This window comes from Gossypium arboreum, chromosome 5 (assembly GCF_025698485.1).
Source record: "Gossypium arboreum isolate Shixiya-1 chromosome 5, ASM2569848v2, whole genome shotgun sequence".
NCBI lineage: Eukaryota > Viridiplantae > Streptophyta > Magnoliopsida > Malvales > Malvaceae > Gossypium > Gossypium arboreum.
The window spans coordinates 89,362,555-89,482,339 of NC_069074.1; the positions used below are offsets into that span (position 1 = coordinate 89,362,555).

Here is a 119,785-nt window from a genome sequence, read left to right on the forward strand (position 1 = left end):
GAATACGCGTATGGAAACAAAATATAAAAAGCCAAATGGTGGGTATCAACGAGAATGACTATCACATGGTGCTACTTCAGGTGTCGTACAGGGTGCCAATTGTATGTTGTAAGTCTTAAACTTTTACCTTCTTCTGTTTTTTCTCTTTTGCTCTTAATTTTAAATATTAAAATTTTAACATATTTTAATCACTAAATTATTCATATAACATTATAAATACTAAAAACATTATCACACGTTATGTGTGTGAAAATCATGTATTTATCATATGTATATGCATATAGAAATTATGTATTTAAAATATAGAGGTATGTGTAAAAATAACATAAAGAAATTATAAAAGTAATGGTTTGGAACTAATTAATAGTAAAACATGGAATATTTATGATATTAAAATGAAAAATATATACAGAAAGTTTTAAGAATACTAAATGAATATAGTTGTTTATTATTGTTTTGTCATCAATTTTAAGTTGTTGTCGAGTTAACTTGTGCTTAAAAAACATGGTTTCATTTTTCTTTATCAAAAATTATCAAGTTAGTGAAAAAAAATTAATATTAAAATTCTATTTTAAAAAAGATTAAATATTGAGTTCACTGTGACACCAATACAATTTGATGAGAAAAATATTTTACGTTAAATTTTTATTAAAGCTTACTTAAAAATTATTATTTGTGTAGTGGTAAATTTTTTTTATAAATCCATTAAACATAGATCAATCCCTAGATATATTAATATTAGTTCTCTAAAAAAGCTATATAAAATGATGAAAAGATAAAAAATCATCAAAATAACAATAGAATCATTTAATAAAAGGGGATATTAGTCGTTTCCTAACCAAGTTGATACCTAATTAACATGTGACATCAACTCAATCAGGGGTTTTATTAATAGTAGATATATATACATTAATTATTTTATGATTTGGTTGTTGTGCACTTTCTTTTATTGAATTAGAAGTGTTGTGTTGAAGTGAAAACGCATTTAATTAGACTTCTTAATGTTATAATATATATGTCTATAAGTTTATGGACTGCGTTGAGGCAAGATGTGAAGGTTGGAGCTAAGTGACATTTGGCAATGCTTACTGCAAGTTGTCATTGAGGCAGTTTATTATTTGTCTTATTTGATTTGACAATTTAAAGAAAAAATTTTGCACCTGTTAATGTGATGTTATATTAAATATACTATGGTCTATCTATAAAAACCAATTTTTAGTTTTTGAAGATTGAATTGGATATGAGTGAATCAATTCAACCCTTGGAATGTGAAGATTCGATCAAGACTGTGTTGCTGGTTTTGGAGAGCATATCTTCGATTGATTGTGCTTTGAATTGTAATATTGTAATTGCTATTTTCAAGGAGTTATTGTGTATTCACTTAGATTCTATGTCAGCAAATATTAATATATGCTTAGAGGCTTGTCTAGGTTTTAGAGGTGAGCTTATCGAGAGCACTTTAATCTATTTATTAAGGAACTATTTTTAAGAGAGAGTGCAAACTGAATTGGAAACATTGTTGATTGTTTGCTGCCCAAGTTCTCAGGGGAAGAATTTAGAGGTGAGTGTTCTAGTTTTTAGGTACCTATACTTGCGGAGTGATAAAGTGTGAATCACTTATTCGAAGAAAACCAGTTAGAAAATTGTAAAGAGGAGAGGAAGAAGAGCCGAATGGAGGTGTTTTAGGATCAAAACAACACCAGCGAAGGGCGAATCACGATGCTAGATAAGAGAGGAAAAGTAGGTTTTCTTAGAGATGTGAAGAGGCAAATATTGGTACAAAAGAGATTCTTTTTAAAGTGGTAGAGAAGAGATTGGGCTTCTTCAGTGATTTTAGCGATTTTTTTGAGAAATAAAATGAATTACTTATAAAAATTAATAGGTCTAGCTACAAGTCACATTTTTTCACCATGCATTTATAGACAGGTTGTGTTGTCCGTTGGTATAAGGTTAGCTTATACTAACAGGTTATTGATATCCGTCATAAGTTTATTTTACGAATTTGAGCCGTCAGTATAGGTTCTATCCGTAAAATGACAATTTTTGTTGTACTAAAATATCATAATATTATATTAGTTCATCATTTAATTAAAATAATCTTAAGCAAACTACACTCAAGGTCACTTTAAAATAGTGTCGTTTCTATTTTGGTCATTTTATTTTTTTTATCAATTTTGTCACTTGAATTAATATAATTGTTTGAATTGGTCACTATCACTAAAAATTTTATTAATCCACTAATAGATTGTTGATATGATAGATTAGCCAATTGAATGACAAGACACTTTTTTTTCACTTTTAACTAAAGTTTAACAATCTCTCTCTAATTATTTCAAAATACTTTTTTTCTTCTTTCTCTTCTCTCTGTACCTCAGAAAACTAGAACCACAGTTGAGAAACAGTCATCCTTTGAGAAAAGCTAAGATACTTAAAGAGTGGCAATTTATGGTTGTTATTGTGGTCGCTTCGGCATTGATCATGATAATGATAATCAGCAATCAATATCAATGACAAACAAAACTAAAGCCACAAGGTAATGACCATATGTCATGTTACAACCCATGACACTACATTTTCATGCAACTATCTTTATCCTTTGACAATAAAATGACTAACCAAGATTATTTATGGATTCATCACTAAAAAGATAAGCAAGTCAGTTTTAGACAACAGATACATGTATGGCATACAAAAATTAACACTTATTGCATATGGGAAAGAAGTGCTAAATTATACATGTCCACGAACTTCAACATTTTCTTTTGGTATTAGCCAAATTAGAAGTATCTGAATAGGTGAAGAGTTACACCAACACTTTCTTGAAAGGCATGCCACTCATGTCTCCCTGTAGTTGAAACACATCTTTACTCCCTATTGCATTTTCAAACCTGGAAAAGGGAAAATGGAAATCTCAAATGGCTATCTTCTGTCATTTCAAATGTTCCCATCCAAAATCTAGTTTTCCTGCACAAACGAAACGCTTAAGTTAGTACCCATGAGGAATAGAAAACCCATGCCGGAAGAGCTGTAACGTTCACGGTTCACGAAACTCAAGTTAGCGAATGTTGGAAACTCAAAGAACCCCAATTTCGGAAACTCAAGTTAACTATTAACTATCCTGTGAGGAAGGAAGTCCCATTGAGAAATGGTGGGGTTTGGGCTTTTCATTGTCTTCATTCAATTGGCTAATGTGTCATGGTTGCAATTTATTAGTGTGGTTTAACGAAATTTTTTACAAAAAAATTCTCTAAAAGTTGTTACTTTTATATACATTGATAAAAAAATAAGGTTACCAAGGTTAATGTCAGGTAATAAACGTATGTGCCGCAGCTGCTCGATGAGCCAATTTATCAGGCTTCGATGTATACCCCATTCAACAAACACAATGAAAGATGCCTATAAGAAATGAGAAATATACAACTGCAACAACTCTAACGTTCAATGGACCGATTTCCTCATACCTAGCGTTTCCTCCCTTTTCTATCTTTAGTAATGATGGTAGCCTTAATAATTCTCAAATTATCTAGCTTGACCAAAACATACGGTAGTACTAAAAGAGGAAAATGCCTTCGACTGCCAGCCAGAAGTGTGACCCCCGTTATTAATGGTGAAGTAACTCCTCTTGTTACTATTGTCGCCACTCCAAAGACTTTGGATATATTGCTAGTGAGAATAGTCACTCCAATTAACACTAGAGGAGCTTGAAATGACTGAAACCCAACAAGGGAAGTTCTGTCCGGTATGGATTCAATTGGATTTGAGTTTTCTAAAAATCAAACCTTATTTCTAAGATAGGTGTGATAAGTCACGGAAATTTGAAGCTCATGATAATTAATCCATTGAATCATTGTATAAGGATTAACCTATTCATTTCCAAAGCAAATCTCATTCTAGTGCTTCCGTATTTGCCTTAGTATTATAACACATCATTCCCAAGGAGATAGATAAGTTGAACTATCGGTCTCTTCTATCCACTGAGTTACCCAAATGCCAACACTAGGGTTTCTTTATGTGTACCGCAAACTAGGCATTCAACCATACACTTGTTATATTCTTTTTCCATAGTTCTGCTCATATAAAAAGAGCAATATTTCAGAATTTCCATAAGACCTTTATGATGTAGCTCGACCAACACACATGCATGTCGATTGTTAAAAAAATACACACTTAATAGATCATAGTTCCACAAAATCTCGTCATTCTAACATAGAACCTGGTTAAAATACCAAGTAAAAATCATGCCTCGCCATTAGGAATTATAATTGTACATGCACAAATGCCATTTTATACCCTCGACCACTTTTAAGAAGCAATATTAAACTAAATCTTAAATTACCGAGACTCCTATAGTCCTTTGCTATCCTAAAACCCAAAAGGGATTTTTTATGAGCCAATCCTTTAATTCTCTAAAGTAGCAAACCATGATTCATAATGAGGGCCACTAGTTTTGAGCCTATCAAATTTAGTAAAAGACCCAATATGCAACTATGCTTCTTATAACTGCTTGAGTAGAGTAAAAAGACCAAAATTGAAGCCCATGGAAATAAGAAAATCATTCTCCTAAACCCATTTCACCCACCATGGATAATCTAACCTGAGAAACATCTGATTCTCCACCCGCACCCAACCCTCAATTTCATCTTCTTGTTACATTTAAATGGGAAAAAACCCTTAAAGGAAAGCCATTAGGATTGAGGAGCTTACTGAAAATTAAGAATGCAACGAATTCAAGGCTAGAAATGAAGGAAAAAGTGATGAGCAATCAAAAAGCTCCTAAAAAGCGTCGTAAATTATCTTAAACTTCTAAACGTTGTGGCCTTTCCAACCATCAATCTTCAACCCAACCAAAACCCTCCATTAGCATTAGTTCTTACTATAGGCTCTTTTGTTAGCCTGTAAGAACTTTCTTAGTAACCCCAACCTAGGGATCGCATCCTTTCGAAGCTCCATGCATTCTGCTCCTTTTGCCCGTTTATGCTGCCCTTATTCTACTTACCTCCTTCAGATTGACAGACTAGCATTACAGGGAGGATTTAGCTTTAACCAACTGCATGACGCCCGTGCTCATGGTTGAATCCTTTAGGACATGGCTCAAACCCAAATCACTTATGGTTATGTCTCTTGTCTTTTTTTCATTCCAAAGATTTTCTGGCGTGCAACAGAAAAGTCTTCACTAGAGAGTCACTTTTCAATTCATTGTTGGGCTCAAGATATCTTCCTTGTGACTGCTGCTTTGGAAGGCTCCCTACTTTGACCGCCCTTGGCCCCTTTAGCTCTCGGCTCTTGGTTTTGTGTTTTGCACTGAGGAGCTATTTTGTTTCTTGCTTTCTTAGAGAGGGGACTTGCCCTGGGGCGTAGGTAGGGGTAAAATGGAAAATTTTCCCTTTAAATTAATAAAGATAATATTATATTTTACCCACTTAAAAATATAGAATTTTAATTTAAAATTATAAAAATATAAGCTAATAAAATAATAAAATTATATTTTTACTATTATAAAAATTATAATTTAATTTTGACTCCTTAAATTAATTTTTTGGCTTTGCCCTTACTCTTTTGGTCCATTCGTTATGAATTTTACATTGTTTACCCGCAAAAAGAAAATCAAGATCAATGCACTATTTGGGGTTTTGACAATTATTTTCACACTATGACTTGAACTTTTTCATCCAATATGATATCAAAACTTTACAATCTTAACTATTTTTTCAAGTTAATCTCTGAACTTGACAATTGTTCTCCCATTAAGTCTTAAACTTTTTTGGCCCAAATTAGTCCCTGAATTTTCCATGAAAAAATGTTAGACCGAAAAGAAGTTTAGGCCCCCAGTGTGATAACAACTGGTAAGTTCAGAAATTAACTTGGAAAATGAAAAAAATTCAGATCCTAATACGAGAACAATTACCTCATGGACTAACTTGAACAAAAAAAAAGGTTTAAGACCCAATTTAACAACAATTACCAAATTCAGACCAAAAAATGCATTAACCCTAAAAATAATTTTAACCCATTTGAATGACCGTACACGTTACCATCCAAGTTGATATCAGCTAAAATAAAGGAGCTTACGCGCTAATTAACTCACTCGCTTTCGGTGCCCAACCATATCCGAAAACCTAAAGATTCTCTCTCCCAAACCAAACCTTCAAATTTCAGCAAGAGAGAGAGAGAGAACTTACATAGCTCAGACTTCGATCATCAATTTAGGGTTTCTTAATTCGATTCCGCGATTACCCGATACCCCAATTTTACAGATCAGGTATGTTTTAACCTTTTCTTTTGTTCTTTTTTTTTTAAATATTAAAAAATTGCAATTGGTTACTTCGATTGTTTAAATCATCTTCGGTTCTTGTTTTTGTTGGATTGGTTTTTAATTTTGTTTCATGTTGATCTTTAGTATAATTTGGAAATTTTGTAGTTAGCTAAAGTTTTTTGGCTTCTTCGAAACTATTATTACTATTCATGGTGTTAGCTTTAGGGTATAATTTATTTAATCTATGTATATATATTTCCTTAACGAAAAACAAATTTTAGAACTTTTTTTGGTTTTTTTTAAATTTTAATTTATAATCTTTATTTGAATCTCGTCTTCTTGTTTTAAAAATTATTCCTTTTAGCATGGGTGTCCTTAAATTCTTTTAGGATAAAACTGCAGATATCCATTAGATCTGTATAATGAGTGCCTTTTCTTGAAAACGCAGCAACGAGTTCATAGCTATGCATTAAAGTGAAAATCTATGTGTGGTTCTATGTTACTTTATCCTTGTTTAGGCACCCTTTGATGAAATTCTTTTTCTGAAGAAGAAAAAATTGAATGGTGAACTAAGGGCCAAATAGCAAAAAGGCGAAAAGGGTTAGGGGTTATCAGACAGAACCTTTCCTTTTTTATCGATATCTGTTTTCTCTGTCATAAAATGTTTATTTTAGAGATAATGAGAACGAAGAAGAAACCTGTATTTGATCCACTGAAAGGAAATTACTGATGAATATTCGGCCTTGCAATGTAGGTCTGAGTGTTCTAGTTGTTCGGCTGTTTCTATCCGCTAAGTTTCATGTCTGATCTTGACATCCAGATTCCTACTGCCTTTGGTACTCGTTTCTCCCTCATATTTATCTCTTATCTCCTTGTATTAACTTGCCTTTAGCATGGAAATTCAAACTTATCATCAACTGTATGCTGCTAGATCCGTTTGCTGATGCAAATGCTGAAGACGCTGGTGCTGGTGCCAAGGAATACGTTCACATTCGTATTCAGCAGCGGAACGGTAGGAAAAGCCTGACCACTGTTCAGGGATTGAAGAAAGAATTTAGCTATAACAAAATTCTCAAGGACCTCAAGAAAGAATTTTGTTGCAATGGCACCGTTGTCCAGGACCCAGAATTAGGAAAGGTTTGTGTTTAACCTCCTAAGAAAGCGACCTCAGCCGCCTTTGTCTTCCCTCTCCGTTGTTAATTTTATTATCTACTTGGTTTATTTGTAGGTTATTCAACTTCAAGGAGATCAGAGGAAGAACGTCTCCACTTTCCTTGTTCAGGTAATTGCCATTATGCTTCGGTTTAAATCTTCTTAGAACTGCCTAGAAGATTCGACGTAGTTGTTTGAGTTCTTAGCAACCAATCTCTTTCGTTTTATGGACAGGCTGGTATTGTGAAGAAGGATAGCATCAAAATCCACGGTTTTTAAGTCTCGGCTACGAGAGTTTCCAGGAGACTTAAAAGGTCTATCATCTTCTAAGCCGGAAGAGCTACCCGATGAAGTATTAGTTATTTAGGTGGTGTCATATTATCTATAATGTTAGTCTGATACTCTGATATATTGCATCCTATGTTTCTTGTGCTGTCAACTCTTTAAGCTATATGTGATGTTGAATGACAATGATAACCGTTGCATATTATACATAAATAGTTGTCAAAGTCTTGAGATCGAATCAGTGTTAGTTTTTTCTTTTTCTTTGAAGATTTTCTCCTGTTGGATATTGGATGACAGGTATGGATTATATGGTAATCTAACAGTTTAGACTTTTGAATTTGATTTTAGAATACAAAAAGAAAGATGAATGTTATCTACCCTACCATATAATGTTGGGTTTCAGTTTTGACCATTGTTACAGTCAATTCAAATGGATGCTATCTTCAACTATTTTGCTTAACATATTGAGCAAAAGTTTCTCTCGTATCTGGTGTGTAATTCTTCTATATTTAGTCTTTTAGCCAGAATAATAATAAGTTACATATTTGATCCCTCTACTATGTTTATATATGGGATTTAGTTTTATATATTAATTTGATATAATTTAATCAAATAGTTCGATTTTAACACACAAGAAAATTAACCTTAGCATTTTAACTTAAATAATGGAGAGTGTCAACTATTTAGATTAATTAATGATATAAAAATACATGAATTAAATTATGTCAAATTAAAGTAAAGTATAGACAGGAAGTTTTAAATTTAAACATAGTAGTAGAATCATAGTTAAAATTTGATTTAAAACAATTTATGCATAACATACGCATTTGTTATTTAAAATTTTTTAACAGTGTTAATAATTGTACTTATATTTTTAAATCTGAAAACTAGAGATTGAATTCTTGAAAATAAGTATAAGGACCAAATTTCAAATGTATTCCACAAATTCTAACTTTTAAATTTGTATTCCACAAATTGACCCTAAAAAATAAGAAATTCAATGCGAATCATACTAACGTTTGGATTAAAATCAAATTTTGATACAAATACTGGGTATAGATACAAAGAGTGTTACTCACAAACTTAAGTGCAAGTGCACGGTTTAATTATTGAAGAAAGAGAGGGAAAAAAAACACTTGTACTCGTTAAGAAATAATATTCTTAACAGTATCCATATATGAGCCTTTTAAGCCTTACTTTCCAAGACATCCTACTAATGGAGCAAATCTAATAGTCTTGCCAACTTACTTAAGCTTAGTTTCACAATCTTCTTAACATGGAGTGATTCTACAACAGATGATATTTTCTGATACAACAATTGACAAAAATATTAATAACCAAAAACTTGTATCTACATTCATCAAATCCAACCCATATCCCATGTCCTTGTCCATGTTGCGCGGACACAACTATGGCCATTTGTTTGTCAAGTCTAAGCAACAAAGACAAGAAATAATGGTGAGTTTGCCCAGGGTTTGGTCGCGATAGGATGATCAATGTGGTAAATATCATATATGGTTCTCTATGTTTGGTGTGGTTCAAATTATAAGTTCTAAATTGCTCATAAATTAGGTCAAGTCTAAGTCTAATATTAATATATTTTATATTTGTTTAAGTCCGACTCAAAACATGGGTTTAAGTTTTTGCCAAAGTTAGTTCATATTTACAAAAGATTGACTCAAACCCATTTTAGATTCGCCCATACTAGTATTAAAGATGAAAGTAACATATTTTTTTTGGTGAGTTACAAAAATAGGGTAAAACCTGAACAACTAACATAACTAGCGCAACTCAAATCCAAGCCACACTTGAGGCAGTGAACATCCTTAACTATTAGGTCATTACACAAGGTTCTGAAAATAATATATTAAATGTAATGATAAGACATATTGTATTTTAAAAGAAAATTTTAATTCAAATATTAGAAATGATAATATTAAAAGTAATCATGGTTCTTGAAGGATTAGTATTTAATGAACAAAGCGAGTGACAATAAGGCAAAATATTATTCTTATTATAAACTTTATGAGCGGATTTATTTATTTATTCTAATATTTTTTTATGTCTATTTTATGATTCATATGAATTTTATGAGTTAGATTTATTTATTTTTTAATATTTTTATGTATATTTTACAATTTATATATAGAGTTCGTGACTACTCTTAGAATAAGTTTATATTACCTACCTATAAAACAAATTTTTTTTTCTAATTAAATTTTAATTGATGGCATGCAAACTTTCGAACCACTAATGCCCAAGGTGTAGGATGTCAAGTGTTCGATTCAACTAAGACAATAACGTACACTTATATAAAATGTATAGATTTAAAATTTCTATTTATTTAGATTTGAAAATGTTGGTTGAAACACTAATTCTGTTTTTTTTTTTTTTGTTAGGAGTTCTGTAGCGGTAAAAGTATTTACTTTTTTTCCTCTAAGATTTTAAGGATTTTTCTTTTTCCGAATTATATCTTAGAGCTAGCAGATTAAGACATAAGTTTTAGAAAAACTAGTCCCATTTTCAAAAAAGAGAAAACTATATTCACTAAAATACTTGTATATTAATTTTGAAGGTTAAAACAATAAACTTGAAAATTTCAACTTTCAACAAACTCAAATACGCTCCCACATTTCATTTTTATTTTGATGATCTAATATGAGGCATTTGATATTATTAAATTTTATATAACATTTCCCATTTCACCCAAAAAAAAAAACTTTTATCAATCCAAAACAAACACTTAACTATGGAAATATTTAAATATATTACCATGTATAATTTATGAATTTAATCTATATAATATTTTTAATCCATATATTTTTAAATTATCAACACAGCATAGTTAAGTTCCAGCCTAGTCAACTATCAAGTGCAGATGTTTGGCTGATCCACAACCACAAAATTTAGTCAAAGGCTACTTCGATATATTTGTTTAAGAAAAGAACAAAAAGAAAATCATTATTGAATGCCTCAATCATTCATTTGCCTTCCTTTCCCTCAATCATTCAAGCTTTGCTCTTAGACCTCAATTATGGCGGAAACGTTTCTGTTTGGTATTGCAGAAAGGGTTGTCGAGAAAATTGCCGCTCTCACCGTAGACGAAGTTTTCTTGGCGTTTACTGTCCAAACCGATCTGAAAAAGCTGAAGGACACCATGATCAGCATTAAAGCTGTGCTCTTGGATGCTGAGCGGCAACAGCACCGAAATGAAAAGCTGCGCCTCTGTATGTGGAAGCTCAGAGACATCTTTTACGATGCTGAGGACGTTATTGACGATTTCAAGTGTGAAACTCTCCGCAAACAGGACTCCATCAATCATTGCAATACCAATAGCTCAAAGGTGCGGTTTTTAGCTTCCTGTTGTAATTGTTTGCCTCTTTCATTGTCTTTAAAAATGGCTCATAAAATCAAAGCCATCAATCGGAGGCTAGGCGAACTTGCCACTGAATGGAACAGCTTTGATCTAAGACAGTGTAGCGACAACCGACATGTTTTTCGCAGAGAGACTATCTCTTTTGTGGATTCTTCTGATGTTATTGGTAGAGATGAGGATAAAGAGAACATCATTAACATGTTGATGAAACCAAGTGAGCAACGAAGTGTACCTGTCGTTCCCATTGTTGGACTTGGGGGTTTAGGGAAAACCACGCTTGCGCAATTGGTATACAATGATGATCGAGTTACTAGCCTTTTTCCTTTGAAGATATGGATCTGTGTTTCTGAGGAATTTGATCTTTCTAGATTGCTCAAGCTGATTATTCATTCTATAAATAAAGAAGAAAATTGTGATGATTTAACACTTGAAGCCTTGCAATCTTGTTTGAGAAGCCATTTGAATGATAAGAAGTTCTTGCTCGTCTTGGATGATGTGTGGAATGAAAATCAAGCAAAATGGGTTGAGTTAAGAAATTTGTTGAGATCAACGGATGGATTTTCTCCCAGCAAAATCATTGTCACCACTCGGAGTTTGAAGGTGGCCTCACTAATGAGTTCGATTCCCTCTTATATATTGAAAGGTCTCCCTCTTGAAGACTGTTTGATATTGTTTACGAAATGGGCTTTTAATGATGGTGATGAGACATATTATCCAAATCTCATTAGAATTGGGGAGGAGATTGTGAAAAAATGCAAAGGAGTTCCTTTGGCAGTAAGAACATTGGGAAGCCTGTTATTTCAGAAAACTGATGAATCTGATTGGATCTATATAAGAGAGAGTGAAATATGGAGACTTGAGCAACATGAAAATGATATTTTACCAGTGTTAAAGTTGAGTTATAATCATTTGCCATCTCATTTGCAACGCTGTCTTGCTTTTTTGTCCTTGTACAAAAAGGATCAGATCTATTATAGTGACCAAGTCATCCGTCTTTGGATGGCAAATGGATTCCTTGAGCATCCAAGGCAAAATCAAGAGTGGGAGGATGTTGGCAAACGATATTTGAATGAATTACTGTCAAGGTGCCTCATCCAAAAGGAGGAGGATTTTTGCTTGAATTTTACCTTCAAAATGCATGATCTGGTACATGATCTTGCATTGGATGTGTCTCAAAAAGAGTGTAAAACAGTGAATTCCGAAACAGAAATGGCTGATGAAAATGTTCGACATTTATTATTATGTGATGAGAAATTGGTTGAAGTTCCACGTGTTTTGGAGGAAATGAAAAGTGTTCGAACAGTAATCATCCAAGATGTTTCAAGGAGATCAAAGATTGTTGATAAATCTCTTATAAATCTTTGTGTCTCCAATTTCAAGTATCTAAGGGCACTAGAATTAAGGAATTCACCATTGACGGCTTTACCGAATTCCATTTGCACCTTGAAGCACTTACGAGACCTTGAGTTGGTCCAATGCAAGGGTATACAGGAACTTCCGAATTCTTTCGATAAGCTTCGCAGCTTGCAATCGTTAAATTTGCGAGGTACTCGTTTGAAGCAGTTGCCTGAAAGTGTGCAAAGGTTGATTGAGCTTAGACATCTAGAAATAACCATTAAAGCTGAGCATTTGAAAGAAATACGAGCAGGATGTTGGACTTCTCTTCAATACTTGAAGTTGCATAGGTGTTTCGAATTAGAATGTTTACCTGAAGGAATGCAGTATCTGAAGTCACTTCGAACACTTGTCTTGAAAGGCTGTAGTAGACTTGTCTCATTGCCACGGAGCCTAAAATTCCTAACCAAGTTAGAACACCTTGAAATAATTTTTTGCGACAAAATCAATTTAGAAATGGAACCAAAAGAGGAAGAAGATAGAGACCTTCAGTTGAGCCTTAAAACTTTCGAACTCTATGAATTATATGCCTTAAGAGATTTGCCACAATTGCTTCTTCAAGGATCTTCTTCCACTTTGCAGCAATTACGAATTAGTTGGTGTCCAGAATTGTCCGTTCTACCAGCGTGGCTACTGAATCTCACTTCTCTTCATAAACTTGAGATTGAGTATTGCTTTAATTTGTCAGCTCCAGTAGAGGGAATAGACCGCCTCACCAACCTTAGAGAATTGGCAATTCACGAATGCCCGCAGTTGAGCAAAAGATACAGACAAAATGGGGGTGAAGATTGGCACAAAATTGCTCACATCCAAAACGTTGTTATTAAGGATTAAGATTGAGGCATGTGGTAAATTGATGGATGTCTCTTGTTTTCTCACATCCAAAATTGCTCGCATATATATATATATATATTGTATTACAATATGATCCAAGATTTCTAATGTGGCCATATGGAAACATCATTACCCCGACTGCTGCGCATGTAGTTCGGCAAGCTGGCTTGTTTCTTCTGAGTTGGCGTACAGCCCGTGCTGTTTAGGGTGTGTAGACCTTGATAGCCTATTGTGGAAGGGGTTGATTGTTGGTGCAAGACTCCATTGGATAAGTTAAATTGCAACATTCAACGTATTGCAACATGTTGCTGCACAATGAATAAACTCAAATACCTCAAGCTTAAAAAAAAAAAAAAAAAAAACCGAAGTTGCCATTTGTTTTGTTTGTTTACCTCAACTTGGTTTATGAGCTTTAAGGAAGACAAAAGAAAATAAGACAGAGAACACGTTAAATAAACTGTGCTTTTTTATCTAATGAAAAAAAAAATTGAGTGCCGGCCACTGCATGGTTGGAATCACTTTATATGTAAATTTTTAAAAATATTCTTTTATTCCTCAAAAGTCGTGTCGGTCATTTGATCACCATAATTAAATTTTTTTTAACACTAATATAAAATGAGTACCAATATCATACAATTTATAAAAAAAAATACATGGGTGCCAGTGATCTGGTGCCCGTAACTCAAAAAAATATTTTTTTAATATTTGACACAATCATCAGACAATGATTGTGTTAGATTTTAAATGGGTGCCGGCCATCTGGTGTCCATAACCTAATTTTATTGTCCAATTCAGGCCATTTGAGTGATTATTTTGAGCCTGTGTCATTCTTGTAAATAATTAATTTTTTGGGTTATTTAGATAAAATTGGCATGAAAAAGATAGAGATTGTAAATGTTATACTTTCTCTAAAAAGGAAATAATTCAAATATAGTGAATTGGTAAACCCTTAGTTGAGGTATGATGTATACCAAGGTGTGAAGGTAGGCAATTGGATCGAACTACTATAAATCAATTTGTCTAAGCTTCTCTTTCCTTCCCTGATTATTTAGAAAAGTAATTGCAAAGAATTTTAAAATACCAATTCACCCCTTTTGGTATATATTCAAGCTTATAAAAAAGGATTCAAATGTTGATGATGACATAATTGAAATCTTCATGTTGCAAAAAAAAAAAAGTGTTATGGACTAATTATAGAGAAGTCCCTAACTCTAGCCAAACATAAAAAATTGCCGCGTCAACAATAAGTTACAAACATAAAAAATTGTCGCGTCAACAATAAGTTAGTAGATTAATATAATTTTTAATGGCAATGATTAATTTGAGAAATTATCTTAATTAGAGTAATTAAATGGACAAAAAAATTTAAAGTGACCAAAATAAGAATGATACTATTTTAAAATAACCTATCATATAATTTACCCTAATAATAATTAGATGTTGTAGTGAAGCCTTAATAGTGATCTTCAAAATTATTATGGCTTTAAAATATTATCTTATATATTTTATTGAAAGAAAAATTATTGCAAATACATTTCATCAACACATTTAGAACATAAAAAGTGGAATATCGTGGGAAAGAAAAACAACGATAATAAAATTTGTAAATCAAAACAACGTAATTAAGTTTGAAATTAATATATATATTTGTAGTCGATTGAGTCTTAGTTTCATTGCTATCGATATTATTGTCTATACAGGAGGACGTGGATTCGAGAACGCTAAAGCGCATTTATCCTCCTATTGAAGAGTTAGGGAGGGACCATAGGTAATTGTAGGTAATTATCTGATTCAATTTGTAATTAGAGAAATCTACAATTGATAAATACTCCTAAATCACTTGTACACCATTACAAATACATTAATATATTTGACTAATTCAATAATAGTTTTACAATTAATCATATATTTCACTCAATTATGTTTTTAAATTGTTTAATACTCGAACCTCGTATGCTGATCTAATGGTCAGGGTGCTCACCGCTGCAGGTGTAGATTGGGTTCGAGTCACAATGTTGTTAGGGCTTTGCCTTCCTGTAATTCACCAAAAACAATTGTTTAATACTCTTAAAATTACTTGTACATCATTAATTGTACATAAATTACTCGATTTATAGTTTAATTTAATTTAATTTAATATTATGAAAAGTTTATAAAATAATAATTGATAAATAATATTAAAAATGTGATAATACACCTAATTTACATGTTTATCATGCTTAATGTTTATAATTTTTAATGAGATGTTGCTATTATTATTTTATTTTTGATTAGGTGCAAAAGCAAACTAAGAAAGTACAAAAATCGAAAATGTGAGCTGTCATCAAAGTTTTGAGTCGAAAATGAGTTGATGGATAATGATTTATTTTGAGAACTGTTATTTTAGATTTATTTGTAAAATAAATAATTTTATTTTTCATTAGGATGATGTTTTAATATTCTAGTATTTTATCTTTAAGATAATATTTTTAATTTTTAGTATTTTATCTTTTATTTTATTTTTAAATAACTTTTCAATATTAGATTGATGAGTTCATGTAGAATTGAGAGGGAGTGGAGAGATGGTTTTAGCAATCTACATTGGAAGCTTTTTGGAATATTAAAATTTAAAATCACTTCACAATTATCACCAAGCGTTTGTAGTCCAACGGTTAGGATAATTGCCTTCCAAGCAATAGACCCGGGTTCGACTCCCGGCAAACGCAATTAATTTTTCATTTCAAGCAATTTCCCTTCCTTTTTCCTATGGAATGCAAGTGGTAACTGCTGAGTGTTTGTTGGATTAAAACATGAGGGCCATTTGCCTACCAAAATTAGGGATGTTAATGTTGGAAAAATTGTATTTTATGAAAACTTTGAGACATATTCTTAATAGGTAATCAATAGGTAAAGGTGAATCCGAGATATATTTTTCTATGGGAATTCTCTTAAAAAATGATTGCATAATTAAGCTTGGAACCCTACCACATATCAGACTAATATTAACTTTTTAAATTGAAATAGTACTAAACTTTTTTTTTAATGATAATAGTATTTAAGTGAGCTATGTGAACATCCTCTAATTAATATAAGATTAATGATGAATTTGATGGACGGTGCATTTTTGTTTGTGATTAGTGTAAAAACAATGGTGCCTATGAGATTAGATATTATAGCGTAAGACAAAAAGTAAGTTAAACGCACCGCAGTGTACCCACCACCCATCCAAACCACCCTAAAACTAAATTTTTAATGGATATAATGAAGAAATTATCACTTATTTATAAAGGTCAAAGTGTTAGTTAGAGTTGTTCATGAGCCGGATCAGGTCGAATAAAAAAATTATGCCCATTTTCTAGGCACAGGCGCGGCCTGAAAAATATTATAATGTTAACATTCAATGTTATTATTTTAGCTAAATTTTATTTTAACTTTGCATAAATTTTAATAAACATATTTTTATATAATTTTTATCAATATCATGAGTGTATCATAATCTAATAATGTTATTAGTAGGTTCAAATTGATAGTTTTATTAGTTAAACAAAAAATTAGACTCAGATAAAATATAGACCAAACTTTAATTTTGATATTTGAAGTTTGAACTCTACCTTAACTTGTTTTCAAGTTTATAATATGTTATTTTTTATATATTATATAATTTATATTATATAAAAAATTAAATATGTAAATATTTAAAAATGTTAATAATTTTATTTATAAATTTAATGAAAGAAAGAAATCATTAAAGCATAATAAAAGAAATGAATATAAATAATTATTAAATATTAAATAAAATAATATATTTAAAAATATAATAATATGAGTTAATCTAGATAAAGTTGAGTTAATCATTAATAAATATGGATAATATTAAACAAAATTTAAAACTCATGTTTTAGGATGGGCGAACTTAAACACCTATGTATAATTATTGACAATAACATCATACATGTGTACTATCAAAATGTCACATGAAAAGTACAGTTAACCATATTCAAGCATAATAAACTTAATATACCTTCATCCTGTGAAATTATCTGTGAGCTTAACTAGTTAATTAAGTAAACTAGTTGAAATTAAATTATTTAATTCAATATTTGTAATGATTGATTTTAATTGGAATGATTAATATAATTAATTAGTATAAAGATTAAATATACAAATTATTCGTAATATAAGAATTAATAGTAAAATTTTGATGAAAAATAATCGATTATATTTTATCCTTCTATTAAAAATAGGTAAATTATTATCTGACGTTAGATTAAAGAATAAATTAATCTTTTTATTAAAAAATTCATATATTTGTACTGTTAAAAATTGATGTGATTAACGAAATAATCAAACATAACATTGTGTGTGTCATATGTATATTATGCTAATGTAAAGAGGCTAATTTTAATAGTAAAAGTAAATGAATATTTTATCAAAAGAACTAATTTATTTTTGATCTAATATAAATAAATTAATTTAAATATTTTTAAATAAAAATAAAATATAATTTGACTTTAATACACATACATTCTTCATATTATTTCGTAAAATTCTAACTTTTATGTCAAAATAAAGTCGAATTTCAACATTATACCTCAGATTTTCCATATCATTTGTTTTGCACGCATGCTCATGGATTGCCAACTGTCCCCCTTTAATCATCACAAGCTATTTCTGGCGAGTACAATAGGAAATTCATAATCTGACGAGTGTAAATAACCCCCATCACCTCAAGTTGCGTACAACCTCCGAAAAATAGAAAAATAATAAATTTCTAATTAATAAATAATTTTCTAGGCCTTTCCCTTTAATTTCCTCGCCACCCAAACAAGAAAAAGAAAAAACCTACACCGCCATCCCTCGTAACGCACAGCGACTGTTCCCAGACTTTATCCGAGGAATTTCTTTTGTCATTTCGTTGATAATCCGAACTTCAATTCTTTAAAAAGGCTTTGGATTCTTGGATAAGGTAAACCAGTACCCTACAGCTTGTCTAGTTTTATATTATGTGTTCTTTTTAAAACTTTTTTTTTTTGGCTTTTGTTTGATCTTAAACTTTTCTGATGATGGGTTTTGCCTATATGATGAAGATTTCCTTTTATGTCCTTAATTTCTATGCCTTTACCTGAATAAAAAGAACAAATTTAATATTCAAGATCACTTTTTTTTTCCGTAGTTACGTTAAACTGGAAAATTTTAATTTAAATGTAGTGAATCTTTGGTCTTTAAATGTTAGTTGATTCTATAATCTGATGTTGTGATTAATTGTAATGATTTTAGGAAGTTTGAATCTTTGCTTGTTCACAATTTAGCCTATAGTTACGATTTTACAATGATTAGATCTTTCTATGGTTTGAATTTGCATTTTATGAGTTTGTAAGGCTTTTGTTCTAATTAACTTGTTAATGGAAGGAAATGGATGCCAGCTTTGGTTTGATTGCCAAATGGTATCTAGGTTGCTTGATTTTTGTTTCTTCGATTTTGGTGAAATATGATTTGAATTCTTGTTGGTAATATGTTATATGAAGTTTGAATCCGATGCGGGTTTGGTTTAACATGTTTGGGTTGTTGTTAGACCTTTTTGATCAACTAAGTTCATGTTTTGGTTTGGTTGTCAATGGTATTTAGGCTGCCCCATTTATTGTTTCTTTGGTTTAAATAAAAAAATATTCTTATTCTTGATAACAATATGCTATATAAAGCCGAATTTGATGGGGTTTGGCTTAACATATTCGGGTTGTTGCTAGGCCTCTTTGATCAACTAAGTTCATGTTTTGGTTTGGTTGTCAATGGTGTTTAGGCTGCCTTTGAATGAAAAATTATTCTTATTCTTGATAACAATATGCTATATAAAGTCGAATCTGATGGAGTTTGGCTTAACATATTTGGGTTATTGCTAGGCCTCTTTGATCGTTCATGTTTTGCTTTGGTTGCCAAATGGGTTTTAGGCTGCCTGATTAGTGTTTCTTCGATTTTACGTGAACGAATTCTTGTTCTTGATGATAATATGTTACATAAAGTCAAATTCGATGTCGCTTTTGCTTAACATGTTTGGGCTGTTTTCAGGCCTCTTTGATAAACAAAGTTTCATGTCTGATCTCGACGTCCAGGTTCCTACTGCCTTTGGTATGTTTCGCCTTAACATTGCACTATTAATAATTGTTCTAATTTCAGGTTTAACATGCCTTTTGTATTTGTTGTGTTAGATCCCTTTGCTGATGCAAATGCTGAGGACTCGGGTGCTGGTGCAAAGGAGTATGTTCATATCCGTGTTCAACAAAGGAACGGTAGGAAAAGCCTGACGACTGTCCAAGGGTTGAAGAAAGAATTCAGTTACAACAAGATACTTAAAGACCTCAAGAAGGAGTTTTGCTGCAATGGCACTGTGGTTCAGGACCCAGAATTAGGGCAGGTGTGTGTATAACCCTTTTAAACGATTATGGATAATATCTGTTATTCGTACCTGATGTCTAAGTTTGTTATGTTCTGGTTTTACACTCAGGTTATTCAACTTCAAGGTGACCAGCGTAAGAATGTCTCCACCTTCCTTGTTCAGGTAATTGTTATTGCTTCTTGGAATTAGTTGATGTTAAGCAAAAAGTAACTCGGACTAAGTTGTGAGTGTCGGTACGAGACTATGGGTGTATGTCTAGCATGAGTATGTTTAGTTTCATATCACTATGCCCATTTCCGCATATGTCTTGGACAGGGGTTTTAGACATGAAGGAAAATGATGAGTTGGAGCAATATATTGTGGTGTTTCAGTTCCTAAGTTCTACGGTCTTTTGTTTTTTTGGACCAGGCTGGCATTGTGAAGAAGGAAAACATCAAAATCCATGGTTTCTAAGTTGCAGCAAGCTTAAAGTTTTCTGCTAATCTCTGTGCCTTGTTTCGAACCTGGATATACTACCCGGTCAGGATATACTATAATAATATCTATGCCGTTATATCATCTCTATGCTGTTTTGATCGCGATATATGCCGCTCGTATTTCTTTTGATTTCCAGTTCACTGGATTATGTACTGTTGGATGATTTTGAAATCTATGAAAAGCTTGTTTCTCTATGATTCAAAGTTGAAACAAATGTTGTTATTTTAGCTTAAAATTGTTTCAATAATTGATTGTATGAGATTTTGAGAGTGATTTCTTTTGAATTGAAAGCAGGCAAAGTTTTGAAGAATATGAGATTTATGTGATGCTAATAAACCTAGTCTAGTTTGCACCATCCATCTAATATGAGTAAACAACATCCCAACCTGCCTAGGATTAGTTCCATGAATACTCTTATTCCTCTCTTGCCATAGCTCATAGATCTAAGAGATCCAAACCAACCTTATTATAGTTGAAAAGTGAAAACAATGACTTCCCTCATGCTTAATCATCCCATTCAGTCAGGCCATGCCATGTATGGTGCATAAGATTTTGGTCACCGGTTTGCATAATAAGACTCCACAATTGCCTTGCATGAGCACACCCTATGAACAAATGGTCTCTTGTTCCTGCTTCTGACCTGCAAAGAATGCATGTTGGATTAACTTACTGCTTCCATGAAGATTAGCGATCCTTAGTTGGTAGCTTGTTTGGGATGGCTAACCAAGAGTTAAAAGCATGTCTGGGAGTAGCTGATCTTCCCTATGCCACCTTGTTGAAACATCAACCATGCTTTATTAGCTTTATAACTTGAGAAGTTCCTATTTGCAGCAGCAAACGCCTTAGCTTCAGTAACTTCTTCTAAGCTTGGCTTTGTCCTTGCTTCATCTGAGCATCCCATAGTCCTCTTTTAATATGCAAGGGACATGCCTGTGCCATAATAACCCATAAATTCTTCAACATACAAGCTTTGTTCCAAGTAAGGAGATCCTTGATCCACAATCCACCTTCAGCTTTAGGATAGCAAAATTCCCTTCCAATTCACCCTAGCACCCTTGGCCGGTCCTTCTTCCCCCTTTCAAAGGAATGCAAAACACAATTGAGTCACTTTTTTAATGACTTCTGATGGGAGTAAATTTATCTATACCAAAAGTTTTGCAAATTAAATATAGCAGATTGCAAAAGTTGAACCTTGTCTACAAATGAAAGAGTTTTAGTAGCCCAACATCTGATCCTCCTAGTAATCTTTTCAAGCTTCTTGTTACCAAGGGGACTCCACCACATCAATGAGCACCTAAGTGCTAAACAGTAAGTTATCACAAAGATTCCTCCACAGCTCATAAAAGCAACAGTAAGATATCGCAAAGATTCCTCCACCACATCAAGGAGCTCATAAAAGCAATGCCCGAATGCGATATAAAGCACACATAAGTGCACACATAAGTGCAAAATCTCCAATAGAACTTTCGACAATTTATATCCCTAATTGGCATGTCAATTAATCCTAACATTTTATTAAATCTACCACCAAGGCATTTTACAATTATAATAAACAAATATTCATCAATGTTATTAATATATGCATACATACATATCATGTAAGGCATTTTACGTGCTCACATGTATTCATGTTCAAATTCATATTTATAAAGGCCTTTTGAACATATTCATTGTATGTTCATAAAGCATATAGACATATCCATCTCATATAATAGTTTTAAAAGTGAAAAGTCGTATTTTCATTTTTTAATCTTTTACATATTAGTTTTCATATTTTAGCATGATATTGACTAAAAGCATAAATTCACTAATAAATCTTATTTGTGGCCACAATGTCAACTATTTATATTTTCACATTAATAATATAATTTTATATGTCAAAACACTTCCATGACAATTAATATGTCTATGTTATATTTTCATTTTACAAAGCATTACTTAACTAACAATTCCAATTAACATAACACATTATGGACTTATTTCATATATTTTAAACCATGAGGTTTACATATGTTTATCACAAATTTTCATTCCATATTTATAACCTAAAATTACCTAATTCATACTTTAATATAATTTAAGTAAGAGTATCCAAGCTACCTATCCTAATGGACGCTTTACAAAACTTGATCATGCCTCCATGGACTCTAGCCCATCATCAATCAAACTTGTAATTCTGTAAATCATTATTTTTTCATTTGTTTCATACAAAACATTTAACAAAAAATGATGATGTATTTCATCTCAATGTAAAAAGTTGTACAAAAAAAAAAAAAAACTACTTTTGTAGTTGTACCAAGAAATAGATCAAACAAAGCATTTTGTTAATTTAATTCGAGTTTTACTTAATTGTATAGAGATTTTAATAGATCCAATTATTTTTAAAGCAAGCTTGGATTAAAAAATGGTGAATCCCGAAATCTCAAGTAAATCTACTATTTCAAAGTGATTTTTTTTTACTCATTTTGAATTAATTATAAGGTAATTTAACTCAATTTAATAGATGGTTAACGAATTTTTGAAAATCAAGCATTTTCCCTCTTTTAAATGTTCAGGAGAATTTAATTTTTAGGAAAAGTTAAATCTGACTAATTAGATGAAATTGAAAGCTTAGATATGTAATTAAATGGTATTTAGGATGTTTGAAAACAAATTCGAGGTTTAGAAACGAAGACTTGGCAAAGAATATTTTATTTTGGCAAAACTAATTAATTTTCGGTAATGATAAGAGAGTGTGTAGATTTGCGGTTTTGCTATGGTTTGGATGTGAAAAAAACGATAATTAATTAGTGTGTAATGTGTTTATCATGTATGCTGGATCTATCAGGAGCTTCTATGAGAAAGTCAAACGGCAAAGAGAAGTTTACTTAGCCTTTAACGTTCAATCAAAAGTAATCCGGTGAGTGATTGAAATTGCTGCTTCTAAGCACAATTCAATGCGTTATTAGGGAACTTAGGTTAGCCTAAACACCTATCCTAAGTTCCAAGTGTAAATATCCCTATTCAATCTATTATTGTTATACAAATCATGTTTATGAGATGTGATATGTTATATGAATTATCATGAAATGTCCATGAAAATATTACGTGATTATGACTGAATATGATATAAGCTTGCTGGTATTTATGCATTTCTTTATTTAAATATTTATTTGTTTTTAAGAGAGCTTAATTTCGTAAACACCTACCTTTGGGCAGTCCTTGTTGTTTACATCTTTTTGGGTTTCTAGTTAAGCTTTGAAAAACTAGAGAAATTATCTATCTTAGCCTAATAAAAAGATGGGAGCCGTAAAGGTTATAGCTTGTATCATTTAGTGAATTGGGGAAAATGCTTAGTTGAGAAAAGCTAAGCTAATGAAAGTAGACAATTGAGGTCAAACCTGTATCAAATTTTGTAATCTTTTAATTTCTCTTCTTGATCACCAATTAACCCCTTGACGTTTATCGAGCGTAAGATTAAGATATCCAAGTTGAAAGCCGGGCACAAAATCAAAACTAAACAATTTGTTAACTCGTTATGGTGTTACTTTCTCAAAATCAGCTGTGGTAGACCAATTTTCAATTTTAGAAAGACAATCTCTTATTGCTTGTGTCCAATTCCAAACCTATATTACATGAAAAATAGTTACTTCAATTACCATTGCAGAATAATGAGACCGAAGTCTAGAATAAAGTTGAGGTTTGGGAGAAGGTAGAGGCAGATCAAAGTGGAGCAATGGATGTTGACGACAACGAGAACCATGAGTGATGGACAGCGATGGACGGGGCGGATCACTAGAGAGGCGAACAAAAGAGGGAGAAGCAACTGATTGTAACACCCCGAAAATTTTTACAGTAAGATATTATCCTTTATATAGTAAAATAAGGAAATAAAGTGACAAGAAGAGGAAATTTGAGTTATGTCATTGGGAAGTATATTATGACATATTAATTCAAGAAAGGACTAAATTGTAAAAGTGAGAAAAGTTTTGTTGTCCAAGAGTAAATACTCAAAATTTAAGGGGTTGAAGTGTAAATATGAAAAAGTTGAAGGACCAATATTGAAAATATTTTAAGGGTGGAATGATCTAGAAACCGAGGAAAATTGATGAATTAGGACCAAATTGAATAGGTGAAGAATTATGAGGGACTAAATTACAATTTTACTAAATTAAGTGATGACTCAAGAATGAAATTTTACAAGATCACAAAGGGCAAAATGGTCAATTGGAAGAGAGAGAAATGAAGAAAGTAATGATTATGTTGGTGATATTTTATAATTATTTAATTAGATAGTTATTATTTATTTAATATTTTAATAAGATATTTATTATTTTATTTTTTTGAGCCTAAGGATGAAATCGTCATTAATGAAAAGTTTAGGGGTAAAATGGTAATTTTGTTTAGAGCATTAATTGAACGTATTAGAACATGAAATAAATGAAAACGACGATCAAATTTATTTACAAAGATCCGGATGACTCGAATACGAGACTTGAACGTGAAAAATGAAAGATATCGGATTAATGAAATTATAAACATGAACAAGCAACGAGGTAAGTTAGTGTAACTTGAATTGTATTTTTAAATGCATGAATTATCGATATAATGAATTACCTGATTTATGCTTATGAAGAAATAACAAGAGAATGATATTTATCATGATATGTCAATATGTGATTATCTTTGATACGTTGATACAAGGAAATTAAGTATATTGAGACGAGTAATAAATTTAAGTAAAACATGTCGAGAAAAATAAGTACTTTTAAGGGACAATATGTTTGATTTTAATTGGTTCCAAATATGAACGTTAGATGAAATAAAATATCTGATAAATAAATCGGTAACTCCGGCAATGCTCCATAACTCTATTCCGGTGACGGATTCGGGTTAGGGGCGTTACACTGATTTTTCTTTAAACGTAGGGATTTTGGTTTTTCTAATTTGGGGAACTAGTTGAAAATTTTGATGTTTTAACACATATTTACTGGTAGAGATATTCAAATTTTGGTTAAAACTGAATTAACCGACCGAATCGATCTAATTTGGTTAATCGATCTAGTTCGATCGAAGGTCGGTTAAAGATTTTTTAGAATTTCGGTTAACGGTTAATCTGGCTCAAATCGGGTACTTAACCGAACTTAATAAATAATATTATATATTATATGTAAGACTATTGCTAAATCGGTTAATTTGGTCAAATAAATATTATTAATTTATTTTTTTTTGATATGTTTTATACTCGTTTTAACAAAAAAAAAAAAAAACATATAGATTTTGGTTAATTCAGTTCGGTTCGGTTTGGTTAATTTATTTTTTTAAATTTCGGTTTGGTTAACAGTTAAAAAAATTAAAAAGTTCAGTTAATATTAATTTGGTTCGATTAACCGATCAGTTAACTGTTTGAACATCCCTATTTACTGGTTCTTTAGAGGGAAATGTCTGTAAATAGATGCGAGCAAAACTTGATTTGATTCCGAAAAAAATTTAAAATATGAGTTAATCGAATCAACTCAAATAAGTAATTCGAGTTTTGAGTTCGAGTTAAGTTGAATTTTAAATTCGAATAGTTCAAATAATTTGAATAATTAATTGGTACAAAGAAACCTTTGTACCGTCAATTTTGAAAATGAGCAAATTGATCTCTCTCAGTAAAAATTACAAAATATTTATAAAAATTTAAAATTTATATTTTAAAAAATTCTAAAGAATATATAAAAATTTCAAAATTTCAAAATTTTCTAAAATAATAATTTTGAGTTTCTACCAGTTTCCTAAATACGCCACTACGAGAACTTAAATAAGTTAATTAATGATTTAAGCTTATTATACTAAAGTATCTTATTTTTATTATTTTGTTTTGAAAATATTTTTAAATATATACGGTTTCAAATTTATGTACTCTAACATAGAATTAATTATACTGTAACAAGATTTTAATTTTACATGTTTAAATTTTTTTAATTTAACTCAAAACAATTTCACTAGTTGATTCAAATCAACTCAATTTCATTTCAAATTAAGTTAATATGATAAAATATGATTTGCCAACTCGATTAATTCAAAAAATTTCACTCAAATCAATCGAATACACACCCTTATCTATAAATATAAAACAATAGGCGACATTTCTTTATTCTAAGTTTTATTCACTAATCATCGATTAACTTCTAAGTTATTTACTTTTAACTTGGTTTTCTTAACAAAATGAACCTTTCCATATACTTTGGTTCATTTTCATGATTTAATATTTTGTAAATATAATTTTTATTAATTTTTTCTAATTTTATTTTGTTATCTTTTTCTTGAATTTTTACAATTTTTCTTAGTTATTATTAATTTATGTTCCTTAATTTTTAATATGATTCAACTGTCAAATTTCACTTACTATTTCGTTTTTTCAACCATACTAATAATAAATTAAGAAAGTTCATTGTTTGATACGTAAAAGATTAATTTTTTTAATAATTCATACACGACTAACAAGAGGAAATTATTGTCACACACAAACCATTAGTAGACAATTCTTACTACTCGATCCCAAGACATAGGAACGAGATGAACACCCTTAACTAATGAACCAAACTTTTCAATTTTTTCACCAAGGTAATTTTTTTTACTATGAATGCAAACAAGAATTATTAGACTTTTTTTGGCCATTAATTGAAAGCAAATTGTTTGTTTGAAGGATTTTTGCGTTATAGAGAAATGATTGTATGAAATAGAAATATTATCACTTTCTAATAGTTTAATACTACATCAGTAATTTTATTTCAAGATTTTTATTTGGATTTGATTTTCTTCAGGGCGAAAATGCTAATATGGCATTAAACTATTGGAAAAGATATACAAATTACGTGGTGTCACTGTTTTATACAATCTTTTTGCTCGCGTCGTATATGATATTTATGCCAGAATTGGAATAACATAGCAATAAATAAATAGTGAGAATGAAAAATGGCAAAATCACCTAGGTTGTTGTTTGTATTTCTTGAAAGAAAATGAAACTCAGAAATGCTCATACAACAATGGATTGGTATAGAGTAAACAATGCTTCTATAGCATCAGCAGCTATAGAATTCTGTAATCCCTAATCCACAAAATGTATCATTCTCTTCTCCGAAACCAAGTTGTTCAATCCACGAGAGAAAAAAACAACTGGGGCCGAAAATGCGCCTCCATCTCCCTTATGCTATGTTATCTTGTCCTGTGATCACATGATGAATGGAAAGAGTTTTTGAGTTGAAGGACTTGCCTGTACCTGTGATCACAAGGTGAATGGAAAGAGCTTCTGAGTTGAAGGAGTTGCCTGCGCCTGTGATAACAAGATGAATGGAAAGAGTTCTTGAGTTGGACTTGCTTGTATAAAATTTTATCATACAACACTATTCATCCTCATTGCTTGTAAGGGCGAAGGTAGTAAAAGGTTTTAGGGGCCTAAATTGAATCAAATTCAAAGGGGCGTATAATTTCATAATTTTCAAAAGGATTAAAAAAAAATTTTACTATTTAAAGAGGTTTGCCAACAATCTTTTTTCTTAAAATATACATGTTTAAGGTATGTAGGCATGCCCATAGGTAATGTGATTCACCTAAGCTTGAATGTCCGTTTGAAAAATAGACTTGGATAAAATTTAAGGTCTGTTTTTTATATGGGTCGAGTTTTGAGTAAGATTTTTTTGGCTCAATCTAAATATATTATGTTATAAAAATACTATATTAATTATAAATATATATATTAAAAAATTTACCCGACTAAATAACCAATCCAAAATTTTAAAAAAATTATCTAAGCCTTTTTTTTGTGCATTTAGTGTATTATATTTTATTAAAAAATTATTTTTAAATAAAAATAATTTAAAAAATCAAATATGACGGGCCTGGTTGAACCCATATTTACTTTTCTTAAATTGCATTAGGCTTTGATATAAAGGAAGTCCATTTTTAAGGTCAGACTAGACCCGAACTTGAAAAAATAAGTAGGTATCTTGCATGAGTCCGACATGAGCCATGAGCACGTATGCAACATGTATTTAAAAACATATGTCAAACACATGTATCGTATTTGACATTATGCACCATATGAAGGAAAAAGTAGTACCTTTTTTAAGTATTTCTTATGAAGTTTCATTGCCCCTATGCATGCTTTCTTGGCATCTAAGTTCCCAGTTATGTCATTCAGAATCTGGAAAGGTATAAAAGCAAGAAAACAACACAGGTAAAGCATTAAGATAAGTAGGACCGGGAAATAGATGTTAGTGTTAATCGATATCGAACGGAAGAAGCGAATTCCTAACAAACACTACGAAAATGTAAGCTTACCTGAACTACATCGTCCAGACCGCGAGCTTCCTGCAGTAGCGTTGAGCTTTTGTCTTTCAAGACACTGGCGACGAGGAAAACGGAAATGGGAAGATGAGCTTCAGGGTTTTTCACCTTCATATTTTCCCTCTCGTATTTCCCGCACTTTCGTGTTGATTTCTGTCTTACTTTAGCACCTTCGGTTTTCTCCATATCCGAACCCGAATCTTCGTACTGGTAGAACATGTCCGGATCATATTCCAGAGCCCACATCATCTATAGAAATCAATATTAGAACACGAATGCTAATCTCACTCAAACTCGAATGTGAGCAAAGCATTTAACATACCTCCCATAAGTATAAGGAATCGCAAAATGAGAACTCTCGACGAAATAAGACCATTAGCATTCGGAAAGCAAAGAGATAATCACCTCCACCTAGCGTCTCTATAAACCAATGTAAGGAGGAAAACTATTAACAAAATGTGCAAAAAGAAGTTATGTAAGTTTCGGTTCGTACCTAAGTGCTGATGAAGTTTCGGGTCGATAACTTGAGTTACCGTCGCCAAACTACAAAGCTGTGTTTCAACCCCGACCGAACTATCGGTGCACCGGAAATTTCCTCTCTTTAATAAGATTCAAAATATGAACACATATTGTAAGAAACCAGCAATAAAGCCGATGAGCACTGCAATGTCATACGGAAATCAAGTCAAAAAGAAGTACCAATCTACGCATTAAACGCTCGAAGCACCAAAATGCATCAGCTTCATCTTCAAGAAGCATAATCATCGGGGAACATAGGTCACTCATTCCTGCTCGACATTGTAAACAAAATTAGACCACTCATCCTATAAAATCCGATTCAATTTAAAAAAATAGATCGAGTATTACTTACCTTGACAGTAGCCAACATCAGTATCTATCCAAGCATAAACAGAGAGAATATCCCATAGTTTCGCTAAATTCTCTTCCTTCTCGTAGAATACTAAAGTCCGGTCGGTACGCCTCACATCCAGGCCTGAGTCGAAATATGAATATGAGGAATGTCATTGGACTCGAAGAAATAAAACAAAGTATATACTTATAATTTTCAAATTTTTATCTAATATAATTTTAATCATCGTTAGTGTATTAGAAAATAATGGATAGAAAAGTATTTGAAAGATCGAACCCTAATCTTACCTATTTGATGCAATGTAAGCAGCCACTGGATTACTTTATTGTCCAAAGGACCGCGACTCGTTAGTTCCTTCACAATTTCTATCGTATTATCATCTGCGCTTAGAATAATTAATCACACATTAATATTCGAATGTACAATATTTGAATTCACATAAAATATCCATTTCCATCTTTAATATCATATTTATTTCAATTTGGTCCAACTATTTGTTTAAAAAAGAAAAGTGAAGTGTTGAGTGAGTTACCTTGACTTGTCTCCGCAAGTACTAAAGGGTCACTAATTGGCTGACCGTCTTCGGTTATTACAGGCGCTGTTATGTACTTGCCACTTCCAACGACAGGAAATATTTCACGACAATCACTCTTCATTTTTGCATATTGCTCCCTAAAAAAAAAAACAACTTTCAAAATGCTCTGCGGTACAATTTTTTGGTTAAAATATGCAATTAATCCTTATATTTTAATAAAATTCGAGATTTAATCCCTATTTTTTAAATTCTAAAAATTAAGTCCTACTCTTTTAATTTTAAAATCCTAATCTAATCACTAAAATCATAAGTTTTTCTTTTTTTTTTCAAAATTTATCAATAAAACATGTTGGTTAGACTTCCTTCATTTGACGTGGCATATGGTTGAGGAAAAATAAACATGTTAAAAGTTGACAAATTTTTAGCGGGGCCAAAATTAATTTTTAATTTTTATGATAGTAAAAATTCAATTTCACTATTTGAATAGTCTATATCTTTATAATTTTAAAGAATTAAATCGAACTTTTATCATTTTTAGGGGGCAAAGTGTAATTTTACCTTTATTAATTTAAAATTTTACAAATTTAAAAGGCCTAAATGAAAATTTTTCCACTTTAAGGGGTTCGGGCCCCCTAGCTACGCCCTCGTTGTATTATAATTTTTAAATTAAAAAAAAGTAAGAGAATTGGATTTTTAACTTTTAAAGTATAATGATTAAATCTCAAATTTTATCAACATACATGAATGAACTTCATATTTTAACCCAATTTTTTTTATTTAAACTGATTCGGTAAAACTTCAAACCAAGTTTAATTTATATAATAAGACACGCTAGTTTAATTTTAAAAAATTTCACTCAAATTAACTCGATAAAAAAAAACATAATTTCCAAAAGATTGAATAGAAAAATAAAAGGAATGAAGATAAGTGAAGTACCTTCGTTGCTGACGTATCTGATCCCTTTCCTCGTATGTGCTATCGGCATCAAAGCAACCAAGTAGAAACTCCCATACTTCTCCTCTAATTGTCGGATGGATCCCCTACATTTTCCAATCCAATAATTAAAAACCATAAATAGAGCCAATCAAATTAGAGGATTTAGTTTTTATATTTTAATTTTCAATATAATTTTTTTAAATTTTTCTAAAAATAGATAAAATCATTAAAATTTAATCATTATTTTTAAATATGTTTCTCTCAGATATGAATAGATATTTAATATTCAAGCTGATGGTTATGCCAACCCAAGAACATGATTGATTAGGGGTGAAGTCGAAAAATTCTTTTAAAGGGATCGAAACTAAATTAAATTTTTTTATGAGAGCCAAAATACTTTTTTTCATTGTAAGCTTAAAATTTTATAATTTTAGAAAAATTAAATCAAAATTTTATCATTTAGAGGGTCAAAATGTAATTTTACAATGTATTAATTTTTTACTTTTGAATTTTAAAAGGGTTAAGATACAAATTTTTCATTTTAGGGACACCAAGGCCTCTACTTGTCTTTTGAGCTAAATTTGATTACCCTTAAAAAAAAGTCAAATCGTTTTTTAATGAAAATACCAACTAAAATCTTAATTTTTTAACGATGTTGGCACAAAATTCACGTTAAAATTAATATTTTAGTCGATATTCCATTAAAAACAACAATCCGACTTCTTTTAAAAGGTTGAATGTCAAATTTAATTTTAAAAAAAAGAATAAGGGTCAAATTGACAAAAGAAAATGAAAACATTGAAGGCTAAATTTATATTATGTCTTGATATAAAAACCAATTTAGAAATTGAGGAATAGTTTAAGGACGATGGATGCAATTAGCCCATATGCATGTATGTATGATGAAGATCCACTCACCCCACGATGTATACGGTCTAGAGTTTTGGCAATATCCAAACGGCCATCTGGAGAAAATGCAGCTTTCCATCTCCTCACGCTTAGAGTTTTTCCAGGCTGCATCCATCACCATATTATCATCTTTTATTAACCAACTTCTTTTCCCCATAAATAATCCTCATTTATTTCCAAAAATTAATTAAAAATAAATAAAAAACAAACCCTGATCTTAAATTTGGTGTTCGGAACATCAGTACATTCAGGTCGGACCTCATAATAAGAATCTGCAGGTTCTGCTGGAGCTCCCACATTTATCAAATAAATATTTAAAATAAAAAACTGTTTTTCCCTTTTTGCACAAAAAAACTTCTTTCCACCAAAAGTTAAAACCTTTGGGTGGAAGAAGAAAAAACACCCAAAACAGAAAAATGCAGGGGAAAATTTGATAAAATGGAGAAGCCCAGGCAACTCTGCTTCCTCAAAAAGGGATTCTCATTCTTGGACTGTTTTTAAATTTGTTTTTAATTGCTTATTTTTGTAATTACAAACCGTTTTTCCTTCTTTTTCTCTGCTTCTTGTCTAAATTTAACCGCCAATTTCCCTTATTTGTCTTATGTCCTAAATTTAAATCTCTTTTAATGTTTATTTTGACTTTTTAATTTGACATTTTCTTTATGTTTTTTTTTCTACCTAGAAGATTAAACTTTCAATAACTGAAAAAAAGGTCACTTGCAACAATAAAAACAGAATACAGTTGTAAAACCCATACCATCACTCAAACAAAAACTACATGTTGTCTTACACCGAGTTATTCGTCCAGGTTCGAAAATAAGCTTGAAAAATGAAAGAGTTCGAGTAAAAATGTAAATTCGAAAAATAGATTTAGACAAAAAATAAAACCTGTTTTTTAAATGGGTTGAGCCTCAGGTAGAATTTTTGGTTTCGGTTCGGGCTAGCCCGAATCAACTGTTTTACTACTACTTTATTGTTATTATGTGGATATTGTATCTCTTGTTTTATTATTAATTCTACTATTATTTTAGAGACATTTACTTATTAACTTGCAACTATCATAGTGTTATTTAAGTATAAAGATTTTTTAATGTATTTGATGTATTATATTTTTAAATTAATTTTAGATTAAAAATTTAATACAAGTAAGTTGGATCAAGTTTGGGTTTAACATTTTTAATCTAGGTTGGGCTTGGACAAAATTTTAAGCCTAGAAAACAAGCCTAAATTTTTACATTAACCTAACCCGACCCATGATCGGTTCTATAACTAGTTATTAGCTTGGTTGGCTTTTCTTGGAATTTTGCAAATAAAAATATCATCAAATAAAATTTGTTATATTTAAATTAAAGTTTTGATGTTAAAAAGTTATATTCTAATTAAAATAACTTTATTTTGGATATTGTATAATTAGAGAATTAATAATAATACATGTTACATTCAAAGGAACTACTCAAATAAAGACTTATCACTTGCTCCTAAAAGTTTAAACCCAAATGAAGTATATAACTAAATATCCTTTAATCGCTAAATCAATTAATGTCTATTAACTTTCTTGACGTGACATCCACATGCATATTACATCGACAATTAATTAATTTTTTAAAATTAAAAAATATATTAATTGTTGATGTGGCATCAACGTGTATGCCATGTTAGGAAAGTTAACAAACGCTAACTTTTCCATCCATTTTGTGTAATTTGACAAACAATGTAATGTCAAGGGCTAAAAGAGGCGATAAATTAAATGAATAGTTGAAATGATTTTTTTTTTTTGTAAAATTTGAAGATCAAATAAGTTATTATGCCAAGAATATTAGATATTTTTTTATACAATGTTTAGCACTACTTATAATCCCTTCTTAACCTTTAAGTAGAAGGATAAGTAAATTTTAATGTGCTCGAAACCACTTTTTTCTACACTGATAATAATATCGATATCAATTAAACTAAAACTCGATTCACAACAATAACATAAATAAAGGCAATATTCAATACAGATATGTTGGATTTTGTTTAAAAAATTATATCTCATATCTAAAGTCATATAAGTATGAGGAATGAAATTCAACAATTACGATTTGCAAACCTGTCTCCATCTCAAGCACTCTTTTTCTTTTCCTTTTCCTTTTTCTTTATTATTTTAGAATATATCTAAAATAAAAGAAAATTTAAGAATGACTTGAAGAAGAGGAACTTTGATATTAGACCAAATTTAATTTTAATTTTTGTTGCTAATTCGTTGTTTTAAAGTTATATTTACAATCATATCAAACGATTATTATCATAAATATTCAATACATGTATTGAACTAAATAATTAATTAGTTAACACATAATTCACACAAGTGGAATTGAATCTAAGTATTTAAAATATTCGAACTTTAACTTTACTATTTCAATCGAGAACTCATTGACACGACTGATATTTACTATGAATTACTACAGTAACATTAATTATATAAAAATTTACACATTTTCTATTGGTGAAAGCAAATTCCATTAATGTATGTAGAATTTCAATGGTTTAACCCAAAGGAAAGACATGGATATTCTTGTGTATGATCAAGCAAAGCATATATTCAATATATATATATATATATAAAAAGAAGATTCATATAAACTATAAGAAGTAGAAGATTTATACTTTGGTCCAGAAACCAAGAAATCCTCGAAGCAAAAAAGAAAGGAATATATGGAAAAGAAACAAAAGCTTGTAAGCCACAGTTTATATAGTTTTGGGTTAATTCCATAATATGTTCTCAAAGTATAGATTAGATTTTAAAGTGGCCCTACATTTCAAAATGCTCTAATTGAGTTCTTAAAGTATCATTTTCGTATCAATTAGGTCCTTCCATTGGCTCGAGCACTAAATGCTGACTTAGATCTAACATGGAGTGAATTTAAAATACGTAAACATGTGTGTACTTATTATGTAAACAACTTGAATCTAACGTGTTGAAAAAAAAAAAACAATCTCATTAAAATTTAGAAGGGTGCATGAGATTTAAGGTGTCCATGCGATAAATACACATTTTTTAAATATGCCACATGTCATATCGCGCTACAATTCAATGCGCAAGCTAAAAGCTAAGCTGACAAAAGGGCCTAATTGATATGATACTAATATTTTAAGAACTCAATTAAAATATTTTAAAATTTTGAGACGAGTTTAGAATTTGAGCTATAGTTTGAGGACATCAGGTGCAATTAACCCTAAATTTCTTTTCATGCAAGTTGGCCTACAAAAACCCTGGTATAGGCACCCATTGTTGTCACCAAAGTTTCAGTTTGTTTTGGTTGAAAACACATATAGGGTCATTGTTTGTTTGTTTTGGTTTTAGGAATGGCAAACTCCATTTTGAGAACATTAGATTATGAAAGCAAAGGATTTGTAGCAGTGGGGCTGCTTTGTTTGATGATGATGATGATGATTCAAAAGGGTTATGCAAGAGAATTCCAAGTGAACTGGGGTCTTCATAATGGCTCCAATGCTCAAACTTACAATCAATGGGCTGAACACAACAGATTTCAGATTGGTGACTCACTTGGTAAGTTGCTAATATCCACTATACAAATCACATTTTGAAGAACACATTTGAGAAAAGAAAAGTCATAAGGTTTAAAAGATAATTCAATAGTTTAATTATTTCTTACAATCAAGTCCGAACTTAATTATGAAATTGTCAAAACCCATTATTTTTATAAAATAACAAATATTTTTTAGTGTTTTTATTTTTATATAAAATTTAAAAAATATATATGCATACGATAATATTTGAACCTAAAACCTCGTAGATTTGTCATATTGATTAGGTTACCCTTAAAAGGTAAAAGGATCTAATTTTTAACTTTCTAAAGGTATAGAGACTAAAATCTCAAATTTTATATAAGCATAGGGACTAGTATAATGTTAAAGTATTTTGTTTGAATTGTAATGTATGTGTGCGATGATATGCCACAGTGTTTAACTACGCACCAAACGAAGATTCAGTGCTATATGTGAGTGAGGATGCCTACAAGAACTGCAATGTAGAGTCACCCTGGTCCAAATACACCGATGGCCACACTGTTTTCTCATTGGATCATTCAGGGCCATACCATTTCATCAGTGGTACCAAAGGCAATTGCCAAAAGGACGAGAAGTTAGTGGTCGTCGTCTTAGCTGATCGGACCAACCGTTCTTCCAACGCAAACGTAACCAACGCTCCTTCTCCCGCGCCATCTGGTTCGGTCGATGTAATGGTGCCGTCTCCAGCACCCGTAAACGAAACCAATGCTCCTTCTCCTCCACCAACCGGTTCGACCAACGTAATGCCGCCATCTCCGGCACCTTCTGCGGAGTCTCCACCGACGGGGACAGTGGAGGTTAACCCGACACCGGCACCGAGTGAAGAGTCACATCCACCAAATGTTGCAACTTGTTTGAGGTGGATGAGTACTACAATGGGAACAATGTTGGTGGCTTCAACTCTTGTTTTAGGGTTCTAAGTGGGGAGTTCTTCCTTTATTACTACTATTGTTAATTTTTTTGATATATTTATTTTGTTTGATTTGCCTCAGTTTGTGTCTATTAGGTTAAAATGGGTTTTTTTTTTTCTTGATTATTGATTGTTAAAGAAAAACAGAAGGAATAAGCTTTATATATAGTGTGTATAATATTTGGTGTGTACTTGTTTGTAAACACATAAATAAATGGATTTTATACCTTTTGGGATACCAGCTTCCTTTCTCATTTTTTAGTTTCAATACATTTATATGAACGAGCCCAATAATTAGTATTTCGCATTTAATAGATCCATTAAGAGGTAGATGTTGTTTATGAATTTTAAAACTTTTTATTCTTAGAGTAAGGATCAAACTCTCAACTACTGATTAAGGTAACCTCTTTTCATATGATAAAAATTTGTTTCTATCTTTCTTAAATAGGTTTTATTTATATTGTAAGTTAAATCTAATTAATCTTTATTTTAAATAAAATTTGATTTCCACTAAAATGTGGAGTTTATTTGAATAGTTAAATATTCTTTGATGAAAAATTATTTTTGTAAACTATGAGTGAGTTCTTTTTTTCTTTTTGTCAAAATCGATGTAGTTTAAAAAGTATACAAATAAGACTAGGTGATAATAGGTGAGTGTAGATATAATTAAAAAATTAATATATATATATATATATACAAAATAAATGATACATATAACAATTTTTCAATTCTGGTTGCGAAATTTCCTTTCCGTTCATTAAAGATCTTAATTTTAATTTTAATTTTCATATATATATATATATATATATATATATATATATATATTAATTCCATCAAATGGCCCCAAAATCAATCAAATTTTAATCGATCCTCAAAATTTAGTATAACTCCAATCACATCCTTTTGCCAATCATTCCATCAACTTTTCTATTACATGTCTATTAGTGACATGTGTCAACAACTGAGTTTGACATGTATCATTTTAAAAAAAATTTCTTCTCTTCTTACATTATTCTTTTCTTTTCTACGTAGTAAATACAAATACAAATAATATATATTATAAATAAAATAAATTTTAAATTCATAATTAATTACACTATTATTTAATTTTATTGTTTTATAAAAATATTTACTTTTTCTTTTATATAAATAAATACAAAATAAATAATATTTTATTACAAGTGATTCATAAAATATAAAAGTAATGTATAATAAATATTTTCTTTCTTTATTCTTTGTTTTCTGTAAATTTTAATGGTTCATACAAATACTTTAAACTAGATCATGGCCACACCGCAATTTAGAGTCACCCATGTCCAAATATTTTCAACATTGGGCCGAGAAAATCTCCACATTTTTCTCAAAGGGGAAAGAAGCAAAGTTGTTGCATTGATGATGGGGGATTTCAAAGATCTATACCGAAATTATTTCCAACTGCAACTTGAAATAGAACTCTTGGGTTTCGTTTTTATACGTAAAAGAGGGCTACATTCCCATTCTGTTTCCTTAAAATAATCCCCACTAATTAGTTTTTCTTTACACATCATTTCTTTAACCTCTCTATCAAAAGTTTTCCCTAATTCTACTTTCTTCATCAACCTAATTGTATTGTGTAATATTGAATCCAATATCCCAGCTACCTGCAAATTTAAACACCAATGACCGTGGATTTCGTGTAAAAGTAAAAAAGAATGGCGGTTTGGGACATGCTGCTAAGATACTAACCGTGAAAACACCTCCTATTATAGCACAGACATTGGTGAGGAAGTGTGAGAACGATTTTGGGTTCTCTGTTACCAAAACCTGCATACAGAAAAACGAATGAAAAACAAGAAGAATGGAAGGTAAAAACTTTGTTAAAAATTATTAAAGCAGTTTGGAAAATAACCTGCATTGGAGATAACTCGAAATGAAATTTCACAACAGGTATGTATATGCTCTGTGCCAGACTGCTGTGGGCGGTGTATTCATATTCCTCAATTAACGTATGTTCCCGAGAAGATTTTCTTGTAACTACCTCTGTTTTGACTATTTGAAGGTAATGCTCTATCTGAAAATGAAGTGAAGAAAGATGATCAGTTACGTTCATTTACGAGTTTTAGATTATAAGGATTTCTTATTCTCAACCAAGGTCAATGCCTATCTTACTCAGCCACAGAGATAAAACATCATTTGCTTTGACAAAGATGCGTATAAAATGCTCATGGTCAACCATGTTACTTAAAGAGATAAATAATTGGAAGGAAAGGACTGTATAAAAGAACAAACTTACAGTAACATTTGCATCTAAATCCGGTGATTAATGAACAGCCGACCATTCAACCTGTCATGGCTTCTCCCAAGATAAGGTATTAATCTCTTTGCATCACTCAGTAACCGAGGCGAAATCGTTTTACCAAACGAAAGATGGTTAATGACATGAGACATGTTCATTTTAGAAGTATCAAAAGAATGGGCTCCTGAACGAGCAGAGATGATAAGATTGCCGGGAACCTGCAAAGTGCAAGTCGCTTAATACTTTGAGGTATATGAAGTAAAACAGTTCTGAATTGGCAAAAGTTTGAGATCAAAGAGACTATGTAACCTCTGTTGCTCCAATTATTTATTTTTGTAAAAGTACCTATGTCCGACACTCATGTATGACACATGGATATGGGAATATGACCTCCAAATACATGAAAAAACCTTAGATAATCTGACCATACCTGTGTCAGACACATACCGGTATCCTACACTGACACTTGAGTTCTAGTAATGTAGGATATAACAACATTTCTACGGCTCATGTATCTCAAGGGTAAACATAAACGATTGGACAAAATAATTACAAGTAAAAAATCCAAAGGTCAGTTTCTAATTTAGTATCGTGATTATTACCTTCTTTACACGGACATATCCTTCAATTCTGCATCCTCCGGTCAATGGTGCTGGTCGTTTTGTTATATTGGATTTATCCTCTAAAGCCAGCCTTTGGTTCTCTCGTGGAATAGAAGCAACCAAATCTTCCATCGCCTGAAAGAAACAGACAACTGCATTAGGTCATGCATGCACGTTTATCTTATAAGATTTCTAAAACTGAACTGTAAAAGCAAATAGCCAATTCAAAACTAGTCGTGTACCTTAACCAGGGTTTCTGTATCACGATCTCCATAATAAGATTCATGTTCATGGTGTCCGTGGTCCTCCCTGAAATATATACAAAAAAAAGGTCAATCCACATTGAACATATAACATAAGGTTCAGCAGCACTAATTAACCTAGAAGAATGTAATAATCATCTAGTTGGTCAAAGGAAAGTGGAGGGTTAAACACATGCCTGAAAACATAGTACATAAATGAGTTTCACATACTGGAATATAAGCAACATAAGGAAAAGGAAGAGGAAGAATGTGGAAAAATGGGGAGGACATTCAGTCATTTACATAAGGGTGAAAAAGGATATGTACTATAATACTTCCTCTTACCTCAGATCACTGCCTTTACGGAAAATACGAATGGATGGATATCCTTGGATGTGATGCCTGTATGAAGAACATAGACCTAGTGAGCATAGTAGTAATAAATGTGCCAGAAAAGGAAGAAAGAGATAAAGAGAGAAGATTAAACTTATGATAAAGCTAAGAAAAAGATGCAACATTTGGGACTATTCCTATACTAGAAGCAAGAAAGCAATGTTTAAATATATATATCAGAAAGACTGAAAGGCAACAATATGGAGGTCAAATAATGATGTATAATCGTATTCTCAAACAAGAAAGCATTAATTTACATGAGAGAAAACATCAAACAAAGAAATACCTCCTACACAAGTCAACTTCTTCAGTGCAATCAACCTTGGCCAGAAGAATACGCCCATCCGCTTCTGGATCATATCTGTAAAAGGCAAGGGTGAAAAATTCATGCCAAACCAATAAACTATCTATAAATTTACTCCATGGAGTAGAAATGATGAATGCTCAGACCTCTGCCTTATTATGTTAGCAGTTTTCTCCCATGATGGTTTCTGAAACGTAAAAAGTAAAATGGTGAGACAAGGGTCTAATTATTTCTGGATGCTCTTTTTCGAATAAGTAGACAAACATGCATTTGCTTTCAAGGATGACACAGAAACTAAGGTCCTACTACAGAAAATATCACATCACAAAATATATTAGGGAGTCATTAAAATGCTAAATAATCCAAAAGAAACAAAAGAGGGTTATTAAAATAAAAATGAACTGCATAAAGTCACAAAATGGATTGTTAATAAGAGAAGAATTGGAAATCATATGACTATAACAAAAGTTGTGTATAATGACCACGGTATGTAGCCAAGTGTTAGACAATAGTACTTTCTGCAAGCATCTTCAAGACAAAAGATCACACATGCTAATGGAAGATTACCAGGCGAATACTCCAGTAGCACCAAGGAGCAAAAAAATTTACAACTAAAATTGGATACCTGCAAAAAGAATAAAAAAGTCAAATCAAGTACATAGAGGTATCACCAAAATTGGCATTTAGCAGAAAGATCCAAGTGGGAACACAATACACAAAATTAAATGGTTTGAAACTTTGAATTAATCCACTTACACATGTGAAAGTTTGTCAAAGCTAACACCATTTAATGGTACAGCACCCTCAACAGTTTCTTCATCAACTTCATCTCCATGCTTAACAGAATGTGGAACAGGTCCAGAATGAAACTCAGCACCAGTAGGTCTTAAATGTTGATCTATTGAAAACTTTCGGATTGTTTTTGTTATATTCAACCTGTTCTGAAAATAGAAGACACAAATTTAGTCATATGGACCAAACTTTGAATGGTAAATGCTGCTGAGGAAAAACATTCAGGCTTCTTGAAGAATGAATATGAAAAGTATTACTGTCAAATACAAACAATATCCAGCATAAAATGGTGTGATGTACTTCATTTTATTTAGCATAAAAATACATTCATATGAAATTCAAAATATATAGGGCACAACAGTATTAGCTCATCTTAAAGTTTTCTGACAGACTCTATATTGGGCATTTAAAGTGCAATTTTAAGCTTGGTAAAAAGCTTCAGAGCAAAGCAAGGATCATCTTGCAAAAGATTTAGTACTAAACAGAAGCATTTTGCTTTTCAATTAAATTAAGCAATTGAAACACTAATATAGGTACTTACAGTTCCCAAGACATCACTCACGTCAACAGATGCAAATTCACATGAGAGCGCTGGAAAACTGGAGATCAATTGGAATAGTCAGCCAACATAATTATCTATCATTAAAAATAAAGCTCAAACTACGTTCAAGGATATTACAGAAATGAAAAGATACATGCATATCAAGATAACCAACAGAATAGCAACCTACAACAGTTTAGAAGAAAAACCATATAAGATGATCAAATAAATCTTGATTTACATGCAGAAATCTAATCCCAACATTTCTTGGGAAAAAAAAAAGCGTGGGGGGGGGGGAATCTGTATAGAAATCTCAATAGCAGTATAAAGTACCATCAGAACCATAATGCAATGGATCTCACTGTTTATGTGCTAGTCAAGCAAGAATGTTGCAATTGAGTTAGGACCCCAATTGCATGGGGGATCTCTTTTCATGCTAAGCTCAATTGAAAAGAAATGTGAGATTTACCAGATTGTAAGTACATTTCTCATCACTAGGAATTTAACACAGTTCAAACCACCCATGCCCATTACGCTAATGTGCCATCAGTATCAATTAAGGCAAGCAGTAAAAGCTTATATAAGCACATACTCAATCTACAAAATACAATTACACTCTGCTTGTACTTTTGACATGAAGTTCACCTGGACCTTCCATAATATTAGCCACAAATGAGAACATTGAAAAATAAGATTGCTACAGAAAGTTAGTGCACCTCATGTTAAAATCAATGCGTAGAAAGTCTCCATCAGAACTATTGTCAACAATAACAGATGTAGAGGTGCTGACTGTAAAATAATTACTCATTTCCTGCAAAAGATATTTAATGGATTAAAGCGCGTAGAGGAAAAGAACAGAGGAATCAATTTCATTTCAAGGAAAAAGTAGAACAAATGAACTAAAAATATATCTGATAAGTATCATCCGAGAAAAGAAAAGGAAATGGCAACAAATATTACGATAGAAGGATGTTGCAAAGGTGTTGTTTGGGATTTAAAATCAACCAACATGCCAAACCAAATCAAATTTGAGTAAATAGAAAAGCTGCCTACCATTCCAAATAAAAACATCATAGCCAATGCAGCTATGATGGATAACCCTGCACCGGATAAAGATGCCTCTGTTAAATCTCTAGGGATTTTCCTGCACATAGATGAAAAAATAATTAATAAAACACAAGTATCATTATAACATTTACTTAAACCCTGTAAAAACCCTAAGCATTTCAGCAGATAATTTAGTCCACTATATGTGCTTCAACCGAAATAGCAAACAATATTCATAAAAAAGAATTTAAGCTCATTCACCAAATTACTATCAAATTTTAGCAACCAAACAAGAAGTTTCTCCAAAATTATTGACAGGAATACAATCTAATGCTAGAACGTAATATTTGTTTTTCATTTTCCAGTAAATAAATAAACAAAATTTCAACCCAAATATAGCAAACAGCGATTAGTTTTGCTCTTTTTCTATATTAAATGCTCGGATCCATTAAACTAACTTAACTTCATTTCAGCCAATAATCAGAAATTTTACTAGAAAAAAAACTGACGAATCAAAAAGAGAACTGAGAGATCTGAACCTGTAGAAATCGACGGATTTGATCTTGCTTGAAGAAATCATGACTGGTTTTAATCAATCGGAATCAGATTTTTTTCAAGAGAATTATTTTGAAAAAGATAAAAATAAAGATAAATATAAAAAGAGGAATTTAAATCCCAAGAGATCTAGCAATGGAGAAACTTATTTTCCAGATACTATAAAGAGTGAGAGATGAGCAAAGTCGTTTTATGTTTTAACCACTTTAACTCTCCTGCGTTTTCATTCGGGGTTTTCATTTTCCATATTAGATTTTTTAAAAAACAGGGTTTTCAATTGGGTTAAATTACAAAATACTCCTTAAATTATATTCCATTACTCAAAATAATACTTAATTTATACTTCGTTACTCAAATTACCTTAGCAGTAAAAAATCTCTTTTAATGCACTTGTTTTAATTGTTAGGCAACTTCTCTTTGCAACCCTCCTATCATTTTTGTTCTATTCAACTTCTTCTCGATATTTAGATTTCATGTTCTGTATGTACTTTTTGTTATTATAAAGGTTCACCTAACATTACCTATTTTATGCAAAGCGTATAGAAAATAAAAAAAAATCATTTTTAAAAAAAATAATACACAAGTTTTGATTAGGGGAAAATGAATCGAAATCAAAGCCTAAAAAAAGAAATGAAGCTTGCCAGGATTTGGGTTTTGTCGTCAAAAACTGAGTTTGGATGAGTTTTTCGACAAGTTCTTAAGTTTTTTGTCATTAGAGTTTTTAAGTGAAGAAAAAAAAAACTTACTAAATAATATTTAACTTTTTTAATTAAAAATTGCACGTGTCACAAAATAATTGGCTAAGAGATTTTTTTTTACCGCTGGAGTAATTTGGGTGTTAGATCAAATTTTGGTTGCAGAATATAGTTTATATACCACTTGTGACCCAAAAAAAAATTAGGTATCAATTTAGGAAAGACATTATAGTTTAGGTATCACTTTGGATATAACGATAGTTTAGGAATCAATTGTGATAAAAATTTTAGGTACCAATTTAAAAAAATGATATAATTTAAGTAAGTTTAAACTTTTTTAAAAATTTTAATAACTAGGATTTAATCACTGTGGGTTAAAGTAGGTATAGAATACGGATAAATCTGAGAGTGATCCTCTTAGAATCGCCACGTGGGATAATCGTGAAATTTGTATCTGAATAATACAAACACTTTAATTTTGGCTGATATTGAGATTGCGATTGAGTCAAAAGTCAAAATAAACACCATGTCTTGAACTTCCAAGTTACTTGCACAGTACATTTTAGATTATAATTCAAAATTTAATTTTTTTTAATTTTACAATACTTAAAAATAAATAGTGGCATTAAAATTTAATAAGATTATTATTTTTAAACAAGTGTGATAAATACATGCGTGTTTTAAATTTGATTGGCCGATAATCTATTGGCCTAATGACAAGAACATTATATTATAGGCATGAGAGTCTGGGTTCGATTCCAAGCAATCACATTCCCTCCCCCAATTATTAAAAAATAAAATTGATGGAGGTGTTCTAAATAAATTTCATATCATATTCTTGGAGTTAGATGGATTATAGTAGAAAATAATAAGACTATTAAAAGACATTAAATAATTTTAATTTACTTGATATTTATAAAATTTAAACATGATTCCAATGTGAATAATATATATATATATATATATATATATATATATATATATGAGAAAGGATTGTATAAACAGATCATACATCTTCTTCTATCCCTTACCAATTATTTAATGTCATTTCAATATTTTTTTATGCCATTAACACATCATGTTGGTAATTTTTTATCCTAAACCCTAAACCTTGAACCTTAGACTTTTAACCCTAAATCTAAAGTTTAGGGTCCAAGATTCGTTAGGATCCAGGGCTTAAAGTTCAAAAAAATAGTGACAATGTGAATATTTGTAATAAATTTCACTAAAATATCAAAGATTGCTCTATTGGCATTTTTAAATGAAAGTGAATAGTCTTTTTATTCTAATTATTTCTTTTATTCTCCTAGAAGTTCGATTATATATATATATATATATGTTGGGATTGACCATTATAAACAATAAAATAGAAAAAATAAAGAAGATTGAACACACAAAATTTATGTGGAAAACTATTCAAGAGGATAAAAATCACAAGTAAATAAAACTTTCAATAATCTAAGAGTACAAGATGAAAAAATAATCTCAAAGAGCAAAACTCAAAACCTAAATACAAAGACCCTATGACTAAAATATTCCTAGACTTACTCAAAGTTTAATTGGAAAAAAATAATAGAGTTTAACGAGAGAAGAAATCCAGTTTAAGTTGAATACACGTTGCCACATCCGTTAAGTAACATTGTGACCGATTATGTTTCTTCTCTGGTTTACCCAAAAAGCGAGGCACACCCACAATATATATAAATAGATAAAGATAACATAAAAGTTCACTTTTTGGCTAATAAACTAAATAGAAAAGTTAATTTGATCAAAAAAGAGAAAATAACCAATAAAAATCAAATTGAAATTTGAGAAAGAACAATAATTTTGAGATTCGACTATTAAATGCTTGTGTTAAAAGAACTACAATTTCTTCATTTTTTAGTCTCTAAAATTCTATCAATGCTTACTCATCTAGAAAACGAAACATTCTCGATCTTCTTCATTTTTTATGTAATTCCTGGACTAAAATTTAAAATGGGATAAAAAATTCACATGAATACAAATATTGATCTCTACTACAATTCAAAATTGAGAATGAATAAGTAAATAAAACATAAAAACTAGGATCAACAGATGTCAATATTTATATTTAATAATTAGGGATAAATCTTAAAATTATACATGAATTATAGTTAAATGTGCAAGTGTATATATGAACTTTAATTTTGTGTAATTTTATATATAAAATTTTAATTTGATCCAATTCTTATAAATTATTAGTATAATTATTTATATAACATCATTTATGTTTATATATTGCATACATAAATAATTATATATATCCAATAAATAATTATATATATCCAATAAAAATAATTTGATGTATATATTTCTTTAAATGTGTATGATTAAATCAAAATTAAAGTTTCAAGTATATATTTGAACCACAATTAGAGTTTCACATGTATAGTTGTACCAAATTAAAGTTCATGTATACAATTGCACATTAAATTAAAGTTTATGTATAAATTTAAATTTTATCCTTAATAATTAAGAAGTTGAAAAGTTTGATAGCATTTTTATTGTTAAATAACATGTATCTAACAATTTCTCAATTAAATTAATAGTTATTAATTATAAATATACGTTTGTAAGTATCGATAATAGTTATTTGAGAGGAGAGTGACAATAAATAATAAAAAGTAACCCATGAAAAGTTTAGATATTATAAAAATTCAAGGGAGAAGAAATATATATATAAATATGTAAGATGGTTTAAATGTAGTTACCTAAATATGTTGAAAGCCTTAAAAGTTTAGGTTTTCAATTTAGGTTTCAATTTAGTTTTAGGTTTGGGGTTTTAAATACGGTGTCGATTTGGGTTTTAATTTCAATTTTGGTTTTGGAGTTTGGATTCGGTTTTGTTTGGGGTTTTGATTCAAAGGTATTTTGATTGTGCAATAAATTACTGAATAACTTAACATGTGTGATAATTTTACAATTTTGTAATATATATAAATAATAAAATTCAACAAAAAATTTTAAAATTAATTTAATAAAACATAATTTGGATAACAATAATATTAAATGAAATAAAATGGAAAAAAATGTATTTTATATTTCAGAATTTTCATTATTTTTTGGCTCGTTTAAGCCATCAAAACTTTATGCTTGTTCAAATATTTTCTGGTTTTAAGAATATTATTTTAAAGGTCTAGAAATTTCGTTTTATGAAAACCAATCACCAAAAGCCTAAGATTTTGGGGCTCAAAATATTACAAATGGTCACAATTTGCTCAGAATTTCTAGGTAGCTACTTTGGGAACTTAATTCATCTAAGACAAAACTCAATTTAGCTAGAAAAACAAACCAATGGAAAGATTACATTTCATTACAACAGAAATCATTTAAACTTCGACAAGAATGAGAAACAATAGATGGTTTTAAAAGGCCTTAAATGTAGTTACCCAAATATGTTGAAAGCCCTTAACTTGGGTTTTCAACTTAGGTTTCAATTAGTTTTCAGTTTGGAGTTTTAGATTTGTTGTTGGTTTGGGCTTTCACTTTCAGTTTCAGTTTCGGTTTTGGGGTTTGGATTCGGTTTTTGTTTGGGGTTTCGATTCCAAAGCATTTCAATTGTGTGATAACCTACCGAGTAACTTAACATGTGTGATAATTTTATAATTTTGTAATATATATAATAAAAATTCAACTAAAAATTTTGAAAATTAATTTAATATGACTTTTAATTTAATAAAACATAATTTGGATAACAATAATATGAAAATGAAAAAAAATTGTATTTTATATTTCAGAATTTTCATTATTTTTTGGCTCGTTTTAAGCCATCAAAACTCTATGCTCGTTCAAATATTTTCCGGTTTTAAGAATATTATTTTAAAGGTCAAATGTTATTCTAAAACTAGAGATTTTGTTTTATGAAAACCAATCACTAAAAGCTTAAGATTTTGGTGCTAAAAATATTACAAATCGCCGCAATTTGCTCAGAATTTCTAGGTTTCCTATTTCAATTAGGCTACTTTGGGAGCTTAGTTCATCTAAGACAGAATTCAATTTGGCTAGAAAAACAGACCAACGGAAAGATCACATTTCATACAGTAGAAATCATTTAAAGTTCGATTAGAATGAGAAACAATAAATGGTTTTAAAAAGCCTTAAATTTAGTTACCAAATATGTTAAAAGCCTTAAGTTTGGGTTTTCGATTTTGGTTTTAGTTTAGTTTTCACTTTGGAGTTTTAGATTCGGTGTCAGTTTGGGCTTTCACTTTTAGTTTTGGTTTTGGGTTTTTGATTTGGTTTCGGTTTGGTATTTCGATTCCAAGGCATTTCGATAGTGGAAAAACTTATCGAGTACCTTAACACGTGTGATAATTCTACAATTTTGTAATATATTTAAATAAAAATTCAACAAAAAATTTTGAAAAATAATATAATATGATGCTTAATTTAATAAAACATAATTTGGATAACAATAATACTAAAATGAAATAAAATAAAAAAAATTGTGTTTTATATTTTAGAATTTTCATGATTATTTGGCTCGTTTTAAGCCATCAAAACTCTATGCTTGTTCAAATATTTTGCAATTTTAAGAATATTAATTTAAAGGTAAAATGTAATTCTAAAACTAGAACTTTCGTTTTATCAGAAAGATTTACCAAAAGCTTAAGAATTTGTGGCTCAAAACATTGAAAATCATTATTGTCGAAACCATTTTTTTAAATCGAGTTTTGGAAAATAGGAATCGACTTTTTAAAAAAAATGAAAACGGGACTCGCCACCAATCTTTTTAGGTGTGATTGGATCACCTTTAAAATATTTTGTTTTAAAATCATTAGTTTTGGTCAACGAAATAAAAGAACGGGTCCGGGAGTCGATTACGCACGAGGAAGTATTAGCACCCTCGTAACGCCCAAAAATTGGTACCTAATTAATTATCAAATGTCTCTAATATCGGAAATTTAAAAATTTTAAGATGCAATCCTCTTTGAAATATTTTGATTTTGAAAATTGGGGTTCACTTGTATCAAAATATTGATACCAAGCTAGCCTTTTTGAAAATCCCTATCTTGAAACAACAAAGCGCCATATCCAGTAAGTTAGGATACATCACCTTGAAATTCCAAGACAGTCGCTTGCACTTTGAAAACTTTTAAAACTTAGAAGGGTGCTTAACTATTCGAACTCAACGAGAAAAGTTGCAACCCAATAAGTTAGGACACTATTTTTCTCGAAATTTCCAAACGCCAAGCATTGCCTTTATATTTTTGAAAACTTGGAAAATTGATGCATGAGGAATCGCATTACATTATAAATCATGCATGATAACATATTATCGTAATAGGTAAATAAAACATGCATTTAAACAAAATGATAGCAATAATATAAAATCATGCATTAGATACATACGTATAAAAAATAAATATAGCAAATCTTAACAACATATGTACAAAGATATACATAGCATATATTGAAGATGAATAAGCAAAACATACAAAGTAATAATTAAAAATGCATGATATACAATTTAATATATATATAAAAAAGGGTAATATAGTATCAATATACATTCATAAAATATAACATCAAATAATAATTATAAAATAACATTTAATACCTAAATGATATATACAATATAAAAATATAAAAGAGTTAGTATATATAGTATATATAAAAATATAAAATAAAGTGAGTAATTGTTAACAAGATATACATATAATACAAATAAAATATGATATTTAATAATAATTTTAAAATAGTATTTAATATACAATATATAATAACAAAATTTTATAAAAGAATAATAATTATATATAAAATAAAAAATATATATATTGGTTTAGAAAAATAATGTATAAAATACCAAATATGTAAAAGAATTTATATTTATAATAAAATAATTATATAATATATATATATATAAATATAAGTTTAGAATAATATAAAATAAGTAATTAATGATGAAATATATGTATTATACAAATTATAATATTATAATATCTTCAAAATGTATAATAATAGAATATAAGTAAAGTAATTATTAACATAAAAATAAGTATATAATACAAGTTAAAACCTTTAATGATAATAATATATAGATAATAATGTAAAATAATAATATTTTGTGAAAAGTAATATATAATAAATAATAATAATATAAAATAATTATATAATATATAATATAAAAATAAGGTTAAAAATAAAACAAATAATAATAATAATAATAAAATTATATATATAATAATAGAAATAAATATATAGGGTTAGATTTGAAATTCAATAAAATTACAGGTAATTTTAAAAAAATAAAGCTGAATTAAGGTCCTAATTAAAACACGCATAAAACGAAAGCGACTCATTGGACAAAACGCCCTATTCCCAAAACGGCGTTTTAACTCGGACTTAAAATAGCTATGGCGGACTAAATCAAACTGAAACAAAATATTAGGGCTAGATCATAAATAAAATAAAACATAATTATAAACACAAAAAGGTGGAAGGTTTAGCTACCCAAAATCATGTTTGTGAATGAATTAATTATTTTTATAAAAAAATTCATAACTAATGAATTCGTTGGTGTTATATCCTATAATATATTTAAATCACTACAAGTGTTTCCGTTAATCATCATACTAACACAACAGTTTTGTTATATGCATTTTATATAATCACTACAATGTTTCGTTAATCACCATAATAACACGAAATACTTATAGGTTCAAATCGTAGGCTCGGTCATGTACTAGAAAATCAGTTTTAGAGAAACTTAGATATCATATTTTCATTTAACTACCTTTTATAACACATTATGAGCCGAAAGCACATTTGACTAACTTGGCTCTAGTACCACTAAATGTAACACCCTAAACACGACCTAGACATCTAGACCAAGTTCGAAGAGTTACATTAACGTTATCAAGAAAACCAACATTCATAAGTATATATAAACCCAATATCAAGTCATAAAAACCATTAAATCTAACATACGAGTCATCCATTACTGAAACGCAATTTTACTAATTCAAACATAATTTTGGGTTAAATAAGAAGGTAAGCTTTATTGTTTAAAATATATTATAATTATATTGTTTTGAAACAATTTGGGATTAACTCTAACGTGATCTTTTTTTAAAGTGAAAGCACAATAGGTCCAACATGAAACTCTCTTAACCCAATCCTTGCATGGATATTACTACCATTTTCTATTAATATACACATGCACTGTCATTACTAAAAAAAATCTTACCCGATTAAATTCAAAATTCAAAATACATTTGAAATATGAATTTTAAAAAATAAAAAGAAATTTGCTTTTCATTTCTTTAGTTACCCGGAATCATGGTTGTGAATGAATTTGCTATTTTTAAAAAAGTTTTTCATAATTAATGAATATGTTGGTGTTATATCCTATAATATATTTAAATCAAGTAAACCTATAATTCATAAATGTTATTCATCATACAAAAAAAATTATTGGGAAAACTAACAAAACAAAATAGTGCCTAAAAACAATGACAACTCGAAACCTATGTTTCACGGTTTCAAAATGTTAACTATTAAAACAACATATTTAGTTTAAAAAAGACAAACACTATATATAAGGTAGCTCTCTCCATTAATTTTAAGCATTAGAAAGTAAAGAATTCAATAAGCATTAGTTACCCTTATTTCTTTGATATTAGAAGCATTTCGAATGGAATTTCGAGGAGTAATATGTATTCTTTATCTTTTTCTTCTAATTGGAGTTGATTCCAATGCCTTCCCAACGAATGATTTGATAAGCAAATTGCCAGGACAACCAGATGTTAATTTCAGGCAATTTGCTGGATATATTGAAGTGGATGAAAATGTTGATGGTCGAAGTCTTTTTTACTATTTTGTTGAAGCTGAGAAAGATCCCTTGACTCAACCCCTCACAATTTGGTTAACTGGAGGTTAAGTTCTTTAAATTCCTTTTAGTGTAGTTTATGATGTTATGCGGATTTCCTAGTAGGTATCCTATATGAATGAGTTAGAAAAAGTTCACCATGAGCAAGTTAAAGCCAAGGGAAAGCTAGGGCTTCGGCCCCATCGGTTCAATGTTACAATTTCTTTTTTAGCCTCTCCCAAAAATTTATAATTAAATTTAATCCCTTTTAGCCCCTTCGAATGGAAACATTATCACTTTTGGCCCTTGTTAGAAAGTAAAGATTCAATTTAGCCCGTTTCCATGCAAAGGTTTTAGGTTTATGTCCATCCCTAACACTAAATTTATAGCCTTGATATGACTATCATTTTTTAACTCATCTGAAAAGCCATACCTTTAAACATATACTAAATACTTGTCGAATTAGACTAGTCGTTACATTAGATCAAACCATTACTCTATTTTTCTAGCTTTACCTAAGCCTGGCCGACAAGTTTGTTTGATTACTCACATACAATAAAATCTGTTGTGTAATACTATTCAGGACCAGGGTGTTCTTCAGTTGGAGATGCCTTTGGAAGTGTTGGTCCTTTCATTGTTACGAAAGATGCTCATGGTCTCCAAACAAATTCCTTTTCTTGGAACAAAGGTTGTCTAATTTCCTATGATTATTTTTTTATTGAATTTTTTTTTTGTGTGTGTAAGTATATCATGTTTCATAGTTATTTCTTTCATATCCATATAAATTTATAATAAAATATTAAATGTGTTAGAACCATAAAATATTACAGAACGTCTAGTTTTCATCGTGTTCAAATGAATTGCATTGCCTTTCTTATATATATGTATATTTTTCTATTTCCATATCTATATAAAGTTCATCTAATATATGTTTCAGTGTCAAATCTATTGTTTATCGACTCCCTATTGGATCCGGATGGTCATATTCAAACTCAAGTAGTGATTATAATAACGGAGATGATAGCACTAGTAAGATCATAATGTATATTCTTCGTTATTAAATAAAATAGTTTGGGTATTATATATATATATATATTGATATTTTTCAATTATTTGTTTCTTACAGATAAAATATTACTTACATTCATGCAAAATGGTATGAAAAGTATCCAGTCTTCAAGTCCAAAGATCTATATATGGCTGGATCAAGTTTTGCAGTGAACAATTTCTTTTGTTTTTCTTTCTCTCATTTGGTAGCACATCAACATATTTTTAATTCACCAAAATATACTTAATGACTAGAGAAACAAAATATAATGTGATCTCTAGCATATAGTTTTTCTCTAATATATATATATATATGTATATATATATATTGTACTTTATTATTTACATATCAAGCATGCATCATTATTTTTTAGATTCAAACTCAAATAATTAATCAAATTTCTTATTAAAGTAACAATTGTTTTTTTAAAAATAATTCAAAAAAATATAAATGAATTCATAAATTATTTTTAACATACTTCTTGAATTGAATATGTCGAATTAATTATTGAATAAACACATAATAATCAAATTATCTCGACTTAATACCAGCTATGAATAAGTCTCCATGCAACAATACAAACAATATAACATGTTCATTACTTCAACTAAATTTGTGGATTTTTATTTTTAGGACACTTCGTACCAAATCTTGCTAATGCTTTGCTCGACGACAACAAGCAATCCAAGCAATCCAAATTTAATCTCAAAGGATTGGTTGTAAGTAAAACAGTATCTAATCAATCAAATTTATTTCCACTTTAATATAAATTTGCATAGAAGGATTAGTGAGAAATGTTCATGGTTGAGTAACTTGCCTAATTCGAGAAGGCTTGGATTTATTAGATTGGATTAGGATACCGACTTCTACGTTTAGGATCAAATCATTATGACTTTGATTATTGTTCATTACTGACATCATTGACAATAAATTTTTATTTAAATTCAGTATCAGCACTAACATAAAAAGTTTTAAATAATCCTGAAATACTTTTAGGAACTTTATTGGGCCCATATAGAACAGAAATAACATGTGTTGCAACTCAACTCTCCAGTAAACATGCTTAGGTTCAATTCAATGTTAATTTAAAGATTTTGTTGTGAACTTTATTTTATTTTTTTTAATTGTAACTCTTTTGAACAGTTGGGAAACCCAATGCTTCGTAAAAAGCTAGACGAGATTGCAAAAATTGATTTCTTTTTCTCTGGAGATGATAAACAACTCGTTGTATAACTAAATCAAGAAAGAATGCAATGCCATTGATGAAAATAATTACTTTTCTAGCATCAAAACCACTTGGAGCGCAAAATGCAAAAACCTTGTGTTCGAGGCCGATTTGGCTGCTTTCAAGACCGATGCTCATAATTACTCCCCGCAGAAGCTATTTGATGTCTTTCGCCCCTTGCAATTGAAAATGAGCTAAATTTGAACTTAACAAAACAGGTTTTCATTTATTTCTTTACATTCCTCTTACTTTACTTAGATTTGAAACTACAACTAACATAAGTTCCTATAGAATCGAATTAACTAATCAATTGAGTAAAATTAATTTTGTGGTATGTTTCTTTTATTGGTTATATCAAAAACGTAAAACTTTATATTTTGGTCCAGGTTCCTATAGTTAGCACAGAAGTAGACATGTGCCTTCCATTAAGGGTGCAATTTTACTTTAATATCCCAGAAGTTCAAAAGGCTTTCCACGGGAATCGAACCAACTTGTCGTATAGATGGCAGGGTTGCTTCACGTAAGTTTTCCCCTAAATTTTGAAACAAAATGAACTTTTTTTCCCTAATATGTTCATATAATTACTTTTATAAATTATTTTAAATTCGAAATTTAAGACTCGCGGTAAATTTTTCTATCTCCATATTGTCACCTCTTTCTTAAGAAAAATAAATAAATTACTTGTTTTATTGAGGTAAACGTTGTGTAAAATTTGTTAACCTTAAAATTTTCATTATATGCGACTCTTATTTATTTAGAGCTAATTTTAAATACAACGGTCGATAAGGACCTTGACATGCTTCCTACGCTTAAAAACCTTCTTCAACAATCTGCTCCCATTACAATATTCAGGTTGGTATTGTATTTGTATGCCATGCTTTTCTTTCCAATACTTTCTTGAATTAAGTTAACTAAGTATGAAAAATCAAAGTGAACTATTTTGAAAAGAAATTCTCATGCCATTTGTCCGATGTTTTATTTTATTTTGTTAATATGATTACCATGTTATAGTGGAGATCAAGATGGTATAATACCGACCGAGGAACCTTACAACATTTGGAAAAGTTGGTGAGGAGTTAAACATCAAGTTAACAAAAGAGGAAACATGGAGTTTTAGAACCAAGGTTTTATGTTTACTCATTTAATTATATATATATATATATATATATATATATATATATTAGCTTCCTTTTATATTATGATTAGATATATTTAAGTATCAAACTACCCTCCGATATGATTACCCAGTTTGGGTTTAAACTTGAATAAGAGATTTTAAGTGTTGACTCGATTGGCTTTATTAGCACTTTCAAGGCAAGCTCACGCTACCTACCTAGTTCAATAGGCTTGGCCAATACATGCTAGGCCGTGGACAATATTTTTCAAAAAATTTAGACAACTTGTCCTGAATTTTTATTTAAATGTGAAAATTTTAATTTATACATATTTTATATTTTCTAAATATTTAGTTGAGCCAATAGGTAGGCTTGGGATAAGATTTGGTAGTTTAAAAGTAATCATTTATTAGAAGAAAATAAATTTGCAGCATTTCATATATATTGAACATTGAAATGAGTTTTTCTTATTGAATAAACCAACTCAAAATAACACTATTTATATCTATAAATTTTCTTTCTTAATTTAATAAAATTAATGATAAATATTTAACAGAAGGAGGGTTGAAGTATGAGTTTGGGGACTTACTAAAATTCTTAACGGTGAAAGGAGGTAATCATCATGTTACCTCTTCTCGACCATCTCAAGCTTTTTCTATTTTCTCAACTTTCGCAATTAATTGGATGCACTGAAGATTGGTGATGAAACTTATGAAGCACACGGTCATGACTCATGTTGAATCCATCATTCACCATAATAAGACTTGTCGTTGTAACCATTTGTTGTGATATGTATTATTTTATGATGCATGAACATCATGACTTTTATATTATGAAATAATATAATTAGTTAAATCATCGATATAAAAAAATATTATTTTAACAAAATCATTCAACAATTTTTTTTTTCAAATTTTATACATGAAATCAACAAATAAAGAGATCTCTAAATAGCAAAACCCAATATGCGTAAGTATTTTTCTTAATACTTTTGAAACAAGATTTTTTGCCTGCGCAAATAAATTGATTAATGCTTGAACATTTCCAAACACCTCTTACAGTTTTGTTATATGCATTTTGTATAATCACTATAGTGTTTCCGTTAATCATCATAATAACACAGAGATACTTACAGGTTCGGCGTTGTAGGCTCGGTCATGTACTAGAAAATCAGTTTTAGAGTAACTTAGATATCATATTTTCATTTAACTACCTTTTATCACACATTATGGGCCGAAAGCAAAGCCCGAGTGTTGACTAACCTAGCTCTGATACCACTAAATGTAACAACCGAAACTCGACCAAAGCATCTAGACCAAGTCTGAAGAGTTACATTAACGTTTTCATGAAAATCAACTTTCATAAGTATAGATAAACCCAATATCAAGTCATAAAAACCATTAAATCAAACAGGCAGTTCAACAATCTTAGAAAAGTCGTAGCACTAATAAATACGTGAACTACATACCTAAAATTTAGTTAACCACAAGGTGACTAGAGAATTTAGTGTGTAATCAATATGGATTCAATTAGAAACACAATTTAATTAAAAGTTCTCAAATCTCAAGTTCCAATCAGAGTCAGATAATATTCAAGGGATTAACATAATGACTATATAATGTAATGGTTCCAGTTCAGATACAGAACATATCAGAAGCATATGCAGTTATTCCTACCCCCATCTGCTACACACCATCTCCGACCATCCCGACACACCGTTAAGGGCATTTAATACCCATCCAACCCTACACACCATATAGTGTCAATTTGACATATTTACTGAAATGCAGTCTAGCTGCCAGATCATATTGCTCTTAGGATTTAAAAACTTAGACCCTGTCAGGATGATTCTTGCAGCTGGGATATATTTTTGATGTTTTGAATTGTCATTTTGGTCATTTTGACGATGGTTTGATGAGGTAATTGATGCATGTTGAATAGTTATTAGTTAGAATGAATTTAATGCCTTATTATGTTATATTTTATTGTTTGGAGCAAAGGTATCGATATTCAGGTTTTAAAAATGATACATTTTGATATTTCGAATCTACAGGAAGTTAGTAACACAATTTGGTATCGATACCATCTCACGAGTATCGATACTCGGGGAAATAAAACATATAGTTTTTGAAATGTATCGATAAATTATTGGGTTTTGGTTTTAAGCGAAAAACAAAATGTTGTTTTGGTACCACTTTCAGGGTGGTATCGATACCATCCATGAGTATTATCGATACCATTGATTCAATATCGTTACCTACGTGATTAATTCATAATTTTTTAGTGATTTAAAAGCATGTTTAACTTTTGTAGACACTCAATTTTGCCCGCCCGTAAATAAGTCCAAAACAAAATAATAAACCCCCAAAAAGAAACGAAGTCCAAGTTCAGTCCCGAATTATAAATATAATTTGGCCCGATCGAATGGCCCATTACTTGAAAAGATTTAAGGTCCATGTACAAGTTTGACTCATATGGAAATATAATCTTCAATGATATGCAATCTTAGATGTGATATGCAATCTTAGATATGATACAATCTTAGATATGATTGCAATCTTAGATATGGTACAATCTTAGATATGATTGCAATCTTAGATATGATATACAATCTTAGAAGATATGATTTTGTAATCTTGGATATTTAATTTGTAGATATCCTTTAATCTTAACCGTTGATGTAATTGATCTCATTGTTGGATTTGGGAAGGCTCAACTATAAATAGAGGCCTCTCCTTCATTGTAAACACACTTAAGTTTTGGGGAAGCAATAAGAATTCTTAAGAGCATTCACTCAAATTTCTCTCCTATTGCATTCTTATTTTCTACGGTTTGTTCTTATTTATTCTTTGTTCATTTTGTTTTCAACCTTTTGTTATTTTGATTTAATCCCTATTTCATTGATTTTTAATTCTCTTTTATATTTTATTTTTTAATAATTTTAGTAGTATATCAAACTATTTTTTATTAAATTCTATATTATTCATTGTTTTAAAAATATATATTTCATTTAATTGAAAAGTTTTTCTTAAATAAGGCAATGTTTGGTGTTTAGAAATTAGGAAATAGTGCCCTAATATGTTTGGTTGTGATTTTTTGTTTGACTAAATAACCAAATATCCTTTTAATAAATTTTGAAAATCATGAGATAATTTTAGTTACGAGGATTTAAAACATCGTGTCCTAACATGCTGGATGTGATGTTTGTATACTTTTGGAACAAAGGAATCTCAAGTTTCAACTTTAAATTGTTCAAGTTTTAAAATCTTTCCAAATTTTCGACATTAGGGCAATAAATAATCAATTCGGTACCAATTTGTGGCGTTACGAGGGTGCTAATCCTTCCTTGTGCGTAACCGACTCCCGAACCTGTTTTCTTGAATTTCATAGACCAAAATGTTTTATAAAGGTGATCCAATCACACCTAAAAAGGTTGGTGGCGACTCCCATTTTCATTTTTCAAAAAGTCGAACCCCGTTTTTCAAACCCCTTTAAAAAAATGGTTTCGACAGCTTGGCGACTCTTTAAAAAAATGGTTTCGACAGCTTGGCGACTCCACTGGGGACCTATAAGAGAGTCAAGCCAAAAATTGATTATTTTCTGTCTTAATGTCAGAAAATTGGAAAATTTTTAAAATACGTCATTTTTTACATGTGTTTGTTGCATATGTTTGTTATTGTTTACGCACACATTGCATTTGCATGACCGTTATGGTCACACCCGTAAGTGGGAGTGAGAAGCTATGCTTTCGTGAGGTTTTCACCTCCGCATGGGCTAGTGGATTGCTTCCGGGATACATCCGTACCTATGTCTTCGTGAGATTTTCATCTCCGCATGGCCATAGGGAAATGTGTCCCCCTGAACCGAACTTGGTCCATATGAGCCTATAATTGGTGAGGATCGAGGAATCTGCTGGTTCAGGTACCCTTGCTTTAGAACCGAACTACATATAGTGAACTTTAAGTGCTTGCCCCAGGTAGTATGATGATGACCTTTAGTGCCTAACTTTATAAGTTCTTATTATTATATTTTTTTATATATGTGACACTGACTTGTTTTTCTTATTTTGCTAACATTGCATGTCATTCATCATTAAAAGATGTCGATTCAAGGTTCAATTTCTGAGTTAGAAAGTTTTGTAATGGGGAATGAATATCTTAATAAAGTGGAGGACAACTCTTTCGTTTGTGCTTGCTCAAAGAAAACCCAGATAGAAAAAGGAAATAGTGTCATCGAAGGATACACATCAGAATTATGGGACTACACTCTCATTAGTGTGATGCAAAATAACCTCCAAGAGTTAAAGGAAATATTGGATTAATGGAGTAACGAAGCCAAGCAGTTGTTCTACAATAGTTATGGGGAATTGCAGTATTTGTTTGACATGAAGATAGATGAACAATTCAAGGTGAGCGTGGGGAGTATTGAGGGACACTTCTACCATTATAGATGAAGATAGTCACCTCGTGGATGGTAGGGGTATAAGATATACAAAATTGAATTGGATGGAAAGAATTTTGCTTATGATGGTAGAAAGGCTCACTTACTATAGAAAGGCTCACCTCGTGGATAAAATATTACTTACATTCATGCAAAAATGGTATGAAAAGTATCCAGTCTTCAAGTCCAAAGATCTATATATGGCTGGATCAAGTTTTGCAGGTGAACAATTTCTTTTGTTTTTCTTTCTCTCATTTGGTAGCACATCAACATATTTTTAATTCACCAAAATATACTTAATGACTAGAGAAACAAAATATAATGTGATCTCTAGCATATAGTTTTTTCTCTAATATATATATATATATATGTATATATATATATTGTACTTTATTATTTACATATCAAGCATGCATCATTATTTTTTAGATTCAAACTCAAATAATTAATCAAATTTCTTATTAAAGTAACAATTGTTTTTTTAAAAATAATTCAAAAAAATATAAATGAATTCATAAATTATTTTTAACATACTTCTTGAATTGAATATGTCGAATTAATTATTGAATAAACACATAATAATCAAATTATCTCGACTTAATACCAGCTATGAATAAGTCTCCATGCAACAATACAAACAATATAACATGTTCATTACTTCAACTAAATTTGTGGATTTTATTTTTAGGACACTTCGTACCAAATCTTGCTAATGCTTTGCTCGACGACAACAAGCAATCCAAGCAATCCAAATTTAATCTCGGAGGATTGGTTGTAAGTAAAACAGATTCTAATCAATCAAATTTATTTCCACTTTAATATAAATTTGCATAGAAGGATTAGTGAGAAATGTTCATGGTTGAGTAACTTGCCTAATTCGAGAAGGCTTGGATTTATTAGATTGGATTAGGATACCGACTTCTACGTTTAGGATCAAATCATTATGACTTTGATTATTGTTCATTCTTGACATCATAGACAATAAATTTTTATTTAAATTCATATCGCACTAACATAAAAGTTTTAAATAATCCTGAAATACTTTTAGGAACTTTATTGGGCCCATATAGAATGAAATAACATGTGTTGCAACTCAACTCTCCAAAGAAACATGCTTAGGTTCAATTCAATGTTAATTTAAAGATTTTGTTGTGAACTTTATTTTATTTTTTTTAATTGTAACTATTTTGAACAGTTGGGAAACCCAATGCTTCGTAAAAAGCTAGACGAGATTGCAAAAATTGATTTCTTTTTCTCTCGGGAGATGATAAATAGCTCATTGTATAATGAAATCAAGAAAGAATGCAATGCCATTGATGAAAATAATTACTTTTCTAGCATCAAAACCACTTGGAGCGCAAAATGCAAAAACCTTGTGTTCGAGGCCGATTTGGCTGCTTTCAAGACCGATGCTCATAATTACTCCCCGCAGAAGCTATTTGATGTCTTTCGCCCCCCTTGCACTGAAAATGAGCTAAATTTGAACTTAACAAAACAGGTTTTCATTTATTTCTTTACATTCCTCTTACTTTACTTAGATTTGAAACTACAACTAACATAAGTTCCTATAGAATCGAATTAACTAATCAATTGAGTAAAATTAATTTTGTGGTATGTTTCTTATATTGGTTATATCAAAAACATAAAACTTTATATTTTGGTCTAGGTTCCTATAGTTAGCACAGAAGTAGACATGTGCCTTTCATTAAGGGTGCAATTTTACTTTAATATCCCAGAAGTTCAAAAGGCTTTCCACGGAACCGAACCAACTTGTCGATAGATGGCGTGGTTGCTTCACGTAAGTTTTCCCTAAATTTTGAAACAAAATGAACTTTTTTCCCGATATGTTCATATAATTACTTTTAGAAATTATTTTAAATTCGAAATTTAAGACTCGCGGTAAATTTTTCTATCTCCATATTTTCACCTCTTTCTTAAGAAAAATAAATAAATTACTTGTTTTATTGAGGTGAATGTTGTGTAAAATTTGTTAACCTTAAAATTTTCATTATATGCGACTCTTATTTATTTAGAGCTAATTTTAAATACAACGAAGCTGATAAGGACCTTGACATGCTTCCTACGCTTAAAAACCTTCTTCAACAATCTGTTCCCATTACAATATTCAGGTTGGTATTGTATTTGTATGCCATGCTTTTCTTTCCAATACTTTCTTGAATTAAGTTAACTAAGTATGAAAAATCAAAGTGAACTATTTTGAAAAGAAATTCTCATGCCATTTGTCTGATGTTTTTATTTTATTTTATTAATATGATTACCATGTTATAGTGGAGATCAAGATGGTATAATACCGACCGAGGGAACCTTACAACATTTCGAAAAGTTGGCTGAGGAGTTAAACATCAAGTTAACAAAAGAGGAAACATGGAGTTTTAGAACCAAGGTTTTATGTTTACTCATTTAATTATATATATATATATATATATATATATATTAGCTTCCTTTTTTATATTATGATTAGATATATTTAAGTATCAAACTATCCCTCTGGTATGATTACCTAGTTTGGGTTTAAACTTGAATAAGAGATTTTAAGTGTTGACTCGATTGGCTTTATTAGCACTTTCAAGGCAAGCTCATGCTACCTACCTAGTTCAATAGGCTTGGCCAATACATGCTAGGCCGTGGACAATATTTTTCAAAAAATTTAGACAACTTGTCCTGAATTTTTATTTAAATGTGAAAATTTTAATTTATACATATTTTATATTTTCTAATTATTTAGTTGAGCCAATAGGTAGGCTTGGGATAAGATTTGGTAGTTTAAAAGTAATCATTTATTAGAAGAAAATAAATTTGCAGCATTTCATATATATTGAACATTGAAATGAGTTTTTTCTTATTGAATAAACCAACTCAAAATAACACTATTTATATCTATCAATTTTCTTTCTTAATTTAATAAAATTAATGATAAATATTTAACAGAAGGAGGGTTGAAGTATGAGTTTGGGGACTTACTAAAATTCTTAACGGTGAAAGGAGGTAATCATCATGTTACCTCTTCTCGACCATCTCAAGCTTTTTCTATTTTCTCAACTTTCGCAATTAATTGGATGCACTGAAGATTGGTGATGAAACTTATGAAGCACACGGTCATGACTCATGTTGAATCCATCATTCACCATAATAAGACTTGTCGTTGTAACCATTTATTGTGATATGTATTATTTTATGATGCATGAACATCATAAATTTTATATTATGAAATAATATAATTAGTTAAATCATCGATATAAAAAAATAATTATTATTTTAACAAAATCATTCAACAATTTTTTTTTTCAAATTTTATACATGAAATCAACAAATAAAGAGATCTCTAAATAGCAAAACCCAATATGAGTAAGTATTTTTATTAATCCTTTTGAAACAAGATTTTTTGCCAGAGAAAATAAATTGATTAATGCTTGAACATTTCCAAACACCTCTTACAGTTTTGTTATATGCATTTTGTCGAGACCATTTTTAAATCGAGTTTTGGAAAATGGGAATCGACTTTAAGAAAAACGAAAACGGGAGTCGCCACCAATCTTTTTAGGTGTGATTGGATCACCTTTAAAACATTTTGTTTTAAAATCATTAGTCTTGGTCTACGAAATCATAAGATGGGTTCAGGAGTCGGTTACGTACGAGGAAGGATTAGCACCTTCGTAACGCCCAAAAAATTGGTACCTAATTGATTACCAAGTGTTTCTAATGTCAGAAATTTAAAACTTTTAAGATGTAATCCTCTTTAAAATATTTTGATTTTGTAAATTGGAGTTCACTCGTATCAAAGTATTGACACTAAGTTAGCTTTTTAGAAATCTCTATCTCGAAATAACAAAACGCCACATCCAGTAAGTTAGGACATATTGCTTTGCAATTCCAAGACAGTTGCTTACATTTTGAAAACATTTAAAAACTTAGAAGGGTATTTGATTATTCGAACTCAACGAGAAAAGTTGCAACCCAATAAGTTAAGGCAATACTTTCTCGAAATTTCCAAACACCAAGCATTGCCTTTATATTTTTTGAAAACTTTGGAGCCTTGTTTTTTTTAAAAAAATGATGCATGGGGAATTGTATTGCATTACAAATCATACATAGTAACATATTATTGTAGTAGGTAAATAATACATGCATTTAAACAAAATGATGGCAATAATATAAAGATCGTGCATTAGATACATACATATAAAATAATATACATATATAGCAAATATTAACAATATGCATGCAAAGATATATATATATAGCATGTATTGAGAATGAATAAACAAAACATACAAACATACAAGTAGTAATTAAATAATGCATGATATACAAAAAGTAATAATTAAATAATGCATGATATACAAAAAGAGTAATACAATATCAATGTACATATTCATGAAATGTAATATCAAATAATAAATATAAAATAACATATAACACATGATATATACAATATATAAAAAATGAAATGAGTTATTGTTAACAAAATATACATATAACACAAATAAAGACATAATATTTAATAATAATTTTAAAATAGTACTTGCTATACAATATATAAAACATAATAACAAAATATTTATAAAAGAATAATAATTATATATAAAATATATGGGGTTTAAAAATATATAAAATAAAAGTATGTAAAAGAATTTATAAAATAACACATAATATAAAAATATCATTTTAAAGTAGAATAATACATAATAAATAAATAATTAATAATTTAATATGTTTATAATATGAGTTAAAAATATAATTTAATTTACAAATTTACAAATTTTAAATAATATAATGAATAATATAAACATAAATAATCTAATAGATTATATATGATATACATAACATATATAAAAAATGATAAGTAATATAGAATAAAAATAAAAATATAATAAAATTTTATATAATAAAATATAATTTATATATATAGAAAATAAGAAATATAATAGATATAATATAATAATGAAAGTATATATGTAAAAACAATATATATAAATAATTAATAAATTTGTAATACAAGTAAAAATATAATAATAATATAAAAAATAATGATGTAAAATAATAATAATAATTTGTGAAAAGTAATAGATAATAAATAATATTAATATATATAATAAAATAATCTTACAATATATAATATAAAAGCAAGGTTAAAAATAAAACAAATAATAATATATGAAATATATATATATATATATATATATATAGTAATAAAATAAATATATAGGGCTAAATTTAAAGTTCAAAGAAAATTACAGTATAATTCAAAAGAAATAGAACTGAATTAGGGTCCCAATTAAAACGCGCGTAAAACAAAAGGGACTCACTGGGCAAATTGCCCTATTCCCAAAATGGTCCCGTTTTCCATAATGTGATTTAATAACCGTTGGGACTAAATTGAAACAATTGTAAAATATTAGGGCCAAATTAAAAATATAATAAAACTTAATTATAAATTAAAAGAGGTGGAAGGACTGATTGGGTAATTAACCCAATTCTAAAAAACACGCGGATCCTCCCTGGGTAATCGGGTCAACGCGCGGATCCTATGGCTTAATACGACACCGTTTTGAGCTTATTAAGTTAAGCAGAAACGATGTCGTTTCAAAGAGGTTATATAAGCCAATTTTGCAGCTTAAAAAATTCATTTTAACACCGGTCTAAAAAAAAAAAGTCCTGAAATGCTCTGCAGAAGGGAAGAGAGAGGTCCCCGGCCCTGGCCTCCGGCCAGGGTGCAGTGCTTGCACACACGCCTCACGCGCCATCGTACACGATGGTCTGAAGGATTAAAAACTCTCGTCCTTCCACAAGTAACCCCTTTTCCCTTAGATCCTTACTTGTATATGCTAGAACAGTTCATATATGTTCAAAATAAAGCACGAGATATGCGATTAAATCACCTTTTGAGAGATTGTTGGTATTTTTTGAATGAATATCTGTGAGTATTGTAACGCCCCCTACCCGAGACCGTAGCCGGAGTCGAACATGAGGTGTTAACAGACTTAATTCATTACTTAAACAGCTCAAATAATTTATTTTTAAAATTTCCAGTCAAGCTAGTAATCTGCGTCACAGTCGCTTAAAAATTCATATCTCAAGTTCTGAAACTCAAAATCTAATTCCGTAAATTTTCCATAAAACTAGGCTCATATATCTATTTACTAATTTTTTTCTAGAATTTTTGGTCAAGCCAATTAGTACATTTTATTAGTTAAATTCTCCCATGTTTCAGGGTTCGACTGCTCTGACCTCTGTATATTACGAATCAGATATCTCTCTGTACAGAATTTCAATGACTATGAAGTTTGTTTCTCTTAAAACTAGACTCAATAAGGAATTTGTTCATGTAAAACATGACTTCTAATATTATTTTTACAATTTATGATGAATTTTTAATGTCAGAATAGGGGATCTAGAAATCACTCTGGCCCTGTTTCACAAAAATTCAAATATCTCATAAAATATAATTTATATACCTGTTTTGTTCAATCCATATGAAAATAGACTAATTAAGCTTCAGTTTCATAACTTACTCATCATTTAATTCCATTTCTAATATTTTTAGTTATTTTTCAAATTTACATCACTGCTGCTGTCAGATTCTGTTTTATGGCAAATTTCACTTTACTAAGGATTTTCATGGACTAAATAGCATTTTAAACATACATAACATCAAATATGACTTAGATTGGCCATTCCAATGGCTAATCATTTACAAACCCTTTCCTTACCAAACCATAGCCATATCATAAGACCAATTACACAAAGTGAGTGTTTTGCCATACATGCCACATTCAAAATACACAAGCCATTTTACCAATTTAAGCCTTCGGATAGTGTGAACGAGTCTTCGACCTATCCCGATTCTCAAGCCGGCTTGTCAAAACTACAATGAAAGAAAAGGAGGGAGTAAGCACAAATGCTTAGTAAGTTCACATGCAAATAGCAAGTAACATAATCACACAATCTCACATAAAACATCATTTGCATAAACAACACCAAGACATTCATGTTTCATTTTCATTTAATATCTTTCTACGGTTTCATCATACCAAGTTTTCAACCCGAGGGTTTAAGCACATACCTTTCAAATTTTCTCATTTACCGCACTTACCAACATGTCACCTTCGTTTTAGGCCTTCTTCTTATTCACTTAAGATTCACCCATTGAACACATCGGAATGTAATTCGAATACGCGGATCTCATGAACATAAGAGCCATACCCGCAGCTAGACAAACTCAATAGCCTGCGAAACTTATGTAGCCAAGCTACCATGTAACCCGCCCATAAGTGAACTCAAACTCAACTCAATGAGCTTGGGCGTTCGCATCCATAAGTGAACTCGGACTCAACTCAACGAGCTCGGATGCCTAGTTACATCTCACGAACTCGGACTCAACTCAACGAGTTCGAAACTCAACCATCCTAGTGACATGTCACTTGTATTCTAATCTATTCCCAAGGTTCAAACGGGCGTTTTCCTCGATCACAAATCTTTGCCGTCTTCCACGGAATATCGAAATCGATAATTCGGTGATAGTTCATACTCATCAAGTAATTCACATAATTACATATTATTCAACAATAACTACAAAGCATAATATTTCATGATAATAATTAGCATCATATCATATAAACAATATTAAATTGCTTAAAATGACAATTATGTTACTACATTTACACATGAACTTACCTCGATACAAAATTATTAGCAATCGAGCCTATTCTTCGTAAACTTTGTTTTTCCCTCAATCGCGACTTGAATCTCGTTTCTCTTGATCTATAATGCCAAATTAATCTTATTTAATACATACATTCATCAAAACAGCATTTAATACGAACTTTGGAAAAATTACATTTTTGCCCCTAAACTTTTGCATAATTACACTTTTTCCCCTAGGCTCGGGAATTAAACTTCATCCCTTATTCTTATGTTTTATGACATGCTGATCATTTTTCCCTTCTATGGCAACATCAAATTCACACTTTAACATGTACTTATGACTATTAGGTATTTTTACTGATTAAGCCCTTTTTATTTCATTTAATATCCAAATGATCAAAATGCCCCTCCTTACTAAACTTTCAAAAAAATTCCTTCCATGTCCTAATTTGGTCCATGAACTTAAAATTGGTCAAAGTACCATTTAAGACCTCCTAATTAATATTTCAAAGCAATTTCATACTAAAAATTTCTAGAATGCAAGTTTTGCAACTTATTCGATTTAGTCCCTAACTTTAAATTAAACTCGTTATGCCAAAAACTTCTTCACGAAATTTTCACACAATTATGCAATCATACCATAAACATCAAAATAATTATAAAATAATTATTTCTATCTCAGATTTGTGGTCACGAAACCACTATTCCAATTAGGCCCTAATTCGGGATATTACAACTCTCCCCCCTTTAAGAATTTTCGTCCTCGAAAATCTTACCGGTAAACAGGTGTGGGTATTGGTTTCTCATAGTTTCTTCTAGTTCCCATGTAGTCTCTTCTACCCTGTGCTTTTGCCACAATACTTTCACGAGAGCGACACTTTTATTTCTTAATTGTTTGACTTCTCGAGCTAAAATCTTAATCGGTTCTTCTTCATAAGTCATATCCGGCCGTAGTTCAATTTCTGTCGGTGAAATTATATGTGAAGGATCCGAACGATACCGACGTAACATATATACATGGAACACATCATGAATCTTCTCTAATTCAGGTGGTAATGCTAGCCGATATGCTACCGGTCTAACTTTTTCAATTATTTCATATGGTCCAATAAAACGCGGACTTAACTTACCCTTCCGTCCAAATCTAAGGACTTTCTTTCATGGAGACACTTTCAAAAATACCTTATCACCAACTTGAAACTCGATTTCCCTTCGTTTCAAATCCGCATAAGATTTCTGTCTATCTGAAGCTGCTTTCAAACAATCTCGAATCACTTTCACCTTTTCTTTGGTTTCTTTTATTAGATCAACTCCATAAATCTGATTTTCCTTGAGTTTAGTCCAATACAAAGGCGTTCGAAACTTACGACCATACAATGCTTCATAAGGTGCCATCTTTAAACTCGTCTGATAACTATTATTGTAAGCAAATTCTACCAACGATAAATATCTTTCCCAACTTCCTTGAAATTCCAATACACAACATCTAAGCATATCTTCAAGAATCTGAATTACTCTCTCTGATTGCCCATCAGTTTGTGGATGGAAAGCAGTACTGAAATTTAACTTCATACCTAACGCGTCTTGCAACTTTTGCTAAAACTGCGAGGTAAACCTCGGATCTCTATCAGAAATGATCGACAATGGTATTCCGTGTAGTCTAACAATTTCTCTAACATACAGTTCAGCCAACTTGTTAAGAGAATAATCCATACGTACCGGGATAAAATGAGCCGACTTAGTTAATCTGTCAACTATTACCCAGATTGCATCTTTCCTTCTTGGAGTCAATGGCAACCCTGAAACAAAATCCATTGTAATCCGATCCCATTTCCATTCAGGAACCATAATAGGTTGAAATAATCCCGAAGGCACTTGGTGTTCAGCTTTCACCTGTTGACAAATTAAGCATTTTGATACAAATTCAGAAATATCTCTTTTCATTCCACTCCACCAGTACATTTTCTTCAAGTCATTATACATTTTCGTACTGCCCGGATGAATCGCCAAACAGCCATTATGTGCTTCATGCAAAATCTTTTGAATGAATTCATCATTTTTCGGTACACAAATCCAATTTTTAAACATCAAGCAACCATCAGAACCGATTCTAAAATTTGATCCCGTATCAGCTTCACACTGCTTTCTCTTGGCTTGCAAATCTTGATCATTTTTCTGAGCATCAGAAATCTCTTGTAAAAACATCGGTCTTGCTCTTAACTCTGCTAGAATCGAACCATCATCTGACATTTTCAACTGAGTGTTCATAGCTCTCAAAGCAAACAACAACTTTCTGCTTAAAGCATCGGCAACCACATTCGCTTTTCCCGGATGATAATCAATAACAAGCTCATAGTCTTTCAATAACTCCAACCATCTTCGCTGTCTCAAATTCAAGTCTTTTTGTGCCATCAAGTACTTAAGACTTTTGTGGTCGGTATATACCCGGCACTTTTCACCATACAAATAATGTCGCCAAATCTTCAAAGCAAACACCACCGCAGCCAATTCCAAATCGTGAGTAGGATAATTCCTCTCATGAGGTTTTAACGCCTCAAGCATAAGCCACCACTTTTCCTTCTTGCATAAGTACACACCCAAACCATTTAGAGAAGCATCACTATACACCACAAATTCTTTACCTGATTCGGTCTGTACTAACACTGGTGCCTCTATTAATAACTATTTTAATTCTTCAAAACTCTGTTGACATTCTTCCGTCCATTCAAATTTAACATTCTTTCGGAGTAGTCTAGTCATAGGAGCAGCAATTATAGAAAATCCATTTACAAACCACCGATAATACCCAGCTAGCCCCAAGAAACTTTTAACTTTGGTTACATTTTTTGATGGTTTCCAATCAACAATGGCTGAAATTTTACTAGGATCAACCCGTATACCATCACCTGAAACAATATGACCCAAAAATCCAACTTCCCGGAGCCAAAATTCACTTTTACTAAATTTAGCATACAGCTGCTTATCTTTCAAAGTTTGCAAAACTATCCTCAAATGCTCAGCATTTTCTGTCACATCTTTTGAATAAATTAAAATATCATCTATAAACACCACAACAAATTTGTCCAAGTATGGTCGAAATATGCGATTCATTAAATCCATAAACACAGCAAGTGCATTTGTCAACCCGAATGGCATAACTAAAAATTCATAATGACTGTACCTTGTTCTAAAAGTAGTTTTAGGCACATTCGACTCTTTTACTCGTAGCTGGTAATACCCAGATCTCAAGTCAATCTTTGAAAACCATGTCACTCCTTTTAGCTGATCAAACAAATCATCAATTCTTGGCAACGAATACTTGTTTTTGATTGTCACCTTGTTTAACTGCCGATAATCAACACACAACGTCATAGAACCATCCTTCTTTCTCACAAATAACACGGAAGCACCCCAAGGTGAACAACTCGGTCTCATAAAGCCTTTATCAGTCAACTCTTACAACTGCGACTTTAACTCTTTTAACTCTATTGGTGCCATTTTATATGGAGCAATCGAGATCGGAGCTGTTCCTGGTATCAAATCAATACCAAATCTATTTCCCTGACTGGAGGCAAACCCGACAATTCTTCTGGAAATACATCCGCAAATTCACACACAACCGGTACTAATTCAACTTTCTTTTCAACTTCTTTTGTATTAATTACATACGCCAAATAAGCTTCATAACCCTTTCACAAATATCTTTGAGCCGACATTGAAGAAATCACACTAGACAATGCCTTTGATTTATCTGATTCAACCCGCAGAGTTTCACTATTTTCACACTTTAATTCTATAACCTTTTCTTTGCAATTTATTATAGCATCATGCAACGTCAACCAATCCATACCCAAAATAACATCAAACTCATCAAACAACAACAACATCAAGTCAGCCGGAAAGTAATGACCCCGAATCATTAAAGGACATTTCTTGCATACTTTATCAACTATCACACATTTGCCTAACGGATTCTACACTCTAATTATAAATTCTGTGTTCTCAACAGGTATATTCATGCTAGACACCAGTTTCATGATTACATATGAATGAGTAGAATCGGGATCAATCAAAGCAATAACATTAACATCATAAAGAAAAAATATACCAGTAATCACATTGGGTGAGGAAGCATCTTCACGCGCTTTAATAGCATAAGTTCTAGCCGGAGCCCTTCCTTCAGGTCTAACTGCTGCATCTCTGGCTACATTATTACTGCTTGCTTCACTCCTAGCTTTTCTTGGATACCTTCCCCTCGAATCCGCACCACTTGCTTTTGTATACTGAAATTTTTCTTTCTCAGCTCTCTCTGGGCAGTCTCTAATAAAATGATCCGGAAAACCACATCGAAAACATTCATTTGCTTTGCACGGACCAAAATGATTTCTATCGCACCACTGGCACTCGGGTTTAACAAATCTCGAGTTCCCTACACCGGCTGCCGAAGTAGTTTAGAACTTAGGACCCACATTTTGCTTCTTAAAATTCCCATATGATTGCCCAGCTGAAACTTGGGGACAAGATTCATATTTCTTGACTTTCCGGGTTGCTGTAAGGGTGCATTACACATTGGTCTTTTCTTCCAATTTCGTGTCTCAGATTCTACCTTTTTCTTTTCCTTAAGTAGTTCTTCAGCTTTGCAAGCTCGATTGACAAGTACCACCATTTCTTTTAGTTCAAGGATCCCAACAAATACCTTGATGTCTTCGTTGAGCCCGTCTTCAAATCGTCGGCACATCTTGGCCTCTGTAGGAACATATTCTCTGGCATACTTACTCAATCGAACAAACTCTCTTTCATATTCTGTGACTGTCATATTACGTTGCTTCAGCTCAAGAAACTCTTTACATTTCTGATCAATAAATCTTTCACTAATATATTTCTTCTGAAACTCTTCTTGAAAGAATTCCTAGGTTATCTTCTCTTTCGGTACCACCGAAATCAAAGTCTTCCACCAATTATAGGCTGAATCCCTCAACAAAGATACAACACATTTCAAACATTCTTCAGGTGTACAAGATAATTCATCAAATACCCGGATAGAATTTTCAAGCCAGGACTCTGCTTTCTCGGCATCATCATCAATATTTACCCTAAATTCTTCGGCCCCTTGTTTACGAATTCTATCAACTGGAGTTTTGTGAAATTTTATCATATCCATACCCTGACGCATCGGGGGTATAGGTTGAGGAATTGGGGGAGGTGGGGGAGGTTGTGCATTCGGGTTCGTACGAACGAACTCAGTATACCAGGCACTCATCATCTGGAGAAAGGCTTCCCGATCCCTTTCTCCTCCTCCCTGACCAACAGTAAGGGGTGGATTTTCAGTCGCACGCCCCTTCAAATGGAGCTGGCACATTACTCTCTACTTCATCTGCCACAGCTGGATTGGGATCCATTTACTATATATAAAAAAATCATTTAAAAAGGTCAGAAGTCATCACACTATCACAATTTATACATATGGCATGTATAGCAAAATCCGTACATACAACACGTAGTCCGAGAACCGACTAAACCTACTATGATACCACCAAATGTAACCCCCCATACCCGAGACCGTTGCCGGAGTCGAACACGAAGTGTTAACAGACTTAATTCATTACTTAAACAGCTCAAACAATTTATTTTTAAAATTTCCAGTCAAGCTAGCAATCTGCGTCACAGTCGCTTAAAAATTCATATCTCGAGTTCCAAAACTTGAAATCCAATTCCGTAAATTTTCCATGAAACTAGACTCATATATATATATATAATAATTTTTTTCTAGAATTTTTGGTCAAGCTAATTAGTACATTTTATTAGTTAAATTCTCCCCCATTTCAGGGTTCAACTGCTCTGACCTCTGTATATTACGAATCAGATATCTCTCTGTACAAAATTTCAATGACTATTAAGTTTGTTTCTCTTAAAACTAGACTCAATAAGGAATCTGTAAATATAAATCATGACTTGTAATTATTTTTTTACAATTTATGATGAATTTTTAAATTCAGAACAGGGGATCTAGAAATCACTCTAGCCCTGTTTCACAAAAATTCAAATATCTCATAAAATATAATTTATATACCTATTTTGTTCAATCCATATTAAAATAGACTAATTAAGCTTAAATTTCATAACTTACTCATCATTTAATTCCATTTCTACTATTTTTAGTGATTTTTCAAATTTACATCACTGCTGCTGCCAGATTCTGTTTTATGGCAAATTTCACTTTACTAAGGATTTTCATGGACTAAATAGCATTTTAAACATACATAACATCAAATATGACTTAGATTGGCCATTCCAATGGCTAATCATTTACAAACCCTTTCCTTACCAAACCATAGCCGTATCATAAGATCAATTACACAAAGTGAGTGTTTTGCCATACATGCCACATTCAAAATACACAAGCCATTTTACCAATTTAAGCCTTCGGATAGTGTGAACGAGTCTTCGACCTATCCCGATTCTTAAGCCGGCTTGTCAAAACTACAATGAAAGAAAAGGAGGAAGTAAGCACAAATGCTTAGTAAGTTCACATGCAAATAGCAAGTAACATAATCACACAGTCTCACATAAAACATCATTTGCATAAACAACACCAGGACATTCATGTTTCATTTACTTTTAATATCTTTCTACGATTTCATCATACCAAGTTTTCAACCCGAGGGTTTAAGCACATACCTGTCAAATTTTCTCATTTACCGCACTTACCAACATGTCACCTTCGTTTTAGGCCTTCTTCTTACTCACTTAAGATTCACCCGTTGAACACATCGGAATATAATTCGAATACGCGGATCTCATGAACATAAGAGCCATACCCGCAGCTAGACAAACTCAATAGCCTGCAGAACTTATGTAGCCAAGCTACCAAGTAACCCGCCCATAAGTGAAGTCGGACCCAACTCAACAAGCTCTGATGCCTAGTTACATCTCACGAACTCGGACTCAACTCAACGAGTTCGGAACTCAACGAGTTCGGAACTCAACCATCCTAGTGACATGTCACTTGTATTCTAATCTATTCCCAAGGTTCAAACGGGCATTTTCCTCGATCACACATCTTTTTCATCTTCCACGGAATATCGAAATCGATACTTCGGTGATAGTTCATACTCATCAAGTAATTCACATAATTACATATTATTCAACAATAACCACAAAACATAATTTTTCATAATAATAATCAGCATCATATCATATAAACAACATTAAATTGCTTAAAATGACAATTATGTTACTACATTTACACATGAACTTACCTCGGTACAAAATTATTAGCAATCGAGCCTATTCTTTGTAAACTTTGTTTTTCCCTCGATCGCGACTTGAATCTCGTTTCTCTTGATCTATAATGCCAAATTAATCTTATTTAATACATACATTCATCAAAACAGCATTTAATACAAACTTTGGTAAAATTACATTTTTGCCCCTAAACTTTTGCATAATTACACTTTTGCCCCTAGGCTCGGGAATTAAACTTCATCCCTTATTCTTATGTTTTATGACATGCTGATCATTTTTCCTTCTATGGCAACATCAAATTCACACTCTAACATGTACTTATGACTATTAGGTATTTTTACTGATTAAGCCCTTTTTATTTCACTTAATATCCAAATGACCAAAATGCCCCTCCTTACTAAACTTTCAAAAAAATTCCTTCCATGTCCTAATTTTGTCCATGAACTTAAAATTGGTCATAGTACCATTTAAGACCTCCTAATTAATATTTCAAAGCAATTTCATACTAAAAACTTCTAGAATGCAAGTTTTGCAACTTATTCGATTTAGTCCCTAACTTTAAATTAAACTCGTTATGCCAAAAATTTCTTCACGAAATTTTCACAAAATTATGAAATCATATCATAAACATAAAAATAATTATAAAATAATTATTTCTATCTCGGATTTGTGGTCACAAAACCACTATTCTGATTAGGCCCTAATTCGGGATTTTACAAGTATATTTCTATTCTGTAAAAAAAAAAAGGGGTCCTTTACACTGTTTTAATTCGGGCTTTTATAGCCACTGTTGCTATTACATTTTTGGAAAGAAACCTTTTTATTTTCTTCCATATTTGTTTTGTTTGCTGCTGTGTTTCTTTCCTTCTTTTGCAGGTATAATCGAGGAATCCGGCAATGACTGTGCTTGTGTGGATTCACAGTGTTGGTCAGGCGCTGATTATGGAGGCAGAGCCTTGAGTGATGGCCTCGATTGGGGAGCTGGACAGACGCTCCCCGAACCTTCCAGAACCTGTTGCGACGCTAGGGGAAAAAGCTGGGGTTGAAAACCCTAGCTGATAATTTTAGGTTTTTGGGCCTCTGTTGTTTGGGTCTAGTTTAAGTCTGGGCTTCGGGTGTATTTGGGTTAAGGTTGTAAGTGGGTCCACTAGGTAGCCTTAGGCCTACTAGGTGGTATCCGGATAAACGGGTCTGAGATGTTTGATTTTGGGCCCACTATTTGGGCTTTGCAACATGGACTGTTTATTTTTGAATGGACTTTTAAAATAAATAAACATTTATTTTTTTGTTTCTATTTTATTTATTTAGTTAAGGGCCTGGTCAAATTTGAGCTATTACACATTTTGTATAATCACTACAGTGTTTCCGTTAATCATCATAATAACACAGAGATACTTACAGGTTCGGCATCGTAGGCTCGGTCATGTACAAGAAAATCAGTTTTAGAGTAACTTAGATATCGTATTTTCATTTAACTACCTTTTATCACACATTATGGGCCGAAAGCAAAGCCCGAGTGTTGACTAACCTGGCTCTGATACCACTAAATGTAACAACCTAAACCCGACCAAAGCATCTAGACCAAGTCCGAAGAGTTACATTAACGTTGTCATGAAAATCAACTTTCATAATGTAACGGCCTAATTTTCATTGGTGTCGGAAATGGTGATTTGAGATCACTAAATTCGACAAATAAGATTGAACAAGATAGTAATTTAATATTTATGAGTCAAGTAAGAATTTAGAAGAATTTGTGAAATGGTGAAATTAGTGAATTAAAAGAATTTATTAGGTCAAACGGGTCAAAAATGAGGTATCGAGACCTCAAAGTTGAAAATCGAGCTATAAATATTTTTATAAATATTTATGGAGTGTCATTGAGTTAGTATTAAAGTTTCGTTAGAAAATTTTAACGTTTGGATGGCTAATTAATTAAAAAGGACTAAATTGAAAATAGCGCAAAATTTGTTAAATTGTGAGTAAATAGCTTAAGTATTTAAAAAGATGGATTTAAAGAGCAATTAGACCCAAAGGTTAATGGCTGGACGGTTTGGGTATGAAATAAGCAAGAAAACAATGTGAACAAGGGGCAAAATTGGAAATAGCATAAAAGTTAATAGTTAAATAATGATGTAATTGAAAAATCTAGACATTTCTTCATATTTTCTCAGCTAAAACGCCATAGAAGGTCTGGAGAAAGCTGGTTTTTCATATTTTACATCATATCAAGAAAACGAACTGAATCGTGGAAAGGAGAAAATTCAAGAATAGTCCCTGAATTTCTACGACTTTTACAAATTAGTCCAGGTAAGTTCATATGGCAAAGTTCAATGTTTTGATATGAAAATATTATGATTGTTAAAGTATTTTATTGTTGATGAATACTATCAATTTGCATTAACTAATGAATAATGTGTAACTAAAAGTACAAATTAGTAGGAACAATGGATTTGAGTGCTTCTATTCTGTGACCCTGATGAGTTGATGAAACATATGTGACAAGTGTGCTGTTTAAGACCATAGTGGGCTATGGCATCGGTGCAATGTGATAATGTGACTCAGATAAGACCATAGCTGGGCTATGGCATCGGTATAATGTGATAATGTGATTCCGTATAAGACCATGTCTGGGATATGGCTTCGGTATGATATGTGAACCGTGTAAGACCATGGCAAGGCTATGGCTTCGGTGTGTGATGCGTATCAATGTGAAAGTCCATGGTTTACTATGGCAATGTGATAATGAAGCACTCAATTCCCTTATTGTTCCCTAATTTGACAATGAAGTAAATGAGAAATGGGCCTAAGGGAGTTAAATTGTGAGTTGCCATATGGAAATTATTCCAATGAGTTATTAATGAAATTGTGATTTGGAGGATGAAATAGTTAAACTAATAGATATATGATTGTGTACGATATTTGATATGATTTGTGTTTATATGCCTATGAGCTTACTAAGCTTCAATAAGCTTACTTGTGTGTGTTTAATATTTTTATGTAGATTGACTTGAAGTAAAGTGGGGAGATCGGATCAACACAACAGGGCACACTATTCAGATCAATTCCGGTAGTTTTTGTTTTATGTTTAAAGATTTATATGGCATGTATAGAGTTTGAATGAATTGAAGTAAAGATGTTATAAACTAGTTAACAATATTTGTACTAAAATAGTTTTCCGTAAGTAGCAGTAGTTTGACTTTGAAAAATCACTAAAAATAGTAGAAATGGAATTAAATAATGAATAAATTATGGAATCGAATCTTGATGAGTTTATTTTCATATGGAAGAAGAAAAACAGGTATATGAGCTATATTTTATGAGATGTTTAAATTTTTGTGAAACAGGGCTAGAGCGATTTCTGGATCCCCTGTTCTGACTTTGGAAATTCACCATAAATTTTACAAAGATAATTAGAAGTCATACTTTATATGTACAGATTCCTTATTGAGTCTAGTTTTATTAGAGACAAACGGCATAGTCATTGAAGCTCTGTACAGAGAGATATCTGATTCGTAATACACAAATGTCAGAGTAGTCAAACCCTGAAACAGGGGAGATTTTAAATAATAAACTGTACCAATTGGCTTGACCAAAAATTCTAGAAAAAAATTGGTAAGTAGATATATGAGTATAAATTCAGAAAAAATTTATGGATTTGGATTTCGAGTTTTATAACTCGAGATATGAATTATTTAGCAACTATGACACAGTTGGACAGCTTGTCTGAAAAGTATTATATAAATTATCTAAATTTAGTTAAGTGCTCAAATAAGTTTAGTAGTGCCTTGTGCTCGACTCCGGCAACGGTCTCGGGTAAGGGGCGTTACATTTATTGGTATCAGAGCTTCGGTTTAGCCGATTCTTGGAATATGTATGATGTGAAAAGTGTCTAGAATTACATGCCATATAAATCATGATAGTGTCTTGTGTATGATCCGATCTAATCCTTGTTTTATTATAGATTATCTTCGATTTGAAAAGATGTCGATAGACCGAACAAACCGAGCAAGAAGAAGTTAATAGCAGTACAAATCTTTGAACAAGGAACAAGTAGTGAAGCTCGATTTCATTGATGCGAGAACAAGAACTCAAAAATATGATTTATGGATTCATGAATCGGTGGTATAATGAGAATGTGCGAGAAAGAAATCGACTCATAACCTCCTCCCCTATCTCAACATCTGTAGTACCCCGGTTGCTCCTCCACCTCCTCCGACAACTGAATCGCAAACGTTCTCCATTTGAAAAGCTCGAAAACATGGGGCTGAAGAATTTCGGGAAGAACAGACGATGACCCCAAGTTAAAGTGAATATTGGTTACAAAGTATAATGAGGGTTTTAAGCACATGGCGTGCTCACCAGATGATTACTTAATATGTGCCGTGTCATTATTGAAAGAAGAAGCTTATAACTGGTGGGAAACAATAGAAGTCATTGTTGTACCGGCCGAGAAGATCACTTGGGAATTTTTCAAAATGAATTTAAGAAGAAATATGTCGGTAGAAGATATCCGGATAAGAAGAAAAGAGAATTTCTCGACTTATGACGGAAACAAGTCGTTGGCTGAATATGAAAGAGAATTTGTTTATCCGAGCAAATATGCTCGAGATATAGTACCCACTGAAGAAGAAATGTGTATCAGATTTGAAGAAGGGCTTAATGATGAGATTAAAATGATGATAGGGGGCATTGAGATACGAGAATTTGTTGTTCTATCAGATCGTGCTCAGAAGCTTGAAGAAGTATATAATAAAAGATGCAACGAGATAGAAGAAGTAAAGAATCTTTCAAAAGAAGTGCATCTAAGTCATTTTCGCTTTACCGGTGAAGAAATCTAAAGAGGAATTCAGTCGAGCCACTTCAGTACCAGAAAGATCAGGAAAAAGTAGGCCAAGACAATCTGATTACAAATCATCTGACAGACCTGCTGTTAGTGTGGGTAGTGTACAAAATACCCAAAGGCCCAAGTGTCAACATTGTGGAAGAAGTCACCCCGGTGAATGTAGAAGTAAATTAGAGGCTTGTTATAAATGTGGGGCCACTGATCACTTTATTCGTGATTGTCCCCAATTACAAGTAGAAGAAGTGGAACAGAGGGAGAAATCGAAAATTCTTCCTAAAAAAGGAAGACGCGTGCTACAGGGGCTACTCGTTCGGGTATGAAAGATACTGCTAGCCGATCAGAAGTTAGGGCTCCTGCTCGTACTTATGCCATTCGAGTGAGAGAAGAAGCAACAGCTCCAGATGTAATTGCTGGTACTTTCTATCTTTATGATGTTCCTGTGTATGCTTTAATAGACCCTGGGTCTACTCATTCATATATTTGCACTATGTTAGCATCTGAAAAGAACTTATTTGTTGAGCCTACTGATTATGATGTACAAGTTACAAATCCATTAGGTCAAAGTGTGGTAGTTAATTTAATATGTCATAATTGTCCACTGAAAGTTAAGGGCTGTGATTTCCCCGCTGATTTGATGTTGCTACCCTTTCGGGAATTTGATGTTATCTTGGGCATGGACTGGTTAATAAAACATGACGCAATAGTGAATTGTCGAGAAAAACGAATTAGTTTGAAATGTCAAACAGGAGACATTATTTTGGTTGAGTCTGGAAATTTGGATGACATGGTTAGAATGATTTCCTTTATGTCTGCTCAGAAATTGTTGCGTAAAGGAAATGAGGCTTATTTAGCCTATATTCTTGATACTCGAAGTTCTGAATCAAAGTTAGAGCAACTATCTATTGTAAATGAATTCATGGATGTATTTCCTGAAGAATTACCAGGGTTACCACCTGATAGAGAAGTTGAATTCGTGATAGATGTGCTTCCTGAACAGCTCCCATATCGGTGACACCGTATAGAATGGCTCCAGCAGAATTAAGAGAGTTAAAAACAGCTTGCAAGAGCTGTTAGACAAAGGGTTTATCGACCGAGTATGTCGCCGTGGGTGCACTTTGTCTTATTTGTGAAAAGAAGGATGGTTCATTGAGGCTGTGCATAGATTACAGCCAGCTGAATAAGGTAACAATTAAAAATAAATATCCTTTGCCTCGTATTGATGATTTATTCGATCAGCTTAAGGATGCTACAGTGTTTTCAAAAATAGATCTCAGATCTGGGTATTATCAGTTAAAGGTAAAGGAATGTGATGTACCGAAAATAGCTTTTAGAACTCGGTATGGTCATTATGAGTTCTTAGTTATGCCATTCAGTTTGACAAATGCTCCTGCTGCTTTTATGGATTTAATGAATCGAATTTTCCAGTCTTACCTAGATAGATTTGTGGTTGTGTTTATTGACGATATACTGATCTATTCAAAGACGTAATCTGAGCATGCTCAAGACTTGAGAATTGTACTACGATATTAAGGAAAAACAGTTATATGCAAAATTTAGTAAATGTGAATTTTGGCTTCATGAAGTGGGATTCTTGGGTCACATTGTGTCATTGATGGTATACTGGTAGATCCGAGTAAGGTGTCACTGTGATTAATTGGAAAACTCCAAAGAATGTTACTAAGTGCGAAGTTTCCTTGGATTAGCTGGTTACTATCGTCGATTTGTGAAAGATTTTTCACTGATTGCTTCACCGATAACTAAATTATTACAGAAGAATGTTGAGTTTGTATGGTCTGATGAGTGCCAACAAAGTTTTGATCAATTAAAGAAAATGTTGATAGAGGCTCCGGTGTTAACTTAGCCTGAATCAGTGTGCCATATGTAGTATATAGTGATGCGTCTCTGAATGGTTTAGGTTGTGTATTGATGCAGTCAGGAAAAGTTGTAGCATATGCTTCTCGACAGTTGAAACCACATGAGAGGAACTACCCTACACATGATCTTGAGTTAGCTGCCATAGTATTTGCTTTAAAAATTTGGAGACACTACCTATATGGAGAGAAATGTTATGTATATACAGACCATAAAAGTTTGAAATATTTAATGTCTCAGAAAGAGCTGAATTTGAGACAGAGGCGATGGTTAGAGCTGTTGAAAGATTACGATCTTATCATTGATTATCATCCGGGTAAGGCAAATGTAGTGGCGATGCACTTAGTCGAAATCATCATTATTTGCTCTTCTAGCGTTAAATGCTCATTTGTCCATTAATGAAAATGGTTCTATATTAGTTGAATTAAAGACAAAACCAGATTCTTTCAACGAATTCGGAATTGCAAGATGAAGATCCGGTTGGTGTTGAAACGACAAATGGTTCGGATAATTTGAACTTAGATTACTCTATTGATAATAGTGGTATGTTATACCATCGTAATAGAATTTGTGTCCCGAATAATCTAGAATTGAAGAAGGATATCTTATCGAGGCTCATAGTAGTATGTACTCGATTCATCCGGTAGTACGAAGATGTATTATGATTTGAAAAAATGTATTGGTGGCTGGTATGAAACGGAAATTTGTGAATTTGTGGCAAAATGTTTAATCATCAATGTAAAAGTTGAACATCAAGTGCCTACAGGTTTGTTACAACCCGTAATGATTCCGAATGGAAGTGGGAACATGTGACGATGGATTTTGTATCTGGATTGCCGGTGACTCAAGAAAAAGATTCGATTTGGGTGATAGTAGATGATTAACTAAATCGGCGCATTTTATTCCGGTCAGAACAGATTTTTCACTTGATAAGTTAGCGGAATTATATGTGTCAGAAATTGTGAGATTACATGGGGTGCCGACATCAATTATTTCTGATCGAGATCCGAGGTTTACTTCGAGATTTTGGAATAAACTACAGGAAGCTTTAGGTACTAAGTTAAAATTTAGTACAGCTTTTCACCCTCGGACATAGATGGACAATCAGAGCGAGTGATTCAGATTTTGGAAGATATGTTAAGGTGTTGTATACTCGAGTTCAGTGGCAGCTGGGAAAGGTACTTACCTTTAGCTGAATTTGCTTATAATAACAGTTATCAAGCTAGTATCAAAATGGCACCGTTTGAAGCTCTGTATGGAAGGAAGTGCAGAACCCCGTTGTATTGGTCAGAATTAAGTGAATCGAAATTAGTCGGAGTGGATTTAATTCGGGAAACTAAAGAGAAAGTTCAGATTATTCGGGAAAGTTTGAAAGCTGCTTCCGATCGTCAAAAGTCGTATGCAGATTTGAAAAGAAGAGATATAGAGTTCAATGTGGGTGATCGTGTGTTCTTGAAAGTTTCTCCGTGGAAGAAAGTTTTACGGTTTGGTAGAAAAGGAAAGCTTAGTCCACGATTTATCGGACCATACGAAATCATTGAGAGGATCGGTCCGGTAGCTTATAGATTGGCCTTGCCTCCAGAACTTGAGAAGATCCATAATGTATTTCATGTATCTATGTTGAGACGATATAGATCAGACCCTTCACATGTGATTCCTCATACTGAGATAGAGCTACAATCAGATATGACTTATTCGGAGGAACCAGTGAAAGTATTAGCTCGGGAAGTTAAAGAACTGCGGAATAAACGAGTACCGTTAGTAAAAGTGTTATGGCATCGACATGGATTAGAGGAGGCAACCTGGGAAACAGAGGAGTCAATGAGATCACAATATCCAAATCTGTTTTCAGGTAACAAATTTCAAGGACGAATTTTTAAAGGGGGGAGAGTTGTAACGGCCTAATTTTCAGTGGTGTCGGAAATGGTGATTTGAGATCACTAAATTCGACAAATAAGATTGAACAAGATAGTAATTTAATATTTATGAGTCAAGTAAGAATTTAGAAGAATTTGTGAAATGGTGAAATTAGTGAATTAAAAGAATTTATTAGGTCAAACGGGTCAAAAATGAGGTATCGAGACCTCAAAGTTGAAAATCGAGCTATAAATATTTTTATAAATATTTATGGAGTGTCATTGAGTTAGTATTAAAGTTTAGTTAGAAAATTTTAACGCTTGGATGGCTAATTAATTAAAAGGACTAAATTGAAAATAGCGCAAAATTTGTTAAATTGTGAGTAAATAGCTTAAGTATTTAAAAGATGGATTTAAAGAGCAATTAGACCCAAAGGTTAATGGCTGGACGGTTTGGGTATGAAATAAGCAAGAAAACAATGTGAACAAGGGCAAAATTGGAAATAGCATAAAAGCTAATAGTTAAATAATGATGTAATTGAAAAATCTAGACATTTCTTCATATTTTCTCAGCTAAAACGCCATAGAAGGTCTGGAGAAAGCTGGTTTTTCATATTTTACATCATATCAAGAAAACGAACTGAATCGTGGAAAGGAGAAAATTCAAGAATAGTCCCTGAATTTCTACGACTTTTACAAATTAGTCCAGGTAAGTTCGCAAAGTTCAATGTTTTGATATGAAAATATTATGATTGTTAAAGTATTTTATTGTTGATGAATACTATCAATTTGCATTAACTAATGAATAATGTGTAACTAAAAGTACAAATTAGTAGGAACAATGGATTTGAGTGCTTCTATTCGTGACCACGATGAGTTGACGAAACATATGTGACAAGTGTGCTCGTTTAAGACCATAGTGGGCTATGGCATCGGTGCAATGTGATAATGTGACTCAGATAAGACCATAGCTGGGCTATGGCATCGGTATAATGTGATAATGTGATTCCGTATAAGACCATGTCAGGATATGGCTTCGGTATGATATGTGAACCGTAAGACCATGGCAAGGCTATGGCTTCGTGTGTGATGCGTATCAATGTGAAAGTCCATGGTTTACTATGGCAATGTGATAATGAAGCACTCAATTCCTTATTGTTCCCTAATTTGACAATGAAGTAAATGAGAAATGGGCCTAAGGGAGTTAAATTGTGAGTTGCCATATGGAAATTATTCCAATGAGTTATTAATGAAATTGTGATTTGGAGGATGAAATAGTTAAACTAATAGATATATGATTGTGTACGATATTTGATATGATTTGTGTTTATATGCCTATGAGCTTACTAAGCTTCAATAAGCTTACTTGTGTGTGTTTAATATTTTTATGTAGATTGACTTGAAGTGAAGTGGGTAGATCGGATCAACACAACAGGGCACACTATTCAGATCAATTCCAGTAGTTTTTGTTTTATGTTTAAAGATTTATATGGCATGTATAGAGTTTGAATGAATTGAAGTAAAGATGTTATAAACTAGTTAACAATATTTGTACTAAAACAGTTTTCGTAAGTAGCAGTAGTTTGACTTTGAAAAATCACTAAAATAGTAGAAATGGAATTAAATAATGAATAAATTATGGAATCGAATCTTGATGAGTTTATTTTCATATGGAAGAAGAAAAACAGGTATATGAGCTATATTTTATGAGATGTTTAAGTTTTTGTGAAACAGGGCTAGAGCGATTTCTGGATCCCCTGTTCTGACTTTGGAAATTCACCATAAATTTTACAAAGATAATTAGAAGTCATACTTTATATGTACAGATTCCTTATTGAGTCTAGTTTTATTAGAGACAAACGGCATAGTCATTGAAGCTCTGTACAGAGAGATATCTGATTCGTAATACACAAAGGTCAGAGTAGTCAAACCCTGAAACAGGGGAGATTTTAAATAATAAACTGTACCAATTTGCTTGACCAAAAATTCTAGAAAAAAATTGGTAAGTAGATATATGAGTATAAATTCATATAAAATTTACGGATTTGGATTTCGAGTTTTATAACTCGAGATATGAATTATTTAGCAACTATGACACAGTTGGACAGCTTGTCTGAAAAGTATTATATAAATTATCTAAATTTGGTTAAGTGCTCAAATAAGTTTAGTAGTGCCTTGTGCTCGACTCCGGCAACGGTCTCGGGTAAGGGGCGTTACACATAAGTATAGATAAACCCAATATCAAGTCATAAAAACCATTAAATCAAACAGACGGTTCAAGAATCATAGAAAAGTCGTAGCACTAATAAATACCTGAACTACATGACAATTAAATAATACGATAAAAACGTAGATTGACCGAGCTTCCCCTGCACAGACTCGATCAAGTCTGTGAGTTACCTGAAATTTGGTTAACCATACGGTGACTAGAGAATTTAGTGTGTAATCAATATGGATTCAATTAGAAACACAATTTAATTTAACGTTCTCAAATCTCAAGTTCTAATCAGAGTCAGATAATATTCGGTGCAGGATTAACATAACAGCTATATAACAGAACATTTCCAGTTCAGATACAGAACATATCAGAAGCATATGCAGTTATTCCTACCCCTATCTGCTACACACCATCTCCGACCATCCCGGCACACCGTTAAGGGCATTTAATACCCATCCAACCCTACACACCATATAGTGTCAATTTGACACATTTACTGAAATGCAGTCTAGCTGCCAGATCATATTGCTCTTAGGATTTAAGGACTTGGACCCTGTCAGGATGATTCTTGCAGCTCGAATATATTTTTGATATTTGAATTGTCATTTTGGTCATTTTGACGATGGTTTGATGAGGTAATTGATGCATGTTGAATAGTCATTAGTTAGAATGAATTCAATGCCTTATTATGTTGTATTTTATTGTCTGGAGCAAAGGCATCGATATTCAGGTTTTAAAAATGATACATTTTGGTATTTCGAATCTACAGGAAGTTAGTAACACAATTTGGTATCGATACCATATCACAAGTTTCGATACTCGGGGAAATAAAACATATACTTTTTGAAATGTATCGATAAATTATTGGGTTTTGGTTTTAAGCGAAAAACAAAATGTTGGTTTGGTACCACTTTCAGGGTGGTACCGATACCATACATGAGTATTATTGATACCATTGATTCAATATCATTACCTACGTGATTAATTCATAAGTTTTTTAGTGATTTAAAAGCATGTTTAACTTTTGTTTTAAGTTTTCTTGATGAGTGTTTATTATGTTTTAATGATTATTAGAGTATGTTTGACTTAAACTTCTTACAAAATGCTAAAATAAAATATGTTCGCTTCACAATGAGACAATTTATAATGTGCATGATGTGTGACCGTGGTGTAGCCTCCTGTTACTCGGGCTTGACGACCGGATCGGGTATAGGATGTTACAACAAAACAATGAAAATGTTTTACGGAAAACATTTTACATGCAAACAAACCGACCCTAAATGATAAAGATGTTGATGCAACGTTTTAGATTGCAAGTTCCTTTGTGGGAGAATACCTCTTATTTTGACCAAAATTTATTTTGGTTTTTCATCCCCTAGTTAAACTCTATTTTTAGTTTCCCACTCAAACTCTAATTAACCTAGATGCTACGAATTTCATTCTATAAATAGGTTTTAATTATGCTAGGTTTTACACAACAAAAAAAATATTTAGATTGAGATAATTTTGTTCTTTGTTTCGAAGGATTTTTCTTGTAATGTTTCAGGATTTTCTTTTAATTCTCTCCATCATTTATACTCTCCTTTATTATAGTGAAATTTCTTTTTGTCCGTGGTTTCTATCCTCTTTTGATTAGTTTTTCTACGTAAAATATATTATAATTATATTGTTTTGAAACAATTTGGGGTTAACTCTAACGTGATCTTTTTTTAAAGTGAAAGCACAATAGGTACAACGTGAAACTCTCTTAACCCAATCCTTGCATGGATATTACTACCATTTTCTATTAATATACACATGCACTGTCATTACTAAAAAAAATCTTACCCAATTAAATTCAAAATTCAAAATACATTTGAAATATGAATTTTAAAAAAATAAAAAGAAATTTGCTTTTCATTTCTTTAGTTACCCGGAATCATGTTTGTGAATGAATTTGCTATTTTTTAAAAAAGTTTTTCATAATTAATGAATATGTTGGTGTTATATCCTATAATATATTTAAATCAAGTAAACCTATAATTCATAAATGTTATTCATCATAAAAAAAATTATTGGGAAAACTAACAAAACAAAATAGTGCCTAAAAACAATGACAACTCGAAACCTATGTTTCACGGTTTCAAAATGTTAACTATTAAAACAACATATTTAGTTTAAAAAAGACAAACACTATATATAAGGTAGCTCTCTCCATTAATTTTAAGCATTAGAAAGTAAAGAATTCAATAAGCATTAGTTACCCTTATTTCTTTGATATTAGAAGCATTTCAAATGGAATTTCGAGGAGTAATATTTATTCTTTTTCTTTTTCTTCTAATTGGAGTTGATTCCAATGCCTTCCCAACGAATGATTTGATAAGCAAATTTCCAGGACAACCAGATGTTAATTTCAGGCAGTTTGCTGGATATATTGAAGTGGATGAAAATGTTGATGGTCGAAGTCTTTTTTACTATTTTGTTGAAGTTGAGAAAGATCCCTTGACTCAACCCCTCACAATTTGGTTAACTGGAGGTTAAGTTCTTTAATTTCCTTTTATTGTAGTTTATGATGTTATGCGGATTTCCTAGTTGGTATCCTATATGAATGAGTTAGAAAAAGTTCACCATGAGCAAGTTAAAGCCAAGGGAAAGCTAGGGCTTCGGCCCCATCGGTTCAATGTTACAATTTCTTTTTTAGCCTCTCCAAAAATTTATAATTAAATTTAATCCCTTTTAGCCCCTTCGAATGGAAACATTATCACTTTTGGCCCTCGTTAGAAAGTAAAGATTCAATTTAGCCCGTTTCCATGCAAAGGTTTTAGGTTTATGTCCATCCCTAACACTAAATTTATAGCCTTGATCTGACTATCATTTTTTAACTCATCTGAAAAGCCATATCTTTAAACATATACTAAATACTTGTCGAATTAGACTAGTCATTACATTAGATCAAACCATTACTCTATTTTTCTAGCTTTACTTAAGCCTGGCCGACAAGTTTGTTTGATTACTCACATACAATAAAATCTGTTGTGTAATACTATTCAGGACCAGGGTGTTCTTCAGTTGGAGATGCCTTTGGAAGTGTTGGTCCTTTCATTGTTACGAAAGATGCTCATGGTCTCCAAACAAATTCCTTTTCTTGGAACAAAGGTTGTCTAATTTCCTATGATTATTTTTTTATTGAATTTCTTTTTGTGTGTAAGTATATCATGTTTCATAGTTATTTCTTTCATATCCATATAAATTTATAATGAAATATTAAATGTGTTATAACCATAAAATATTACGAAACGCCTAGTTTTCATCATGTTTAAATGAATTGCATTGCCTTTCTTATATATATATGTATATTTTCTATTTCCATATCTATATAAAGTTCATCTAATATATGTTTCAGTGTCAAATCTATTGTTCATCGACTCCCTATTGGATCCGGATGGTCATATTCAAACTCAAGTAGTGATTATAATAACGGAGATGATAGCACTAGTAAGATCATAATGTATATTCTTCGTTATTAAATAAAATAGTTTGGGTATTATATATATATATATATATATATATATATATATATATATATATTGATATTTTTCAATTATTTGCTTCTTACAGATAAAATATTAGTTACATTCATGCAAAAATGGTATGAAAAGTATCCAGTCTTCAAGTCCAAAGATCTATATATGGCTGGATCAAGTTTTGCAGGTGAACAATTTCTTTTGTTTTTCTTCTTCTCATTTGGTAGCACATCAACATATTTTTAATACACCAAAACAGACTTCTTGAATTGAATACGTCGAATTAATTATTGAATAAACACATAACAATCAAATTATCTCGACTTAATACCAGTTATGAATAAGTCTCCATGCAACAATACAAACAATATAACATGTTCATTACTTCAACTAAATTTGTGGATTTTTATTTTTAGGACACTTCGTACCAAATCTTGCTAATGCTTTGCTCGACGACAACAATCAATCCAAGCAATCCAAATTTAATCTCAAAGGATTGGTTGTAAGTAAAACAGTATCTAATCAATCAAATTTATTTCCACTTTAATATAAATTTGCATAGAAGGATTAGTGAGAAATGTTCATGGTTGAGTAACTTGCCTAATTCGAGAAGGCTTTATTAGATTGGATTAGGATACCGACTTCTACGTTTAGGATCAAATCGTTATGACTTTGATTATTGTTCATTACTGATATCATAGACAATAAATTTTTATTTAAATTCAGTATCGGCACTAACATAAAAAGTTTTAAATAATCCTGAAATACTTTCAGGAACTTTATTGGGCCCATATAGAACAAAAATAACATGTGTTGCAACTCAACTCTCCAGTAAACATGCTTAGGTTCAATTCATAGTTAATTTAAAGAGTTTGTTGTGAACTTTATTTTTTTTAATTGTAACTATTTTGAACAGTTGGGAAACCCAATGCTTCGTAAAAAGCTAGACGAGATTGCAAAAATTGATTTCTTTTTCTCTCGGGAGATGATAAACAGCTCGTTGTATAATGAAATCAAGAAAGAATGCAATGCCATTGATGAAAATAATTACTTTTCTAGCATCAAAACTGTAACGCCCCAATTTTCGGGAATTCTGTGAATGTTGACAAAATTTCATGCTTTGCTTTTGTCATTTGTGAGTGAAATGATGAAATAGGACCTATGTGAAAATGTTTGAAAATGCTATAGGCTAAATTGAAGTGGCCAAATAAATAGGAGTGCAAAATAGGAGGATTTGCATGATAAACCTCCCTTTTTACATGAAGTGGCCAACCATCATGTTGTTGTAGACAAAATGTGCACTTGATATCCATAATTTATGGTACAAATTGATACAAATTGATAATAGGTTAGGTAAATATTTCATGATAATAGGTTAGGTAAATGTTCCATAATAATAGGTTAGGTAAATGTTCCATGATAATGGGTTAGGTAAATGTTTCATGATAATGGGTTAGGTAAATGTTTCATGATAAGAATTTCATGTCTTTTATATTAAAGAATTAAATGGATGAAATATGAAGTTTATTTAAAGAAAAAGGGGTGAAAAGAACAAAGTTTTGTCCATCTTTGTTCATCATAGCTGAAAGTTAGAGAAGAGAAAGGAGAGGAAAAAGCTCTTGAGTATTTGGTCATTAGGAGGAGGAAAATTGAAGGTAAGTTCTTGGTACCTTGCTTCTATTTTGAGGTTCATGAGTTCTTCTTGATTCTACCTTAACTCTTGAAGTATATTTTGATTTTTAGTTCTGTTGTGAGCATTTAGTCATGAATTAAAATGAAGGAAATGGTTGTTGTTTCATGTTCTTTTGATGAAAAATGGAAGATTGGTGAAGTTGAGCCAAACAAATGAACATGCATGTGCCTTAGATGTTAAAGGGAAAAATCAGCTAACATGTTGTGCTTTAAAATGATGAAATGGAGATTATACTTAAGTAAAATCATAGATATGTGATGATTGATTGGTGATATACATGTTTAAATAACATGCATGCAAGGTATGTGTGAAAGAGTGATTTGGTAATAAATCTGCTTGGAACAGCAGCAGTAACGTGACTTTGGAAAATCACCATAAATTGTACGAGAAGAATTAGAAGCTGAATAAATTATGTAATTAAAGCTTATTGAATCTAGTTTCTAATGAAATTAACAAGAACATATTTTGAATTCTGTACAATGAGAAATTTGATTCGTAATGAAGGGTGGTCAGATTAGTCAAACAGTAAAACATGGGAAACTTTGAGAAAATTCTGGTATTGATTGGCTAAACCAAAAATTCTGAAAATTTTATGGATAGAAGATATATGAGTCTATTTTCAGGGAAATCTAACGGAACTTGATTTGGAGTTTCGTAGCTCCAGTTATAAATGATTTAGTGACTGTTGCTCAGGAAGACAGTGTAGCACCCCAAACCCTGCCCAGAAGTTATGGCCGGATCCGGCATGCCACATCAAAAACGTAAAAAAAAATTTCCATTCTAAGTCCAGAAAATCGTACTTGATGTTCAAAAGATTAATTTCATTATAGGTTAAAGTGAATGGAAGTCATGCACCGGTAGGAAACCGAAAAGAGGTGGTGAGTCCATCGGATCGCTAAGTACCAAGCTCCTTCGGATCCAATCCTAGACATGCATACCGCCATTGCCACACCTTAACGTCATGGATATTTCTAGGAAACCAATTTGATTAAGTCATTTTTAGGAAAAGTGATTAATTTTGGAAAATACTTTCATTGCGGAAGCTTTGCTTGTTGTCGTGTTATTTTGAAATCAATTGTTGTTTTTGAAAACATGCCCTAAAGCTATCCAATTTCAACAGTTAAAATAAGTAATACCTATCTTAGTAATACATATTAAAACCATTAAAAATAATTAAGCGGCCTTATTACATTTAAAAGCCCAAAAACTTCAAACGTAAATAAAAAGATGTCCAGTTCACCAGAAGAAAATCAAACTTTCAGAACGGGTGGCCACTCCGAATTCCCTCACAGCTCCAAGCCCACTATGGTTGGGGATTTCCTGCGTGGATGAAAATAAAAGGGTGAGTTTGGGGAAACTCAGTGTGTAAGGAAAACCCATTCAAAGCCCAAGTCAGCTCAAGCCTATTGGCCTAAGCCCATTCAGTAATAATGGAACCGGGCCGAGCCCTTTTCAGATCACAATAAACTGGGCCTTAGCCCTTATTCAGATAATGATATGGCCCATAGGCCCATTTCAAAATACATGCAACATCAGTAAATATATGCAAGCCCATTTGGGGAGACTACTCAACCCACCAACCAGTACACTCCACCCGTACCAGCCATACACTCCATGTGGGGAATAGCTCAACCCACCCAACCACTCCACACTCCATTCTTGCCTTGCTGCTCAGTTAACAGTAAATTGAGGCAAAGCCTCCAGTACGTGGACAAGCCACTTTCAGTACTTCCTCCGTCAATATCGCAGTCCCATGCATCAGATAATAACAACATGGCATGCAGTAAATAACAACAGTCAAACATGCATTTAGGTCAATTTAACCCTAGGGGTATTTCGGTAATTTATCTACTAGGGGTAAAACTATAAATTTTTCACTTTTAAAGGTATTTCAGTAATTATCTAGTTTAGGGTTTTTCATGCATATTCCTACCTTTCACGTACTACAGAATCACGTACCGAGGGTTCTTACCAAATGGGGCCCGTTGGCCCATCATTTCAAATTTTGGCCCATTAAGCTCAAAAATATCGAGGGCACAGAAATCATACACTTTGCAGTCTAAATTTTGCAGCTTACCAAAAACATTAATCGATTTACCTCACGAGCATTCGCACACTCGCAAATCTACAAAATACCGATTTTCGGCATTTCGGCTTTTCGGCTTTTGCCGATCTAGACTAAGAAAGAGGGTGTTAGTTACACACCTGTTTGCGACGATATGCTGACGAGATCCACACACGAACCGCCTACAATTGGATTACTAACACGTTAATCTAACTATTCAAATACAAACTACGTATTAACCCCTTACAATATTCGGCCAACCACACCTACAGATCATAGTAAGCTTATAAGAAATCAATAAGCAACTCATTAACAAATTTTTGTCAATGTTTACCACATAATCATAATTTCACTGCAAGCTGTCTTCCTGAGCAATAGTCACTAAATTATTTATAACTGAAGCTACGAAACTCCAAATCAAGTGCCGTTAATTTTCCCTGAAAATAGACTCATATATCTTCTATCCATAACATTTTCATAATTTTTGGTTTAGCCAATCAATACCAGATTTTTCTCAAAGTTTCCCATGTTTCACTGTTTGACTAATCTGACCACTCTTCATTACGAATCAAATTTCTCATTGTACAGAATTCAAAATATGTTCTAGTTTATTTCATTAGAAACTAGACTCAATAAGCTTTAATTACATAATTTATTCAGCTTCTAATTCATCTCCCACAATTTATGGTGATTTTCCAAAGTCACGTTACTGCTGCTGTCCCAAGCAGATTTATTACCAAATCACTCTTTCATACACCTATCTTGCATGCATGTTATTTAAACATGTATATCACCAATCAATCATCACATATCTATGATTTTACTTAAGAATAATCTCCATTTCATCATTTAAAAGCACAACATGTTAGCTGATTTTTCCCTTTAACATCTAAGGCACATGCATGCTCATTTGTTTGGCTCAACTTCACCTATCTTCCATTTTTCATCAAAAGAACATGAAACAACAACCATTTCCTTCATTTTAATTCATGACTAAATGCTCACAACACAACTAAAAATCAAAATATACTTCAAGAGTTAAGGTAGAATCAAGAAGAACTCATGAACCTCAAAATAAGAAGCAAGGTACCAAGAACTTACCTTTAATTTTCCTCCTCCTAATGACCGAATACTCAAGAGCTTTCTCCTCTCCTTTCTCTTCTCTAACTTTCAGCTATGATGAACAAAGATGGACAAAACATTGTTCTTTTCACCCTTTTTTCTTTTAATAAAACTTCATATTTCATCCATTTAATTCTTTAATACAAAAGACATGAAATTCTTATCATGAAACATTTACCTAACCCATTATCATGAAACATTTACCTAACCCATTATCATGAAACATTTACCTAACCCATTATCATTGAACATTTACCTAACCTATTATCAATTTGTATCAATTTGTACCATAAATTATGGATATCAAGTGTACATTTTGTCTACAACAACATGATGGCTGGCCACTTCATGTAAAATGGGAGGTTTGTCATGCAAATCCTCCTATTTTGCACTCCTATGTATTTGGCCACTTCAATTTAGCCTATAGCATTTTCAAACATTTTCACATAGGTCCTATTTCATAATTTCACTCCCTTTTTCTTATGGAACAAAAATTAACTAAAATTACTGGGTTCTATCTTAAGCTTGGGCCTTCTAGAGGCCCACTAACATAATTAAACCTATGCCAACATTCACAGGATTCCTGAAAATTGGGGCGTTACAGACAGCTTGCAGTGAAATTATGATTATGTGGTAAACATTGACAAAAATTTGTTAATGAGTTGCTTATTGATTTCTTATAAGCTTACTATGATCTGTAGGTGTGGTTGGCCGAATATTGTAAGGGGTTAATACGTAGTTTGTATTTGAATAGTTAGATTAACGTGTTAGTAATCCAATTGTAGGCGGTTCGTGTGTGGATATCATCAGCATATCGTCGCAAACAGGTGTGTAACTAATACCCTCTTTCTTAGTCTAGATCGACAAAAGCCGAAAAGCCGAAATGCCGAAAACGTTTATTTTATAGATTTGCAAGTGTGCGAATGCTTGTGAGGTAAATCGATTTATGTTTTTGGTAAGCTGCAATGTTTGGACTGCAAAGTGCATGATTTCTGTGCCCTCGATATTTTTGGGCTTAATGGGCCAAAATTGGAATGATGAGCCAACGGGCCCAATTCGGTAAAAACCCTCGGTACGTGATTCAGTTAGAACGTGAAAAGTAGGAATATGCATGAAAAACCCTAAAAGTAGTTAAATTACTATAATACCCTATGTATGGAAAATTATTTTATACCCCTAGGTGCAAAATTACCAAATACCCCTAGGGTTAAATTGACTTAAATGCATGTTTGATCGTTGTTATTTATCGCATGCCATGTTGTTATCATCGATGCATGGGATTGGGATATTGACGGAGGAAGTACTTGAAAGTGGCTTGTCCATGTCTTGGAGGCTTTGCCTCAATTTATCGTTAATGAGCAAAGAAGGTCAGAATCAGGAGTGTTGGGTGGGTGGGTTGAGCTATTCCCACATGGAGTGTATGGCTGGTACGGTGGAGTGTAGTGGTTGGTGGGTTGAGTAGTCTCCCAAATGGGCTTGCATATGTTTACTGATGTTGCATGTATTTTGAAATGGGCCTATGGGCCATCTTGTTATCTGAATAAGGGCTAAGGCCCGCTTTATTGTAATCTGAAAGGGCTCGCCCAATACCACTATTACTGAATGGGCTTAGGCCCAATAGGCTTGAGCTGACTTGGGCTTTGAATGGGTTTTCCTTACACACCGAGTTTCCCCAAACTCACCCATTTTATTTTCATCCACGCAGAAATCCCCAACCATAGTGGGCTTGGAGTCGTGAGGGAATTGAGTGGCCACCCGCTCAAAGTTTGATTTTCTTCCGTGAACTGGACATCCTTTTATTTACGTTTGAAGTTTTGGGTTTTAAATGTAATAAGGCTACTTAATTATTTTGATGGTTTTAATATGTATTACTAAGATAGGTATTACTTATTTTAACTGTTGAAATTGGATAGCTTTAGGCGCGTTTTAAAAACAACAATTGATTTCAAAATAACACGACAACAAGCAAAGCTTCCGCAATGAAAGTATTTTCCAAAATTAATCATTTTTTTCCTAAAAATGACATAATCAAATCGGTTTCTAGAAATATCCATGACGTTAAGGTGTGGCAATGGCGGTATGCATGTCTAGGATTGGATCTGAAGGAGCTTGGTACTTCAAAGATCCGATGGACTCACCACCCTGTTCGGTTTCCTACCGGTGCATGACTTCCATTCACTTTAACCTATAATGAAATTAATCTTTTGAACATCAAGTACAATTTTCCGGACTTAGAATGGAAATTTTTTTTAATGTTTTTGATGTGGCATGCCGGATCCAGCCATAACTTCTGGGCTGGGTTTGGGGTGCTACAAAAACCACTTGGAGCGCAAAATGCAAAAACCTTGTGTTCGAGGCCGATTTGGCTGCTTTCAAGACCGATGCTCATAATTACTCCCCGCAGAAGCTATTTGAAGCCTTTCGCCCCCCTTGCACTGAAAATGAGCTAAATTTGAACTTAACAAAACAGGTTTTCATTTATTTCTTTACATTCCTCTTACTTTACTTCGATTTGAAACTATAACTAACATAAGTTCCTATAGAATCGAATTAACTAATCAATTGAGTAAAATTAATTTTGTGGTATGTTTCTTTTATTGGTTATATCAAAAGAGTAAAACTTTATATTTTGGTCCAGGTTCCTATAGTTAGCACAGAAGTAGACATGTGCCTTCCATTAAGGGTGCAATTTTACTTTAATATCCCAGAAGTTCAAAAGGCTTTCCACGGGAACCGAACCAACTTGTCGTATAGATGACAGGGTTGCTTCACGTAAGTTTTCCCCTAAATTTTGAAACAAAATTAACTTTTTTTCCCCGATATGATCATATAATTACTTTTAGAAATTATTTTAAATTCGAAATTTAAGACTCGCGGTAAATTTTTCTATCTCCATATTGTCACCTCTTTCTTAAGAAAAATAAATAAATTACTTGTTTTATTGAGGTGAACGTTGTGTAAAATTTGTTAACCTTAAAATTTTCATTATATGCGGCTCTTATTTATTTAGAGCTAATTTTAAATACAACGAAGCTGATAAAGACCTTGACATGCTTCCTGCGCTTAAAAACCTTCTTCAACAATCTGTTCCCATTACAATATTCAGGTTGGTATTGTATTTGTATGCCATGCTTTTATTTCCAATACTTTCTTGAATTAAGTTAACTAAGTATGAAAAATCAAAGTGAACGATTTTGAAAAGAAATTCTCATGCCATTTGACTGATTTTTTTATTTTATTTTATTAATATGATTACCATGTTATAGTGGAGATCAAGATGGTATAATACCGACAGAAGGAACCTTACAACATTTGGAAAAGTTGGCTGAGGAGTTAAACATCAAGTTAACAAAAGAGGAAACATGGAGTTTTAGAACCAAGGTTTTATGTTTACTCATTTAATTATATATATATATATATATATATATATATATATATATATATATATTAGCTTCCTTTTTTATATTATGATTAGATATATTTAAGTATCAAACTATCCCTCTGACATGATTACCCAGTTTGGGTTTAAACTTGAATAAGAGATTTTAAGTGTTGACTCGATTGGCTTTATTAGCACTTTCAAGGCAAGCTCACGCTACCTATCTAGTTCAATAGGCTTTACCAATACATGCTAGGCCGTGGACAATATTTTTCAAAAAATTTAGACAACTTGTCCTGAATTTTTATTTAAATGCGAAAATTTTAATTTATACATATTTTATATTTTCTAAATATTTAGTTGAGCCAATAGGTAGGCTTGGGATAAGATTTGGTAGTTTAAAAGTAATCATTTATTAGAAGAAAATAAATTTGCAGTATTTCATATATATTGAACATTGAAATGAGTTTTTCTTATTGAATAAACCAACTTAAAATAACACTATTTATATCTATAAATTTTCTTTCTTAATTTAATAAAATTAATGATAAATATTTAACAGGAAGGAGGGTTGAAGTATGAGTTTGGGGACTTACTAAAATTCTTAACGGTGAAAGGAGGTAATCATCATGTTACCTCTTCTCGACCATCTCAAGCCTTTTCTATTTTCTCAACTTTCGCAATTAATTGGATGCACTGAAGATTGGTGATGAAACTTATGAAGCACACGGTCATGACTCATGTTGAATCCATCATTCACCATAATAAGACTTGTCGTTGTAACCATTTATTGTGATATGTATTATTTTATGATGCATGAACATCATGAATTTTTATATTATGAAATAAAATAATTAGTTAAATCATCTGATATAAAAAAAATATTATTTTAACAAAATCATTCAACAATTTTTTTTTTCAAATTTTATACATGAAATCAACAAATAAAGTGATCTCTAAATAGCAAAACCCAATATGCGTAAGTATTTTTATTAATCCTTTTGAAACAAGATTTTTTGCCTGAGCAAATAAATTGATTAATGCTTGAACATTTCCAAACACCTCTTACAGTTTTGTTATATGCATTTTGTATAATCACTACAGTGTTTCCGTTAATCATCATAATAACACAGAGATACTTACAGGCTCGGCGTCGTAGGCTCGGTCATGTACTAGAAAATCAGTTTTAGAGTAACTTAGATATCGTATTTTCATTTAACTACCTTTTATCACACATTATGGGCCGAAAGCAAAGCCCGAGTGTTGACTAACCTGGCTCTGATATCACTAAATGTAACAACCTAAACCCGACCAAAGCATCTAGACCAAGTCCGAAGAGTTACATTAACGTTGTCATGAAAATCAACTTTCATAAGTATAGATAAACCCAATATCAAGTCATAAAAACCATTAAATCAAATAGACGGTTCAACAATATTAGAAAAGTCGTAGCACTAATAAATACCTGAACTACATGACAATTAAATAATATGATAATAACGTAGATTGATCGAGCTTCCCCTACACAGACCCGATCAAGTCTGTGAGTTACCTGAAATTTAGTTAACCACACGGTGAGTAGAGAATTTAGTGTGTAATCAATATGGATTCAATTAGAAACACAATTTAATTAAAGGTTCTCAAATCTCAAGTTCCAATCAGAGTCAGATAATATTCGGTGCAGGATTAACATAATGACTATATAATGAGCAGTTCGGTTCAGTACAGAACATATCAGAAGCATATGCAGTTATTCCTACCCCCATCTGCTACACACCATCTCTGACCAGCCCGACACACCGTTAAGGGCATTTAATACCGATCCAACCCTACACACCATATAGTGTCAATTTGACACATTTACTGAAATGCAGTCTAGCTGCCAGATCATATTCCTCTTAGGATTTAAGGACTTGGACCCTGCCAGGATAATTCTTGCAGCTCGGATATATTTTTGATGTTTTGAATTGTCATTTTGGTCATTTTGACGATGGTTTGATGAGGTAATTGATGCATGTTGAATAGTTATTAGTTAGAATGAATTCAATGCCTTATTATGTTGTATTTTATTGTCTGGAGCAAAGGTATCGATATTCAGGTTTTAAAAATGATACATTTTGGTATTTCGAATCTACAGGAAGTTAGTAACACAATTTGGTATCGATACCATATCAAGAGTATCGATACTCAGGGAAATAAAACATATACTTTTTGAAATGTATCGATAAATTATTGGGTTTTGGTTTTAAGCAAAAAATAAAATGTTGGTTTGGTACCACTTTCAGGGTGGTACCGATACCATCCATGAGTATTATCGATACCATTGATTCAATATCGTTACCTACGTGATTAATTCATAATTTTTTTAGTGATTTAAAAGCATGTTTAACTTTTGTTTTAAGTTTGCTTGATGTGTGTTTATTATGTTTTAATGATTATTAGAGTATGTTTGACTTAAACTTCTTACAAAATGCTAAAATAAAATATGTTCGCTTCACAATGAGACAATTTATAATGTGCATGATGTGTGACCGTGGTGTAGCCTCCATTACTCGGGCTTGACGACGGATCGGGTATAGGGTGTTACAACAAAACAATGAAAATGTTTTACGGAAAACATTTTACATGCAAAGAAACAGACCCTAAATGATAAAGATGTTGATGCAACGTTTTAGATTGCAAGTTCCTTTGTGGGAGAATACCTCTTATTTTGACCAAAATTTATTTTAGTTTTTCATCCCCTAGTTAAACTCTATTTTTAGTTTCCCACTCAAACTCTAATTAACCTAGATGCTACGAATTTCATTCTATAAATAGGTTTTAATTATGCTAGGTTTTACACAACAAAAAAAATATTTAGATTGTGTGAAAAATAAAATAGAATAAAATAAATAAAAATAAAGAACACATAAATTTTACGTGAAACCCTTTCGGAAAAAAACCACGAGGCGAGAGAGAAGAAAATTCACTATGTCGAAAAATTTTTACTCAAATACAAGAGGAATAGACTATGTCTATTTATAGGCTTGCAAAGCCATATTCTAGTAGGATTGAAACACCTTGTCCTAATCAATATAAAATAGATGGAGTTTAATAAGGTTTAAAACCTTATTCTAAAATAAAATAAAAGAAGTCTAGTTCTATATGGATTTTACTTTTATTTTATTTTCCATCGTATTTTATTTAAATAAGAATTTGGGTCACTTAATTCTAACAATCTCCACCTTGACACAAATTCTCAATGAACAAGTTCTTCATCGCGAACTTTCAATAAACAAGTTCTTCACCTCTTCCAAAAACCCTTAAGGGTTTAACTTCAACAATGAACACCAACCAAGTCTAAGCAATGCTCAAACTTGGTTATAGGAAGTGACTTAGTCATCATATCTGCAGGATTTTCATGAGTGCTAATTTTGCTCACAACAATATCACCACGAGCAATAATATCACGAACAAAATGATACCGAATATCAATGTGTTTTGTTCTCTCATGAAACATTTGATCTTTTGTAAGAAAGATGGCACTGATCGTCACAAAATCTTGTGCTGATTTGAAGGTCTTCATTGAGTTCACTAAATAGTCCCTTCAACCAAATAGCTTCTTTACAAGCCTCGAAGAATCGCCATGTACTCACCTTCAGTGGTAGACAAAGCGATGTAGTTTGCAAAGTGGCTTTCCAACTAATTGCACAACCTCCGATTGTAAAGACGTAACTTTGTGAGAGATCTACTTCTATCAAGGTCTCCAGCAAAATCAGCATCAACATACCCTATAACTCCATCTTTAGTTCTTCCAAACTGTAAGCAAACATTAGTAGTGTCTCGTAAGTATCTTAAAATCCACCGAATCGCTTTCCGTGTTCTTTACGAGATTCGCCATGTATCTCGCTAACCTGCACCGACCGCATATGATAAATCGGGCGTGAACAAACCATAGCATACATGAGAGATCCTCTCGCACTAGAGTATGGAACATGTGACATGTACTCAATCTCATTATCGATTGAGGAGATAAGGCCGATGAAAGTCTGAAATGGTCGCTAAAGGAGTACTAACAGGCTTAGCACTCTGCATATTGAACTCAAAAGAACTTTCTCAATGTACCCTTCCGACTTAGGTACAATTTACTTGCTTTTCTATCTCTGAGAATCTCCATACCAAGTATCTTCTTTGCTGGTCCTAAATCTTTCATCTCAAATTCTTCACTTAGTTGGGCTTTAACCTTTCTTATCTCTCTTTATCTTTTGCTGCTATCAACATGTCATCAACATAAAGAAGTAGATACACAAAAGAACCATCACTGCTTTTTCTTAAAGTAGACACAACTGTCAAAACTACTTCTTTTGAAATCATGAGAAGTCATAAAGGAATCAAACCTCTTGTACCACTGTCTTGGTGACTGTTTCAAACCGTAAAGGGACTTTTTCAGCAAGCAAACATAGTCCTCTTTGTCTGAGACTATAAAACCCTCTGGTTGTTGCATGTAAATATCTTCCTCAAGTTCTCCATGCAAAATGCGGTTTTTACATCTAACTGCTCAAGCTCCAAATCATGCATGGCCACAATACCAAGCAAAGCTCGAATCGAACTATGCTTAACAACTGGAGAGAACACATCTGTGAAGTCCACTCCTAGAATTTGATCAGAACCTTTGCAACAAGCCTTGCTTTATATCCGGGTTCTTCAACTCCTGAGTCCCTTCTTTCTTTTAAACACCCATTTACAACGAATGCCCTTTTTACCTTTAGGAAGTTTTACAAGATCCCATGTTCTATTTTTGTGGAGTGATTCCATCTCCTCTTGCATAGCAAACATCCACTTTTCGAGTCTTCACACTAATCGCCTCGAATAATTAAATGGCTCTTGATTCGCATCTATATCTTCACCACATTTAAAGCATAAGCAACTAGATCAACCTCGGCATACTTCTTTAGAGGTTTAATTTCTCTTCTTGTCCTGTTTTTGGCGATAGAGTATTGCGGTGAAGAAGCAACTCTATTCTCAATTTTGTCTTGGCTTGAGGAGTTGATTCTGTATTAATCGATGCTCCACCCGCTTTTGGTTTTCTTTATTGGAAGAGTCTTTAAGAGATAAGTTAGGTAGCATAGCGGTTTCATCAAAAACAACATCTCTGCTAATCACAACTTTTCTATTTTCAGACACCATAACTTATAGCCTTTTACACCAGCTTTATAACCAAGAAAACGCATTTAATGGATCTCGGTTCCAATTTTCCATTATCAACATGAGCATACGCAGACACCCAAAAATCTTTAAATCGTAATAATTAGCGGGATTACCGACCATACCTCTTGTGGAGTCTTTTTCTCAATGGCAACGGATGGAGATCGGTTGATCAAAAACATGCAGATGAGGCGCTTCGCCCAAAATGATCTCGGTAAGTTGGCATTTGACAACATACATCGAACCTTCTCCATGATCGTTCGTTCATTCGCTTACAACGCCCGCTTTCTTTGTGGAGTATGACGAATGTCAAGTGTCTCATGATCCCTTCGACTTGCACAATCTATTAAACTCATCGAGCGAACTCTAAGCCATTGTGCATGCGGAGGTATTTTATCTGCTTTTCCGTCTGCTTTTCAATCATAATTTTCCAAGACTTAAATGTGGAAAACACATCGCTTTTCGCTTCGGAAGAACGCCCAAACTTTTCCGAAAAATCATCAATAAAGGTTAGCATATAATTAGCTCCACCTCTCGAAGGCACTCTGGGGCCCCCACGATCGAATGGATATACTCCAACGTTTCCTTCGTGTTATGGATTCCTCTAGTGAATGAAACTCTCTTTGCTTCCCAAAACACAAGTGCTCACGAAATTCAGGTTTGCAAATTCCTTGCCCATTAAGAAGTCCTCTTTGCTTAATTCGCCATGCCATTCTCACTCATATGCCCTAGGCGCATATGCCAAAGTTTAGTAATATCATCATCGACAAGGAAGAGGAAGCGACAATTGCATCACCATATGATAGAACCACAGTAAAACATATAACTTGGCAATATTTCTTTGCCCTTTCATCACAACAAGGGACCCTTTGAAATCTTTAAAACCCCACTTTCAATTTGTGTATCTGCACCTTTTGAATCAAGAGTACTCAACGAAATTAAATTTCTTTTCAATTCGGAACATGCCGCACGTCACTAAGTGTTCGACAACTCCATCAAACATCTTAACTTTAATTGTTCCAACACTGCGATTTTACATGAAGCATTATTTCCCATCAAAACAACACCTTGAATCTTCGTTTCATAAGTTGTAAACCAATCCCGATTGGGACTCATGTGGAAGGTGCACTGAATCAAGTATCTACTCTCGCTTACTTTAGAATCATTGATGAAGCAACTAGAAGTTCACCATCATTGTAGTCTTCTACAACATCGCCTTCACCGGAATTTTCTTTCATTTTCCTTTTGATTCAGACCTCCTTTTAATCTTATTTTGTAGCTTATAGCACTCAGATTTAATGTGCCCTTTCTTCTTGCGAAGTTGCAAGTTTTACCTCTGTTTGAAGATTTCGATCTACCCTTAGATTTACCACGAGGATTCCGTTCTCGTGTTCTACCACGATCATCATCAACATTCGGTCTTGTCTCCCACGAACAATGAGACCCTCTCCCGAGAGTTGGGTTTAACCACAAGATGCTTCATCTTATCATACGAGGTTAAAGAATCATAAACCTCATCAACTGTGAGAGACTCATGGCTATATAAAATCGTGTCTCTAAAGGTTGAATAAGGCGGGGCAACGAACAAAGTAGAATCAACCCTAGATCTTCCTTATCATCTTGAACCTCCATGGCCTCCAAGTTTGAGAGAATTTCTTTAAACAACATTAAGTGTTCGTGTACGACGCACCTTCCTCCAAACGATGAGCATAAAGACGCTGCTTCATATGCAACTTGCTTGTTAGAGTTTTCGACATACATATTTGTTCTAGCCTCTTCCATAATGCAGCAGCAGTTTTCTCTTTCATCACATCCTGCAAAATTTCGTTGGACAAATGCGATGTAATTGTGTTAATGCCTTTCGATCCTTACGCTTCTTCTCTTCATCATTAATGTCGAAGGCATCTTATCTATCCTAGCGGGGCATCCTCTAGATCCATCTGTGCAAGAAGCGCTTGCATCTTAATTTGCCACAACGCAAATCGGTGTTGCGATCCAACAAATGAATTTCATACTTCAAAGACGCCATTACCGTGATCGAGATGAATAACCGGATGCTCGATACCAATTTGTGAAAAATAAAATAGAATAAAATAAATAAAAATAAAGAACACATAAATTTTACGTGGAAACCCTTTCGGAAAAAAACCACGGCGAGAGGAGAAGAAAATTCACTATGTCGAAAAATTTTTACTCAAATACAAGAGGAATAGACTATGTCTATTTATAGGCTTGCAAAGCCATATTCTAGTAGGATTGAAACACCTTATCTAATCAATATAAAATAGATGGAGTTTAATAAGGTTTAAAACCTTATTCTAAAATAAAATAAAAGAAGTCTAGTTCTATATGGATTTTACTTTTATTTTATTTTCCATCGTATTTTATTTAAATAAGAATTTGGGTCACTTAATTCTAACAGATTGAGTTAATTTTGTTCTTTGTTTCGAAGGATTTTTCTTGTAGTGTTTCAGGATTTTCTTTTAATTCTCTCCATCATTTATACTCTCCTTTATTATAGTGAAATTTCTTTTTGTCCGTGGTTTCTATCCTCTTTTGATTAGTTTTTCTACGTAAAATATATTATAATTATTTTGTTTTGAAACAATTTGGGGTTAACTCTAACGTGATCTTTTTTTAAAGTGAAAGCACAATAGGTACAACGTGAAACTCTCTTAACCCAATCCTTGCATAGATATTACTACCATTTTCTATTAATATACACATGCACTGTCATTACTAAAAAAAATCTTACCCAATTAAATTCAAAATTCAAAATACATTTGAAATATGAATTTTAAAAAATAAAAGAAATTTGCTTTTCATTTCTTTAGTTACCGGAATCATGTTTGTGAATGAATTTGCTATTTTTTAAAAAGTTTTTCATAATTAATGAATATGTTGGTGTTATATCCTATAATATATTTAAATCAAGTAAACCTATAATTCATAAATGTTATTCATCATAAAAAAATTATTGGGAAAACTAACAAAACAAAATAGTGCATAAAAACAATGACAACTCGAAACCTATGTTTCACGGTTTCAAAATGTTAACTATTAAAACAACATATTTAGTTTAAAAAAGACAAACACTATATATAAGGTAGCTCTCTCCATTAATTTAAGCATTAGAAAGTAAAGAATTCAATAAGCATTAGTTACCCTTATTTCTTTGATATTAGAAGCATTTCAAATGGAATTTCGAGGAGTAATATTTATTCTTTTTCTTTTTCTTCTAATTGGAGTTGATTCCAATGCCTTCCCAACGAATGATTTGATAAGCAAATTGCCAGGACAACCAGATGTTAATTTCAGGCAATTTGCTGGATATATTGAAGTGGATGAAAATGTTGATGGTCGAAGTCTTTTTTACTATTTTGTTGAAGCTGAGAAAGATCCCTTGACTCAACCCCTCACAATTTGGTTAACTGGAGGTTAAGTTCTTTAATTTCCTTTTATTGTAGTTTATGATGTTATGCGGATTTCCTAGTTGGTATCCTATATAAATGAGTTAGAAAAAGTTCACCATGAGCAAGTTAAAGCCAAGGGAAAGCTAGGGCTTCGGCCCCATCGGTTCAATGTTACAATTTCTTTTTTAGCCTCTCCAAAAATTTATAATTAAATTTAATCCCTTTTAGCCCCTTCGAATGGAAACATTATCACTTTTGGCCCTCGTTAGAAAGTAAAGATTCAATTTAGCCCGTTTCCATGCAAAGGTTTTAGGTTTATGTCCATCCCTAACACTAAATTTATAGCCTTGATCTGACTATCATTTTTTAACTCATCTGAAAAGCCATACCTTTAAACATATACTAAATACTTGTCGAATTAGACTAGTCATTACATTAGATCAAACCATTACTCTATTTTTCTAGCTTTACTTAAGCCTGGCCGACAAGTTTGTTTGATTACTCACATACAATAAAATCTGTTGTGTAATACTATTTAGGACCAGGGTGTTCTTCAGTTGGAGATGCCTTTGGAAGTGTTGGTCCTTTCATTGTTACGAAAGATGCTCGTGGTCTCCAAACAAATTCCTTTTCTTGGAACAAAGGTTGTCTAATTTCCTATGCTTATTTTTTTATTGAATTTTTTTTTTGTGTGTAAGTATATCATGTTTCATAGTATTTCTTTCATATCCATATAAATTTATAATAAAATATTAAATGTGTTATAACCATAAAATATTACAGAACGTCTAGTTTTCATCATGTTTAAATGAATTGCATTGCCTTTCTTATATATATATGTATATTTTTCTATTTCCATATCTATATAAAGTTCTGTCTAATATATGTTTCAGTGTCAAATCTATTGTTCATCGACTCCCCTATTGGATCTGGATGGTCATATTCAAACTCAAGTAGTGATTATAATAACGGAGATGATAGCACTAGTAAGATCATAATGTATATTCTTCGTTATTAAATAAAATAGTTTGGGTATTATATATATATATATATATATTGATATTTTTCAATTATTTGTTTCTTACAGATAAAATATTAGTTACATTCATGCAAAATGGTATGAAAAGTATCCAGTCTTCAAGTCCAAAGATCTATATATGGCTGGATCAAGTTTTGCAGGTGAACAATTTCTTTTGTTTTCTTCTTCTCATTTGGTAGCACATCAACATATTTTAATACACCAAAATATGCTTAATGACTAGAGAAACAAAATATAATGTGATCTCTAGCATATAGTTTTTTCTCTAATATATATATATATATATATATATATATATACATATATATATATTGTACTTTATTATTTACATATCAAGCATGCATCATTATTTTTTAGATTCAAACTCAAATAATTAATCAAATTTCTTATTAAAGTAACAATTGTTTTTTTAAATAATTCAAAAAATATAAATGAATTCATAAATTATTTTTTTAACATACTTCTTGAATTGAATACGTCGAATTAATTATTGAATAAACACATAACAATCAAATTATCTCGACTTAATACCAGTTATGAATAAGTCTTCATGCAACAATACAAACAATATAACATGTTCATTACTTCAACTAAATTTGTGGATTTTTATTTTTAGGACACTTCGTACCAAATCTTGCTAATGCTTTGCTCGACGACAACAAGCAATCCAAGCAATCCAAATTTAATCTCAAAGGATTGGTTGTAAGTAAAACAGTATCTAATCAATCAAATTTATTTCCACTTTAATATAAATTTGCATAGAAGGATTAGTGAGAAATGTTCATGGTTGAGTAACTTGCCTAATTCGAGAAGGCTTGGATTTATTAGATTGGATTAGGATACCGACTTCTACGTTTAGGATCAAATCGTTATGACTTTGATTATTGTTCATTACTGACATCATAGACAATAAATTTTTATTTAATTTTAGTATCGGCACTAACATAAAAAGTTTTAAATAATCCTGAAATACTTTCAGGAACTTTATTGGGCCCATATAGAACAAAAATAACATATGTTGCAACTCAACTCTCCAGTAAACATGCTTAGGTTCAATTCATAGTTAATTTAAAGATTTTGTTGTGAACTTTATTTTTTTTTAATTGTAACTATTTTGAACAGTTGGGAAACCCAATGCTTCGTAAAAAGCTAGACGAGATTGCAAAAATTGATTTCTTTTTCTCTCGGGAGATGATAAACAGCTCGTTGTATAACGAAATCAAGAAAGAATGCAATGGCATTGATGAAAATAATTACTTCTCTAGCATCAAAACCACTTGGAGCGCAAAATGCAAAAACCTTGTGTTCGAGGCCGATTTGGCTGCTTTCAAGACCGATGCTCATAATTACTCCCCGCAGAAGCTATTTGATGTCTTTCGCCCCCCTTGCACTGAAAATGAGCTAAATTTGAACTTAACAAAACAGGTTTTCATTTATTTCTTTACATTCCTCTTACTTTACTTCGATTTGAAACTATAACTAACATAAGTTCCTATAGAATCGAATTAACTAATCAATTGAGTAAAATTAATTTTGTGGTATGTTTCTTTTATTGGTTATATCAAAAGCGTAAAACTTTATATTTTGGTCCAGGTTCCTATAGTTAGCACAGAAGTAGACATGTGCCTTCCATTAAGGGTGCAATTTTACTTTAATATCCCAGAAGTTCAAAAGGCTTTCCACGGGAACCGAACCAACTTGTCGTATAGATGGCAGGGTTGCTTCACGTAAGTTTTCCCCTAAATTTTGAAACAAAATTAACTTTTTTTCCCCGATATGTTCATATAATTACTTTTAGAAATTATTTTAAATTCGAAATTTAAGACTCGCGGTAAATTTTTCTATCTCCATATTGTCACTTCTTTCTTAAGAAAAATAAATAAATTACTTGTTTTATTGAGGTGAACATTGTGTAAAATTTGTTAACCTTAAAATTTCCATTATATGCGGCTCTTATTTATTTAGAGCTAATTTTAAATACAACGAAGCTGATAAGGACCTTGACATGCTTCCTGCGCTTAAAAACCTTCTTCAACAATCTGTTCCCATTACAATATTCAGGTTGGTATTGTATTTGTATGCCATGCTTTTCTTTCCAATACTTTCTTGAATTAAGTTAACTAAGTATGAAAAATCAAAGTGAACGATTTTGAAAAGAAATTCTCATGCCATTTGACTGGTTTTTTTATTTTATTTTATTAATATGATTACCATGTTATAGTGGAGATCAAGATGGTATAATACCGACAGAGGGAACCTTACAACATTTGGAAAAGTTGGCTGAGGAGTTAAACATCAAGTTAACAAAAGAGGAAACATGGAGTTTTAGAACCAAGGTTTTATGTTTACTCATTTAATTATATATATAGATATATATATATATATATATATATATATATATAGCTTCCTTTTTTATATTATGATTAGATATATTTAAGTATCAAACTATCCCTCTGATATGATTACCCAGTTTGGGTTTAAACTTGAATAAGAGATTTTAAGTGTTGACTCGATTGGCTTTATTAGCACTTTCAAGGCAAGCTCATGCTACCTACCTAGTTCAATAGGCTTGACCAATACATGCTAGGCCGTGGACAATATTTTTCAAAAAATTTAGACAACTTGTCTTGAATTTTTATTTAAATGTGAAAATTTTAATTTATACATATTTTATATTTTCTAAATATTTAGTTGAGCCAATAGGTAGGCTTGGGATAAGATTTGGTAGTTTAAAAGTAATCATTTATTAGAAGAAAATAAATTTGCAGCATTTCATATATATTGAACATTGAAATGAGTTTTTTCTTATTGAATAAACCAACTCAAAATAACACTATTTATATCTATAAATTTTCTTTCTTAATTTAATAAAATTAATGATAAATATTTAACAGGAAGGAGGGTTGAAGTATGAGTTTGGAGACTTACTAAAATTCTTAACGGTGAAAGGAGGTAATCATCATGTTACCTCGTCTCGACCATCTCAAGCTTTTTCTATTTTCTCAACTTTCGCAATTAATTGGATGCACTGAAGATTGGTGATGAAACTTATGAAGCACACGGTCATGACTCATGTTGAATCCATCATTCACCATAATAAGACTTGTCGTTGTAACCATTTATTGTGATATGTATTATTTTATGATACATGAACATCATGAATTTTTATATTATGAAATAATATAATTAGTTAAATCATCTGATATAAAAAAATATTATTTTAACAAAATCATTCAACAATTTTTTTTCAAATTTTATACTTGAAATCAAAAAATAAAGAGATCTCTAAATAGCAAAACCCAATATGCGTAAGTATTTTTATTAATCCTTTTGAAACAAGATTTTTTGCCTGAGCAAATAAATTGATTAATGCTTGAACATTTCCAAACACCTCTTACAGTTTTGTTATATGCATTTTGTATAATCACTACAGTGTTTCCGTTAATCATCATAATAACACAGAGATACTTACAGGTTCGGCGTCGTAGGCTCGGTCATGTACTAGAAAATCAGTTTTAGAGTAACTTAGATATCGTATTTTCATTTAACTACCTTTTATCACACATTATGGGCCGAAAGCAAAGCCCGAGTGTTGACTAACCTGGCTCTGATACCACTAAATGTAACAACCTAAACCCGACCAAAGCATCTAGACCAAGTCCGAAGAGTTACATTAACGTTGTCATGAAAATCAACTTTCATAAGTATAGATAAACCCAATATCAAGTTATAAAAACCATTAAATCAAACAGATGGTTCAACAATCTTAGAAAAGTCGTAGCACTAATAAATACCTGAACTACATGACAATTAAATAATACGATAATAATGTAGATTGACCGAGCTTCCCCTACACAGACCCGATCAAGTCTGTGAGTTACCTGAAATTTAGTTAACCACACGGTGACTAGAGAATTTAGTGTGTAATCAATATAGATTCAATTAGAAACACAATTTAATTAAAGGTTCTCAAATCTCAAGTTCCAATCAGAGTCAGATAATATTCGGTGCAGGATTAACATAATAGCTATATAACAGAACAGTTCCAATTCTGATACAGAACATATCAGAAGCATATGCAGTTATTCCTACCCCCATCTGCTACACACCATCTCTGACCATCCCGACACACCGTTAAGGGCATTTAATACCCATCCAACCCTACACACAATATAGTGTCAATTTGACACATTTACTGAAATGCAGTCTAGCTGCCAGATCACATTGCTCTTAGGATTTAAGGACTTGGACCCTGTCAGGATGATTCTTGCAGCTCGGATATATTTTTGATGTTTTGTGTAACGCCCTAATTTTTGGGAATTCTGTGAATGTTGGAAAAATTTCATGCTTTGATTTCGTCATTTGTGAGTGAAATTATGAAATAGGACCTATGTGAAAATGTTTGAAAATGCTATAGGCTAATTTGTAGTGGCCAAATAAATAGTAGTGCAAAATAGGAGGATTTGTATGTCAAACCTCCCATTTTATAAGAAGTGGCCGGCCATCATGTTGTTGTAGACAAAAGGTGCACTTGATATCCATAATTTATGGTACAAATTGATACAAATTGATAATGGGTTAGGTAAATGTTTCATGATAATGGGTTAGGTAAATGTTCTATGATGGGAATTTCATGTCTTTTGTATTAAAGAATTAAATGGATGAAATATGAAATTTTATTAAAAAAAATGGGGTGAAAAGAACAAAGTTTTGTCCATCTTTGTTCATCATAGCCTAAAGTTAGAGAAGAGAAAGGAGAGGAGAAATCTCTTGAATGTTCGGTCACTTAGGGTAGAAAATTGAAGGTAAGTTCATGGTAGTTTGCTTTTATTTTGAGGTTCATGAGTTCTTCTTGATTCTACCTTAACTCTTGAAGCATATTTTGGTTTTTAGTTGTGTTGTGAGCATTTATTCATGAATTAAAATGAAGGAAATGGTTGTTATTTCATGTTCTTTTGATGAAAAATGGAAGATAGGTGAAGTTGAGCCAAACAAATGAGCATGCATGTGCCTTAGATGCTAAAGGGAAAAATAGGCTAACATGTTGTGCTTTAAAATGATGAAATGGATATTATACTAAAATAAAATCATAGATATGTGATGATTGATTGGTGATATACATGTTTAAATAACATGCATGCAAGGTATGTGTGAAAGAGTGATATGGTAATAAATCTGCTTGGGACAGCAGCAGTAACGTGACTTTGGAAAATCACCATAAATTGTGGGAGATGAATTAGAAGCTGAATAAATTATGTAATTAAAGCTTAATGAGTCTAGTTTCAAATGAAATAAACGAGAACATATTTTGAATTCTGTACAATGAGAAATTTGATTCGTAATGAAGAGTGGTTAGATTAGTCAAACAGTGAAACATGGGAAACTTTAAGAAAAATCTGGTATTGATTGGCCAAACAAAAAATTCTGAAAATTTTATGGATAGAAGATATATGAGTCTATTTTCAGGGATAATTAACAGCACTTGATTTGGAGTTTCGTAGCTCCAGTTATAAATGATTTAGTGACTGTTGCTCAGGAAGACAGCTTGCAGTGAAATTATGATTATGTGGTAAACATTGAAAAAAAATTGTTAATGAGTTGCTTATTGATTTCTTATAAGCTTACTATGATCTGTAGGTGTGGTTAGCCGAATATTGTAAGGGGTTGATACGTAGTTCGTATTTGAATAGTTAGATTAACGTGTTAGTAATCCAATTGTAGGCAGTTCGTGTGTGGATCTCGTCAGTATATCGTCGCAAACAGGTGTGTAACTAACACCCTCTTATAGACTAGATCGGCACAAGTCGAAAAGCCGAAATGCCAAAAAGTCGGTATTTTGAGATCTTGTGAGTGTGTGAATGCTCATGAGATTAATAGTTTGATGTATATGGTAAATTAAAGTGATAAGACTGCAAAGTGCGCGATTTTGTGCATTTCGATATTTTTGGGCTTAATGGGCCAAAAACGGGATAATGGGCCAACGGGCCCAAATTGGTAAGAAAACGCAGTAAGTGTTTCTGATCGTACGTAAATGGCTATGTTATGTATGAAAACCTTAAGAATAGTTAAATTACTTGAATACCCCTATGTATGCAAATTTACCATTATACCCCTAGGGTTACTTTTGACTGAAAAGCATGACGATCTGATTCTGTATGATGTATGCCATGATTATATATCTGTTGCATAGGGACTTGGGTTATACTATGGAGGAAGCGTCCTGGTGGCTATGCCACAATTATCTGATCTGGTGGCTCTGCCACATATATCTGTCCTGGTGGCTATGCCACAATTATCTGATCTGGTGGCTCTGCCACATATATCTGTTCTGGTGGCTCTGCCACAATATCTGTATCTGGTGACTTCGTCACAATATCTGGCAGCCTCGCTGCGATTTCTGTGGTGTGTAGCGGTTGGGTGGGTCGAGTAGTCTCCTCACATGGTGTAAGGCTGGTACAGGAGTGTTATGGATGAATCTGGGTTGGGTTTCTGCATAAACATGTAATATCTATTACGCTACATTATGGGCCTATGGGGTTTATTCAGATTACATTGCAGGCTAAGGCCAACTTATTCTATTTACGTGGTTTGAGTGATATAGGCTATGGTTGGGTTAATTTACACTTGAGTTTCCCCAAACTCACCCCTTTTATTTTCATCCACGCAGGTAATCCCCAACCATAGTGGGCTTGGAGCTGTGAGGGAATTCGGAGTGGCCACCCGTTTCGAAAGTTTGATTTTCTTCTGGTGAACTAGACATCCTTTTATTTACGTTTGAAGTTTTGGGATTTTTTTTTAAATGTAATAAGGCCGCTTAATTATTTTTGATGGTTTTAATATGTATTACTAAGATAGGTATTACTTATTTTAACTGTTGAAATTGGATAGCTTTAGGGCGCGTTTTCAAAAACAATAATTGATTTCAAAATAACACGACAACAAGCAAAGCTTTACATGAAAGTATTTTCCAAAATTAATCACTTTTCCTAAAATGACTTAATCAAATTGGTTTCTAGAAATATCCATGACGTTAAGGTGTGGCAATGGCGGTATGCATGTCTAGGATTAGATCCGAAGGAGCTTGGTACTTAGCGATCCGATGGACTCACCACCTCTTTTCCGGTTTCCTACTTGGTGCCTGACTTCCATTCACTTTAACCTATAATGAAATTATCTTTTAAAGCACTAAGTAAGTTTTTCGGATCAACAATATAAAATGTTTTGAACGCTTCGATGTGGCATGTCGGATCCAGTCATAACGTCTGGGCGAGTTTGGGGTGTTATATTTAGTGGTAGCGAGCTTAGGTTGCAACAACTCGGTGTGGAATGGGTTTACAAAAAAACAAAGATTTTCAAAAACAAAAAATTTTATAAAGATTGCGAAAATGCAATTTTCAAAATTTAGATCTTTAGAAGGTGGCATTCGAATCTCGGGCCCAAGCACGTAAGTATTACTCGAACTCTTCGAATATTTTTCGACTTATCATGCATCTTGAAATCCTGCTAGGATACTCTAGATAGGATGATCTGAAACCATAGGAAAATCGATAAGAGATCAAATCGTAGCTAGACTTGATTCTGCGAAAACAAACTCAATTCTCGTCGATTCATAAAACATCCGTAATAAACACTGGAATATTGAATTAATGCATAAAATTCATAATCGATAATACGATATGAGTACAAGAGCCGCTCGTGGAAGAGGCCGTGGGCGGGCCGAGAAGTGCTCGGCGAGATCTTCGTCTTCGGGACATATGCCGACGGTGGATGCACCAAAACCACCGCAAAAGCAGTAGAGTCTCATGACCGCGGTGTCGAGGATAATGCCCTGTCGTAGGCAATGCTTCGTGTTCTAGAAAGGGTTGCCGGTATAAGTTCGGGTAACAGAATTCGAGGATCAATTTCTGAACGACTCCGGGCCAACGGAGCGAAGATCTTTCGGGGTGTGCCTAGTATCGCCTTGAATGTGGCAGAATATTGGTTGGAGGCCATAGAACGAATTATGGATGACTTGGATTGCTCTGTGGAGCAGAAGCTGAAGGGAGTCGTATCGTTGCTACGGGACGAGGCTTACCAATGGTGGCTCACTGTGAGAGAAGGAACCCCAGCTGATAGGGTAACTTGGGAACTGTTTAAGACGGTCTTTAAAGGGAAATATGTTGGAGCGAGTTATGTGGACGCCCGCAGGAAGGAATTCCTGAATCTGGTGCAAGAAGGTAAAATAGTTGCCGAGTACGAGGTCGAGTTTCTGAGGTTGAGCCGGTATGCCGTGGGCTTAGTTGCTAAGGAGTATGAGCGAAGTGTGCACTTCGAGGATGGTCTTAGAGATGACCTCGGGGTGTTGATTGCTCATGAGAGGGAGCGAGACTTGCGGTTTTGGTGAAGAAGGCAAGGATCGCTGAGGAGGTTAAGCGTGCTGAAAAGAAAAATCGGGAGAAGGATCGAAACCATTTTTAGAAGGATTCAGGACCCTCGGGTGGTACAAATAGGATTATTAAGAAAGCAAGAGTGGAGGAACTAGTTCGAGCAGTGCCGATGAATGTGGTCAGACCATCAATCTGTGGAGACGTGTGGTAAGGTACATTTGGGCGAGTGTAGGAAACGCTCGGTGCTTGTTTTCGATGTGGATCTATGGAGCATAGAGTGCGGACGCCTCGGAAAGTTGATCGGGTTCAAGTTCTTTGAGCAGAGGATTTCTCAACCCGTAAGGGTAGACCCCAACCACCGAGAGGGCGTGGATAAGGTAGGGGTGGAAATGGAAACGGCCAAGGTCGGGGCACTGGCGGGGGTGTCAAAATCTTTGAAGCTCGACGACCGACTTTGGTTATCTGACTTGTCGTCGAGAGGAGGCGACACACTGACGTCATAAGCTGGTGCGTTCTTGGTTTCGGCATGTCATATCTTGCTTTAGTGGATATTGGATCTACTCATTCCTATGTTGCATGTGCCATATCTGGGTTGTTGGGTGTACACTCGAGAAGATGGTGAGTGGGGTATCGTGTTAAGTCCTTTAGGTCATTCGGTTAGGGTAGACAAACTATATAGGATGTACCCTTAGAAACTCAAGGCAAGGTTTTCCCGGAGATCGATGGAGTTACCGTTCGGAGAGTTTGATCTCATTTGGGAATGGACTGGCTTGTTAAGCATAAAGCGACCACTGGATTGTCTTGCTAAGCGAATGGTGTTCGGGACCACAAAGGATGAGGAGGTTATGGTGATAGGTGGCGAAAAGATTATTTGTCCAATGTGGTGTCGGCATTAAGAGCCGAAGTGGATTCGGAAAGGTTGTGAGGCCTATTTGGCATTTGTAAGTCGATCGGAAGAGGAGGGACCGACGGTGGATAAGGTTAGGACCGTAAAGAAGTTTCAAGATGTTTTTAGGAGGAGCTTCCAAGATTGCCTCCGAACCGAGAAGTGGAGTTTGGAATCGACTTATTGCCTGGAACGGCACCAGTGTCTATCACACCGTATAGAATGGCACCGAATGAGTTGGTGGAGCTAAAGGCACAAATTCAAGAGTTGTTGGATAGGGGCTTCATTAGGCCAAGCATGTCTCCATGGGGAGCACCGGTGCTATTCGTGAAGAAGAAGGATGGTACAATGCGGATGTGCATTAATTATCACCAGTTGAACAAACTGACAATTAAGAATAAGTATCTACTACCAAGGATTGACGATCTGTTTGACCAGCTTAGAGGAGTTTCTATATTTTCTAATATCGACCTCCGATCTGGATATCATCAGTTAAGGGTCAAGGAGGCGGATATCCATAAGACGGCATTCAGGACTCGGTATGGTCATTACGAGTTTTTGGTTATGCCATTTGGACCATGACGACGCTCTGCGGTATTTATGGATCGATGAATCGGTGTTCTAACCATTCTTGGATCGATTCGTGGCCGTCTTCATTGATGATATCTGGTATATTCTGGCTGAAGCGAAACATGATGAGCATCTCCGTATAGTGCTGCGAGTGTTAAGGGAGAAGGAACTCTTTGCGAAGTTCAGCAAGTGTGAATTTTGGTTGAGGGAGGTAACCTTCTTAGGACATGTGGTCTCTGCCGAAGGGATTAAGGTGGACCTTCGAAAGATTGAAGCAATTTTGGAGTGAAAGCCACCTAGGACGGTGTCGAAAATTTGAAGTTTCCTAGGGTTGGCAGGATACTACAGAAGGTTTGTGGAAGGTTTTTCTGTGATGGAAGCACCTTTGACAAAACTCATAAGGAAAGGATTACCGTTTGTATGGACTAAGAAGTAGCATGAAGCTTTTGAGAAGTTGAAGAAAGTTACATTGAAGCACCTATGTTGATTCACCAAAATGCAGGAAGGATTTTCTTGTGCAAGTGGCGCATCACGCGTGGGTTTGGGCTGCGTGTTAATGCGGGAGGGTAAGGTGGTTGCATATGCATCACGACAACTTAAACCTCACGAAGGAACTATCCTACTCATGATTTGGAGTTGGCGGCGGTGATATTTGCACTTAAGATTTGGAGACATTACTTGTGCGGGAGAGGTGTATTATATACACGACCACAAGAGTCTTAAGTATTTGTTGACTCAGAAGGAGCTAAACCTTTGGCAAAGGAGATGGATTGAGTTGCTTAAGGATTATGACTGTTCGATCGAGTATCACCCAGGCAAGGCTAATGTGGTAGCCGATGCTTTAAGTCGTAGAACCGTATCTGATCTGAGAGCAATGTTTGCTCGTTTGAGTCTGTATGATGATGGCAGTTTGTTGGCTGAATTGCAAGTAAGGCCAACCTGGGTGGACCAGATTAAGGAAAAGTAGTTGGAAGATGAGTCTTTGGTTGCTCGTTTTCAACAAGTTAAGGAAGGGGAAACTTCTGAGTTCGGTTTAAATGGTGATGGAGTTCTGTGTTTCCGAGGAAGAATTTGTGTTCCGAGGGACTCTGATTTAAGGCAGACAATATTGAAAGAAGCTCATGAGGGACTATGTGCCATGCATCCTAGAGGAATAAGTTGTATCACGGCTTGCGAGAATTGTCTTGGTGGCTGGACTTGGCGAAATGTGAGTTTGTAAGAAAATGTTTGACATGCCAACAAGTGAAAGTGAGCATCAATTACCTTCTAGTATTACAGTAGGTGAAGATACCACTTTGGAAGTGGGAGAGGGTAACCATAGACTTTGTGAGTGGGTTGCCTTTGACACCATCAAAGAAGGACTTAGTGTGGGTGATTGTGGATAGGTTGACCAAATCAGCCCATTTCATACCTGTCGTCTTGACTTTTTGCTTCAAAAGTTAGCAAAGTTGTATGTGGCGAGATTGTGCGACTTCATGGAGTCCCAGTTTCAATTATTTCGATCGGGATCCCGATTTACATCTCGATTTTGGAAAAAGTTGCATGAGGCGTTGGGGCCGCGATTGAATTTTAATCGGCTTTCCATCCCGGTGATGGTCAATCGGAAAGGGTTATTCGATTCGGAGGACATGTTGAGGGATGTGTGATTGATTTTCGAGGTAGTTGGGAGGATTACTTGTTTGTTGGCGAATTTGCATACAATAACGGTTACCGAGCAAGTATTTGAATGGCACCGTATGAAACCTTGTATGGACGAAGGTGTCGTACACCTAGTTGTTGGACTGAACTAGGAGAGCAACAAATTCTTGGACGAGTTGGTAGGCGTCATCGAGGATAAGGTCGAATAATTAGGGACCGGTTAAAGAAGCATCGATAGGCAAAAGTCGTATCTGATTTGAAGCGTAAGGAGATTGAGTACTCGATGGGTGATATGGTCTTCTTAAAGGTTTCTCCTTGGAAGAAGATACTAAGGTTGATAAGAAGGGCAAGTTGAGTCCGCGGTTTATTGGGCCTTATCGGGTTTTGAAGCGAGTAGGCCCGATGGCTTATCGGTTGGAATTGCCTCGAGTTAGACAGATTCACGATGTTTTCACGTCTCCATGTTAAGGCGTTATCGTTCGACCTGCTCATGTCCTACCGATTCGTAAATTGAAGTTCGATGATTTGACCTTTGAGGAGGAGCTGTGCAAATATTGGCTTGAGATGTTAAGGTTCTCGGATGGAAATATGTCCGTTAGTGAAAGTACTTTGGCGTAATCATGGAAGGAAGAAGCTACTTGGGAATCGAGCGAGACTATCGTCAACAATACCCTTAACTATTTGGATCGGGTAAATTTCGAGGCGAAATTTCTTTAAGGGGTAGAGTTGTAACGCCCTAATTTTCGAGAATTCATGAATGTTGGCAAAATTTCATGCTTTGATTTTGTCATTTGTGAGTGAAATTATGAAATAGGACCTATGTGAAAATGTTTGAAAATGCTATAGGCTAATTTGTAGTGGCCAAATAAATAGTAGTGCAAAATAGGAGGATTTGTATGTCAAACCTCCCATTTTACAAGAAGTGGCCGGCCGTCATGTTGTTGTAGACAAAATGTGCACTTGATATCCATAATTTATGGTACAAATTGATACAAATTGATAATGGGTTAGGTAAATGTTTCATGATAATGGGTTAGGTAAATGTTCCATGATGGGAATTTCATGTCTTTTGTATTAAAAAATTAATAGATGAAATATGAAATTTTATTAAAAAAAATGGAGTGAAAAGAATAAAGTTTTGTCCATCTTTATTCATCATAGCCTAAAGTTAGAGAAGAGAAAGGAAAGGAGAAAGCTCTTGAATGTTCGGTCACTTGGGGAAGAAAATTGAAGGTAAGTTCATGGTAGTTTGCTTTTATTTTGAGGTTCATGAGTTCTTCTTGATTCTACCTTAACTCTTGAAGCATATTTTGGTTTTTAGTTGTGTTGTGAGCATTTAGTCATGAATTAAAATGAAGGAAATGGTTGTTGTTTCATGTTCTTTTGATGAAAAATGGAAGATAGGTGAAGTTGAGCCAAACAAATGAGCATGCATGTGCCTTAGATGCTAAAGGGAAAAATCGGCTAATATGTTGTGCTTTAAAATGATGAAATGGAGATTATACTTAAATAAAATCATAGATATGTGATGATTGATTGGTGATATACATGTTTAAATAACATGCATGCAAGGTATGTGTGAAAGAGTGATTTGATAATAAATCTGCTTGGGACAGCAGCAGTAACGTGACTTTGGAAAATCACCATAAATTGTGGAAGATGAATTAGAAGCTGAATAAATTATGTAATTAAAGCTTAATGAGTCTAGTTTCAAATGAAATAAACGAGAACATATTTTGAATTCTGTACAATGAGAAATTTGATTCGTAATGAAGAGTGGTCAGATTAGTCAAACAGTGAAACATGGGAAACTTTAAGAAAACTCTGGTATTTATTGGCCAAACCAAAATTTTGAAAATTTTATGGATGGAAGATATATGAGTCTATTTTCAGGGAAAATTAACGGCACTTGATTTGGAGTTTCGTAGCTCCAGTTATAA

General features: G+C 32.4%; 5 protein-coding genes, 2 long non-coding RNA genes, 1 other non-coding gene and 3 pseudogenes across 8 annotated transcripts; 8 read left to right on the forward strand and 3 right to left on the reverse strand.

Annotated features, from left to right (window-relative positions):
* The first annotated feature begins 6,051 nt into the window (after window positions 1–6,051).
* Window positions 6,052–7,928, forward strand: LOC108450413 (protein translation factor SUI1 homolog 2-like). The gene is made up of 5 exons (XM_017748025.2): window positions 6,052–6,259; window positions 7,008–7,089; window positions 7,185–7,390; window positions 7,482–7,535; window positions 7,640–7,928. Exons 2-5 carry the CDS (start codon window positions 7,053–7,055, stop codon window positions 7,682–7,684), a joined length of 342 nt encoding a protein of 113 aa, XP_017603514.1. The 5' UTR covers window positions 6,052–6,259; window positions 7,008–7,052; the 3' UTR covers window positions 7,685–7,928.
* A 2,622-nt stretch (window positions 7,929–10,550) lies between these two features.
* On the forward strand, window positions 10,551–13,782 carry LOC108452216 (putative disease resistance protein RGA3). The gene has a single exon (XM_017749982.2). The coding sequence runs from the start codon at window positions 10,725–10,727 to the stop codon at window positions 13,293–13,295; it is 2,571 nt and encodes an 856-aa protein (XP_017605471.1). The 5' UTR covers window positions 10,551–10,724; the 3' UTR covers window positions 13,296–13,782.
* Window positions 13,783–15,928: 2,146 nt separating this feature from the next.
* Window positions 15,929–16,000, forward strand: TRNAG-UCC (transfer RNA glycine (anticodon UCC)). The gene has a single exon. It is a non-coding gene; the product is annotated as a tRNA-Gly (tRNA).
* A 2,003-nt stretch (window positions 16,001–18,003) lies between these two features.
* LOC108450463 (protein translation factor SUI1 homolog 2) lies at window positions 18,004–20,356 on the forward strand. Its single transcript, XM_017748103.2, has 5 exons — window positions 18,004–18,240; window positions 19,338–19,397; window positions 19,478–19,683; window positions 19,774–19,827; window positions 20,074–20,356. The coding sequence occupies exons 2-5, from the start codon at window positions 19,361–19,363 to the stop codon at window positions 20,116–20,118; spliced, it is 342 nt and encodes a 113-aa protein (XP_017603592.1). The 5' UTR covers window positions 18,004–18,240; window positions 19,338–19,360; the 3' UTR covers window positions 20,119–20,356.
* A 6,726-nt stretch (window positions 20,357–27,082) lies between these two features.
* Window positions 27,083–32,458, reverse strand: LOC128292734 (rab GTPase-activating protein 22-like; annotated as a pseudogene).
* Window positions 32,459–34,968: 2,510 nt separating this feature from the next.
* LOC108452262 (early nodulin-like protein 3) lies at window positions 34,969–36,421 on the forward strand. The gene is made up of 2 exons (XM_017750033.2): window positions 34,969–35,253; window positions 35,667–36,421. Exons 1-2 carry the CDS (start codon window positions 35,049–35,051, stop codon window positions 36,191–36,193), a joined length of 732 nt encoding a protein of 243 aa, XP_017605522.1. The 5' UTR covers window positions 34,969–35,048; the 3' UTR covers window positions 36,194–36,421.
* Window positions 36,422–37,390: 969 nt separating this feature from the next.
* On the reverse strand, window positions 37,391–42,999 carry LOC128293132 (protein disulfide-isomerase 5-3-like; annotated as a pseudogene).
* An 8,223-nt stretch (window positions 43,000–51,222) lies between these two features.
* LOC108451138 (serine carboxypeptidase-like 44) lies at window positions 51,223–75,244 on the forward strand (annotated as a pseudogene).
* Window positions 75,245–83,314: 8,070 nt separating this feature from the next.
* Window positions 83,315–84,329, forward strand: LOC128292855 (uncharacterized). Its single transcript, XR_008282810.1, has 2 exons — window positions 83,315–83,478; window positions 84,163–84,329. It is a non-coding gene; the product is annotated as an uncharacterized LOC128292855 (long non-coding RNA).
* A 6,929-nt stretch (window positions 84,330–91,258) lies between these two features.
* Window positions 91,259–93,495, reverse strand: LOC128292976 (uncharacterized). The gene is made up of 3 exons (XR_008282979.1): window positions 93,350–93,495; window positions 92,389–92,430; window positions 91,259–91,503 (listed from the first exon to the last, which is right to left on the reverse strand). It is a non-coding gene; the product is annotated as an uncharacterized LOC128292976 (long non-coding RNA).
* An 11,596-nt stretch (window positions 93,496–105,091) lies between these two features.
* On the forward strand, window positions 105,092–108,116 carry LOC128292735 (serine carboxypeptidase-like 44). The gene is made up of 7 exons (XM_053027652.1): window positions 105,092–105,370; window positions 105,886–105,990; window positions 106,240–106,345; window positions 106,446–106,525; window positions 107,002–107,087; window positions 107,508–107,810; window positions 107,979–108,116. The coding sequence occupies exons 1-7, from the start codon at window positions 105,130–105,132 to the stop codon at window positions 108,114–108,116; spliced, it is 1,059 nt and encodes a 352-aa protein (XP_052883612.1). The 5' UTR covers window positions 105,092–105,129.
* Window positions 108,117–119,785: the final 11,669 nt, after the last annotated feature.

Coding starts and splice junctions, on each gene's coding strand:
- LOC108450413 (XM_017748025.2), top strand. CDS start 7,053: ATGTCTGATCTTGACATCCAGATTCCTACTGCCTTTG. Junction 7,391..7,481: donor AGGACCCAGAATTAGGAAAG/GTTTGTGTTTAA, acceptor GTTTATTTGTAG/GTTATTCAACTTCAAGGAGA. Junction 7,536..7,639: donor TCTCCACTTTCCTTGTTCAG/GTAATTGCCATT, acceptor TTTTATGGACAG/GCTGGTATTGTGAAGAAGGA.
- LOC108452216 (XM_017749982.2), top strand. CDS start 10,725: ATGGCGGAAACGTTTCTGTTTGGTATTGCAGAAAGGGTTGTCGAGAAA.
- LOC108450463 (XM_017748103.2), top strand. CDS start 19,361: ATGTCTGATCTCGACGTCCAGGTTCCTACTGCCTTTG. Junction 19,398..19,477: donor CCAGGTTCCTACTGCCTTTG/GTATGTTTCGCC, acceptor TTGTTGTGTTAG/ATCCCTTTGCTGATGCAAAT. Junction 19,828..20,073: donor TCTCCACCTTCCTTGTTCAG/GTAATTGTTATT, acceptor TTTTTGGACCAG/GCTGGCATTGTGAAGAAGGA.
- LOC108452262 (XM_017750033.2), top strand. CDS start 35,049: ATGGCAAACTCCATTTTGAGAACATTAGATTATGAAAGCAAAGGATTT. Junction 35,254..35,666: donor TCAGATTGGTGACTCACTTG/GTAAGTTGCTAA, acceptor GATATGCCACAG/TGTTTAACTACGCACCAAAC.
- LOC128292735 (XM_053027652.1), top strand. CDS start 105,130: ATGGAATTTCGAGGAGTAATATTTATTCTTTTTCTTTTTCTTCTAATT. Junction 106,346..106,445: donor AGCACTAGTAAGATCATAAT/GTATATTCTTCG, acceptor ATAAAATATTAG/TTACATTCATGCAAAATGGT. Junction 106,526..107,001: donor GGCTGGATCAAGTTTTGCAG/GTGAACAATTTC, acceptor TTTTATTTTTAG/GACACTTCGTACCAAATCTT.